This window comes from Myxine glutinosa, chromosome 1 (assembly GCF_964187855.1).
Source record: "Myxine glutinosa chromosome 1, kmMyxGlut1.1, whole genome shotgun sequence".
NCBI lineage: Eukaryota > Metazoa > Chordata > Myxini > Myxiniformes > Myxinidae > Myxine > Myxine glutinosa.
Window position 1 is genome coordinate 444851069 of NC_136261.1, and position 144179 is coordinate 444995247.

The following is a 144179-nucleotide window of genomic DNA, read 5'->3' on the forward strand; positions in this document are numbered from 1 at the left end:
TAAGTTCATCATAGACTCCTGATGTTTTAAAATCTTGATATGAAGATATAAAGTGTGGCTCAGTTCTCATGTATGGTGCATCTATAACTCCTTCATCCTTTGTCATTTCTAATTTTACTCCCATATAAAATTTAAGTGGTTTCATTTCCTTTAGTGTTTTTTCAATCAACGTTTGAACAGCAGGTTTAACTATTTCTACAGCATCAACTATAGACTCTGGTTCAGGAGGTTTGAAGTTAAAGACTCTTATTTTAATATGTCCTTTGAATGCTCCATCAGAGTTTTTAGTTGTGATAAAATTTGATAAATGTAGATTTGTTTTAAGATGTATTTTGAAGCCTTTCTTGAGGATATTTTTATTACATGTAGAACAGTGTTTTGTTTCAGGTGGAAGAGGGGAAAGTTTGTTTAAAATGTTGTATGTATGTTTTGCGGTGAGAATATGTTGTTTATAATATTTTACTTCCTTCTCGCAAGTATCACAATAAACCATATTTATAGCGTGAGAAAACGTGGTGTTTTATATATATCACTGTGCTTAAAATAAAACACTTTTGAGCTTTACAGCTCCGCTTTATATATATCGCTGTGCTTAAACTAAAACACTTTTTCACTCAGAATCATCTAAGTCATAACTATCACATGAATACTCAGAATCATACTCAGAGTCATCAATAAAGCTACTCTCATAACTATCATTTGAGCACAAACTATTAGTATCATAACTATCATCTGTGTTCAATGAAATACTATCATCACCATCGTCCAAGTTCAATGAAATACTATCATCACTATCGTCTGAGTTCAATGAAATAGTAAAATCTTCACTGCTGTATTGACTCATATTTAATTAGCAAGAAAAATATTCCCATCAATATCTATATACTTTCTTTCATTAACAGATTCAATCTCTACAATTTTTATATCAAAAGTTATCTTTAAATAATCTCTAACTATCATAGAACGAAATGACATTTCACCAGAAATATTAACATCATTCATTTTACTTAGATCTACACCCTTTGGATTATTAAAGAAAATACAAATGTCTCCTCTAGAATTATTAATGGTCTTATCATTCTTTTTCAAAGTATCGTGGTCAATCACTTTTTCAAGCTTTGAATAAATTGCCAGGAGTAGAGGAGAAACTTTTGTTAGATTTACTTTAATGGATGTCTTTCCAGGTATAGTTAGAGCTCTTCCTTTAAATGAAATAGAGGGGCTCATGTTATTTTCCATAACTGGTTTTACCCAAAAATTTCCATATTTATCTTTGTTCAATTTAACATCTTTGACATATTTTTCTATATCTTCCACCGAAGTAGAGATTGATTGAAATTTGTCTTTTGTGCTTTGAAACATTGTATTTATTAATGAATAAACTTGCGTTTAGTTTAAGTAAAAATTTACCACATAAATATGATAAGTTCTGAAGGATATTTAGAATTTCCAGACTCTCCATATGATAAATTAGAGAATTGTCCGGCTTGTGATAGAGTGGGGCTTAATGATGAGGATTCATATAAACAATGTATTTTCTGTGATTTAATTTTAATTAATGATAATAAGAAATATAAAAAAATATATAACTCTTTTAAATTAGAACCAAAAATGAATTACTTTACAAGATTAATAAGAGAGATGAATGTTAAGTATTGTGATGATAATACACCATTTCTTTCAAGGGAAGAGACTAATTGTATTGAGGAAATGTATAAGGGTTTAATGATATTTATTATTCAAAATAATTTTAATGGAAATGTTAATACAAGATACTATATAAATAAAATAATGGATTATTTTGAAATTAAACCCGAACTCAGGATAAAATATAGAGTTTCTCAAATAGCTCAAAAAAAGTTGGATAACTTGTTTTCCAAATATATAAATGAATGATTTTTTACCCGTTTGGGAAAATAAGATAAAATTTAATAACCATAAAAACATTCCAAATTCATTGAGATGTCTAATAGTTGGTTCAAGCGGATGTGGAAAAACCTGTTTACTTTTAAAGATGCTCCTTGGTTCTAATTTTTTAGATTATGATAATTTAATAATTTTTACAAAGTCAAGTTTTCAACCCGAGTATCAACTACTCTCACAGGGTTTTAATGCGGGTCTTAAAAAGGAAGACATTATCGGTTTATTTAAACTTCAAAACAAACTAAATGATTATAATATTGATGATATAATACAATTATTTTGTGATACACAGAAATCAAAATCGAAACCCATAACTTGTATTCTCAGTGATAATACGGATGATATACCTTCACCTCAAGATTTAGATAAATCAAAAAAGAACCTTGTCATCTTTGATGATTGTGTTAATGAGAGAAACCAAACAGTAATGGATAGCTACTATACAAGAGGGAGACATTCTTCTTGTAATTGTATATATCTTAGTCAATCATATTTTCAACTCCCTCGACGCTCAATAAGAAACAATGCCAATACTTTTATTTTATTTCAGTTAAATTCAATAGATGTAAATAATTTTTGGAGAGATAATTGCTCTACGTTATGTAGTAAAAAAGAATTTGAAAATTATATGAAACACACGATTGGAAAATATAAATATATTGTTGTGAAACAAGATGAGATACTAAATGATATTTTTCAATAAATAAATACAGAAAATGAATACTGAAGAAAGAGAAAGAAAGTTTAAGGAACATCAACAATTAGTTTCAAAAGTTGTTAAACAACAGGAAGAGATAAAGAAGAAACGGAGACAGAAACTAACTGGTGAAGAAGCCTTTGAAAGAAAACAAGAGAAATTCTTTAAACCACTTTTGAAAACTCAACACCCTACAGTTCCCACGGTAGAATTTACTCCGAAAAAACTTCAAATGCTCAAAGATTTTAGTCAGATAACAAAACAAGAACTTGGTGAATTAGAATATGATGACGAGGGATTATTTCGGAAACTTGAGGAGGTAAATCAACCCCCTAATTATGTTGTGGAAGCTCTTCAAAACAATGAATATTCGGCGGGTTCAAAAACCAGAGCAGGTCTCATTCCAACAGAAGAACCAGCAGTGTTTCATCTTGTGGAAGAAAAGGTATTGATATTTAATGATGAATTGATGTTCTTGAGTTCTACTCAACCAAATGTTAAATTAACTCCAAGATTAATGTTTCTTCTAACAAACCCCGGATTCAGCGGTTCAAAATATTTTGAGGAACCACTTGATATGGAAAGAGAGGAAGATAGGGTATATATTGAGTTGCTAAATGCACTTGATTATGGAGTTTCTGTTGCTGGTAAAAGTAAGAAGAATGAGAAGGAGAAACATATTATTGATGCTTTAAGTAAGCTTGGTTCGGGTGTTAGTTTTCTTCCAAATGACCCATCACAATTAGTTAATAGGCTATTATTGTTGTTAGGTAGTAAGAAGGCTGGAAACAACAATTGTTTTAATGAATCCTCAGCCATTTTAGATCAGTTGATGAACATGAAAATAATTAATAAATGTCAATACAAAGATATTTTATTAGATATTAAATAAGATGAGAAGCACAATTCTGAGTTTTAATTTCACAACGAGCGATTACACAGCTTCATTCCCTTACCCACTACAACTTGACCCCCTTACCTCATATGAGGCATCTTTGTTGTCAATGGAAACTTACAATACTCTTTTTAATATCACAGAGAAAAACAACAAGTTTAGTTATAATCCAGGAAGTGGATATAAAACTATAACCGTTTCACCTGGAGCTTACGAGATTTCTCAAATATCTTCAGAAGTCTCTCGCCTTATGAAAGAAAAAGGTGATGAACCAAAAAATATTGTAATAGATATTCAAAAACACACTTCAAAATCAACTATTAAACTTAAAAATAATTATAAAGTTGATTTCACGATTGAAAATTCGTTTAGAGAGCTATTGGGTTTCTCTTCAAAAAAGATTGAAAATAACGGGACGTTTTACAGTGATAATGTTATCCAAATATCCTCCGGTATAAATTCAGTATTAATTCATTGTGATTTGATTGATGGTGCTTATAACGATGGAATAAGAACAAATACAATATTTTCATTCAGTGCATACTCAACCCCGATTGGTTATAAATTTAATATGGAACCAAAAAATCTTGTCTATTTACCTGTGTCAGGAAAAACCATATACAGAGTAAATTTTAGGATAACCGACCAAGATAATCGTATGATATCCTTTAATGATGAAATTATATCCATCAGAATTCACCTACGTGAAGTTTTTCAATAAATAAATAATGGTTATTGTGAGAAAACACGAGTTGGGAAAATATAAAATAATTACAGGGGAGGGCATGTTCCTTTCACCAGACTATACAAGGTATGTGGGTAGAGGATACTATAAACCTAAGAGACAACGAGGTGTAGGTCATCAATTTCGAAATAAAGGAGATGGGATAATTGATACTCTAATGGGTATTGGTTCAACCATCCTTAAACATAAAGACCTAATTGGTTCAACTGCTTCTGCCGTGGGCTCCGTTGCGGGTGCTATAAAGAGTATAAAAGATGCTCAAAAGGAGTCTCATAAATTACAAGCAATCAAAGAAATAAAAAAAGGTAAAACTCAACTATCTTCACAAGAACGACAAAAAATCATTAAAATACTTGGGTCAGGGTTTCAACAATTTTAATGCTATATAAATACAAGTATGGAAGCGATTGATAGTATCTATGATTTGGATGATACGATTATCATTTCAAACTCCACTAAAAAGGAAGACTATTTTAAGGTAAATGCTATAACAGGAACAGACTGGAATTCAAACGGAACAAAAAGTTTTGAAATAAATAATCAACAAACTTACTTGAATATAGCTGATAGTTTCTTGCTGTGTAAATTTAAATTCACTAAGGCTGCGAATAATACTAATGCTACACTCGTAAATGATTTCTTCTGGAAAATGTTTGACAGTGTCCGCCTGTATATTGGAACACAAGAGGTTGAAGCGGTTGATTATGTCTCTGCTACATCTGAAATGATGAAATTTACACTATATTCGTTTAGTGATAGAATGGGTAAGGGAGCTGTTGAGGGTTTTATTCCTGATATGTCAACGGGTACAAACGCAGACCCTGGTTATAGTCAAAGGAAGTCAATGTATAATGATGACGCAAAAGCTGAGAATAGTTTTACCGTAGCAGTACCTCTGAAAGGTATATTTGGATTTTGTGATTATGATAAAGTTTTGTATGGGCTTAAAATTAGATTTCAACTACAAAGGAATGATAATGTAAATAGATTGCTTTTTGGGGATGAAAATGCTTTTGGAGAAAATAATAAATTTGTTATTAATGATTTGTGTTGGTATATCAGTGAATATACTCCTAATCTTAAAACGGAAGAGATGTTAAATAGAAGACTTAACTCAAAGAAACCGCTAAATGTATCATACCTTAAAAGAAGATGTCAACACGTTAAACTGGAACACACTACCTACACTTGGAATTTAGGTGTTCTTCAAGGAAAGCCACGATACCTCTGGCTCATTTTTAAAAAACCAGATGGAGAGGACGGTACTAATAAGAATAATGCCCTGAGTGATAATGCAAAGGTGAAACAACTTCGGGTTTCTCTTGATGGCACATTTTATCCGCGAGATAGATTGGAAATTGATTGGGAAAAAAATGATTATGCGGAAGCCTACAAGTCCTACCAAAAGGTGTGTGAAAGTAATGGTAATAATGATCCTATTTTGGATATGGTTGCGTTTCAAAAACTTTATACAATCTACGCAATTGACCTGAGTTCTCAAAAGGAAACTATAAAGTCTAATCGAGTGGATACTTCTCTATACATTGAAAGAGGGGAGAGTGAAGAGGTTAATGCATATTGTTTGCTTTTGGAGGAAACAGAATTACAGATTAATACAGATAATGGTGTTATGATTAATATCACATAGGTTTTTTCTCATAAATAAATGGTTGGGGTATATGTTAATCAAATCAATCTTAATAAATTAACATCTTGTATTCAAAATCAAAAGCCTTGTATTATTAATGTTAATACAATTCAAAGAAAAGGAGCTGTACGAATTGATGTTTTACTCACACACACACAAGTAAAAACACTAAATGATGTTGGATCACTTAAAATTAAAATGACGAAACCTATGTTAAAGAAATATTCAATAGACGAGTCAAGAGGAGGATTTCTCCCGTTTCTAATTCCTTTATTTGCTGGTTTAAGTGCGGCGGGAGCATTGACTGGTGGTATTTCAGCAGCGGTAAAAACTGCTAACGAAAGGAAGGCACAACTAAAAGCTCAAAAAGAATTGGAAAGACATAACAAGGAGTTGGAGAAACAAATTAGTGGAAGTGGTGTAATTGTAGATTTTGCTCAAAAACTTGAAAGTCTACCTGATAAAGCTAGATTGTTGGTTGGAGATATGCTTTCCTCTATCGCTCAAGCGGGTGTTAAACTAACTAAACGGGGTAATGGATTGTATCTTTCTCATAAATAAATGGATAAATGGTTTAAACAATTTGGAAAGAATACAACGTCAAATATAGAACTAGCTAAGTATTGTAAAACACTAAAAATTGATAATGTGGTTATTTGTATGAGAGATGAATTAACACATATAAATAAGAATACAAATAATATTATTATGAATTTAGACACACAGAATGGTTCTCATTGGGTTTGTATTCATAATAGTCAGGATAAATATTATTTTGATAGTTATGGTATGCCACCACCTGTTGAAGTAATACAATTCTTACAGAATGGTGTTTATCAAACATTCCAAGTTCAAGAAATTAATTCTAAATGTTGTGGCCAATTATGTTTATATGTATTATTTCAACTCAACAATAATGAAAATTTTTATGATATCATTTTTTATCTAATATAAATGACCTATGTTGGAAAAGATGGTTCTATCTTTGGAAAATCCTCTCAGGATATTGATTTATCAAATTATTATACAAAGGCACAGGCTGAACGACAAAAATATAGTGTAAGTAAAAATATTAATATGAAGAATACTTATAAATTAATCAATTATCCAAACCCTACAGATGCGAATGACTTGATTAGATTCAGTGATTTATCACAATATATATCTTTAAAGAAAACAGCACGTTTTGTGAAACAAGTAAAATTTACAACCACAACACCTGGTTATACTGACCATACACCTTTCCTCATTGAATTTAACTACCTGCTTACAATTAAATTTTATAAAGAAGGACATTTAGTTAATATGCGAATTAATAAATGGGGGTATGATATGCCTGATTTAGGGTATAATTGGTCTTTTTCAATAAACATAGAAGACCTACATGATTTAAATCAGTCTCGTAAAGAAGAATATTATCCACTTGGTGAAGATAAGGATTTATGTGGAAGTACAATTAGTAAACAACAAATACGTGATTTTAAGAAAATAAAAATATATGATAGTATAGCGATGGTTCGCATGACAAAGAAGGAAGGTAATGAGATAAGGATAGAAAGCCGAGGAATACAAACCGATTTGGTAGTGGGAAGATGGGGTGGTATTACCTGTCATAATATTAATCTCACATATATTTCTGATACATAAATGGCAGGAAGAAGACTACAAGAGAATTATAATTTTTGTATTCAAGGATACCTACAAGAAAAGGGTGCTCGGTATTACATACCTTATGATTTGGAGCATATACATGGGAATTTTGTCATAAAAAACTGGCCTTATACTGATATTGTTAAACCCACAAATAGAGACTTGTTTAAAATATTAAATAAAAATGAACTTCTCAAAGTTATGAAATATAAAACTCTTTTAGAAATCGTCAACAAATCTTATTGGTATCCTATTATGAGAAAAATAATTATAGATACAAGAATATCTCAAAATCCAGATGAGTATATGTATAATATTCTTTGGGGTTCAAACTCAAGGGTAGCAAGGGATGAGGAAGGAGTTGAAGAAGAGAAGGAGGAAAGAGAGAAAAAGGAGAAGGAGGAAAGGGAGAGGGAGGAGAAGGAGGAGAGGGAGAAAAAGGAGGAGAAGGAGGAGAGGGAGAAAAAGGAGAAGGAGGAAAGGGAGAAAAGGGAGAAAAAGGAGAAGGAGGAGAGGGAGAAAAGGGAGAAAAAGGAGAAGGAGGAGAGGGAGAAAATGGAGGAGGAGGAGAGGGAGCAAAGAGAGAGGGAGGAAAAATATAAAAAGATGGAAATCACTGAGATTCATAAAAGATTGAGTGTATTAAAGCAAATAAATCAATCTCAACGCACCGAAGAGGAAATTAAAGAATTAACAACTCTTATGAAGATAATGGTTTCAAAAATAAGAACGTCAATGTCTTCAATTTCAGGGAGGAGATTTAAACGAGAAAGTGGTGAAGAAGAAGAAGAAGAAGAAGGAAAAGATTATGTGATTGATGATGTTGGTGTCATTGACTTTAGTTAGTTTTTATTTGTAAATAAATGGAGGAGAGAGTGAAGGCATTCCTTAGGATTCTTTATGTTTTAAAAATAAAGATTGAAATGTATATGTTGAAAACCAAAAAGGTTTTGATACTCTGTCGGAATTTTTCTGATAAATAAATATGAGTTATTGTCTCAAATGTAAAAAGAAAACTAAATCTAAAAATATCTCTTATGTTAAAGCTAAAAATAATAGAGTTTATCAAAAAGGAATATGTCAAGTATGTGGCTCTAAAAAGTGCCAATTCATCTCTCCTAAAAGAGGAGGAGACATACAAAAGTTTCTGTCAGGAAGTAAATTTACAACAACTGGAATTCCAGGGGAATTACACCTTCCAGGGTATTCTTTCTGTGGTCCAGGAACAAACTTGGATAAAAGATTAGATGAGGCTGACAATCCTAAACCTTGGTCTAAACCTACAAATAGGGTTGACGAAGTGTGTATGAAGCATGATATTGCTTATGGGAAAACCACTACGTTGACTGAAAAACATAAAGCCGACAGCGAAATGTTGTATAATTTGTCTTTGATACAAAATCCAACGTTGAGAGAGAAAGTTGATAGGTTTATTGTGAGAAATTTGATAAATGCTAAATTGAAACTTGGTCTTGGTTATTCCTCAAAAAACTATTAGGCTCTAATGATGCCATCAAGACTGAGGAGCTTTTGGCTGAAGAATTACACAAACCTATAATCACAAAGTTTAAAAGAAGGAAGGTTTATTCTAAATACACTGACCACATATGGTCCGCTGATTTAATTGAATTGAATAATGACAGGGGATACAGGTATGCTTTAACCGTTATTGATTTGAGGAGTAGATTTGCCTGGGTTGTCCCTTTAAAAAATAAAAGGGGTGATACTTTAATGTTAGCCTTTAAGCTAATATTTGATCGGGATAAAAGGAAACCAAAGAAGTTATGGACTGATGAGGGAACAGAGTTCTATAACAAAATATTCATGAAATTTCTTAAGGGGAAGGGTATTAAATTATACAGCACCTTTAATGAAGGAAAGGCAGTTGTTATTGAGCGTTTTAATCGTACTTTAAAAGAGAAATTATATAAAAAATTCACACAACTCGGTTCTCAAAAATGGGTGTATTTAATTCAGGATATTGTAGATAATTACAATAATACAGTTCATTCATCAACACAATCAAAACCATCAGAAACATTTACAAAATTAGAATATGAAAAGGAGATTAATTTGAGAAAGCCCAAGTTTAAAGTTGGTGATATTGTAAGAATATACAAATGGAAAAGTCATTTTGAGAAAGGTTATACACAAAAATGGACTCGTGAATTATTTAAAATCATTGATGTAATGGATACAGTCCCTTGGACCTACAAATTATATGATTTAAATGGAGAAGAAATCTTGGGTTCATTTTACTCACAAGAATTACAAAAAACACAAGTAAGCAGTTAATACCCTTGAAAATAATAAATAAATAAATAAAATGTAATGGGGATACGTTTTTAAATCTGTGAACCCCAAACACAGAATCCCACAACTTTTTAGTTGGGGCTTAACTTTTGTGTGTGTATAATGGGGATACGTTTTTAAATCTGTGAACCCCAAACACAGAATCCCACAACTTTTTAGTTGGGGCTTAACTTTTGTGTGTGTATAATGGGGATACGTTTTTAAATCTGTGAACCCCAAACACAGAATCCCACAACTTTTTAGTTGGGGCTTAACTTTTGTGTGTGTATAATGGGGATACGTTTTTAAATCTGTGAACCCCAAACACAGAATCCCACAACTTTTTAGTTGGGGCTTAACTTTTGTGTGTGTATAATGGGGATACGTTTTTAAATCTGTGAACCCCAAACACAGAATCCCACAACTTTTTAGTTGGGGCTTAACTTTTGTGTGTGTATAATGGGGATACGTTTTTAAATCTGTGAACCCCAAACACAGAATCCCACAACTTTTTAGTTGGGGCTTAACTTTTGTGTGTGTGTGTATGTGTGAGTGAGTCATAATAATATACAAACCCTAACCCAACCCAAGCCCTAACCCAACCCAAACCCATCCCTAACCCAACCCATCCCTAACCCAACCCCATCCCTAACCCAACCCCATCCCTAACCCAACCCCATCCCTAACCCAACCCCATCCCTAACCCAACCCCATCCCTAACCCAACCCCAACCCTAACCCAACCCCATCCCTAACCCAACCCCATCCCTAACCCAACCCATCCCTAACCCTCACATTCAAAATCCCAACCCTAACCCAATCCCATCCCTAACCCAACCCCAACCCTAACCCTCACATTCAAAATCCCAACCCTAACCCAACCCATCCCTAACCCAACCCCATCCCTAACCCAACCCCATCCCTAACCCAACCCCAACCCTAACCCTCACATTCAAAATCCCAACCCTAACCCAACCCCATCCCTAACCCTCACATTCAAAATCCCACCCAAACCCTAACATAATCTTTCTTTTCTTCTTTTTTAAATACGTATTTCTTTTTTTTTTTTTCCTCTTCCTCCAATTCTGTCTTTCAAGGCTTTTAAGTTTGAAGAAGTAGAAATGGGAAGAAAGAATTTTCCAGCATTTTCTTCCTCGAACTTTCTTGATATTGCTTAAATCAAGCGTCATTAAATAAAGAACATTGTTCATTGCTTTAGAATCCAAAGAGTCTCCAAGAGGAACCCCACAGGTAGAGTCTCCAAAATAAAACCAACTTTCCAAGTTCCCAAGGTATAACCACATTCCTGTTGAGCCTCCAAGATAGGTATCACATTCCGAGTCATCAAAACAAAACCCCCATTCCGAGTCTCCAAAAATATAACCATCTTTCCAAGTCCCCAAGGTAAAACCACAATTTTCAGAAATATTGGGGGTTTCCGTGATAAGTCTCACATAGTATAACTGCGGACCATCAGGGAAAACTTCCCTTTCCCAATTTTTTAGGGTTTCTATGATGTGTCTCACATAGTATAACTGCGGACCATCAGGGAGAATTCCCATTTCACAATTTTTTAGGGTTTCTATGATGTGTCTCACATAGTATAACTGCGGACCATCAGGGAGAATTCCCATTTCACAATTTTTTAGGGTTTCTATGATGTGTCTCACATAGTATAACTGCGGACCATCAGGGAGAACTCTCCTTGCCCAATTTTTTAGGGTTTCTATGATGTGTCTCACATAGTATAACTGCGGACCATCAGGGAGAACTCTCCTTGCCCAATTTTTTAGGGTTTCTATGATGTGTCTCACATAGTATAACTGCGGACCATCAGGGAGAACTCTCCTTGCCCAATTTTTTAGGGTTTCTATGATGTGTCTCACATAGTATAACTGCGGACCATCAGGGAGAACTCTCCTTGCCCAATTTTTTAGGGTTTCTATGATGTGTCTCACATAGTATAACTGCGGACCATCAGGGAGAACTCTCCTTGCCCAATTTTTTAGGGTTTCTATGATGTGTCTCACATAGTATAACTGCGGACCATCAGGGAGAACTCTCCTTTCCCAATTTTCAGAAATTTGTGGGTCTCCAATGTATGACTTGTATTCTGGCTCATCAAGGTAGAACTTGTTCAGTGGGTTTTGTTTTGATAACTCACAACAAGTATCATCATGGTAAAACTCTTTTTCAGGATTTTGTGGATCTCCAAGGTATAACTCTTTGGCTGGGTCATCAAGGTAGAACTCGTTCTGGGGGTCTTGGTTGTTCAAAATGTCTTCAAACAAAAAAATAACTTCATCCCAAGTTGTGTTAAAAGCAGAATTTTCATTTCGTATCTCAGATACAATTTCCTGTGAAAGAAAATAACAATGTATTAATTTAATACAATATTTTTTATTTGTATAAATCAAGCTCTATGAATATTAAAATAAACTTTGTTAACTCTTACACGAGTCTCATCTTAAAAAAAAAAAAAAAAAAAAAAAAAAAAAAATTAAATAAATAAATAAATAAATAAACAAACTTACCTCCATTGATAAGAGGTTCGAGTCCAGTTCATCAATCTGAAGGTTGAGTTCTACACAGGTAGTAGGACTCCATGGAATAGCAAAGTTATCCCATTCCATTTCGGCATAGTAGTCCATTCTCAAGTGAAGCAGAAAGCGTGTTTGAAAAAGCCTGTGTGGTCGGTGCCTTTTATAAGGACTGGGTGTGTCTTCCTGTGGAAATTCCCTGGGCGTGTCTTAACTGGAAATGATGTGATGGAAATTCCCTGAAAATGATGTAATGTATTACCTGGAAATGCTACAATGCTGAAGAGTTTATAAAGTGGGTGGGACTTAGCAAAAGTGGGAGGAGCTTAGCAAAAGTGGGCGGGGTTTAGTAAAAAGTGGGCGTGGCTTAACAAAAAGTGGGCGGGGCTTAGTAAAAAATGGGCGTGGTTTACCAAAAAGTGGGCGGAGCTTACCAAAAAAATGGTATGTGGCACTGGAGGCGCTCAAACAAGAACATTGAGGGAGGTTTACCATTTTATCTTAGCTCAGTTAAAATATCTTAATAAAGAACCAAACTCAAACATATTTTTTGTTAATATATTAGATGGTGAAGAGAGTTGTAGGAGAATTAAATTATTTCCCACGCATAAACAAATATTTGTAGGGTCGTTGTTTGAGTGGGTTATATTCACCAGATGATATTAAGAGTAAAAGGTTAAAAGGTCCATGAGGTCAGAAGGATCACAGGTGTTTAAGTGGTCTAATGAATAAGGATAACATGTCAAAAGGTTAGAAGGTTCGTAAAGAACAGGGTGAGAGAAATATAGGTGTTTAGGGGCAATGAGGGAGGGAAAGAATTAATATGGAAGTGAATGGGTCAATGTTTGAGTGGGTCAAATATTAATCTGCCAGATGATATGTAGAAGAAGGATGATAGGTCTATAAGAGAAAACAAATATTTGTAGTGTTTGAGTGGTCTAATGAACAACATTAAGGATAGGTACTACAGACAAAAGGTTCATAAAGATGAGGGTGGGAGAAATAGAGGTGTTTATGATTTTTGAAAAAGACAAGGGGGTAAATGACATTAGATAGGGATTTCCCATGTTAAACGGAGGTGTCCCAGAAGCAACATTATTACACTACTTATATATATACATACATATACACATCTATATATATACATACATATACACATCTATATATATACATACATTATATATATATATATATATATGTATATATATATATATGACGAGAATAGAACCATGTTCCACACCTTGAGTTCAAGAGACTAGGGCATGCCCGTACGTGGGTGCCCGTTCCTTGCCAAAAAAAAAAAAAAACGCTACCCGTACGCTCTACCCCGCACGCCCGTAAACAAAAAAAACAACGCTCTTCGCTTCCGCCCTTCGCTCTGACTGAATTGGGAGAAATAATGCGCATAAGAAATCGAGAAATTATTATTTTCTCCGGAAGAAATCGAATTACGAACCGTAATGGCGCACGCGCTCGGCTCGCTCTCACATCGGCCACGCCTACGCAACAACGCGTTCTGTGATTGGCTGCCGGAAGTGAAGTCTTCACTGTCCGGAAGGTCACAAATCGCAGTTACGATGAATCGCAAATTAGTTTTAATTAGTTTTAAAACATAGTTTAACGCCAACATAGTTTGCCAACGTGAAATAAATGAATACGCTCTCAAATGTGCCGTCCGAGGCAGAGTCTGTTCGGCACGTTCGGCACACGTGATAGCTCGCTGCTCTCTGATTGGTTGAATCGTTTTTTGGACATAGCTCGGTAACTACTTGTCCGATTAATATGAAACCTTGAAAAGGCACATCCTCGGGTCCCCAGCAATATACCTGGCAAGTTTAAAGTATATCGGACCCGTGGTTGTCGAGAAACAGCAGTCACAGACATACAGACATACATACATACATACATACATACATACATACATACACACAGAGATTACTGGAATTATAGATAGATAACAAGATTTAATGATGAACCAATATCACAGCGCTGTGGAGGGTGTAAGAGTCATACCATTCACAATTGAACAGCATGGCCACATACACTCCTAGAAAATTGGCAACCAAGAGTTTCTTTATATACACAAAATTATACAAAAAATCTCCGCTGAAAAATGAGCACGGACAAAGGAAAAACTGGCTCGACCTCGACATCTCCCACCGAAACCCTATCTTCTTTGGCATGGGGAGAAAGAGCACAAGAGCACCGTGACATTCTCAAAACTTATCTTCCATGTTGGCTTTTGGTCAAGGACAGACAGACGCGTTTTCACGAGGGGGTCTAACGGAGCAAGCGGTTTCACTATCTTTCGACATTTTTTGGCACAGTTGGAAAATATAGCATAGTTAAAAAGCAAGAGGGAACATAGTAAGCTTAATCCTTTTCACAAAGCAACCATTATTAAATGCAAACCACAATTACATAAGGCACAATAAAAGGCATGATCTCGACATTCCCCCATTTGGTCTCTACGAGACTACGTATCACAGAGACCAGGCCACATCGGCTTTATTTGCAAAGCAAAAGAGAATAGTGTTATATGTGGCCACATCGGGCTTTATTGAGTGTTGTATGTGTGTCCTCCAAGGGCATGCCACGCACACAATGTACCTCGCATGCACGCTTGAAAGGTGTGTCATGTTGTGCATGTTTGGAACATGAAGATCTATTAACTTTTCAGATCCGCAACGAAGGCGCCTGGTCCGGCCAAGGATATTGCCTGGGGGGGGGGGGGGGGGGGTCTGACAGCCCACCCTTGGAGCAGCGTAGATGCGGCTGAAATCCCCCCCAATCGAAGGGCTCCCCGTCCTCGCACAGACCCGGTCCTTGCCGATCTTCGAAGTTAATCGACGTCCATGCTGTTGTTCTGAGGAATACATAATGTAATTAATATCTTGTGTCACGTGTTCCTGGTCAGAGTACAGAGCATTACAATTCAAAGTAAAGAGAGAGATTTCCTTTTGTGTCAAAGACGTTCATGGACGCATAATCAGCTTGTGGAACCAGAGTATCAGTGTCAGGTCCTTTGGCAGCCAGACCCAGCGTTGCAGTCAGATCCATAGTCGGATCAAGTGGAGATGTGCAGCTGTGTGCTCTTATAATACATAAGAAGCATTAGCCAATTCCCGCAGGGGATTTACAACAAAATCATCACAATAAATCAAATAAATCAACAGTCTTCTGATGCGCCGGTCACATCGGCATCGCCCAGGGGCTCGTTCAGGTCGACGGCCTCGGCGGTCAAGATCATGGTCTTCCGACGGCGGTTTCTTCATCGTCCATCCTGAAAAATACTTTCTTACACACACCATGATCAAATTCCTAGCCCCCCCGTCTCACCAATTGGCATTTAGTTACCTCATCTCTCAGATGGTTGGCTTATTCATAGCCGCATTTCCTGTGTCGTGTCTGGAAATTCAAATGCCATATTTACTTTCACCAATTTCCGAAAATACCTTCCTTTTAATCATCTTCCCTACATCTAATAATACATGATTTACCAACCATTTCCCCCCCAACCATAATCGGTCAATGGAAATAATCGGTATTCTCCCCTTCAAAATTTCACTGTTATCCTATCAATACCTGGACATTTTTTCCCCTCCTTCCTAGATACGCGAATTTCACACCAGTATAAACCCACTGGAAAAATTATCTGAAAAATAACGAAATCGTCTCCAAGTTCTCTAGCTAATCTCCATCCGCAATCACCAACTTTACCCTCCTATGCATTTTGCCTTAGGTTTTAGAACCTAGAGTCTACCAAAACAACAACAACTAGCCTCCCAAAGCCATTTCCCTGCAAGAGCGGGGGTTAGCCTTGCGGTCCCCATGACAATCTTCTTCATTTTGCTCTATCACCTCCCTTTGAGCAATAATTCAATTGATGTGATTCCCACATACCTGGTGGAGTTCTGTTCACCTGGTCTGCAGAGCCGTGATCAAATCTTCACCAGCCCCCAATCACCTCCTCGATTGGGGTCATTCTGCATGTAGCAATCTAACACAAGTTTTTCGAAGTTAAGTCTGTTCACAATTGTATTTTGTCGAAACTGTATTTATCTTTCGGTGTGTGAAGTTATTGTGTGCAACTTTGGTTGTTTCTCGGTGTTTATCTTTCATAAATTGATCGTCTGTTTGCCGTGTCGCGAGCAAGGCCTTTGCCGCGTCGCGAACGATTTGAAATCGAAGTTAAGTGATTGTTCCCATTTGTATTTTCGTTAAAACTGTATTTATTTATGGTGTTGTACGTATATTGTGTCCCGACGAAGATTTTTCGGTGCAAATCTTTCATACCTGTATTGAAAATCGTGTTAATTCGTGTCGTGTCTTGAGGCCTTGTACAGTGTGCACTGTACAACCTTGAGGCTTTGTTTTTCTCAGCGGTCCGTCGTTTGTGATCCAATAACTTTCGTTCTCTGTATTCCCAGGCTTTTCACCCATAGCCTACTTCCTTGTGTAAATCTCAACTCAAAAAAAAAAAAAAAAAAAAAAAAAAAAAAAATTCCGTTCGCTGTTCTCATTCGTTTATTCATTCTTATTCGTTCATTCGTTCTTCGACCACGTGTTTCTCCCCCATTTCCCCAGATAGTTTTCACTCATTAACCTTCAATGTTTACACTTTCCCCTCAAGTTATGTATTCCGTCATATTTTATAACACCTTTTTCTTCTTCTTCTTCTTTAAAAGGCTGCTTTCGACTTACTCACCAAATCAATTCATCCCAAAAAAAATATCCATCTCCTATAGTGCCTTTTTTCTACATTCCCTAAACTCTCCTGCACTCCATCCTCCATCCAGCGTCCTTAAACATATTTTTAACTCGAAGGTCACAAGAAACTCATTTTGCAATAAATGTTCGTTTCCCATAAATCGTACACTTTCAAAAATCCAATCTCACCCCTCCCCTCCAAATCTTCCCCATAACCCCTCCCCTCCAAATCTTCCCCATCACCCCTCCCCTCCAAATCTTCCCCATCACCCCTCCCCTCCAAATCTTCCCCATCACCCATCCCTTTCAAATCTCCCCCCTTGCCCCCTCCCTCCTAAACTACCCCCTCACCCCTCCCCGCCAGGACGCCCCCTCGCCCCTCCCCTCCTAGACTCCTGCCTCACCCCTCCCCTCCAAATCTCCCCCATATCCCATCCCTTTCAAATCCCTCCCCTTGTCCCTTCCCTCCCAAACTCCCCCCTCACCCCTCCCCTTCAAATCTCCCCACCCTCATTGCTTCTCAATTTCCCCCCTCTCACTCCCCCTCCTCAAAGCGTCCTCCCCGCTTCTTCCCCCTTCAAACTCACCTCCATCTCCCCCAACCTTCTGCCTCGCTCTTCCCCCTCCTCAAATAACACCTCATTGTGGCTCACCCAATCACCATCAAACCTTTTGTCCGCCCCATCCTTCCCTTTCTCCGAGCTATTCTGAAATCTCTGACACACCTTCAACAGCTCTCCCTACCTCTTCCACCTCTTCCACATCTTACCCTACCCCTCCTCCCCCCTGTTCTGTATCTGATGCTCCCCCTTCCTCTTCATTAACGGTATGGACCTCAAACATCCGGGGCCTTCGTTCAAACTTAACTGATCTCTCCATACAGGTTGCTTCTGTCAAACCAGACGTGATCTGCTTAACAGAAACTTTCCTCCTTTATGATGTCTCTGATTCCATAGTATCTCTCCCGGGCTACTCCCTCCTCCGGTATGATAGACCTGAGCCTCGTCCTGGAGGCGGGGTTGCTATCTTTATCAAAAACTCTCTTCCTCACTCGCCCTGCACTGCACTCTCTCCACCTCACCCCCAGGAATACCTCTGGCTACGGCTTCCCCTTCGCTCCCACCTCTTGTTCATATGTGTGTTGTACCGTCCACCAAACAGTGATGACTCCATCTACATCTCGCTGTCTGATGATATGGACCAACTTCTATCTACTCATCCCAACTCTCTCTTCCTCATATGTGGTGATTTCAACTGTCATCATGCCAGTTGGCTGGGTGTGGGTACCTCTCTCACCAGCCATGGCTCCTCAGCAAAGGACTTCTGCGACTCACTGGGACTGACACAATCTGTCAATTTCCCGACCCGGATCTCAGTCAACGGAACATCTTCTCTTCTGGACTTGGTTATGACTAACTTCCCTGAAAATGTCTGCTGCTCTTCTTCTGCTCCGATCGGATCATCTGATCATGTCCTTGTTAAAGTGGACATCTCTCTGACCATCCTCAGGGAGCCTGCTCAGCGTCGACGAGTCTGGCATTTCACTCAGGCCAACTGGCACGGTCTTCAAGCAGCCATCAATCATCTGGACTGGTCTCCCATCTCTACCACCTCTGACATCAACTCATCCTGGGAATTCTTCCAAAGTAAATTGCTCTCTCTCATGCACAGATTTATCCCATCTCGTCTTCAGTTGTCATACCCTTCCTCCCGTCCATGGTACACGGAATCTTGTGGTGAGGCTGTTGCCCAGAAACAACTTGCCTTCGTCTCCTGGAAAGCAAATCCAACGGAAGGAAATCTCATTTCCTTTCACAAAGCCCGAAACAAGTGTGTGTCCACCCTCAGGAGAGCCAGGAAACAATATCTCTCCGTTCTCAAGACCGAACTCTCTTATCTGTCTCCCTCTTCCAAATCCTGGTGGTGTCTGGTCAAATCCGTTTCTGGTGTTTGTTCCCCCTCCATCCCCTCCCTTACCTCAAACGGCTACACAGCTGACTCCGCACATGAAAAAGCTGAATGCCTCAACTCTGTGTTTGCCTCTAAATCTTGTGTCCCAAACCCATCCCTCTCTGTACCCACCATACCCAGTCATACCCTGCTGCTCCTGGACTCCGTGTCCTTTCCTCCTGACAAGGTGGAAAAGTTTCTGTCAACCCTCGACTCTGATTCTGCAACTGGACCCGACGGCATCAGCCCACGGGTCCTAAAATCCTGCTCTGCTGCTCTATCTCACCCTCTCTCTGTTCTCTTCGCCCTCTCTTTTGCTCAAGGTCGACTGCCATCTGCTTGGAAATCAGCCAACATCACCGCTTTGCACAAAAAAGGTGCAAAAACAGATCCTAGCAACTACAGACCAATCAGCCTTCTCCCAATTATCAGCAAAGTCATGGAATCCATCATTGCTTCGGATATGAAATCTTTCCTCTTCTCCAATGGCTTGATCTCTGATCATCAATTTGGTTTCAGACCAGGTCACTCTACTCTGGACATGCTGCTTCTGCTGTCTCAACAATGGATGGAGGTCCTCAATGCCAAACAGGAAATTAGAGCTGTCTCCCTCGACATATCATGTGCCTTCGACACGGTCTGGCACCCCGCTCTGCTCACCAAACTCTCCTCCTTTGGTATCCATGGAAATCTCCACGCATGGCTGGCGGACTTCCTCTCTAGTCGTCGTCAACGTGTGGCCCTGAATGGGTTTCTCTCATCTCCTCTTCCTGTTCAGGCTGGAGTTCCCCAAGGCAGTGTTCTGGGCCCCGTGCTTTTTCTGGTCTTCATCAATGATCTCTCTGACTCTCTCGAAAATCCTCTCTATCTCTTTGCTGATGACTCCACTCTCTGCTGCTCCATTCCTCTTCCCTCAGATCGGCAGTCTGCTGCCTCCTCACTCTCTGAAGACCTGGACAAAATCACAGACTGGTCAAACAAGTGGAACATGTCTTTCAATCCTGACAAATCTCACACTCTTACTATGTCTCTCCGAAAAGATCGACTGGACAACCCTCCCATCTACTTTCTCAACAATCCTCTCCAAGAAGTTCTGTCACTCAAGATTTTGGGTCTCACTATCTGCCATGATCTTTCTTGGGAAAACCACATTTCCAAGCTGGCCTCCAAAGCCAGTCGCCGACTGGGCATCCTCCGTCGTGCGAAGTCCTTCCTCGGCACACCTGAGCTCCTCACCACATACAAGGCTTTCATCCGCAGCTCAATGGAATACTGTTCTCCCCTATGGGCCGGTGCTCCTGCCTCACACATAGCTCGGCTTCACGCTGTTGAAACCAAAGCTTTCAGAATTATTGGAATCTCCCGCGATGAAGCTATCTCTGAGGGCCTTTCACTCACTCACCGCAGGCAGGTAGGTGGTCTTTCTGTCTTCTACCGACTCCTCTCCGGCCTTGCACCCCCAGCTCTCTCTGTGCTCTGTCCCCCAAATATTCCTACAGGTCGCACAAGATCTGCCAGCAACCCTCTGATGGTTAAACTGCCGAAATCTCGGCTCTCTGCTCACCTTCACTCTTTCATTCCTCTTTTCTCCCGCCTCTGGAACAAACTCCCTCACTCCCTTCAATCCCACTCCTCCCTCCAAGTCTTTAAAACAGCTGTTCACCACCATCTCTTATCTTCCCCCATCCAAAACCTTGATCTTTTCTACCCCCGCTAATTCACCCCAGATCCACCTTGTTTGAAATTCCAACTTCTTTCCTGGAAGTCCTGGCAGTGTCCATATGTTTTATACCTTTCCCACCGCCCCCTTCCCACGCCCCCCCCCCCCCCCCCAAAGCCCTCGCCCTCTCTCAGATCTCTCGATGTCCCCATGTCTCTCGGTCCCTGCTCTCAAATGTTGTGTTTGTGTCCTTCCCCCTCGCTCCCCATCTTGTCTACCGCTCCCTATGTTATATGTTTTATGTGTCGGTTTGTCTTTCTGTGTGATTAATGTTCGCTCTTTCACGAGCCTCGATCTTGTATACAAAAAAAAAAAAAAAAAAAAAAAAAAAAAACGTTTTTAAACGAAATTCACAACTTTACATTCATTGGTCCCCCCAGTGCAAGCCAACCCCTTGTATCACCTTCTTATCACAAAAACAACAGTCCATAACTAACCACTTTCCTTTATTTCCTGCCTTTTCCATTAACTTTTTACAACCTTTTCCTCTACTTCCTCAACAATTCCTGCAGTCACCTGTCATTGACAAATAATCCATCTGAGTCGACTTTCCAATCCAATCATCTTTGCACTTTCCACGACCTTCTTCACACTTCCTCCCAAACCTTTCCTTCAGACACAACCCACATGAGTTATGAATACAATTTCCCCTTTCAGGCACGTGTCTAGCCACCCACAAAGTGTCCACAAGACAACGTCACCATATTTCACACCTCAGACCAGCCAGGGGTCTATCGAGAGATGCATCCTAATGTTAATCAGCTCTCGAGAGCTCAATTTTGAACAGGGGTAAAACCAGCAATACTCAATTCTGCCAAGCAAGAGGCCAGAGCAGTATCACTCCCTCTTCCCTCTGCCCACCATAACTGGCAGACAGACAATGGCGAGCCACAAGCCCCAACCCTACAAGGCTCCAGCTCCCATCCAAAGGACACAAACTCCCTCAGACTGGCATAATCTCTTTGCCAGCTTATGTACGAACCAAGATTGCAAACAAATAGTTTTCCAAACAAAACTCAGTTGTCACCCTATTGCACCATATTGGCAGAATTCACTTCAGCTCTCTACCACTCTTGTGTCGAGTGGTGCCCCAAAATGACATTGCACGAACCCTTTCAATACCTGTCTAAACCTACTGCCATTTAACGACGCTTCCCAGATGACGGTTTCCCATACACTATTCTGGCACAAAATTGTTGCATCCCACAGATGCCACGATTATTTGAACAAACTCATTTTCCTAATCCACCTTTTCAATTTTCATTTCAATTTAAAGTTAATCCAATGTCCTCTAATACCTCTCTTAGCATCCCATGCACCTGTTGCAGACACCTGTTTTAGCCTCTGGCCCAATAGCTGCCCAATAAACAAATAATAAAAATAAAATAACCTGATCTATTTATTGAAATAGACCGAATTCTCATGTTGGTCAATTTTTTCACCAACTGTGACTCTCGCGTCAATCCTGCCATTCCCAACCACATTTCCAGCGAGGATGACGTCACTATTTCACACCTTTCCTTCCTTGAACAGCGGGAGTCCTCCAAGAGATGCATTCCGATGTAAATCACTTCAAAGTGCCTAATTGGCCCTCCCTGGAATCGCACCTTTAACATTACCGGCACCGCCCTTTCTTGGTTCAAATCCTACCTCTGACAGACACAAATCCACTGCTCAACTCTATCCTGACGGACTGCATCACTGAAATAAAATCCTGGCTTCAAATCAACTTTCTCAAACTTAACTATGATAAATCTGAAATAATCGCATCATCTTCCTTCAAACTCAGAGCACACCGACCAGTATACATCAAACATTGGATTCATATTTCCACAGAACTCCACCACTCTGTTAAATTCTAAACATGCCCAATGGGCAATCCACGAAAAAATCAAAGCATTTTCAGTCCCCCTTTCCCCATACACTAGCCAGTGTAAGTCAGCCAAACATAAACAAAGAGGTTCCAGCGAGCTGTGACCTCCATAACTCTAAACAACTCCACTGGCACTTTTTAAAACAAACTTTCCCAGTCACTTACTAAAATAAAGTGCAGCTCTTGTCCGTAGATATACGTTAACCAAGGTTACATGAGACTTGACAACAATAGTACTGCCCCGTGGAGCAAGGCATCAGAGACAACTCCCCTCTCCACCTGGACTTACCCCAGGTAGAATTTGGCTACCTACAGAGAAAGTACCTGCACAACACATTTACAAACCAATTCGTCCCCTCGTATTAGGGGACATCACAAATGTTCCACCACAATTCACAGCAGGTGACCACCCACCTGCCTTCTGTCGAAGTCCAGTTCAATTTTCTGAGTTTCCATTCACAGACAGACAGACAGACGAACCCCCAACGTACTAACAGGATGGTCTCACAGAGGCCATTCCATTCAAATCTGTAGGCTGCCACGATTCTTCCCGCCAGGACACACCATCATAGTGTGGAAGTGTAACTCAGTGTAACATATTGATTGGCCCTGGTAACTTATTAATTAACCTGGTAACAAAGCAGATACATTTTATGTGTATGAACAATGTAATCTCTTGAAACACCTGGTCAAGGCCCCAGGCTAGAGCACCCCCCCCTGCTGTGATTTCCATTTACACAGCAGGAGGGGAGCGAGCTGATGCCAGGACTCGGTGCGATGCATGACCACGGGACATTAGCGGAGAGGAGATTAAGTCCAGTTTGGCGATATAACGAGAGCAAACGTTGAGTAAAGTACACTTGTCCTCAGAAGCCCTGCCCGACGGAACGATGGAATGAACGAGTACTTGCTACGTGAAGCGCTGACCGAACGGGAGTGTCGGATGAACGAGAAGGACCAGCGAAAAGAGTTAACCTGATCCATTATATTATGCGGTATCATTTTGGTAATTGGATGAAGTGAATACAGTTTAATAAACTAGACCTTTGTAACCTGTGTCCGGTCGTTGGAGTCCTGTGAGTCCCCCAGTACAAATTCCCTGACAATCTTGGAGGCACCGCTGCGATCAATTGTACAAGCAAGTCTTCTTTAAAAGGTGAGTGTGTCTTGTCTTGCCCAATATGATTTACGAACTTGGAAGTTATGGGTACATACATGGGGGAGCAGGTGATCTGGGGCTTCTTTGTGCACCGATGCCGCGATATAGGTGGCGTGAGCCATCACGAATGGGATTTCGATAAACGACTGTAGCAATTTATTCGTTTTTTTCTAAATGATTTCTGTAAATACGTATTTTTGCGCTGGTTAATTAAAGGGCCTTACTGTGACCTGGAAGCGGGCGGAGCAAGTGTGCACCTTGCGACCGCTTGTTTCAAGGACGTGTAAGGCCGGTACACTCGTTTACACACCCGCACACGGATAAAGTACTACTTTTTTTTGCACTTGTTCGAAGCACTTGACTTGATCGGCGCTTGGCGAGCGACAGGGAACCGGGAAACGGAATTATATTTATATATATATATATTTCCAATATGGTACACCGGCCACAACGATTTTAGCGATTATCCGAGTTTTTTAACGATTTCTGTAAATACGTATTTTTCCTGCGCTGTGTAATTCTTCTGACACGCGCCACGAAGAAACGCACCACTGATGTGCATGAAGCGACTTGTTTGCCGGTTCGGTAAGGTCCGTCCGTACACGTGTACAATCGTGTACACCCGTTTTAAATAAATAATTTTTTTTCAGTTTTCCCGCCATGCCTATAAATTCATGACAGACAACCCCCCTCATGCCGGTCCAGAATTATGATGAAAGATGGCGATGGGAAAAAAAAATTGCATAAAATTTTGTCCAGGTCCATCACTACACGACGAAATGATTGGATTTTGGTTCAGGTCCGAATCCAGATCCGGCCTATCAGTGGGATACAAAACATAAACTGGTCACCAAGGCGGAGATATAATAATAATAATAATTCTGTATTATTTAGTTAACCAGTTTGTGTGAAACCTCAACCTAAATATAAAAATTGATCTGCTTGATGTTAGTTTAAGGGCTGTTCCAAATTTATCCTGATTATGAGACAAAAACAGCAGAGTGGGAATCGGCAGACAATGGAACAGCTAGCGACGAGTGTTTTGTGAGTAGCAACCACTCTCTGGTCGAGGCTCAAAAAAAAAAAAAAAAAAATTGATACTTATTAATTTGGCACGCTTACAATAGATATTAATGGCGAGGGTTCTGTGGTCGTAACTGCCACGTGGTTTCAAAGTTTTGTTGCTTGCACGCATGTGTCTTTTTTTTTTTTTTGCAAGCACGTACGGGCAAGCACGTACGTGCGGGCACGCCCTAGTATATATAAATAGAGGTAATTATGAGAGATAATTACAGGAAATGTGTACTGTTCTTGTTTGGTGAGTATGAGAGATAATTACAGGAAATGTGTACTGTTCTTGTTGTGATTATGAGAGATAATTACAGGAAATGTGTACTGTTCTTGTTGTGAGTATGAGAGATAATTACAGGAAATGTGTACTGTTCTTGTTTGGTGAGTATGAGAGATAATTACAGGAAATGTGTACTGTTCTTGTTGTGAGTATGAGAGATAATTACAGGAAATGTGTACTGTTCTTGTTGTAATTATGAGAGATAATTACAGGAAATGTGTACTGTTCTTGTTTGGTGAGTATGAGAGATAATTACAGGAAATGTGTACTGTTCTTGTTGTGATTATGAGAGATAATTACAGGAAATGTGTACTGTTCTTGTTGTGATTATGAGAGATAATTACAGGAAATGTGTACTGTTCTTGTTGTGAGTATGAGAGATAATTACAGAAAATGTGTACTGTTCTTGTTGTGAGTATGAGAGATAATTACAGGAAATGTGTACTGTTCTTGTTGTGGTTATGAGAGATAATTACAGGAAATGTGTACTGTTCTTGTTTGGTGAGTATGAGAGATAATTACAGGAAATGTGTACTGTTCTTGTTGTGATTATGAGAGATAATTACAGGAAATGTGTACTGTTCTTGTTGTGAGTATGAGAGATAATTACAGGAAATGTGTACTGTTCTTGTTTGGTGAGTATGAGAGATAATTACAGGAAATGTGTACTGTTCTTGTTGTGATTATGGGAGATAATTACAGGAAATGTGTACTGTTCTTGTTTGTTGGGTTTTGCTGACGTTTCCACAACGTCGCTACAACGTTTCACTTTCGTTGTTGCAACGTTTTGCTCCAACGTTTTGGGGACACTCAAAATGTTAAGTGAATCGGATAAGAATTCAGGAATTATTTCATTATTAGCGATTAATGAAGTACTTATTTAATTAATTACATTGCTTATTAAATTACAGTAATTACATTACAGTAATTACCTGAGGTAATTACAGTAATTACAGTTCCGGTAATTACAGTAATTACAGTAATCATTACAGTAATTGCAGTAATCTTATTACAGTAATTACATTACATTAACTCAGGCACCTTTTGAGTAAGGAAGCTGATATTTGGACATGACACTGACCGAGTGATATGGCTGTCAAGGAAAATTTTGATTTATTGATTAATCATTTAATAAATTAACTCGTTGATTTATAAATGACTTATTTAATTAAAAGTCCTCAGAGACACATCTTCGGATGAAATACTTGCAGATTGGTTATGCTATGAGCCAATTGATTAAGGAAAATATTTTGTGATGGCCATATTGGCAATTTCATGGCCATATTCGTGGCAACTCAGTTAGTGCCACTGCACCTTTAAAATGCATCCCTGCGTTCATTTTTCGATCGATTGAGTTGAAATTTTGAACAATCGGATCTGGACTGTCGTTGTTAACGACTCTAGCACGCACTCGTCCAATCAGGATGGAGCGGTATGGTCCCCGGATCATCACTGCCCGCAGTTTTAATTAATTTTACTTTTTCTCTTGGGCATATAATTTTGAAGACATGCATGTCATGATAGAGGAAATGTTTGTTCTGTTAAACGGAATAAATGTTGTTTATTTGTGTGGGTGTGTATTTTTGTGTATTTGGATATATTTTCACGACTAATTCCAGTTATCGTCCTGCAAAAGGTCTGCTCGTTCTTTTCCTTTGAGTCGTAAATTCCTGTTGAACTCTCATTAAAAAGCGGAATTAAGTACGCTGTGTGATGATGGAGATCCTTGATGACGAATCAGGAATAGTGAATGAGCAGACAAATATCACGGATGGTACACCAGATAGGGAAAATGTAGATGAAACCCCTTTTGCTCAGGTGCTGTGTAGCGCTGCACAAAGATCCATATGAGCGGGGCCTGGGTGCTGTGTAATTAGTACACAAAGAACCAATTACTAGGGTGCTGAATAAACACAAAGATCCATTTTTGGAGCTGGTTCTCCCGGTGCTGTGATTTATTCAAAGAACCAAAATCTTGTAAGAATTAAGATATGATTTGTCGACATCATAAATACTTTAATATATGTAACGATTTTTGTAACGATCATCCTGCAAAAGGTCTGCTCGTTCTTTTCCTTTGAGTCGTAAAATCCTGTTGAATTCTCATTAGAATGCGGAATTAAGTACGCTGTGTGATGATGGAGATCCTTGATGACGAATCAGGAATAGTGAATGAGCAAACAAATATCACGGATGCTGCGGCTGGAGCAGGGGAAGCGATTTTTGAATTGTTCAATGATTATTCGATATTGTTATGACTTATTGTCAATAGGTATACTAAGTGGCCATGAGGTAGCCTGTTGCTATGTACAGTTTTATTCTATTGTTGATTATACCACATAGCTGTGGTGATAAAGGAAATGTTCGTTTTAAATAGATGATTATGATAGGACCATGACTATAAAATCATGATGATTATTATGAATGATATCATAGGGTTCAAATGCAGAATGCTGCATGAACTTGGGAAAGAACTTTCAAGCCCTATGGGATAAATTGGGTATTACAAGCGATGGAGTTTCAAAATTTAGCATGATTGAAGAAATTTTACAGTCTTATTTCAGGAGTTTTACGAAATTTATATTGCCAAGAGATTTTGGATACTATTAAAAGAAAAATGATGAGATATTTTTCCCAATGAACTTTAATATCTGCCATCCATTTTGGCTGTCTCACGAATGAAGGATGAGTTGCCTTTAGTGGTTGCAAAGAAAATTTGTGGAGACCAGGCAAAATGGGGAAATATGTCAGATATGACCCTAGGACAGGACGGTGATTCATCAATTGACATGAGGTACGAACCAGAGGTGACGACCGATGAGTCGATCTCAGTCAATGGATGGACCTGTCCTGACATCATTGGGGAAAGGGCTTATGCAAGGAGTCATTCAAAATGATTAATTTGATTTATTGATGAATATTGATGAATTAATTGAAATTGAATAATTGATTGAATTGTTAATTGATTGAATCTAATTGATTGAATTTAATTGCATAAATTGAACTGAATAAATTGAATTGAATATATTGATTGTTTGATTGATGAAAATGCGGTCTCAAGAAAGAAGCTTTGATATCTTTGCGAGATATTATCAATGTGGAGACAACCTGGGAAAATTGAGCAAGGTGGTGAGTTTATATACAGATATATATGTGCGGTTACCATTGTGTGATTTCCCCGTCAAACAGAGCGGACACCTGAGGATTCACCCACTTCATACTGACCCTCCGGCTCATCTGCAAATACTGATCTGTGAGATTGGATTGTGCAAAAGCCACAGCTGAGGGAGATTCTCTGGAAATCACCGTGCGAACAGGTGGAGAGATCCTTCCTGGAGGTACGAGTGAAGCTTTAGAGGAACCTGGAACAAGCTACAACACATCCAACGCTACTTTGATAAAAGGCAGAATGGGAAATGGAGCCTGCAAGAACACACAAGGACAACCAGAGATTCCACAAAAAGGTACTTGTACACATCATATGTACGACCGTTATGGTGCCGAAGCTATAAGGCAGGTCGAGAATTGGTATTTGTGGACAAAGGGACATGATGAGGAGCTTCCAAGAGATGGTACATTTGAGCGAAGTCGATTGGAAAGATTGGAACAAAGATTGAAAGCCAGGAAGAAACAGAATCTAACGGTAGACTGGCTTGCATTCCATCTTTGGGATGGTGAATCCAGACAACGGGAACAGCAAGAACGGATAACGGAACTAGAACTTAAAATAAAAAGGATACAGGATACAGTGGAGGAGACAAATGCACAACTGCCCTCGAAATTAGGAATGAAAGTCACAGTTGTCCCATCTGATTTCCAGTTGTCTCCCCAAAAAGGACGGTACAGAGAATTTTTTCATGTTTCAGGAGATAACGAGAGATTGCAGTGGCAACTCAGGGATGTAGAGATGCAGCCCAGCAATACAAGTGCACAGGCGCACAGATCAGACAACGACAGAAACCGGTGTTTCGAGTGTGGAAAGATGGGACATTGGAGAAGAAGATGTCCGTATGTCAACAGGAAGACAAGGTCATGGGGCAAACCAAGATCAAGCGTACCAGTGCTTACCGGTACCTCAGACAATGATTAGGCCTTCATTGCTGCAAATCCCAAATGATGATTGGCCTCAACAGATTCGATTACTGGACAAACATGAACAACTGTCAATGATTCTTGTGTCTGAAAAGTTTTCAGAGCAAGAATGATTCATTTTTCTTTTTGCTTGTTAACAAATTAATAATTAATTGATCAAATGCCAAAATTGGATCTTCTATTTTGGGCACAGCAATTTTAAATTTACAAAGTTTGGAACAATTGCGTTGCAATTGTTGGCAAACCAAGTAACAAGAGTCACATGATGATCAGGTGGGAATTTCTGACTATTGTTCCGCACGATTGATAGGTCAATGGTCGACTGACATGCAAATGGGTGTGTAGTCAAAATTTGGATAGATTATTGTGAAGGCAGAAAGGGTAATTTCAATTTGACATCATAAGGGTTTTCTAAGAATGGACTTTTGGTTTATTTGTCTATAAGCATTTTGAATTTGATTGACAAATTTTATGAAATTGAAATAAAATTGACACCCATCTGATCTGTAAATAATGGTTCCAACGCAAACAAATATGCATAATGCATGTGTGTGTGTGTTTTTGTGTATCAATCTTACAAGATTGTTGACACCGACAGTGTGCCTGTCTGGAAATGGATAGTTATATGTGGATGGGATTGGGATATGTGGATGGGATTGAATATCCAGAGAATCCGTAAAATAAAATAGAAATATAATTTGATTATGAACATTATCTCTTTTGTCAAGGGAAATGGAATATAAAAAAATTTGATGTGCTGGGTTATGAGCAGCCATTAATTAATAGTAAAATTGTGAGTAATTTTGGGATTCCATTTTTGATAGAATGTATATGAGAATAACATCTATTTATGGATATGAGCTTCATAAAAGGAAATGAGGAAGTACAAAATCATCCAAATTTGGGAGAGGTCTTACACTGACTTCCCAGAATACTCTGCTCATGGATTTTATATATATAAACTTGAATTTTATCAGCATATAAATTGTGCTGTATGTATGGATGTGTTTTAGGCATAGATGATATGGGAAAAGAGGAAAGAAAATTTTGCTGGTTTGAACTATTGTGGGTTTTTCAGTTCTGGAGTTTAAACAAAGTCACTGGTTAACAGATGAGAAAGGATAGTAAATAAATTATTCTCTGCTGGGCAAATTAAGTACGATATTACTAAGACTTATGAGAGCTATTGTTCCGCCTTACAGCAGTGGAAAATTATTGGAAAAAATTAGATCCAACATAATGAATCTAAAAAAGAATGTGATAGGGATAATATCCTCAATTTGTACTAATTATTTGATTGTGGGTAAAGGAATTAAGTCATCGTAGTGGATTGTTAACAGCAGCCTGAAAATGTCCTGAGAGTGTGCATCCATGTAATCAGAAATCCCAGATTTGTTTTTACAAACAACATTTTGGTAGAGGTCTTGTGTGGAACACTTCCTTGGTAGATAAAAACGGTACTGCATGCTGGCAGCCACTTTTGCGGCCAGTTAGGCCAAACAAATTGAGAGGAAATTGTAGTTAAATACGTAAGTTACACATGGCTATTTGTAAAAAAGGAAATTTGTTGAGATGGGAAACATTTTTTCGAAGGTTTATTAAGGTGTTATAATATGACATGTGGCAAGGCAAACTATTGGATGGGAAAATTAGATCTGGCTATAGAATAAATTTATTGACCCCTTGAAGTTAATCCTTCGAATCATTGTTTCACTGGCATTTTTGTTCAAATTGAAAATAGTTTGGTAGAGCTTTGGTTAAAACCTTTGGTTGCGGTATCTTGGAACGAATTGATAAACCATAGGAGATTGATAAGAATAGAAACAAATATGGACCCAAAATAGAAAGTCGGATTCATGCCTCTCATTGCAAGCAAGCACATGGGGCTAAGGTGGACGATCCCACAGAAAATGAGGCTGCACCTAGCAGCCCAGCAGAACATTCAGTGGTAGAAAAATGATAGTCATGATTTACAGTCATTTGAATTACATTTTAACACCCCTTGCATTGATAAACATTACATTTTCAACATGTGATATTCCTACTTGGAATAGTGACATTTATTTGCCTACATGACATACAATTACCTGCTGATATTAATACAGCATGAGTGAAAAAATGTACCACAACTACACTCATGACCAGGGGATTGAGTTCAACCCCGGGAGATAGGGGGATCAGGGTAAGACAAATAATCTGATTATGTTACATATTAAGGGATTTTCTTTATTTACCTTTTAGGAAGCTTGTTAGTTTGGTATATAATGTTAAATGTCATCGACATATAACTATGTCATAGATATGAATATATACAAGGAGTAGCAGACTTGTTTGTTGGTTTAGTAGTTATATTGGCAATTGTTTTAGTGGTGGCTTGCTTGAAAGCCTTAGTGACGGTGTGTTTGAATAAGGTAACCAACAACACGATGATAACACATGAAGTGACAAATGAGGAAAGAAATGTGGAACCAGAAAAGGAAGACTTTTATGGCGACATAAACAGTAGAATTAAGATAATGGCATAACGACAATGTTATGAGTTGTGTCAATTACAATATCAATGAACTCATATCACCACGAGTGACACACTGTTAGGAAAAAGAGGGAAAAGAAAAAGTGGAGAGGAATTATGGTAATAATACATTATGCTTAATTTGTTGGTTTGGGAAAATTGTTGTTGGGAATTAGGTATTCCCGTTTGTGATTGTAATCATATACAATGCTATTCTTAGTTTAGTAATAAAATACATACCTGATTGAATATTATTTGTGTGACGCATATAAATGAATATAACTTTTTGAGTTAAGGAAAAACAACAAATTGTTGAATGTGAAACTGTCGGAAGATATACATGATTATGCTGATTTCATGGTAAGATGTACCCTATCTGATTCAGTGTGTGCGGAAAGCAGATTCAGATATGACTGAGCATAAAGATAAGACGAGATCACATTTTGGAGGGATTGCTAACGGAATTGGGAAGAAGTTCGAGAAAGAAAATTTGTGGCTAAAAAAATGAAGTTAATCGTGGCATACACCCTCTTTCTCAAAGAATGATGAAGACATTCTCCCGTGTAACTTGGAGATGAATGCTTACCTTCACCAAGGAAATTTATGTGACCATTTGCCTGGATCACACTGCAACATATGAAAGAAAGGCGATCACTTACTCTTGTTCGAAGACTTCGAACATTCACCACATCAGAAGTTGCAGGACAACGACATTTTACCTGCAACCTCTGTGAAATGCGGGGACATATGTTATTACTTCACCAACGTCCGGGGAACCAGCATGGAGCTGCAAAAACGGCTGTGCCCTTGTCACAACAGCTGTGCACGATTCTGCTGGTTGCTGCTGGTAAGGACCATGAATGACCTGAACACCATGGTCCCAACATCAGTGTGGATGCATCCGGCATCCCTGTTCCACATCTTGCTGGCCAATCATGGTTCACAGCAAAAAGTGGCAAGAATGCTACATGGAGAGAAGGGTCAGTCTATGACTCCGCAGTGTTACCACAACAGCGAAATCCTACACGAAGTAGTGCAGGAGCTATGAAGAGAAAATGCTTCATACCTGGATTCAAACACAAGTGATCAGCCCTTCCTTTCAAACAAAGTCAACATTTGTGTGGAGGCAAACGTTTTTTGCCAGATGGTGCAGATGCTGTACAAAACTTGAAAATGAAGTGAAATTGTTGTATCTTGGTGATGGTGAAGTGTTGTTTTGAAAATATATTTGTGATGCAAATGCAATAGATTGAACGATATGGAAGAAGTCAATGACCAACGAAATGTTTTGTGATTCTTGCAGGATGACGGTGTATGCCTAAGGGAATTTGATTACCAAAGAGATTGATTGTTTACTTATATTGATGTTTAGATTAATGGTTAATATAAACAAAAACAAAAAGATGAGGGAATTGTGGAAGTGTAACTCAGTGTAACATATTGATTGGCCCTGGTAACTTATTAATTAACCTGGTAACAAAGCAGATACATTTTATGTGTATGAACAATGTAATCTCTTGAAACACCTGGTCAAGGCCCCAGGCTAGAGCACCCCCCCCTGCTGTGATTTCCATTTACACAGCAGGAGGGGAGCGAGCTGATGCCAGGACTCGGTGCGATGCATGACCTCGGGACATTAGCGGAGAGGAGATTAAGTCCAGTTTGGCGATATAACGAGAGCAAACGTTGAGTAAAGTACACTTGTCCTCAGAAGCCCTGCCCGACGGAACGATGGAATGAACGAGTACTTGCTACGTGAAGCGCTGACCGAACGGGAGTGTCGGATGAACGAGAAGGACCAGCGAAAAGAGTTAACCTGATCCATTATATTATGCGGTATCATTTTGGTAATTGGATGAAGTGAATACAGTTTAATAAACTAGACCTTTGTAACCTGTGTCCGGTCGTTGGAGTCCTGTGAGTCCCCCAGTACAAATTCCCTGACAATAGTCACCATAGTCACACGACATGTCAGCAGACACAGTGAATGACATTCGACACCATAACAGACACCGCAGACACTGCTCCTCCTTGATCCATATCTGCAGACGCAGTCAGACACACCCAGTCGGACAGACAGACTGGCTCCACATTCCAACTGCAAACATCCGAAATGACAACAGCTAACACCAAATATTTATTGTCCCCCTTTCAGGGAAGTCAAATCAACCACCATTAAAGCACAAAACAGAAAACGACCATATACTCAGAGTATATACCATATACTCAGAGTGAGACCCGAAAATCAAGCAGACAGACCGACAATCGAACCTGTCTTTCGACACTGCCGAACGACAAGTCTGCAGACACTGAGGGAGTGACATTCGACCCCCAGTAGACACCGCGGACACCGCTTTGGTCCGCACCTGCAACTCCATCACGCGCCTCCAACTTCTTTTTCGGCGCATCGATCAACACAAATGTACCGACGCATCTTATATTCTACACATTGCTATCCAACCTTTCGCCACAGTCCCATCACAAACAACGTATCTCTCGCGGCATGCATGGCGGGAATCACACTCGTATTGCACCAACATGGAATTTGAGCACATTCCATAGCTGCGAAAATATTGTGCTGGACAAGACATTATTATCATCGACTTGCGCTTTCACACGCATGGCAAAGTCCACGGATGTACAAAGTCGAAGTGCCCTCTCCCTTAATTGATCCACACTGCACCTCAGCACACATCCTCAGATAATTAAATACATGTTTTAATCCAAGCGTGCATCCTCGCACCCGCTCCACCACCATCTTCCAACCACCGCAGGTGCACCTGAACTCCATGGCACACCCGCAACTCCCTCAAAATCAGTGTTCAAAGACATGACTCCATGGACAGCCAGAAAGCCAGACAAATACGGACACACACACACAGAGATAGACACAGGTGGGTTATCGCCTGCATTCTGTACAAATTCCATGTTCCTGTCCACAAGTTGGCCCATCAAGTGTAACCCCTTTCACGAAACCTTTTCTGAGGGTCAAATGTAACAGACAGCCAAGACGGACCGGCAAATAGGCAGGGGCAAACCCCGAGGCCCCAGACACCATCACCACACACATACCCCGCATCACATAGGAGTATCAATGAGCCGGACAGCAAATGCCATATGTCTTCGTCCCAAATCGAGGGCAAATTTTCACAATGGCAAACAATTAATATATTGTCCACATTCATCTTGGTCACCCCAACCCATCCTGGCTCTCCCCAAGAGCTCCGTGTCCGGACAGCCAGACAGATAAACAGACCGGGTGAAACCATAACCATCCATCCTTCCGATTGGACTCAGCACACATGCCGCCCGCTCACCAGTCATGTACACTCAGCACCCATAAATGGCACACGCCAGCATCACATGTCATTCTTGCCTTCATTCAACGCATTCTGCCATCCCAAGTCGGCCAAATACAAGCCCCGGCCATGCCGTTGAATAAACACCCAGTCGGTTGACAGCCTATCATTTTTGACTTTTACTCCCATTCTCCCTTGCTACATCTGGAGAGCCGTTAATGTGGGGATGTAATTGAACACTTGTTTTAAAGCCCTGTCTACACATGCTCTCCATAACATACTCATTATTCCCTGCCAATTTTCCCCAGCAGACTGAGTCCCACATGGCATCTCAAAATCTAAACTGATACCTTTTATTTCTTCCCCAAATTTACTCAATCAATTTTCACCTTCACAACATATAAATAATATCATTCCAAAGTACTCATCCGGATTGCCCAACGCCTGCAGGCAATTTGGGGAACCCCTTGTCAATCAATGACACACATCAATGACACACACACAATAAACACAAATTCACGCTGCTATGACAGATCATTCATTCCCTTATACACACATACCATGTGACTGACCGTTCATTCTCCATACAATACAGTATAAATTCATGCACACTCATGCACACTCCAATCCTACCTACCTGTGAACTTACCTGGCCCCTTGCTGTGAGCCTATCCATCCCTTGGTTTCTACCTGGATTTCTTTCTTCCTGTGCTTTATCTGCTTCTTCCTCTGCTCTTGAAGTCTCAGCACTTCTCCTGCCTTTCTCCTATCTGGTACCTGCGCTTTTCTGATTCCAGTTTAATTTATCCTTCTCCAAAAATCACATAAACATTTCCTATTTCCACATATAAGAAATAACCAATATCTCCCTTGAGATACAAAACAAAAACGCTTCCAACTCTAGCATCCCAAAGTCTTCCTTGGAAGCATGCTCGACAATGCAGCACCGCTTCCACTCAGCACACAACATACATGTGCTCACTCCAACACATCACTTCAAGCCACCTCATCACTCGCATTGTTCACACACACGAATGCGTCCCCTGCTTGTGCACAGCATGGTCCGCATTCCTGTCTCGATTCCGTCCCACCTCGCTGTTCCCCGCGAGGCAGCTACTCCGTTGCCTCGGTAACCTGCCTGCATGTCTCGGCTCGCGTGTTCACAGCTGGATTCCACACACCTCGTACATTATAATCCTCTCTGTTTTATTTCTCCAGATCTAACCTCATCTCTTGTCCAGAAAGAGCTAATACTTGACCTACCTATAGCATATTGTCAGAACTCCTTCCTTTGGGTAAAAACTGCACTGGATGTGCATGCCTTAAATCCTGAGACAGGACAAAGAAGGCCTTGAGGGGGGGGGGGGGGGTTATCAGATACACACATCCAGTGCGTAGCTTAACTTAAAATACTCATCGTCCTACCTTCCTTGGGCTAGTCCCTCCAGCGGGTCGAAGATCGGGCCGCCCCCCGATCTCTAATACCCTTCTCTTAACACAGTACTCACGCCGGAGTATTCTTAACACCAATATCTATTACCCATTCTTATCCTTATTCTTCCATATCCTTATAAAGGTGCAACCACCCGATGCGGCTGGTTGCATCATTTTCTTACCTGGCTCATTTTAATCCTTTATTCGCCTGACTCGGCCACCCGAATGCGTCGAACACACGCACTCTGTCTCCAGAACTCAAATCATTCTAGTTTACTTCAGATTGAGTATTACTCCGACATACCTTAATCTCCCTTAAGATATTTAATTAACGTGCACGGAACATTTTCCCGTCCATGCGCCCAGGCGGTCGCTCCCAGCGCACGGCAGCACGACCCCCATTTGCAAGAAGCAGCTCGTGATGCGTACAAGGCGCAAGGAAGCGCCCCGAGGCCATCCACCGAAAAATCCTGCCTTTTAGTTTACCGCGCCGATATTTCCCTAATCCGGTCCTCCCGCGGCGCTAACTCGCGGTCAATGCTTGTATAGCGCTTCTAACTTGTCTAACTTATCACCCATGCCAGGGCTTTTCTAAAGGGGTTCTCCCTTCTTAACTTAGCTTAACACTTATCCTGGCCATCCTCCTTGGGTCTTCGTTAGCCCGCAGCCAATACTTTCTCTGGTTACTATCAACCCCATCAACTCCATCTCGTCTCTAGACTGCCCTACCTGGGAAGTTATTGGCTTTACCAAGAAGTCCCCCCTTTTTGCTAACTGACCCCCATTTCTTGGTTCATCAATAGACAACTTGTTACCCGAGCCAAATAGGCCTGTACTTACACACCAGATTCCAATTTGTTCGTGATCCAAGCACGGAACGACGAAATGGAAGACAGACAGCCTGGATGAGTAAACGGAGCTCAATTTGGAAAGACCCCTCAGTATGAAAGCTCACATTAATCGAATCAGTGCTGGCCAGCCTCTCCGCTGTCTCCACAGGGTCTGCCTCCCAAATATCGCTCAGAGTCGGATCCCACTTCTGACACCAAAACTGACGAGAATAGAACCATGTTCCACACCTTGAGTTCAAGAGATAACAAGATTTAATGATGAACCAATATCACAGCGCTGTGGAGGGTGTAAGAGTCATACCATTCACAATTGAACAGCATGGCCACATACACTCCTAGAAAATTGGCAACCAAGAGTTTCTTTATATACACAAAATTATACAAAAAATCTCCGCTGAAAAATGAGCACGGACAAAGGAAAAACTGGCTCGACCTCGACATCTCCCACCGAAACCCTATCTTCTTTGGCATGGGGAGAAAGAGCACAAGAGCACCGTGACATTCTCAAAACTTATCTTCCATGTTGGCTTTTGGTCAAGGACAGACAGACGCGTTTTCACGAGGGGGTCTAACGGAGCAAGCGGTTTCACTATCTTTCTACATTTTTTGGCACAGTTGGAAAATATAGCATAGTTAAAAAGCAAGAGGGAACATAGTAAGCTTAATCCTTTTCACAAAGCAACCATTATTAAATGCAAACCACAATTACATAAGGCACAATAAAAGGCATGATCGACATATATATATATATATATATATATATATATATATATATATATATATATATATATATATATATATATATATATATCTATATATATATATCTATATCTATATATAAATATATATCTATATCTATATATATATCTATATATATCTATATTTATATATATATCTATATCTATATATATATCTATATATATCTATATTTATATATATATATATATATATATATATATATATATATATATATATATATATATATATATATATATATATATCTATCTATATATATATATATATATATATATATATATATCTATATATCTATATATATATTGTTACAGACACGACTTTGATGTTAAGGTGGGCCGAGCGGAATGGCCGTCGTGTCCGCACAAATTACCCGATTGTACTCGAACGTTGACGGAGCCGCGCTACGCTGGATCAATAAGGAAAAAGAAGACACACGGCTGGATTATAATGACAGACACCAATGTTTCGATTCTCAATTGTATTCGTACGGAAAGGTTAGATTACAGGGGCTAGAGGTAAAGCACAGAAAAGATGGGCACTTAGACGCAGGCTTATCTTATCCCCGGACAGACGACAGGTAAACGGGACAAGGCTGACTCACACGGGGGTTGATGGCTGGGAAAGGCAGATAGCGATGGCTCAAGGTGCACTCTTGGCTCAAAGCAGGGTACAGTCCGGTCCAAAGATGCGGGGAGGTCACAGCGCTCGGATGGGACGTTCTTTCTCAGGCGGGTTCTCTTCCTCTCAGCGATCGCAGGCAACGTTCTTTCTCCAGCTGGAGGCGCATCTGACGTCACATCCGGCGCGGGGCCACGTATATCCGGCGGGGAGTGACACGCCCTCGGCTCGTTAGCGCCGCCCCAGATGGAATCGGTCCGCCCTTCTGATTGGGTGCGGGGGGTTACCAGGCTCCGCCCTTGAGGAGGAGCTGACAGCCAGCCCCTCCGTGGTAACCCCGTGGAGCGCGTGGTCAATGGCGCTAATCGAGCCGGTGTGAGGACGCATCCTCCCCCGCGCCGCCGCCATCTCCTCTGTTGTTGTTGTAATTGTTGGGGAAGAAGATGGAAGGAGGTATGGGAAAGGTCCTAAACTCACTACTGGTGCCATATAATCACATTCTGGTGCAACGAAGAGTCATAATTAATGGAAACGAGGCCTTAACTGACATAGATTAAGAATAACTAGCAAGATGTCCGAAAGTTGTCTACGTGTGGTGCGGTGGACCTGGGCACGACATTTAATGGGGGAATAAGGGGAAGGTCGGCTCTACTGATTGTTGTTTACAGACAATGGGACTAGGGAATGGGGGATTGGGGAAAGTTGGGGAGTATTGGAGAAAATAGGGGAATATTTACAAGCGGATATGGAGGCCAAATTCCATATTCGCAACATTGCACCCTTCTCTACCCTCGGGGCGTCCCGACCCGATAAATTTTTACCTAGTTTAGTGTGGCACTCAGATGTAGTCCCTCTACTATTAACTCTACCCTGAGTGCGACAGTTTTACAGATGTTCACAAATGAGTAAATATGTCCCCCTGCGACGTTGCACCCTTCTCCTCACAGAAACACACCCACAGGATAACCGAATCCGGAAAGAATTCTCAAACTACACATACAGCCGGTAGGGAGCATTATTTACAAGACTACGCTGCTATTTACACTACGATCCAGGACCTGTTTTTGGAGGAACACATGCAGATGTTATGCATAGAGAGAGCGCGCTTGCCAACATCGATACACCAACCCACGAGTGCTCTGTGGCCGACGGCCTTTAATAACGTGCAGAGCACCCTTCCCGAGCATCAAAAGCACCACCCCACCACCAATCGGTGCAGTCACCATTGTTCATTGGAATAAAAATAAATTCGACAACCCCTAACCCTGCAGGTGTCTCTTGCTCTTCTTGTGGTGCACTTGGTGTTAACTAAAAGTGGTTCACCTGTATGGCATAGGTGCCACGTTGACCCATAGGTCCATCCCCGGGTGGTGCTTGGCCGCAAACGAACTGCGGTCCATTGTGGGTGGCCACAAACATTGCGGTCCATATGGTGTATCGATCCCGGCAGCAAACAGCGAAAGTGCAGGCCCACAACTGCGCAGCCAGCACCTCTCTCTCCTCTCTCTCTACCCCAAAGCCAGATCCTCGGAGGTGGGAGACAAAAGAAGCAGACAAGTGAGTAAGGTGGTAAGGGCGCAAAAGTGCACGCAATGTAAGGTGATGCACACTGGGGGCACATGGGAACCAGGTGAGACAGGTACGTTCCTATCGTACGCCCCCCCCCCCACCAGGTAACCTACATGGCCCCTCCCTTACCCCTTACTGTATCCACACAACACAACACTACCCATAAACATCTACTTTACAAATCAACAAACATCCCTACTGTCTTCCCCGTTCCTCCCATAAACCAAATTCGTCTTCTCTCCCTCCTAACCAATCAAATTTGCCATTTTCAACTTTCATCAAAATTTGCCATCTCCAACTCAACATCATAATTTGCCATCACCAATTCAACATCATAATTTGCCATTACCAATTCATCATCAGTCCCTCCTAGGGAGGGAGAGATGGAATCACCCCAATGTCTCATCCACGTCGTGATGCGTCTCACAAATCCACACAGCAATTCATCTCCTGCAACAAAACAAAGAAAACACCGGTGTGGAGTCATCATCATCACCACAGGTAAGTGGCTGCGTATGGTGCGACAGGTTCATCAATCCTAACTATTTCCTAAATGACTTTAACAACTTTACACTACCCGGGGTCTTTCTCCGGCCAAACCATTGGCCCTCTTACACTATGGGTTCTAAAAACCAATTCCCATTGGCCAAACTGTGGTGCTCTTCAATTTGGGGTCTCACTCCCCCGATTCATCTCCCGGTGCCCTCGCACAATTTCTGGGCTGTGGCGTGTACCTCTCCCAGCGGGTCTACCCACCTGCACACCTCCACCACTGCAGTTGCCTCCGAGCTTACCTGCTCCTTACCCTAACCTAACTACCTGGGGAAGGCCCTCTGGCACTCTCCCCACTCGGTGCCCTCTCTGGCACGGGGCTGCCCGATCCACACCCGGGATCCTCAGGCACCCACTCACAACTACCGGCTCCCAGAGCCCACCTGCGGCCTCACCTGGCCGACATCCTCACAGTGGTGGAGTGTCCAACCAACTACACACACTAACAGGCTACACGCCCAGCCATTTCCACAACACTAATGCACCCATCCACAACACCATTCTGCAACCGCACCACAGATGCCAATATCCAACCACAATTTACCTATGCCCTCTACCTAACACTTACACTACCCACCCCGGGTATCCGTGATGGGGGTCCACTCTTCCCCCATTCACACCTTCACACCATGCACACCACTCCGTACCACTTACTCCAACTCTCTCCACACACCTGTATTTGCACACCTGTGCTCTCACACCTGGTGCCACCTGCACCCTTCTCTCCCCAAGCGCATTCGCGCTGATCCACACACTCACTACTCATACACTGCTCCACACACCTGTCCAGTTGCACACCTGTGCAATCACACCTGTTCAATTCTCACACACACGGCATCATCTCAGCTAACTACTCCCTTCTGAAACTTGCGCTTCCCAGTCGTCCCTTTAAACTATTGCGCTCCCTCGTCATTATCATCCACACTAATCTACCTGCGTCCCCACTACAGGTATCAGTCACTACCTAACCTTATCGTCACCTAATGTCATCTTCGCTAGATCCCTATCAATATAACCTAACCCACCCGGGCTAGTTTTCACTGCCATACACCCCATAAGCTATTGCTCCTTTGCCCCCTTCTGTGAGGGATGGTGGATTTGCCATCCCACCACATCGGGGGTCTCTCACTATCAATTTTGCACATCAAATTGCAACAAATTAAAAATTTGCCAATCACTACCCATCATCTGCCAATCACTACTGCCAATCCCTTGCCAATCATCAAATTTTGTTTTTCTCTAATTTTGGGTCCAAAACACTAACCTCATCACCCAGTCTACTCACTAATACCTCTCGGTGCGCCAATTCCTGTCCAAAGCCCGGCTTCGTAAAGCCAAGCAATGGATACTGGTTGTTTTGTGCCGGCGGCTGGATGCGTCCGGCATTCGGGGCAGGGACGGGGGCTTACCCGTGCCGAGATCCCACGCACCATCTCGGCACGGAGCCATCCAATGTCCCGCTCTCGGCCTGCCGGCACGTCTCACCAAAAAGTGGTCGCCATGACGACCCTTTCTATCGGGCTGCCCGCTCCGCCTAGTGGAGCACGGACGCGGCCGTTCAAAGCGAGGCCCGGCACGCACCGAGGGCCCGATTCGGCTATAAGTCGTTCTAAACTCTACCCCGTCTAACGTCGATGCTTCACCTGGACGCTTACACCCCGCAGCCCGTTCCTTGCTCACACATCCAGCTGTTTCCATGCCCCTCGTACCTTTCCTTACACACCTCGGTACACCCATTCCACTCACAGCCTTGGTCACACACCTGACCACCGAACACTTTGGCACACATTCGTTGCTCGCACACCTCACCAATACACCGCTTTGCGCCCCCTCCTCTGTCACCTCCTCTGTGACAATCACAGGTGTGCTCTCATTCGCACACCCAACCACGTGCCTCACTACCAACTCCAGCGTGCATTCCCACTCACGCTCTACCATTCCAGGTGTGCATCCTTCCATCCCAGGTGTACATCCTCGCTCACCTGTCACAACCAACTCACTCTCCTTGTCACTCTCACTACTCTCACCTCCATTCTTGACAACGCACTCACCCTTACTCTTGACAGCACACTCTTTCCCCATGCACCTGTCTGTCACACACCTTTCTCGCGCACACTCTCCCGTTACACCCTCAGTAACACTCACCACAGGTGTGCATTCTTCCTTACTTCTGACAGCGCACTCTTTCCTCATGCACCTGTCCGTCACACACCTTTCTCGCGCACACTCCTGCGCACACTCTCCCGTCACACCCTCTGTAACACTTACCACACCGCGCTTCCATGTGCTCCCTCGCACACACGCTACGACCGACTCACTCTCGCCAGCACACTCACTCCTTGGCACGCACTTTTTCCTCACACACCCCAGAGTCGGACTTTCTTGCACACCTCCTTTTTCGCACACCAGACCTGTCGCACACTTCACCAACGGCCTCTCACGAACACCCGGGTCTATCTCGACCCCCAAGCTTATTAAATCACCTGGCGCATCATACGCACGACCATATTGGTCACCACTTACACCGGGTCCTCTTCCTCTTCGCTTCTCCTCCATCACCTGCGAATCCCTCATCCGGTTAATGAGCACATCACGATCCAAACACAGACTTTGGACCAATTCTTTTATCTCCTCTTTTATCTCTTTGTTATCCCCTCTCCATCGCTTCTTAATTTCGCTCATCCCTTCTTCCACTTCTTCTAATTTCTGCTTCACCTCTTTTATTCCCCGGTACGTCTCCTCAAGCTCATCCTCTAAGGCTACCTTGACCGTTTCCATGTGCGTCCTCACCTGCCGGTCCTTCGTCTCCATTACCTCTATCACCTCGTCCAACCTCGTTGTCAGTCCCTCACGTACCATCTGACATTCCCTCTTCGTCGCTACCAAGTCATTTTTTAGGTCATTTTGTGTCGCTTTTAAACCTCCTAATACCACAGTGTTCCTTTGAACCTGCTCCGTTAGTCCTTTTTGTCCCTCCGTCAGCTGTTCCACCTCCTGCGTCAGGACCTCTATGCCCCCCTGTAACTTTACAGTCCCCTTTCTCACCTCCTTCTCCATGTGCTCCTTACAGTGCCTCACCTCCTCGCGCACTCCTCCGACCTCCTCACTCACTCCTCTTCTGATCTCCTCTCCCATCACTTGCATCTCCTGCCCAGATGCCACCCTCATCTGCTCCATTTCCTCCCTGTGAGCATCCAATTTCGTTTCTACCCCCATTCTGACCCCCTCTATCTGCTGCCCCATTTGGTTAACTTCCCTTTCCGCTTGGTCCCTCATGTCCCTCAATTTGCCTTCCATGGTGTTTTCTAACCCCTCTAACCCATTTTTCACTCCCTCTATCTGATTCTCCTGAGCGGCCATTCTGTTTTCTACCCCCATTAACCCATTTCTCACCTCTTTTATCCCGTTGTCTAACCCCTCACCGGTACCCCTCGCTTCGTCCCTCATTACCCCCATTTCGTTTCCCATTACCCCCAATTGCTCATTCTGAGCCTCCATCCGGTTCCCCATTACCCCCAATTGCTCATTCTGAGCCTCCATCCGGTTCCCCATTACCCCCAATTGCTCATTCTGAGCCTCCATCCGGTTCCCCATTACCCCCATTTGGTTTCCCAACCGCTCACTATCAGCCCTCATTCCCACCATTTGTTCCATAAGGGCCCTCATTTGCAGGAGGAAAAGGTTCGAATCCACCAGGGGCGCTGCCGCGGGCGTGGACGCCGTGGCCACCTCGTGCGTGACAACGCTATTTTGCGACCCTGCCGCCCTCACTGCTTCGCTCTCCTCCTGTCCCTCATGTCCCTCAATTTGGTCCTGGACCGACCCTGCTTCACTCTCCCCTACCGGACCCCAGCCGTCTTGATCCGCCATAGCGCGACTTTCAAAATTCGAGTTTCGTAACACAAATCCAAATTTTGCTGTTATAATTTCGTCGAGCGCAGTAACCGCGGGACCGCGCTCCGAATCGATTTTCCCTCCCAAAATTTGGGCCTAACTAATTTAGTCCCGGGTCCGAATCTCACTCCTCGACACCAATTGTTACTCTAATAGTACAATTGGTGTTCCAAAATTTGGGCTAAATAAATTTAGTCCCAGGTTCGAATCCAACTCCTGACAACCAATTGTTACAGACACGACTTTGATGTTAAGGTGGGCCGAGCGGAATGGCCGTCGTGTCCGCACAAATTACCCGATTGTACTCGAACGTTGACGGAGCCGCGCTACGCTGGATCAATAAGGAAAAAGAAGAAACACGGCTGGATTATAATGACAGACACCAATGTTTCGATTCTCAATTGTATTCGTACGGAAAGGTTAGATTACAGGGGCTAGAGGTAAAGCACAGAAAAGATGGGCACTTAGACGCAGGCTTATCTAATCCCCGGACAGACGACAGGTAAACGGGACAAGGCTGACTCACACGGGGGTTGATGGCTGGGAAAGGCAGATAGCGATGGCTCAAGGTGCACTCTTGGCTCAAAGCAGGGTACAGTCCGGTCCAAAGATGCGGGGAGGTCACAGCGCTCGGATGGGACGTTCTTTCTCAGGCGGGTTCTCTTCCTCTCAGCGATCGCAGGCAACGTTCTTTCTCCAGCTGGGGGCGCATCTGACGTCACATCCGGCGCGGGGCCGCGTATATCCGGCGGGGAGTGACACGCCCTCGGCTCGTTAGCGCCGCCCCAGATGGAATCGGTCCGCCCTTCTGATTGGGTGCGGGGGGTTACCAGGCTCCGCCCTTGAGGAGGAGCTGACAGCCAGCCCCTCCGTGGTAACCCCGTGGAGCGCGTGGTCAATGGCGCTAATCGAGCCGGTGTGAGGACGCATCCTCCCCCGCGCCGCCGCCATCTCCTCTGTTGTTGTTGTAATTGTTGGGGAAGAAGATGGAAGGAGGTATGGGAAAGGTCCTAAACTCACTACTGGTGCCATATAATCACATTCTGGTGCAACGAAGAGTCATAATTAATGGAAACGAGGCCTTAACTGACATAGATTAAGAATAACTAGCAAGATGTCCGAAAGTTGTCTACGTGTGGTGCGGTGGACCTGGGCACGACATTTAATGGGGGAATAAGGGGAAGGTCGGCTCTACTGATTGTTGTTTACAGACAATGGGACTAGGGAATGGGGGATTGGGGAAAGTTGGGGAGTATTGGAGAAAATAGGGGAATATTTACAAGCGGATATGGAGGCCAAATTCCATATTCGCAACAATATATCTATATATATATATCTATATATCTATCTATATATCTATCTATATATCTATCTATATATCTATCTATATTATATATATATATATATATATATATATATATATATATATATATATATATATATATATATATATATATATATATATATATATAATTATATAATTTTACATTATATGTCAATCTATTGCTAACACGAGTTAAAATTACATTTCAATGTGAATCTTGTAGAAGGATTCTCAAAGCATGCAAGGAAATGTGCAGGTAACCTGGAGCAAGCAGCCGACCATCTGTAAAATGACCCAGTGACCTCTAAGGATGTGAATGGAGGGAAGAATGCCGATTTGGCTCAGAGTTGGAATGTACCACTTCATTAGTGGGGCTTCGGGGATTGACTTCATCAGCTTTTGTGTGGTCCGTAATGATAAACCTATGGAATTGGTGCCAGAAAGGCTGGCTCTAAGTGACCCCAGAATTCCGACCATTGTAGATCAGAGGAAATGAGTTTTGTATTTAAACGGAACACTCCGAGGCTTCGAGAGAGAATTCTTTTCCACGGAACGATGCGTCGTATTCTGTCTGTATTTTGTATAAAGTATAACTGTGGAACCTCTCCGTGATGATTGAATAAAAGGATTGGAACTCGGTTGAAGCCTCTTTAATTGTTATATTGAGAGGTCTCGCTGTGAAGTAGTGTGTAATAGTCAACTACAGCCAGCTACAACAACCAGTCACAACAGTTGGTGGCTCGTACGGCTTGCAGGCTGAACGAGATCGACAGACGGACAGCCCAAACTCGAGGTGCTCAAGGTAAGATCATGAATGCTCTTCAATCTCTTGTCAATCTTTACAGCACGATGCAAAAAGAACCTGCCGATTTATTCTCTCATCGTGTCTGTGTCTAAATGTCATGATGCATCAAGAGAATGGTATATGCCATACGGAGACCCGCTGGTTTTCGTTTGCACCCCAGGTTCGGTGACGTTTAATCTGTTGACCCCCGGCTAGGTGATGTTTAGTCTGTTGAAAACAGAGCGGAGATCTGCTGGGGATTTATTCATAAATGTACAATTTGTATAAAATGGTCGACCTGAAGTTGTATGTTTGTATATTTTAGAGGTAACGTTCTGATATCTGTTGAGACTCTCTTGCTTTTGCCATTCATTATAGGGTTGAGTTCCCATAATATGTTCCTACTCATACATAAATTATGGTCGAGATCCCTTATTCCGACCTGGTAATAGCGAAGGGGTGCGCAGAACAAGAATGATTCATCAATTAGCGATTATTTCCGATAATATGCGAGTTTTGCGAGATGCACCGTTAAATCAATTGCACACGATCGATTGCACATTGCGCTGCAACTCATTAGTGGAGCCGTGAGCCCTGCGGGTTGTCTGACGCACGCATTTGCATTGAGCGAGTGAGTGAGCGAACGCGACTGATTACATACATGCTGTGACAGACAGCGAATGAATACCTTGGCTCAGGATGGATTAATTCGTGCAGTTTGTAAAATATCTGTTTATTTTGTGCTTTCTGCTATGTAATATCTTGCGTTTTGAGATTATCACAGACACGTACAAATTCCAGACAAATGAGATATAATGATCCAGGCCTAAGTAACGAGACCACTCGCAGCTCTCTAGACCTTGTGGTTGTTTCAGACACGACAAAGGACGTGTTCGCTAAAATAATCATTTCACGAAGGATTACGTGCTGACACGTTCATCTTGATGCGAAGCACGTTTGCACGTAAATAAAACTACTGATATCTCTGGAACGGCGGGTTGGACTTTTACAAAATAAACTTCCTCTTATAGAGCAGAACCATGCGCAAACAACGAGACCAATCGCGACCCTGTTTACACATAACCACCTTGTTGCAGTCAATCACGGTTGGCAATTTTTGTATGGCCTCTATTAATTTGTTTATCTGTGCCTTTTTATCTTCTTTGCCCAAGACAGATAGAGCTGTTCTGCACTGGAAAATGCAACTTCCACACCGTGATCTCAAGCGGACTGATTCGTGAGCAATCGGCATGCATTAACCGCCAGGTAACCACCAGGTACGTGCCAGGTAACCACCAGGTATGCCGACACCAAGAAAGACTTTACTTTTACTTTTTCCAGCTTTATTGTGGCCAAATGCTCAAATGAGTGTTCTTTTTGGGAATTCCAGGGCGAACATATTTGAGGTCTGTTTTACGTGTGAGACGATGGATTATTGAAATAATTTACATGGAAGCATATTTGAAAAGATTCAGTGTGTAGTGTCCATGACGGCATACTGGGCCGTCTACATTTTTTTTTAGCAAAAATACTGTTACGGATCCGGGGGACGGCACTCCCGTTAGCAAGGGGGGTTAATCCCCTTGTCTTGTTAAGCTGGCCGTCCGACCGGTCCTGGGGGTATCTCGCCACTCCCGGTCAGCGATGAACAGGGTAGTAGGCCAATTATTCCTATGACCTAAGTACCAGCGCCTTCCGGTAAGCAAGGAAATACTCCCGCCCGGGCCGCAGCGTAATGGATGGATTGCGCCGAGCGAAGCGAGCTGCGACTCAGGCCGTTAACAGAAGACTAAACCCGATTAAAAGTGGTTCGGCCAAATCGTGCCACAGGTACTCAATTGGGAAAAGACAAAGACAATCGGACGAGAATGAAACCAAAGAATAAGGAGGAACAGATATTTATTAATTATTTACAACAAACCAAAGGAACCGAAGAAGAAACAAAAGCAGGGCATTTATAAAAGAAATGGAAGGAGCAGGACACAGAGCAAGCTTATCTACAAAGGGTTAACTTATCCCCAGGACAATGCAGACAGCACAAACTCACGTACACAAATGGGAATTGCAGGCAGGAATGGCTGGAAGGATGAGAGGGGCAGACGGTCCACAGAGCTGGCGGGCAGGGAGGTCCGGGGATCGTGGCACGCCCTCGCTCAGGTTCAGCGGCGAAAACTCGGTCGTCAGCGCTGGGTCTTCCTCCTCGGTCATCAGCCTCCTTACGCGTCTCTCCTCACTCATCTCTCCCATCTCTTTGGTAGATGCCACCCTCATCTGATCCAAATCCCCCTTGTGGGTGTACAATTTGGTTTCTAACCCGATTTTTACCTCCTCTATCTGATTCCCCATCTGTTTAATTTCCCGGGCGGATTGCTCCCCAATTTCCCTCAATTTGCCTTCCATATTGTTTTCTAGCCCCGTTAACCCATTCTTCACCCCTTCCATCTGGTTCTCTTGGGCGGCCATTCTATTTTCCAACCCCATTAACCCATCCTTCATTTCCCCGATTTGGTTACCCACGTCCTCCAGTTGGCCCCCCAATTTACCTTCTAGCCCTTCCAACCTGTTGTCTAACCCCTCAAATGTATTGTCTAACCCCTCAAATGTATTGTCTAACCCCTCAAATTTATTGTCTAACCCCTCAAATTTATTGTCTAACCCCTCAAATTTGCTTCCTAGGTCATTTCTCAATTCCCCAATTTGATTGCCCAATTGTTCACCCTGATCCCTCGTCTCTTCCTTTTGGGTGTCTAATTTACTTTCTAATTGCTCACCCATATTGACCATAAGGGCCTCCATTTGCACCATGAAGAGGTTCAAATCCACCGGTGCTGCGGGCGCGGCTGCAGCTGCCATGTGCGCGGCGCCATCTTTTGCGCCCCCAACCTCGTGTGAGGCGCCGCCCTCTTGTGCACCTGCACACCCCTCTACCACATCCACATCATCGCTCTCCTCCTCCCCTCCCCTAAATTCCTCCCTGGGGTCCTGGGTTGCCTCTAACCCCTCTTCTACCTCCCCTACCGGCATCCGATCGCCTTGACCATCCATGGCACGACTCAATTTGGATGTTAAACAAAATTTCAGCCGCTCGTAATTTTTATCAAATTTTTCGACGTTTTAAAAATTTGGTTCGGGCCTCAAATCCCACTCCTGACACCAATTGTTACAGATCCTGGGGACGGCACTCCCGTTAGCAAGGGGGGGGTTAACCCCCTTGTCCTGTTAAGCTGGCCGTCCGACAGGTCCTGGGGGTATCTCGCCACTCCCGGTCAGCGCTGAATAGAGTAGTAGGCCAATTCTTCCTATGACCTAAGTACCAGCGCCTTCCGGCAAGCGAGGAAATACTCATGCCCGGGCCGCAGCGTAATGGATGGATTGCGCCGAGCGAAGTGAGCTGCGACGCGGGCCGTTAACAAAAGACTAAACTCGATTAAAAGCTGTTCGGCCAAAATCGCGCCACAGGTACTCGATTGGGAAAATACAAAGACGATCGGACGAGAATGAAACCAAAAGAATAAGGAGGAACAGGTATTTATTAATTATTTACGCAAAACCAAAGAAAGAGAAGGAACGAAAGTAATATACAGGACGAAGAAGAAGAAGAAGAAAATACACAGGGCAGCCTTAAACAGTCTTACTTATCCCCAGGACAATACAGACAGAACAAGCTCACATACACAAATGGGTATTGCAGGCAGGAATGGCTGGAAGGATGAGAGGGGCAGACGGTCCACAGAGCTGGCGGGCAGGCAGGTCCGGGATCGCGGCACGACGTCGAGGTCCCGCTTGAACGTCCACGCTCCAGTTCAGTGGCGAAAAACCCGGCAGGCAGCGCGGTTGGTATCGCCCACGAGCATGCCGACTCATTACTGAGAAACGGGCTTATTTTAGGTGAGGATAATGACTGTACCTGAGTTGCTGTGTTGTCATGATTTACACCAATCATAATACAAACAATTATTTTGCACAAATGTATTTGTTGTGTTTGTGATATTACATTTGTATAGGCAATTTAGGTTGAAGATTGAGGTTGAATGTTTTTTTTTCCAGAAAGAACCCCTCAGCACAAACATAGGGGAGTAGATGCAGACTGGAAGTTTGCGACGATTACACCTCACCACCACCTAATTCAAAACACCTCACCACCACGAAATTAAAAACACCTCACAGCCATAAAACACGTAATAAAAACATCTCACCACCACGAAATTAAAAACACCTCACAGCCACAAAATTAAAAACATCTCAGCCACAAAATAAAAAACACCTCACAGCCATAAAACACGTAATAAAAACACCCCACCACCACAAAATTAAAAACACCTCACCACCATGTCATTTAAAAACACCTCACCACTACATAATTCAAAATACCTCACCACCACGTGATTCAAAACCACCACAACGTTATTAAAAACACTTCACAACCATGGAAACAAAAGTTTGAAGGAGTCGTTAAGTGACAACACAGACACTGCCCAGTTGTGTAGCTATATAGATAAATGACTGTACCCAAGTTGCCGTTTTGTCATGGTTTAAACCAATCATAATTCAAACAATTATTTTGCACAAATGTATTTGTAATATACGTGATATTAGCTTTTATAAACAATTGAAGTTGAAAAAAAAAAATTCCTGAAAAAATTCCAAAAAATAAAATTGGAATATTTTTCAAAAATAAATACCCTGAAGACATACCGATGGGAGAGATATGTGCATACCAGAAGTTTGGTACGATTTCACAAAAGTTTGAGAAAGTAGTTCAGTGACAAGACACAACACAGATATATATATATATATATATATATATATATATATATATATATATATATATATATATATATATATATATATATATATATATATATATATATATATATATATATATATAGTTGCGGTTTTCAGAACCCTTCACTTGTAAACAATAATTATTGTAAATAATTCTCTTCATCTAAAAAGGTTGCACCCATAGTTAGTCCACAAGCAACACGTAGGACACCATAGGAACCTTTCAGTTATTTCCTTAGTCTGTATTTAGTTAAGGCTGTGTTCCCAATAGTTGAATCTGCGTTGCATTAATTAAATAAGATAGGTCCTTTTGAGTTCCGTTCATTTTGCGGCTTGCCTCTCTCCAAATTGGTACGTTCCTCTGCCAGTCGCAGCCGCCTTCGCGCTCGTCCCGGCCGCCATTACGCACGTGGTCAAGCTGGAGAAGAAGGGGGCAGAGCGCTAAGAACGAGGCGTAGCCCTGTCAACGAACCAACCAGGGCTGAGGTGAGCTCACTGGTGGGCGTAGCGCGGCTTGATATCGAAGCGCACTATATAAGCGCAGGCGCCAAGCCCTTTCACGGACTGCTCAGGGAGAGCTCGATTGATTGCGACATTATTGAACGGACTGCGCAGGGGACCGTCGATTGAATCATTGATTATGGACTGTGCGGAGGTTGGGCGAGCGAGCAGATTGCATCATAACGGACTGCGCGCGGCGAGCTCGAGTGATTGTCACGTTACTGGGAAGACGGCACAAGGGGCGATTGACTGTATTGAACTGCGCATACAGCCTTGTGAAGGACTACCCCCCCCCCCCCCCCGCCATATATAAGGTCCTATCACGTGCCAACGGTACGCGCTCGCTGCTGCCCGGGTTCTCGCCATGGTACGAGTTAACACCTGGAGCTGGACCTCAACGCCTGAACCATCTGCCTGCACCTTCCTCCCCTGCCATCTGTCTGGGCCTTCTCCTCCTACCACTACCCTCCCGTGGAAGTCTGTCTGTTTGTCCTGGGGTTAAGTAAGACTGTATAGTTGAGGTTGCCCTGTGTCTGCTTCTTCTTCTTCTTGTATATTCTTTCCCTTTCGTTTCCTCTTTGGGTTTTCCTCTTTGGGTTTCTTGTACATAATTAATAAGTCATATTTGTTCTTTCTTTACTTTGGTTTCCTCTTATTCGATCGTCTTCATCCTTCCTTTCCATTGAGTACCTGTGGCACGATTTTGGAACCGCTTTAAAGCAGGTTTAGTCTTATTGTTAATGGCTCGGGCTTCGGGTTGTTAAACCACTCGGCATTTACCATCATATCCATGGATCGAGCGGGAATTATCTCCCTGCTTTGCGGTCGGATTGGCACTCTGGTATTTGGGACTCCATTGACCAATCACCATGGCCAATCTCGACCGGAAAGGGGCGTTATAATTTCCAGGATCGGGGGACGGCCAGCTTAAAAGACAAGGGGATTAATCCCCCCTTGGTAAGGGGAGCGGCGACCCCGAATCCGCAACAATTGGTGTCTGGGAGTGGGATTGGACCTGGACCAAATTTGAATACATCGGAAAAAAAAAATTGGGTCAAAAATTACGAGCAGGAATGGAGGTGTTAAGGGGAGATGAGGGAAAGTGAGGGTGATGGGAAAATTGACATGGAAGTGAATGGGGAAATGAGGGTGGTCCAGGAACAACATTTCTCCTCTACTGTCAACCGAACGGGATTCTGGTCTCGATAAGACATCGTTCTGACGATCACTGGAGTGTGGATCGACTTTGGCTTTATGCTGGGATAGAGGCATTGGGAATGTTATTTTCGCTCACTTGGAGCACAGTCAGTTATATTGTACGAAACTGATGGTACCAGCATAGGAATTATATATTGGTTGCACAATTGATTATTATTGTTTTTGTGCTGTTATTCTTGTGTGACCTTAATACAATACTTGTTTGTTGGTAACAATTGGTGTGGTTTCACCATTGATCTTTGACACACAGAATAACACATCTTTCTGCCGTGACTCCTCTTGGGGTTCGGAGGTACACCGTGACCGGGGTTTGGGAAGGAGCACGTAACAAAAGGGAAGGATGGGGCGGACAAAAGGTTTGATGGTGATTGGGTGAGGCACAGTGAAGTATTATTTGAGGGGGGTGGGGCAGAGCGAGGCAGAAGGTTGGGGAAGATGGAGGTGAGGGTTGGAAGGGGTAAGAAGCAGGGAGGAACGCTTTGAGGAGGAGGGGTGAGAGGGGGGAAATGGAGAAGAAATGAGGGTGGGGAGATTTAAAGGGGAGGGGTGAGGGGGGAGCCAATGGGGGAGGGGTGAAGGGGGAGTTTGGGAGGGGAGGGGCAAGGGGGAGTTTGGGAGGGGAGGGGCAAGGGGGAGTCTAGGAGGGGAGGGGTGCAGGGGGAGTTGAGGAGGTAAAGGGCAAGCAGGACATTTGAAAGGGATGGGTGATGGGGAAGATATGGAGGGGAGGGGTGCGTTTGGATTCTCGAAAGTGTTGTTCGATTAATGGGAAACGAACATTTATTGCAAAATGTGTTTCTTATGACCTTCGAGTCAAAGATACGTAGATTCGGTGAGCAAGTCAAAAGCACCCTTTCAAAGAAGAAAAAGAAAAAGGTGTTATAATATGACAGAATATATCACTTCAGGGGAAAGTTTAAGCATTTTATAATTGAACAGTGAAAACTATCTGTGGAAATGGGGATGAAACATGTGGTCGAAAGAACGAACGAACGAATAAGAACAACAAATAAACAAAGAAGAACAATGAATAAGAACAAAGAAGGAAATGTTTTTTGTTGTTTTTTTTTTAGTTGAGATTTTAACCAAGGAAGTATGGGGTGAAAAGACTGGGAAAAACTGAGAGAACGAAAGTAATTGGACCACAATCGACCGCTGAGAGAAAACGAAGCCTCAAGGTAATAGGCTGAAAAAAACGCGGCACGAAATAACCGACGATTTTTTATACAGGTATGAAAGATTAACACCGATAAATCTTCCTTGGGACACACGATATGTACACACACCGAAAGATAAATATAGTTTCGACAAAAATCCAATTGTGAACAATTACTTAACTTCGAAAGTGTGGAGAGCGTGTACAGCTTCGAAAAACCGTGCCCTCGCCGACAAGATCTCGCGTGATTAAATGCTATTGCCACGTCATTAGTGTATTATTTGCTGTTGCTGTTTTGGCCGCCGCCAAAGTGAAACTGATGCATGTTCCTCTCAGAGACCAAGTTTGACCGGATAAAAAGAATCTTCCTACGTTTTTCTTCAGGCTTTGATCGACTATTATTATTTATTAAACTACCCTGTCAAATATTTTGTAAAAATGAGTTTTTTTAAAACATGACTTAAATGTCACACTGTATTATAAACTATACATATTTATCTTTTCTCTTTCAGATGCCCAACAAAAAATGCAAAGTTGTCAATTCAGAGGCCCAGCCTGGCTTAGCTAGAAGATATTTAGATGAGAATTTTTCCAGCATTCCTGACTCCTCAAAAGATCTGAAAAAAATGGACATGTGTGAGACATTTTTATTGGTTCCAACAGTAGGTCATGTACAGAGAATGAAAAAAAAAATCGCTCACATTTTGCCTCAGAACCATCATGTTATTCTTCAGTGAATTCCAATGTGAAGTCTCTTGTCACCCGAACCTTATTAAAGTTCAAAAAAACTGAGCAATCCCTATGGAAATGGAAATATTTATTGGAATTTGTAATGAAACGTTTTGTTTTCCAACAGCCACATCCAGTCATACCCCGCAAAAAGAATCGGTATCTTATGAAGTTCTACCTGAGGAAGATATAAGAAAAGACATCCCAACTTCAACAAGAAGTAGAAGGCAAATGTCTAACATGCCACAGAGAAAACAGAAGATGAAGAAAAGGCTCAAGTTCCTATCGGCTTCAAAGCTGATATGGCAAAGAAATTGAATTCAAAGATAGGGGAACTAAGAACCCAGATGAAGACCCCGAAACGTGTCACTAATCAGGCCGTAAAAAGAAAGATCCATCAAATAGCTGTAAGGGATAAAAAGATAGTGGAACTAGAAGAAAAATTACATGGGAATGCCTTGGCAAAGGAGCTTGCGGAGACGTAGGCTCAGCTTGGACAACTCAAGAATACCCAGAAGAAATTGGTGTATTTCCGTAAAAAGAACCAGAAGAGGCCACACTTTAGTTTACCAATACAAAAAAAAATCAAGAAAAACTAAAAGACCCAGATGCGCTGGTGAGACACCTCAAATTTAATAACGTTGTTCTAGAAGTATCTATTGACGCTATGAAACAAGATGCCAACAGCATGGTCAAGTCAAAGGTGGACAATAAGACACACAGCTCCAGTACAAGACTGTTTGTGTTTGACTGCATAGTTAAAGTTCCAACAGGAAATATTCCTGCCCTGATTAGCCAATTCCACAAGAGATGCAGGACTGAACTAGATAGAATTCTGCAACACAGCAGTGTCGAATTGATGGCCAGAGAATTGGGCGTGGTTGCAGAACTACAGACAGCCGAGATCCTCCTTAATACTAAGGATGTGACTTTAGGTTTTGATGCTACCATTCAAAAGAAAACCCACATCAATAGTATTCATTTTACTACCATGAAGGAGTGTGTTGCAGCAGCTGTGGATGAGTTACCTGGTGAAACAGCTGCGGATTATGCACAACATATATGTGAAACTATTGACAATTTGAGTGAGACTTACGATTATTTTAACAAGGATGCTAATTTTCAAGAGATCCGTCAAAAAATGATCGACAATATAATATAATGAATATAACGAATAACAATATAACGACAATATAACGAATACAATAAGTGATAGGTGTGCTGCTAATCATGCTTGTATTAGGATTGTGAACAGTGAGTGGGGTAAATCTTTGAATGAGCTTTATTGTCATTTACATTCTCTTGATACAATTGCATCATCTGTTTGATCAGCCCTTAAGTAACTTGAGGAAACAAAAGGTAAAGTTTATGGAAAGGAATGTGTGGCGGCAAATTTGATACTTCAAATAAACAAACTTCGTTATAAAAATGGAAAAGGTGATCCTCGAGGATTTGTTGCTTTCCTTGATGAGAAGAATATTCCACGTGCTGTGCTCCCACGGTACCGTGGAAATCGGTTGCACATTCTATTTCATATTGCTGGAAAACTTATTGAACATTATCAATTGTTTCTGTTATTGAAAAAAAAGGAACATCCTGTGGGGGTTTAAGAAGTGCCATTCTCTATGACTTTACCAATGATATTGCAAAGGTCGAACTTCAGGTTCTTGGGTTATGGGCAAGCATTTAACAGGGCCTTGGATGACACATTTCAACACCTCCAGCACAAATGAAGTTAACCATGTTGATGGTATTGAGGTTGTAAAGAATGTTCTGCATGAATTAAAGAAAGCCGAAGAGAATCAAGAGAGCCTGATATAATGAGAAACAAAGACTTATTTGATGATGAGATCGTTGTCGACAATACACTGAGTAAACTGCGAGAGATACCAGTGGATTCGCACTTCAGTCAGATGATGAAGAATTGTCTCGAGGCAATCATTGATGTGGCTGTATCGTAATAACTTTGAGATGGATGTAACTGATAAACTGAAGGAGGAGACTGAATCAGCACGGTCACATAATATAGACGCTGAAGAGATTATGGGGATGTTCAGCTCTTCAAAACAGAAGTCTCCGCATGCTACAATGTGTTACCTATCCTGTAGAATGCGTGCCTGTAAGAATAGGACAGTGAACTACCTTGATGACGTTGAAGAAAATCAGAGGGATGAAATACTCCGGAAGGCTGTCAAATGGGGAAGAGTACAGAGGAACAGAAGGAAGAAAAAACAAAAAGAAATTAGAACAGAGATCATCAAGTGAGAGAAGTCAAAGGAGCAGATACGGGACACCAAAGAAAGGAAGAAAATAGAGAAAAAAAACAAAGAATGTGACTGACTAGACTGGTCGGATTTTTGGGAAAACACACTTCTAGAGGCATTTTTGGGGAAAAGCTGACATACCACTTTTTTATCATGATTAGGGTGTGCTGAGTTCATTTTTGCTGTCTGTCACCCTCTCCTGTGAAGCTAAATTCCTCAAAATGGCCAAAAACAAAATGGCCGCCAAAATGTTATTTTACCTATTACATCCGGTCTTCCTGAGGTCAAATGCACAGTTTAGAAGTGTGAATCCTCACGTGAATGACGTGAATCCTCATGTGTGAATCCTCACGATCTGAGGTAAGTCCATAGATGTGACGTATCACCATATATAAATTTGTTGTCCTATCAAATTATAATGTTGTCTTCATTTTAATTAGTGGCAATATGACGTATCGTCATAGATATGACGTATCACCATATATAAATTTGTTGTCCTATCAAATTATAATGTTATCTTCATTTTAATTAGTGGCAATGGCGGCCATTTTGTATTTCAAGATGGCTGCCATGGCCAGCAACTATTTCTCTTATATCGACTTCTAAGGTACATCCTAGTCGGAGTTTAATTGTTCAAAGTTGTGAGGAATAAAGTATTTAATTTGGCCCAAATATTTCCAATCGTAGTTGTAATCAAGAAACATATTTGCTCCATATATGTGTAACCAAAAATGCTGCAAACACTACGCTCATATCATCATCACCAGAAAGTGCTTATATGGTTGATTGATAAAATGCACTAACTCATTTTTCTTTTGTTTCAGATGAAGGATTGTCGAATGTGATTTTCATATGATGAATGTGCCGATACAAAAATGAGAATATGGAGCCAATACTGAATCTTAAAAGACACAGATCCACTGATGTCAGACAATGCATCATCTGTCAGGAGAAGAAAAGTGACAAGCTGTTAGGTGCTACAGAACAAGGACTAACCAAACTGAAAGAGTCTGTGCAAATACGTCAGAAACATAGAGACAGTAAAAACAGAATAGCAATCGATAGACTTGTTATGATACTAACTACCAACCCTGATTCCTTGGTATGGAATAAATCTTGCTATGCTAGTTTTACTAGCAAAACAAACATATCCAGATTACAAAAACGAAACTACTCTGAATCGTGTGAAGCTGGCACAAGCACTTCAGCTGGTGATCTGCCCTCTAGACCACCCTCTTGACTTCGAAGTTCCATACAGCCTGTTGATTGGGCAGCCTGTATGTTCTGTCAGGATGACAGCACTAAGACCAAATTGTCATCTGTGACCATGCTGAAGATGAGCCAGCAGATCCTTGAAGCTTCTCCCTATGATCAACTTACCAGTATACGTTTATCTGGGGTGAATGATCTTATAGCTTCTGAGGGCAAATACCATGCTAACTACTACAAACAATTCCTCCGCAATACATCCAGAAGAAAGGATAACGCAAAAAAACAGATCTTGCTATGCAATGGCTTATTGAAGAACTAGAGGGTGCAGCAAAACTAGCTCATGTTCTCGAATTATCTGATGTGTGGAAAAGATATTGTCAATTGGCTGAAACAGCTGATATTGACATTCCCCCATGTTTCACTAGTAGGAAGGCATCTTTCAAGGAAAAGCTTAAACTGTATATAAGCCACTTCTTTGAATCCGTAGTTATGCACAACCAAGCCATTGAAGACAGACAAACATTGCTGGCGCCAACAAAATACGGACATGTCCCAATTTCAAAGTTGGTAGCTGAAGATGAGGATGCCCATACCATGCCTGATTATCAGCCAGTGGATGACTCGTTCCTGGAAATGGTACATGTTGCATTGAAGCTGCGATCTGAAATAATGTCCCAATCTTCCTATGAAGGCTTCAACATTAGTTAGGATGAAGCAATATCCTGTGTTCCTGATAATCTGTTTATGTTTCTTCATTTGCTCTTTGGTGGACAGGGTCTTCTCGAGGGCGAATTTGGTGAAACCGAGGATGAAGTTGAAGATATCGAAGATAAAACTGAAGAAATCAAAGAAGAGGAAATATCCCAGGGTGAATTAAAACTTCAAGGTATAATTCTGAGCATAGGACAAGACTTGGTTTACAATGTCAGTGGTGGAAAACGCTGGACGCCCAAGCATGTAGGCTTAGCATGTACATTACACCAAGCCACTAGATCAAAGGAGCTGGTGCAGCTCTTTCACAATGCTGGTCACATCATTGGCTATGACAATGTTCTACAGGTTGACACAGCTCTGGCAGAACATACCGTGAAATCCATGAACATTATAACAGGAGCAGTGACACCTCCAAATTTTGTACCAAATTTTGTACGGTTTGTGCATTTCACATGTGACAACATAGATATCAATGACAGCAGTCTTGATGGGTAAGATAGCTTCCATGCCACCCAAATTGCAGCGTGACAACGGGGTCCAGAATCGGATATGGGCTTCAAGAATTTAGGGCCATCGAAAAACACTACTCTAGAAGTGCCTGCAGTGATGGAAGAACTATTGCCTGCTGAAGTTATAGAAGGTGTCATGGAACCAAAATCAACCAGAGACACAAAGAAGGAATGGTACAATGAATCATCAACAAATAAAGCAGCAGTACGTCGGTCAGAAGCAACTGATGTGGCATTTTTTATTACCTGTCAAGAAGAGGACAATAAAATAAGCTGGACACATTTCAATCAGAAAATCAGTACGGTAGATCCAACCTTGACAACAGTTGGATACATGCCTATTGTCCAAGCACCAGCCCATGAATTGGACACATTGAATACTGTGGTCGAATGGTGCAGACATGTGGCTCGTTGTCTTGGTCAAGAATATGGAGTGTTAACAGTGGACGAAGCTCTCTACTGTAAGCTGATGGAACTGAAATGGGCAAAGGATGAATACCAGACATTCTTGTTCGTGCGGCTTGGAGGACTTCATACAGCAATGAATTTCCTCAAGGTTATAGGTAAGCACGTTCAGTCACCTGGACTGTTGGATTCATGGGTGGAAAGCAAACTCATTGGTCCTAGGGCTGCAGAACAAGTGATGGCAGGCAAGGCATATGCCAGGGGCATGACAGTTCACAAAATCACCCTTCAGGTTCTCTGGAGGATCATCATGCCCAAGTTGCTGGATCAAATTGGCCATACCAACCCACAACTCAGGCAAGACATAACAGACAAAACTAGTGATGGAGACTTGGATTCTTTGATCTTGCTTCTCGAAACAGATGAGTTCGGGGATGCAATGACAGTGCACATAAACTCCATTGACAATGTAAACTGCCAGTTCTGGTGGAGTTACATGCAGATGGTACATACACTTCTCTTGTTCACCCTTGCCCAACGTGATGGAAATTGGGAAGTTCATTTGTATGCTTTCCAGTCTATGCTCCCACTGTTCATGCATTATGATCACACAAACTACGCACGATGAGGAACAATATATGTGAATGAAATGCACCAACTTCTACCAGAAGTGCGACATGAATTTCAAAATGGAAATTTTGTAGTGAAAAGATCAAAGCGTAGGTTTAACCAGGTTTATCCAGACCAAAGCCAAGAATGGCTAAATGGGACGGGGGAAAAAAGGAGATGGCATCATTGGTATCACCAAGACCACGACAGCCTTAAGCAGGTGGGCCCTCTCTTACAACCTTAGATCCCACATGTCATGTGAAACCAGAAAAAAGTACCACCTGAACATGGACGAAGAGCCAATGCACAATGAATCCACAAAAGGAAGACAAAAACAGGACAGCCAAGATGAAGACAACCTGATGGCAGTATTGCTGTCATTCAACATATTTGTGAATGAAGAGTCTCCAGTCTTGCAAAACATCGCAACAAAAGACCTGGCCACCCAAAAGATTGGAGATGATCTCCTGAATGCCAAAGAGAAAGGACAAACGCAACTCAACACATTTGTCAAGATAGGCTTCTGCCATGTGAGAAACGGAAGGTCAAATTTCGTGACCCTTTGCACAAGAACAAGCCATTGACATTTTCATCCCTCTGATGCAGAAAGGCAATGCTCAAAATCAAGCAAAGACAAAGTATTAAAGGCAGACCGATCAATCCTGCAGCGGCAGATCATTGCCTATGAATCAGGAAGGAAGGTCAATGTAGATGAAATTTTTTCCCATGAGCTCTTGCCAGTGCCGATTGCACTGGCAGAAATGAATGGTGACATTCGTACAGGATCCAAAGCCATTCTGTCTCAAGTTCTGACAGCAGAAACACCATGCCCACCAATGCTGGCACCAGATGAGCTCGGTGGCAATGCAACCATTATTTTTGATGGACAAGCCTTGGTGATTGCCATTGGGAAGCCACACGGACTTTCTACATTTGGAGATCTGGCTGATGTCTTCAAAAACACTGTCCTTCAGATAGGATATTTGTTTGACCGCATTGATGTTGCATTCGACAGATATTACAAGGTGTCCATTAAATCCGGGACGAGGAAGAGGCATGCCAAGGGCATCAGACCCATTTGAAGAGTCATTGACAGCCATGAGGTGCCCTTGCCAGCGGACTGGAGTAATTTCCTGGCCTTAGGGGAAAACAAGGCAGACCTGGCACGATTTCTTTCTGAACATATGGTAAGGCATGATCAGCATGACAAAACCATCATTGTGGCTGGTGGATTCACTGATGGAGAGGGTTGAATCAAACAACCCGGATGTGGACACATCCCTGCTTGAAGCTCGGCATGAAGAGGCTGATACCCGTATTATTTTACATTGTGTTAAAAACCAAGCTGACAGAATAGTGGTTCAAGCCAGGGATACTGACATTCTGGGTCTTCTTCTGGCTCACTTCCCTCGAATGTCTTACACAAAACTCTGGCTCAAAGTGGGCACAGCTAAGAAAAGAAAACATATACCTATTCACACAATAGCAGAACAGATGTCGTTTGGTCCGACTGTGCTGGAAACTATTCCAGCCTTCCATGCTTTGACTGGAAGTGATGTGACATCCTTCTTCTCAGGCCACAGCAAATCCACTGCATGGAAAGTCTTTACAGAGCATCACGGACTACTGCAAAATGTTGGAAATGGAGATCTTACAGAAGGAACTGCTAAAGATGCGGAGCTGTTTGTCTGCAAAATGTACAAGATGCAACACGTTGACAAGGCTCGACCAGTACTCTTCATTAAGTCCCGCGCTCCAGTCACTTCCCCCAACAAGTGATGCACTATTCTTCCATGTGAAACGTTCACATTATCAGGCATTAGTGTGGAGACAAGCACATCTGAACTACCCAGATCTGCCTCCACCCGAGTCCATGGGTTGGAAACAGAGCGAGGACAAACTGGTGCCCATTTTGATATCATTTCCACCTGAACCCCAGTCGTGTCTGGAACTGATTTCCTGTAGCTGCAACACTGGCTGTATGAATTTACGGTGCAAGTGCAGAAAGTCTCCTCTGTTGTGTACATCACAATGCAAATGCAAGGATAATGACAACTGTCACAATGAGTAGAACTGTATATGAATGACTGTGACACAATTGCAGAAAATTCGATCATTTTCATATGCGACATTGGAGGGAGATGCACATTCTATCAGATAACATCACATGTACATTGTACTAGTACTGACTGCAAAGCCGCAATGAGCCGGCGAAGCCAAAGCCTCTTGCCACTATTTTACCCATCACTATGGTATCAGTAGGTTAGGTAGTTGGTAGTAGGTAGGTGTAGTAGGTACTGTACCTGGTAAGACTTGGTAAAAGAGAAGAGCAGACAGTCGTCCCCAATACCTGCATACCTCTTGCCACTATTTTACCCATCACCATGGCATCAGTAGGTTAGGTAGTTGGTAGTAGGTAGGTAGTTGGTAGTAGGTAGGTAGGTAGTTGGTAGTAGGTAGGTGTAGTAGGTACCGTACCTGGTAAGACTTGGTAAAAGAGAAGAGCAGACAGTCCTCCCCAATGGCAATACCTGCATACAATAAATGTCACAAGAAGCTTAAGGAAGTAACTATACGATGTGCTAGCTTAAGGCCTATTTTTAACTGGGCTTAACATACGTTTTCACAGTAAGTGTGTAGTCTTCTAACTTCAGTCGCTGTCAGGCGCCAGGGCTGGTTCTCTGACTCTCCGGGCACGGCGGCTTCGTCCACCAGAAGAAGTTAGCTTGCAGTGATTAATTCGGTGACTTCCGTCTCAACTTCGGATATTTCCGGCCGTGAAAAACTATCTGTATTTCTAAACTAAATATGTAAACCGCTTATACCGTATTTCTGGCCGTGAAAAACTATCCCATTCGGCCGCGAGATTTCTAAAAAATAATTCTTCGTCAATGTTAGAATATTTGATGCCGTTTTCACCGTCCGAAACGCGTAATAATATTTTTTCAAATGCTCGAATCTCATTGGTTCTGGTGTTTGATGACGATTTTCGTTGAAGATAACGAGGTTGGTCTTAACGTCTTTAAATTACTAATTAGAGGTTTCATGAGATTGTGAATCAAAGAACGACGGGTGAAACAAACTCCTATTGAACTTTTTCGCAATTGTTTTATGCAAACTTCCGCATCCGGTCGATGGCTGTCTCCAGCACTCCATCCAGCAAGTGATTTTATTTTAGAAATATTTTTTCAAATGCTTGAATCTCATACCGTATTTCTGGCTGTGAAACACTATCCCATACGGCCGCGAGATTTCTAAAAAATAATTCTTCGTCAATGTTAGAATATTTGACGCTGTTTTCACCGTCCGAAATGCGTAATAATATTTTTTCAAATGCTCGAATCTCATTGGTTCTGGTGTTTGATGACGATTTTCGTTGAAGATAACGAGGTTGGTCTTAACGTATTTTAATTACTAATTAGAGGTTTCATGAGATTGTGAATCAAAGAACGACGGGTGAAACAAACTCCTCTTGAACTTTTTCGCAATTGTTTTATGCAAACTTCCGCATCTGGTCGATGGCTGTCTCCAGCACTCCATCCAGTGAGCGCTTTCATTTTAGCAATATTTTTGCAAATGCTCGACTCATTGGGTCCGGTGTTTGGTGACGCATTTTGTTGAAGATGACCAGGCCCATGCGGGCCGATGTTGGTCTTAAATTATTTTATTAATACATCGGAGGTGCATAAGATTGTGAATCAAACGACGACGGGTGAAAGAAACTCCTAATGAAGGTTTTAAATTTGTTATGCATACTTCCGCCTCTGCAAGATGGCTGCGCCCACTGCGCTTCGGATTCTTGAGCCAAGGCATAATCAGGTTTTCAACATAATACGTACTCGTTTATTGACAACACCGGCTTCGCCGGCTATTATATAAGGCTAAATTTATTTGAATACATATAAAGTAGCATTATGTACTGCTTAAATGCTTGTACCTTATCTAATTCACTGTTTGTCATCATATGAATGTGCCTACAAATAGCCTCTCGTGTCGCCTTCATATTTCCTATATTGGCAACATACCGATTAACAATGACAGCCATCTTGAAATTCAATATGGACACCATCAACCTATGTTAAGAAACTAATAACAGTATTTTGCATATTTGAGAATAATTTTGTACATAATGATGCTTTTGAAATGAGGAGAGTACTCAACTTTGTATTTAATTTAGAGAGGTATTAAAAAAACAGTAAAATTGAATCTTTCGCAGCCATTTTGCTTTCGGCCATTTTTGAAGCTTTTGCCTTCATTTGAGAGGGTGACAGACAGCAAAAATGGACTCATCACACCCAAATTATGATAAAAAAGTGGTCTGTCAACTTTTCCCCAAAAATGCTTATAGGATTTTATAGAAGCACATTTATCAGATTTCTGACCAGTCTAACACTATAAGTAATGAGTACCCAAATTTGGATTATTCCAACAGAGATGTCCTTGAGGACATTTTTAAAGGGAACATTCTTGGAAGGAAGGCGTGTTATGCGTGGTTTGAAGATGGTGGTCTGGTTGTCCACAACGCCAAAATAGAGAAGCTCAGGAAAACAAAGATGTATAAGGTCGCGTACTGGTCACAATCCGAGGAGTATGATAATGCCACCGAGTATGACGTATCCATGTATTCATTAGCAGCAGATCCTCCTCACAAAGACATCGTGTTTTGCTAAGAATACAACAACAACAACAACATGCATTTTAAGGCCATTTTCCCTGCTAGAGCGGGGGTTAGCCTTGCGGTCCCCATGACAATCTTCTCCATCTTGCCCTATTTTCTGCATCTCTCCTTGTTAACCCCCTTGCCCGCATTTCTTCTTCCACCATCTTTAGCCAAGTCTTTCTCGGTCTTCCCCGTCCTCTACTTCCTTCCACATTCATTTCCATCACTCTCCCCAACCAGTCACTTTCATCCTTCCTCAACACATGACCAAACCATCACAACCTGTTCCTCTTCACAACATCAATCACAGGCTCTATTCCCATCATTTTTCGCAATTCATCATTTGTCTTCCCCTCTCTCTCAACGATACTCCGCACATCCACCGAACCATTCGCATTTCCACCCTTTCCAGCCTTCGTTGCTGCTCTATGTTCATTACCCATGTCTCGCTCCCATAAATCATAACACTTCTCACACATGCAGCATACACCTTTCCCTTCAGCTTCAACGACACTCCCCTCCTCATCAGCACACCATTCCCCTCCTCATCAGCACACCACTCCCCTCCTCATCAGCACACCACTCAGTTCCCAAAACTTCTTCCATGCACATCTCACTCTGTGTTCTGACAAATATATATTTGTGTATATATTTGAAACGAGTAAAGTCAAGTGTGAGCCATAAATTGTACATTTTGTTACAATTTCAATTTTGGCAGTTTTTACTTTCACAGTAGCCGATATTCTGTCAAGAAATGTTACAAAGGCAAGTTTCATCAAAATCGAAAACAAAAATGTTGCTTTTGTTCTTTATCGCACCCACAATCCACTGAAGTTTGGTTAAAAGTCAAGGGCAATAACTCTTGTTGTTTTTATGGCAAAATATTTATTATAATCATGCCAAGTTTCATCAAAATGCGATCAAAATTGTTGCTTTCATAGCGTTAAAAAGGTATGAATTGGATGCATTTTTTTTTTCAAATCAAGGGCAATAACTCCAGAACCATATGTCAAGGATTACTAAAATTTAAACTCCACAAAGATCTTATCATCATATCTAATCACACCAAGTTTCATCAAAATCCGAAAAAAAACTGTTGATTATAGTGTTTAAAGGCTATATTTGATGCATTTCTGTTAAATCAAGGGCAATAACTCGAATGGTACAGCAAGAATTGTCAAAATTTAAAACTCACCAAGATCTTAGCATCACAACTAATCATGCCAAGTTTCATGAAGATCTCATCAAAACTGTGGCCTCCATGGTATTTAGAAGGTATTTTCAACATATTCTCGTTGATTCAATGGCAATAACTCTGGATCGATGAAATGCAAATTTTTGGTCGGACCGAATTTTTTTGTTTTCTCACCCTCTTCGCTGAACCTCAGTTCACATTTTCTGAAAAATTCATCTGATTACCTTCATTTTTAAAGAAACCATGATTACCTAGTCATAAAATTTGCAATCATTGATCACAGCAGTTTTGTTTCGCTCTTTCACGAGCCTCGACCTTGTATACAAAAAAAAAAAAAAAAAAAAAAAAAAAAAATAGCTAATCAATACAGGTGGAGTGTCAAATTTCCGAATATGAAAGTGATCATAGTTTCCTTAATTTTTAGCCGCGTCGCAGACACTGGTCATAGAGTGCCCTCTGCTGTTGTTGTTCTTCTTGTTCTTGCAGAGAAGACAAAACCTCAAAGCTCCACCCATTCTGGGAACCATAGCTCCACCCATTCTGGAAGAGGCTTCATATAAACAAATATCCACCATTTTATTAACTCGCATAGCTTTGAGGCCTGTTTTGTAGGCCCGTGGTGTCTTCCTCTCACACAGTTTTATTTCAAATCAAATTCGATATATCATTTCATTTTTCACAGTCGCTAACATAGTTTTAGACTCGGTTGAAAAAAAACGGGAAGAAAATCCGATGAAAGTTGCCCTTTATAGAACGAAATGATTTCTCAAAGGCCTGTAACTTCAAGTCCATTGAGATATATTTTTTTTAAATTGCGGCATGGTCAGTCATACACCGCCCGAAATAACAGATGGGAAAATGCCGAGATATATATATATTTTGTTTAAATCGCGGCATGGTCAGTCATACACCGCCCAAAATAACAGATGGGAAAATGCCGAGATATATTAAAAATTCGTCCATTTGATGACAATCGTCACGATGAAATATTTAATTTATACGTCACAATAATGTGGAGAGAGGAGCACAGCTTCGTTCACGTGTCACCACATACGAGAAATTGCCGAGATATATATTTTTTTAAATCGCGGCATGGTCAGTCATACACCGCCTGAAATAACAGACGGGAAAATGCCGAGATATATTAAAAATTCGTCGCCACACATGGGAAATTGCCGAGATATATTTTCACTTTGCACAAAAATAACATCAAGTAATCGAATCAATAGGAATGTCCTGTGCCTATAACATCGACGTTATAGGCACAGCTGCATCTAGGCATTGTGTAACATCGATGCGGCTTTTGTTTTAATTAAAACTTTTTGTACTTGTTTTCCCTTAAACAGAAGTAAAGACCTGTTTTATGTGCACGTGGTACTACTTTGGGGTTAAATTGTGCTTCCTGTCACTGCTTGTTGTACACCGCACCTTTCCTATGCCATCTCCAGGCATTGTAAATCGTCATTGCTGGGCACCAAACGGGGCTCGTCAATGACGCACGCTGAAAGGGAGTACTCAGTTTTCACTCTGCTTGTTAAGATATGGATGTGGTTTTGGTACTGAAGAGCAGGGGCTCTTGCTTGATACGGACGAAGTGACGGGAAAGACACAAACTCGTCCGAGAAGATGTTTATTGTAAAAACCAACTCGGGAACTCTGAAAAGCCCGTTTATCGGGCTGCATATATATCCAAAACCAGAAAGCATAACCGAAACCAAAAGCCACGCCTCTCAGGCGAGGCGTGTTTCGGTGGTCACATGACCGACAGGTGCAAAGGATTATAACCGCACGCGCGGCACGCTTTGGTGGTCACGTGACCAGCCACCCCAGCGCCGAGGTTGTCCGCCGGTGACGTCACTGGCTGGAGCAAGGAGATTCTGCTGCTGGTCTCGCTTGGGGGACCCATGGGTCGCTACACACGCCCCCCCAGAATGGACTTGATCCAGGAAGGTCAACCTGAGGGGGGTCCGGATGACCCGACCAAAACGACCCCTGGCCAGTCGCGGGGGGGGGGGCGGGGGGGTCCGGTGTGGTGGCGGGTGGTCGGACGGGGGGGTGCAGTGGACAGGGGGCGGCCGCGCCGCGGTGGGAGAGCCAGCCGTGGTGGCTGGCCGACGTCCATGTGGGCCGGTTTGAGGCGGTCCAGCGAAATCCGGTCCGCCCAGCCGCCGAAACTGACGATGAAGGACTTGTTGTCCCGTCGTAGGACCCGGAAGGGTCCGTCATATGGTGGTCGGAGCGGCCCCCGGTGCGCGTCGTGGTGCACGAAGACGTACTCCGCCGAGCGGAGCGCTGGGGGGACGTAGGATTGGGGGTCGCCATGGCAGGACATGGGCACCGGGGCGAAACGTCGGGCGGCCTCCTGGAAGTCCGTGCGCTGGCGCGCGGCAGACCAGGGGCTGGTGGCGTCGGGCATGAACTCGCCCGGTATGCGGAGGGCCTGGCCATACACCAGCTCGGCGGTGGATGCCTGGAGGTCCTCTTTGGGGGCCGTGCGTAGGCCCAAAAGGACCCACGGGAGCCGGTCGGCCCAGCCGTCGTCCTGGAGGCTGGCCATGAGTGCGGCCTTCATGGAGCGGTGGAACCGCTCGCACAACCCGTTGGCCTGGGGGTGGTAAGCCGTGGTGCGGTGTAGGGTAACGCCCAACGTGCGGGCGATCACGCCCCATAGTTCGGACGTGAACTGTGGGCCGCGGTCCAACGAGATGTCCGCCGGTGCGCCGAAACGCGTGACCCAGGTGGCGATGAACGCCTGGGCCATGTCAGCGGTGGTGGTGGAGGTGAGGGGCATGGCCTCCGGCCACCTGGTGGTCCTGTCCACCATGGTAAGCAGGTGGGTGAACCCCTGCGATGGGGGAAGGGGACCCACTAGGTCCACGTGGACGTGGTAGAACCGTCACTCGGGCACGGTGAAGGGAGCCAGCGGAGCCTGGGTATGCCGGTGGACCTTGGCCCGCTGGCAGGGTGTGCAGGCGTTGGCCCAGTCGCGGACATCCCGTCGCAGCCCATGCCAGACGAACCGCGCTGCCACCAGCCGCTGGGATGCCTTCCAGCCCGGGTGAGAGAGGCCATGGAGCGAAGCAAAAATGCGACACCTCCAGTTGACTGGCACAACGGGGCGAGGTCGGCCTTGGGAGATGTCGCACAGCAGGACTGTGTCCGCGAAGGGGACGTCAGCCAAGCGGAGGCCCATGTCCGCCACCCGGAGCGCCTGCACCGTGCCGTCGGTGGACTGGTCCGCTGCCATGAGTGTGAAGTCGACGCCGAGGTGGACGGCGTTGGCGCCGGCTCGAGAAAGGCAGTCGGCCATGACGTTGTCCTTCCTGGCGACGTGCCGGATGTCCGTGGTGTACTCCGACACAGCGGAGAGGTGGCGCTGCTGGCGGGCCGACCACGGCTCCGTGACCTTGGCCATGGCGAAAACCAACGGCTTGTGGTCGACAAAAGCCGTGAATGGGCGGCCCTCCAGGAAGTGGCGAAAATGGCGAACGGCCAGGTACAGCCCGAGGAGCTCGCGGTCGAAGGTGCTGTACTTTAACTCGTTGGGCAGGAGTTGCCGGCTGAAGAATGCGAGTGGCTGCCAGGCCCCGTTTACCCATTGTTCATGGACCGCGCCCACGGCGTAGTCGGAGGCGTCCGTGGTGAGGGCGATGGGAGCCTGGGGTACCGGGTGTGCCAACAGCGTGGCATTGGCGAGGGCCCGTTTCGCGCCGGTGAAAGCAGCGTCCATGTCCGTGGACCAGACGACATCGCGCTTCGCCGGCTGGCCGCAGAGGGCGGCGTACAAGGGCCGCATGAGTTGCGCAGCTCTGGGCACGAAGCGGTGATAAAGGTTCACCATCCCGAGGAACTCCTGCAGCGCCTTGACGGAGCGGGGGCGCGGGAAAGCGGCGATGGCTTCGACTTTGGCCGGCAGCGGCACGGCGCCGGTCCGGGTGATGCAGTGGCCCAAAAATTTGATCGTCGCCGCACCGAAGTGACATTTGGCCGGGTTGACGATCAATCCGTGCTCGCTGAGGCGGCCGAACAGCGTCCGGAGGTGGAGGAGGTGCTCGGCTCTGGACGTGCTGGTGACGAGAATGTCGTCCAGGTAGGTATAGAGGAACGGCAAGTCACGCAGCACGCCGTCCATCAGGCGCTGGAACGCCTGCGCCGAGTTTTTGAGGCCAAAGGGCATCCGGAGGAATTCAAAGAGGCCGAAAGGTGTAATCACGGCCATCTTCGGGATGTCGGCCGGGCGGACGGGCACCTGGTGGTACCCCCGAATCAGGTCCACTTTTGAAAAAATGGTCCGCCCCGCCAACCGGGCGGAAAAATCCTGGATGTGCGGGACGGGGTACCTGCCGGGGGTAGTGGCGTCGTTGAGGCAGCGGTAGTCGCCGCATGGCCGCCATCCGCCCCCCCGGCTTCGGGACGATGTGCAGCGGCGAGGCCCAGGCGCTGTCGGAGCGCCACACCATGCCGAGGCGCTCCAGCGCCGCGAACTCGGCCTTGGCGACGGCGAGTTTGGCGGGGTCGAGACGGCGAGCCCGGGCGTACACCGGTGGGCCCGTAGTGGGGATGTAATGCTCGATGCCGTGGCGCACCACGATGGCCGAAAATGTCGGTCGTGTGAGGGCCGGGAACTCCGCAAGGAGGCGTGCGAAGTCGTCCGCCAATTGGAGGGCGCAGGAAAACTCGGTGGGCGCGGCACGGCTCAAGGCGCATGCCAGGGAGCTGAAAGTTTCGGCGTTGACGAGACGCCGGCATTTCACGTCGACGAGCAGCCCATGGGCGCACAGGAAATCGGCCCTGAGCAAAGCCATGGGGACGTCCGCCGTCACAAACTCCCAGTGAAAGAGCTGGCTGCCGAAGCGGAGAGCGACGGTGCGTGGGCCGAAGGTGTGGATGGCGGAGCCGTTGGCCGCGACCAAGGGGGGGGGGGCGCAAACGGCGGCCCACCTGTGCTCCACCGAAGCAGGAATGACGCTCAGCTGAGCGCCGGTGTCGCAGAGGAAGCGCCGTCCCGACGCTCGGTCCGCGATGAACAGCAGGTTTCCGGAACGGCCGGCGTTCATTGCTGGTAGGGAACGCCGGCTCGCCCGTTTCCCGACTTTGCCGAACGTGCACGGGGGTCGACATGATCGGGCCTGCCGTCCGAACCTGGCGTGGAAATAACACCAGGCGGGTCTGGCGGGGGCTCCGGTCGACGTGTTGGGTCCGGGCGAGGCGGCGTCGCCGCTACCAGTCGCGCCGGCCCGGCGGCCTCCGGGAAGGAAACTGCGTCGCGGGTGTCGGGCGGGTGGGCGGGAAGGCTCCCGGCCGCCACCCCGACGAGCTGGCTTGCCGAAGCGATCTTGTCGGCCTCCTTGGCGAGGTCGCGGGGGTTCACGATGGTCGTACCTGCCAGGGCAACCCGTACCTGGGCCGGGAGCTGGCGAAGAAAGAGCTCCTGAAACATGAAATCCGAGGGGTGCTCGCCGAGCAACGCGAGCATGTAATCCATGCATTCGGACGGGCGCGTATCGCCGAGCTCAGGAAGGTCGAGCAGGCGTCGTGCGCGCGCAGCCAGGGAGAGGGCGAAAGCGCCCAGCAGAAGTGCCTTGATGGCGTCGTACTTGCCGTCAGCAGGCGGGTTCTGGAGGAAGCTCAGGCAGCGGGCGGCGGTCGCCGAGCCAAGAGCAGCGACCACGTAATGGTATCGAGTGGCATCCTCCGTTATGCCACACAGGGCGAACTGGGAGTCCGCCTGCACGAACCAGACGGCGGCATGTGCTTCCCAGAAGGTGGGCAGTTTGAGGGACACTGCGGTGTCCATCGCGCGTCGTAAATTCGGGGTCACCAGTGAAGAGCAGGGGCTCTTGCTTGATACGGACGAAGTGACGGCTAGACACAAACTCGTCCGAGAAGATGTTTATTGTAAAAACCAACTCGGGAACTCTGAAAAGCCCGTTTATCGGGCTGCATATATATCCAAAACCAGAAAGCATAACCGAAACCGAAAGCCACGCCTCTCAGGCGAGGCGTGTTTCGGTGGTCACGTGACCGACAGGTGCAAAGGATTATAACCGCACGCACGGCACGCTTTGGTGGTCACGTGACCAGCCACCCCGGCGCCGAGGTTGTCCACCGGTGACGTCACCGGCTGGAGCAAGGAGATTCTGCTGCTGGTCTCGCTTGGGGGACCCATCGGTCGCTACAGTACCGTATTAAAGGTATTTTCATACTTTATCTGGATTTAACATTTCCAAGTTTGTTTTTTTAATAACAAAATTTTTTGTAACATCCCAAAACAATAGGCTTCCAGTGGGAACCTCACAGGAAGCCTGGTTATCCCGATACCGTAACTGGTAACTTGGTGCAGCCAACAAAAAGCACCAATTACACCGTACAACTACGAAAAGTTATGTTATTGTGCAATCAAAATTCAGACAACTTATCATGAAATACAGTTTCTGAAATATGGAGCATGACGCTGCAGTGTCCAGTTCCATAACAATGTCTGTGTGACCTACCGACCGACACAGAGTGCAACCGCTGGGGTTCAGCTTATGAAGAAGAGGAGCCGCGATCGCTCGAAATTGTGAAGAAGAGGAACACCGTGCAAATAGGCTTACAGGAAACCTTGGGTCTCGTGCAGAAGGCGTTTTATTCGTTGGCTTCGTGAAACTACAACATGAGAAACAAACAGCAAATAACTAACTAATCTCAACAATTGCAGTTCACACATTCGGCTTCAATACAAACAATCATGCAGCAGTTTGTCGTTCTGCACGATAAATCAGCAATGGCGAAATACAAACCGTTTGCAAAGCATTTACCTCACAAAGCGGCAAATGCACATCAAATCAATTTCTTACAGTTTAAGCAGCGAATGTATTATGTATCAAAGAAACAATTTAAATAACATACCAACTTTGGATCCTCAGTTAATCTTTTTCAGAGTTCAATGTTTAACCTCTTCACACCGTTTCATGTGCTCGACCATTGCGCACGCTCCAGCTCGACTCGACACAACACAACATAAAATGTCCTAAAGACTTCGCTAGTTAAAGGATAAAAGATATAACTAACTATTAAGCCTAATGGTGGTGGTGGACGTTACAAAACCGAGATACAAATTGCTGTTATGAAAAGCACGATGTGAACCACCGATAACAAAACTACACACAGCCGCTACACCGCCACAAACACCAATACGGCAAAACCCCCCAAAAATTAGACTGCCACGGACGAATGTGGTCGGCAGCCGTTACACTCAGTATTAATAATAAAATGATAATCTTCGAACAAACCTTTTCAGATGAGATCCGATCACGTGAACCTTCATCACAGTTACATTCAAAGGCTTACTAGATCACCCAGAGGTTCTTCATCGTTATTGAATACCTCCGCTTTACGCACATCGTCTTCTTCCTCTTTGTAAGAAGATTGTTTGTGACGTCAGAAATTTGTATGCGCCGCCATATTAAAGTGCGAAAATAAAATGTAAAGATAAAGAAGAACCAGGGACGGCTTCCGTGTTAGGAATGAACCACGTGCGAATGAGCACTGCTCGGTCCGCGATGGCGGATTAACGCACGTGCATAATGGTCACGTGCCCAAGGTGACCCAAATTCAATGACGTCATGCAATCAATGCAACCCGAGATCACGAGAGATGAGAGATATCGCGAGACCGATCGTGGTCAACAATGTTTTGAGATGAGACCGAGGGTGGGTCTCACTTTACCCACAAAACAAATCACCTTGTGAGTGGTGATAAACACAGCGGAAAGGGAATGCTCAATCTCGAGGAAATAAAGCATTGTCACGTGATTAATCGATTTGAAAAAACGTTTTTCCCTAATGTTTAACTGGACGAGACGATTATAAAATGAAGGGGGTGATGTTGGTATTGGTAAGAAAGCAGGTTAAGTGGAATAATGAATAACTCATTGAATGTATACAAATGCAACAATAATCACATTAAAATTCAAAATTGCTATTGTTAATACATATTGATATTGTTTATCAAATGCACATAATAATATATTGTACAATGACAAAAGAAGGTTCATTAGGAAATGGAATAACCGGTGATTTCGGCGGAACGTTGTGTTTAAAAAAAAAATCAGAACCAACTACCCGAGGATGATGATGCACCCAAACTACCCGAGGATGATGATGCACCCAAACTACCCGAGGAAAATGATGCACCCAAACTACCCGAGGATGATGATGCACCCAAACTACCCGAGGATGATGATGCACCCAAACTACCTGAGGATGATGATGCACCGAAACTACTCGAGGATGATGATGCACCCAAACTACCCGAGCATGATGATGCACCCAAACTACCAGAGGATGATGATGCACCCAAACTACCAGAGGATGATGATGCACGCAAACTACCCGAGGATGATGATGCACCCAAACTACCCGAGGATGATGATGTAACAAAACTACCCGAGCGGTGATGAAACGCGAAACATAGCTCAACTAGAACAGCACTCGGTAGAGAGCACACCTGCACCAGGTGAACAGTTTCTGTTTTGTTAGATCGGACACGAATAGCTCCGATCTGGATCCCACTTGAACCAAACCCGAATCGCTTGTTCTTGTCTCTTCTCCAACTCATGAACCAAGTTTTGTTATAATCCGTCCACAAGTTTCTCACATCTCGTGCTACATATCGGTTTTTGTCCGATCTCTCAATGGTAAAGAATCTCTGGAAAATGCTCAGATCCAGATCCAGATCCGGATCCAGATCTTCACCAAAATCAAACCATTTCTTATTCTCAAGTTGGCAGAACTTATCAAAAAATAATTCGGCGACGCTTCGAGCACGAAAAAGTTGAGATCTGGCGATCTATGAAATTAATGCAAATCGGCGCTCAGCGACACAAGGTGTTTAGAGGGTCGGGGCGAGATGTTGAGAGGGTCGGAACGAGGTGGTGAGAGGATCGGGAAGAGGTGTTTAGAGGGTCGGGACGAGATGTTGAGAGGGTGAGTACGATGTGCTGAGAGGGTCGGGACGGGGTGTTGAGAGGGTGGGTACGAGGTGTTGAGAGGGTCGGGACGGGGAGTTGAGAGGGTCAGGACGGGGAGTTGAGAGGGTGGGTACGAGGTGTTGAGAGTGTCGGGACGGGGTGTTGAGAGGGTCGGGATGGGGGTGTTGAGAGGGTCGGGACGGGGTGGTGAGAGGGTCGGGACGGGGTGGTGAGAGGGTCTGGACGAGGTGTTGAGAGGGTCAGGACGGGGAGTTGAGAGGGTCGGGATGGGGGTGTTGAGAGGGTCGGGACGGGGTGGTGAGAGGGTCGGGATAGGGTGTTGAGAGGGTCGGGATGGGGTGGTGAGAGGGTCTGGACGAGATGTTGAGAGGGTCGTGACGAGGTGTTGAGAGGGTCGGGGCGGGGTGTTGAGAGGGTCGGGACGGTGGTGTTGAGAGGTTCGGGATGAGGTGTTGAGAGGTTCGGGACGGGGTGTTGAGAGGGTCGGGACGAGGTGTTGAGAGGGTCGGGACGAGGTGTTGAGAGGGTCGGGACGGGGTGGTGAGAGGGTCTGGACGAGATGTTGAGAGGGTCGTGACGCGGTGTTGAGAGGGTCGGGGCGGGGTGTTGAGAGGGTCAGGACGGTGGTGTTGAGAGGTTCGGGATGAGGTGTTGAGAGGTTCGGGACGGGGTGTTGAGAGGGTCGGGACGAGGTGTTGAGAGGGTCGGGACGAGGTGTTGAGAGGGTCGGGACGGGGTGTTGAGAGGGTCGGGACGGGGTGTTGATAGGGTCAGGATGAGGTGTTGAGAAGGTCGGGACGAGGTGTTGAGAGGGTCGCACTTTGGGGAGGCTCGGCTTTTGTGTCAAATTCCTAGGTAGATGAGGGTGAGCCTGGGAGTAATCCATGACGTGGATCCGTCCATGGGAATTGATGAAATTAAGAGCTACTTAGCGGACAGTTTCACTGTCTTTCCCTTGCGGTCCCCCTGTATTGTCTTTCCCTCACGGTACCCCTGTGCTGTATTTCCCTCGCAGTCCCCCTGTGCTGTCTTTCCCTCGCGGTCCCCCTGTGCTGTCTTTCCCTCACGGTCCCCCTGTGCTGTCTTTCCCTCGTGGTCCCCCTGTACTGTCTTTCCCTCGCGGTCCCCCTGTGCTGTCTTTCCCTCGCGATCCCCCTGTGCTGTCTTTCCCTCTCGGTCCCCCTGTGCTGTCTTTCCAACCCGGTCCCCCTGTGCTGTCTTTCCCTCACGGTCCCCCTGTGCTGTCTTTCCCTCGCGGTCCCCCTGTGCTGTCTTTCCCTCGTGGTCCCCCTGTGCTGTCTTTCCCTCGCGGTCCCCCTGTGCTGTCTTTCCCTCATGGTCCCTGTTACGTGGTCCCCTCGGTGACTACCTGGTCTCGGTGACCCCCGGACCGTGAGAGGAACTTCGCCAGAAAGTTGTATCACATATGCGCTTTCGCCACGCAATCCATATGAATTCCACCCAAGAGAAAACTGAGTTTCAATGATATATTTCAAGGGTAATGATACCATACAATTTCAATGCTACAATCAAGGATATTTTCCCCGAGCAATCCACCATCAACAATTCACAATCCACAATCAATCCCCTAGATGATTAAGATGGCCATCTTATATATGTGTGTCCCCTTTTGTACTCACGACCCCCTTTTGGTCTCTGTCCCTCACAATGTCTCTGGGCCCCTCCTGACCAAGATGATGGTCGGCGTCGCCGTACTCGGGCGGGTGAACGAACCCCGGGTGGACGTGTTTCCACCGGGCATGTATCGCACCGGGAACCACGACTGCAGCCCCCTTGTGGCCACGCGAAGCGGATACGATAAAGCAAGCAAAAGCCCCACGCCGCTTGCAACGCGTGTTAGGCCCCAACATGCGACCCGTACGCGTCTTTGCAGACGGTGCCGCGAACGGTGCCAGACGCTGGGTCGGTGCACGGCCCCACGGCCTCTTGACGTCTCCACCGGGTAGGTACACGTCCCGGAAACTCCTCTCGCCAGACGGGCTTGGGAACGCCGCTTTTCCACGTGGCGCAAGATCGATCCCACCTTTCGTCGGAGCGGGGCGAGGAAGAAGAATCCCCGTCGCTTTTCTTCCTCGTGTCTTTTCCTCCTCTGTTTCCGGTCTCTTTTTCAGAAGGGCTCCTGACCCTCCAACCACAACAACCCTTAATCTACTACACCTTGATAAGCAAAGACCTGAATGGTAATTCACATACATTCACATAAATATGTAACACTCCCCCCCTTCAAGAAAGAAAGTTTGAACCCAGCGAAAACTTTCTTTGCCGGCCAACTTGGATAAACAAACCAGGTAACTCAACCCCCAAATCATCAGTTCCCCTGGGCAACAATTATCACAACTCAAAAATAAAGCAACAAAATTTCACAAAACCCCCAGAGATTTTCAAAGGTAATTCACTCTGGACAAAGCACCAGCAACGACATTGTCCCTGCCCTTTACATGTTCAATTTCCCGTTGGACTCCTACCAAGCCAAACCCCATCTCATGACCCTCTGACTTTGACTGTCAGTTTCTTGTGAATGAAGGTTAAGGGGTTGATCAAAGATCCAAAGTTAAGCAACTCGATAGCACTTTTTCCGGGAGGCCAAGCCGAGTATTCACTACATGGATGCCTTTAGGAACGTGGAGTTCACGGTTAGTCCGTGCAGGAAAGTTCTCTACAGGGACGCCTTGAGGAACGTGGAGTTCACGGTTAGTCCGTGCATGAAAGTTCACTACATGGACGCCTTTAGGAACGGGGAGTTCACGGTTAATCCATGTAGGAATCTTGGCTCGGCGGCTCCGCCGCCTTCAGTGCTTCAGCTTTTCAGAACTTCCCTAATAATTATTGGGGGACCGCTTGTCCCTGTAGTCCCAAATATAGCGGTCTCCTTCTCAGCCACTACTTTGACCATCCTTCCTTCGGGAGCTGCCGTAACTCAAGGAGCCTCCATAATAATATTGATTGCGGCCACCACCAAAACTACCGCCCAGTTGTACTCTCCTGTAGACCTCTCGACGCCTACGAAATGCCTTCCCTACTGTTATGGTCCGACCCTCCAAATCCTTGCCATTCCAATTCTTCTCTGCCTCTCTGGCGTCTTTTGGGCTTGCAAACGTGACAAAGCCGAACCCTCTTGACTGTTGCGTTTCCCTGTCTCTTACCAACCGCATTTCCACCAGCGGCCCATATCTGTTGAAGACAGAGGTCAGAACTTCTTCCTCTGTTTTGAAGTTCAGTCCCCCTACAAATAACTTGGTACTTTTGTCGCCATCCCGAGCTGGTGTGGTGTTATTTTCCCTGCTGGGCTCTTTACCAACCCTCAGGTTACCATAAACTTGACCCCCGGCCAAATCATTCCCGATAACCACAGATACACCCTCTACAGGAAGTGTGGCTTGTAAACCGACGGTGACCGGTCCTGACACCAAATCGGACTCCAAATGGATGACATGAAGTGGAGCACTAACACCGCCCCCGATCCCCTGTAAACGAACACTATGCCCCGTTGCCGTCTCCTCGGACCATGGCAAAATGCCTTCAAGCATTAAAGATTGATGTGCTCCTGTGTCCCTCAATATCCTAACCGGTCTCCGGTTAGTCGAGGCTCCATCCAGTGACACAAACCCCTCTGAAATAAATGGTTGGTAACCCTTTTGATGGCGATTTCTCACAATGGCCATTGCATTTGGAGTCGTAATAGTCGGACTCCGCTCTGGGTCTTCCCTTTTCATGCGGTAACAACTGGACATCAAGTGTCCAGGTTTCTTGCAAAAAGCGCAAGTAGGCCCGGAGGAAAAACTCGTGGTCTGCCTCGGGCCCCCCGAAATATAAGTTTGTCTTGGGCCCGCATCCCTCTGATTTCGAACAGGTGGGGTATCCGCGTTGTCCCCATAATCCTCTCGAGGCCGCCGCCATGTATTGTCGTTCTCCGCACCTGCTGTTCCCCACCTCCCCTGCAGAGATCTAGGCGAGGAGTTAGGTTCGTGGACCCCTATTCGGTGGGTTAAGGCATACTCATCTGCCATGGTGGCTGCGTCCCACAACTTTGGTACTTTCTTTTCCTGCAGGTACACTTTGATGTCCTCATGGACACACTGCTGAAATTCCTCCACCAGGATCAAGTCACGCAATGTTTCGAAGTCTTTCCCGACTCCTTTTGACTCACACCACCGATCAAACATGTTTTCTTTCACTCTGGCAAACTCCACATGGGTCTCACTCTCCCTCTTCCTGGCATTCCTGAATTTTTGCCTGTAAGCTTCCGGAACCAACTCATAGGCTTTGAGGATGTGCTTCTTCAGTACCTCATAATCTGCACATTGGTCCATTGGTAGCGCCGAATAAATCTCTTGAGCTTTTCCCACCAGCACACTTTGCACGAGTATGGTCCAGGCCTCCTCCGGCCAGTTTAATTGTCGAGCCACTTTCTCAAAGTGTGAAAAAAATTTCGCGACTTCCTTTTCACTGAACGGTGGAACAAGCCTCACATGTCTGCCCACATCCCAGGTTTTCTGGTTAGGTGTCGACCCCGTCAGCAAGGGTGGTGCCTCTCCCCGTTCTCTCATTAACTCCAGCTCCTTGAATTTAATTTCTTGCTGAAGCGCCATGTCACGTTCCTTCAATTCCCTTTCCGCTTTTCTCTCCTCTGCTTCGAGTTCCCTTGCAGCTCTCCTCTCCTCTGCTTCTGCTTTCCTTTCCTCTGTTTTCATCCTTTCTAACCTTTCCTGGAGTTCTCGTTCCACTCTCCTTTCTTCTTCTGCTCTTTCCTTTTCTGCTTTCCTTTCTTCTTCTGCTAACCTTTCCTGGAGTTCTCGTTCCACTCTCCTTTCCTCTGCTTGTTTCTCTTCTCTCCTCTCTTCTGCTTTCCTTTCTTCTTCTTTTAACCTTTCCTGGAGTTCTCGTTCCACTCTCCTTTCCTCTGCTTGTTTCTCTTCTCTCCTCTCTTCTGCTTTCCTTTCTTCTTCTGCTCTTTCCTTTTCTGCTTTCCTTTCTTCTTCTTTTAACCTTTCCTGGAGTTCTCGTTCCACTCTCCTTTCCTCTGCTTGTTTCTCTTCTCTCCTCACTTCTGCTTTCCTTTCTTCTTCTTTGATCCGTTCCTGGCTCCGTAATTGCAACTCCAGTTTCCGGAGCTCAACATCTTCTGGTTCTTCGGGTAGCCACTCCCAAGCTAACTCGTCCCATGTTCCTAATCCCATCATAGATTGTATCACCGTGGCCTGCAACTCTGCCTTCCTCAAATTAGTTCGGACCTCCAAGTTAAAATGTTTGGCCAATTTCAAGAGGTCCGACTTTAGTAACGCTCGGAACTGTGCCTCACTCGGTGTTACCGCAAAGTTCTGTGCCACAAATGCCATGGTGCCTATCGTTAACACCTGTTAACCTTCACCCAATACTTTACCCCAAAACTTTACCAATTAATACTTAATTAATAAATTTTAATTAATAAAAATATTATTTTTTTATTTTATACAATTTTAGATCCCGGACGAGCCCCCAATTCTGTTACGTGGTCCCCTCGGTGACTACCTGGTCTCGGTGACCCCCGGACCGTGAGAGGAACTTCGCCAGAAAGTTGTATCACATATGCGCTTTCGCCACGCAATCCATATGAATTCCACCCAAGATAAAACTGAGTTTCAATGATATATTTCAAGGGTAATGATACCATACAATTTCAATGCTACAATCAAGGATATTTTCCCCGAGCAATCCACCATCAACAATTCACAATCCACAATCAATCCCCTAGATGATTAAGATGGCCATCTTATATATGTGTGTCCCCTTTTGTACTCACGACCCCCTTTTGGTCTCTGTCCCTCACAATGTCTCTGGGCCCCTCCTGACCAAGATGATGGTTGGCGTCGCCGCACTCGGGCGGGTGAACGAACCCCGGGTGGACGTGTTTCCACCGGGCATGTATCGCACCGGGAACCACGACTGCAGCCCCCTCGTGGCCACGCGAAGCGGATACGATAAAGCAAGCAAAAGCCCCACGCCGCTTGCAACGCGTGTTAGGCCCCAACGTGCGACCCGTATGCATCTTTGCAGACGGTGCTGCGAACGGTGCCAGACGCTGGGTCGGTGCACGGCCCCACGGCCACTTGACGTCTCCACCAGGTAGGTACACGTCCCGGTAACTCCTCTCGCCAGACGGGCTTGGGAACGCCGCTTTTCCACGCGGCGCAAGATCGATCCCACCTTTCGTCGGAGCGGGGCGAGGAAGAAGAATCCCCGTCGCTTTTCTTCCTCGTGTCTTTTCCTCTTCCGTTTCCGGTCTCTTTTTCAGAAGGGCTCCTGACCCTCCAACCACAACAACCCTTAATCTACTACACCTTGATAAGCAAAGACCTGAATGGTAATTCACATACATTCACATAAATATGTAACAGTCCCCCTGTGCTGTCTTTCCCTCATGGTCCTCCTGTGCTGTCTTTCCCTCGCGGCCCCCCTGTGCTGTCTTTCCCTCGCGGTCCCCCTGTGCTGTCTTTCCCTCGCGGTCCCCCTGTGCTGTCTTTCCCTCGCGGTCCCCCTGTGCTGTCTTTCCCTCATGTTCCCCCTGTGCTGTCTTTCCCTCGTGGTCCCCTGTGCTGTCTTTCCCTCGTGGTCCCCTGTGCTGTCTTTCCCCCGCGGTCCCCCTGTGCTGTCTTTCCCTCATGGTCCCCTGTGCTGTCTTTCCCTCGTGGTCCCCCTGTGCTGTCTTTCCCTCGTGGTCCCCTGTGCTGTCTTTCCCTCATGGTCCCCCTGTGCTGTCTTTCCCTCGTGGTCCCCTGTGCTGTCTTTCCCTCGCGGTCCCCCTGTGCTGTCTTTCCCTCGTGGTCCCCTGTGCTGTCTTTCCCTCGTGGTCCCCCTGTGCTGTCTTTCCCTCGTGGTCCCCTGTGCTGTCTTTGCCTCGTGGTCCCCTGTGCTGTCTTTCCCTCATGGTCCCCCTGTGCTGTCTTTCCCTCGCGGTTCCCCTGTGCTGTCTTTCCCTCGCGGTCCCCCTGTGCTGTCTTTCCCTCGTGGTCCCCCTGTGCTGTCTTTCCCTCGCGGTCCCCCTGTGCTGTCTTTCCCTCATGGTCCCCTGTGCTGTCTTTCCCTCGTGGTCCGCTGTGCTGTCTTTCCCTCGCGGTCCCCCTGTGCTGTCTTTCCCTCGTGGTCCCCTGTGCTTTCTTTCCCTCGTGGTCCCCCTGTGCTGTCTTTCCCTCGCAGTCCCCCTGTGCTGTCTTTCCCTCGTGGTCCCCTGTGCTGTCTTTCCCTCGCGGTCCCCATGTGCTGTCTTTCCCTCGTGGTCCCCTGTGCTGTCTTTCCCTCGCGGTCCCCCTGTGCTGTCTTTCCCTCGCGGTCCCCCTGTGCTGTCTTTCCCTCGTGGTCCCCCTGTGCTGTCTTTCCCTCGCGGTCCCCCTGTGCTGTCTTTCACTCGTGGTCCCCTGTGCTGTCTTTCCCTCGCGGTTGTCAGCTCTTTCACGAGCCTCGATTTAGTATACAAAAAAAAAGGAAAAAAAAGTGGAGTTGTCGACCCTTAGGGTCTTACCACGGTCAGGGATGGGGTTAAGGTTGTCCCTCCTCGGTGGTTCTGTCCATCAGCTGTCCTTCCATCCTGTCGAACATTTATTTGGGAATATTTGTCTTCCCAGTTTGTGTTTACATTCTGGCTCCCTTAAGATTCTGCAAGTGCCAGACATCTGGTCATACTGCCCCTGCTTGTCGGGGAAAACTACTCAGTAGTACAAGTGATGGTCATCACGAAGGTAGCCTTTTAGTCAGGTTCACTATGTCAATAAATTATATTTCGTTCAAAATCATGGTAGATTTTTTTTTTTTTTTTAAATACTGAATCGAGGCTCGTGAAAGAGCTGACAACCGCGAGGGAAAGACAGTACAGGGGGACCACGAGGGAAAGACAGCACAGGGGGACCACGAGGGAAAGACAGCACAGAGGGACCACGAGGGAAAGACAGCACAGGGGGACCACGAGGGAAAAGACAGCACAGGGGGACCACGAGGGAAAAGACAGCACAGGGGGACCACGAGGGAAAGACAGCACAGAGGGACCACGAGGGAAAGACAGCACAGGGGGACCATGAGGGAAAAGACAGCACAAGGGGACCACGAGGGAAAGACAGCACAGAGGGACCACAAGGGAAAGACAGCACAGGGGGACCATGAGAGAAAAGACAGTACAGGGGGACCAGGAGGGAAAGACAGCACAGGGGGACCGCGAGGGAAAGACAGCACAGAGGGACCACGAGGGAAAGGCAGCACAGAGGGACCGCGAGGGAAAGACAGTACAGGGGGACCGCGAGGGAAAGACAGCACAGAGGGACCACGAGGGAAAGACAGTACAGGGGGACCGCAAGGGAAAGACAGCACAGGGGGACCATGAGGGAAAGACAGCACAGAGGGACCACGAAGGAAAGACAGCAACAGAGGGACCGCGAGGGAAAGACAGCACAGGGGGACCACGAGGAAAAGACAGCACAGGGGGACCGCGAGGGAAAGACAGCACAGTGGGACCACGAGGGAAAGACAGCACAGAGGGACCACGAGGGAAAGACAGCACAGAGGGACCGCTAAGGGAAAGACAGCACAGAGGGACCGCGAGGGAAAAACAGCACAGACGGACCGCGAGGGAAAGACAGTACAGTTGGGACCACGAGGAAAAGACAGCACAGGGGGACCACGAGGGAAAGACAGCACAGTGGGACCACGAGGGAAAGACAGCACAGAGGGACCACGAGTGAAAGACAGTGCAGAGGGACCGTGAGGGAAAGACAGCACAAAGGGACCGCGAGGGAAAGACAGTACAGTTGGGACCGCGAGGGAAAGACAGCACAGAGGGACCGCGAGCGAAAAACAGTACAAAGGGACCACGAGGGAAAGACAGCACAGTGGGACCGCGAGGAAAAGACAGCACAGTGGGACCGCGAGGGAAAGACAGCACAGTGGGACTGCGAGGGAAAGACAGCACAGAGGGACCGTGAGGGAAAGACAATACAGTGGGACCACTAGGGAAAGACAGCACAGTGGGACCACGAGGGAAAGACAGCACAGGGGGACCACGAGGGAAAGACAGCACAGAGGGACCACGAGGGAAAGACAGCACAGAGGGACCACGAGGGAAAGACAGCACAGGGGGACCACGAGGGAAAGACAGCACAGAGGGACCATGAGGGAAAGACAGCACAGAGGGGCCACGAGGGAAAGACAGCACAGAGGGACCATGAGGGAAAGCCAGCACAGAGGGACTGCGAGGGAAAGACAGTACAGTTGGGACTGCGAGGGAAAGACAGTACAGTTGGGACCGTGAGGGAAAGACAGTACAGTTGGGACCATGAGGGAAAGACAGTACAGAGGGACCGCGAGGGAAAGACAGTACAGAGGGACCGTGAGGGAAAGACAGTACAGAGGGACTGCGAGGGAAAGACAGCACAAAGGGACCGCGAGGGAAAGACAGAACAGTTGGGACCGCGAGGGAAAGACAGCACAGAGGGACCGCGAGGGAAAGACAATACAGTGGGACTGCGAAGGAAAGACAGCACAGTGGGACCGCAAGGGAAAGACCGCACAAAGGGACCACGAGGGAAAGACAGTCCAGAGGGACCGCGAGGGAAAGACTGCACAGGGGGGCCACGAGGGAAAGACAGCACAGAGGGACCATGAGGGAAAGACAGCACAGAGGGACCGTGAGGGAAAGACAGCACAAAGGGACCGCGAGGGAAAGACAGTACAGTTGGGACCGCGAGGGAAAGACAGTACAGAGGGACCACGAGGGAAAGACAGCACAGAGGGTCCATGAGGGAAAGACAGCACAAAGGGACCGCGAGGGAAAGACAGTACAGTTGGGACCACGAGGGAAAGACAGTACAGAAGGACCGCGAGGAAAAGACAGCACAGAGGGACCGTGAGGGAAAGACAGCACAGGGGTCCACGAGGGAAAGACAGCACAGAGGGACCGCGAGGGAAAGACAGCACAGAGGGACCGCGAGGGAAAGACAGTACAGTTGGGACCATGAGGGAAAGACAGTACAGAGGGACCCAAGGGAAAGACAGCACAGAGGGACAGCGAGGCAAAGACAGCACAGAGGGACCGTGAGGGAAAGACAGTACAGAGGGACTGCAAGGGAAAGACAGTACAGTTGGGACCATGAGGGAAACACAGTACAGAGGGACCGCGAGGGAAAGACAGCACAGAGGGACCGTGAGGGAAAGACAGTACAGAGGGACCGCGAGGGAAAGACAGTACAGAGGGACAGCGACGGAAAGACAGTACAGTTGGGACCATGAGAGAAAGACAGTACAGAGGGACCACGAGGGAAAGACAGTACAGTTGGGACCGCGAGGGAAAGACAGTACAGTTGGGACCGCGAGGGAAAGACAGTACAGTTTGGACAACGAGGAAAAGACAGTACAGAGGGACCGTGAGGGAAAGACAGTACAGAGGGACCGTGAGGGAAAGACAGTACAGAGGGACTGCGAGGGAAAGACAGTACAGTTGGGACCGCGAGGGAAAGACAGTACAGAGGGACCGCGAGGGAAAGACAGCACAGGGGGACCGCGAGGGAAAGACAGCACAGGGGGACCGCGAGGGAAAGACAGTACAGTTGGGACCGCGAGTGAAAGACAGCACAGAGGGACCGCGAGGGAAAGACAGTACAGAGGGACCACGAGGGAAAGAGAGTACAGAGGGACCGTGAGGGAAAGACAGTACAGAGGGACCGTGAGGGAAAGACAGTACAGAGGGACCGCGAGGGAAAGACAGTACAGTTGGGACCACGAGGGAAAGACAGTACAGAGGGACCGCGAGGGAAAGACAGCACAGAGGGTCCGCGAGGGAAAGACAGCACAAAGGGACTGCGAGGGAAAGACAGTACAGAGGACCGTGAGGGAAAGACAGCACAGGGGGACCCCGAGGGAAAGACAGTACAGAGGGACCGCGAGGGAAAGACAGTACAGAGGGACCGTGAGGGAAAGACAGTACAGAGGGACCGCGAGGGAAAGACAGTACAGAGGGACTGCAAGGGAAAGACAGTACAGAGGGACCGCGAGGGAAAGACAGTACAGAGGGACCGTGAGGGAAAGACAGTACAGTGGGACCGTGAGGGAAAGACAGTACAGTTGGGACCGCGAGGGAAAGACAGTACAGAGGGACCGCGAGGGAAAGAAAGCACAGATGGACCGTGTGGGAAAGACAGCACAAAGGGACCGGGAGGGAAAGACAGTACAGAGGGACCGCGAGGGAAAGACAGCACAGAGGGACCATGAGGGAAAGACAGCACAGAGGGACCGCGAGGGAAAGACAGTACAGAGGGACCGTGAGGGAAAGACAGCACAGAGGGACAGCGAGGGAAAGACAGCACAGGGGAACCACGAGGGAAAATACAGTACAGAGGGACCGCGAGGGAAAGACAGCACAGAGGGACCGCGAGGGAAAGACAGCACAAAGGGACCACGAGGAAAAGACAGTACAGAGGGACCGCGAGGGAAAGACAGCACAGAGGGACCGCAAGGGAAAGACAGCACAGAGGGACCGTGAGGGAAAGACAGTACAGAGGGACCACGAGGGAAAGACAGCACAGAGGGGCCGCGAGGGAAAGACAGCACAAAGGGACCGCGAGGGAAAGACAGTACAGTTGGGACCGCGAGGGAAAGACAGCACAGAGGGACCGTGAGGGAAAGACAGTACAAAGGGACCATGATGGAAAGACAGTACAGTTGGGACCGCGAGGGAAAGACAGCACAAAGGGACCGCGAGGGAAAGACAGCACAAAGGGACCGTGAGGGAAAGACAGTACAGTTGGGACCACGAGGGAAAGACAGCACAGAGGGACCGCGAGGGAAAGACAGCACAAAGGGACCGCGAGGGAAAGACAGTACAGTTGGGACCGCGAGGGAAAGACAGCACAGAGGGACCGCGAGGGAAAGACAGCACAGAGGGACCGCGAGGGAAAGACAGTACAGAGGGACCGCGAGGGAAAGACAGCACAGAGGGACTGCGAGGGAAAGACAGCACAAAGGGACCGCGAGGGAAAAACAGTACAGTTGGGACCGCGAGGGAAAGACAGCACAGAGGGACCGCGAGGGAAAGACAGTACAAAGGGACCGCGAGGGAAAAACAGTACAGTTGGGACCGCGAGGGAAAGACAGTACAGTTGGGACCATGGGGGAAAGACAGTACAAAGGGACCGCGATGGAAAGACAGTACAGTTTGGACCACGAGGAAAAGACAGTACAGAGGGACCGTGAGGGAAAGACAATACAGTGGGACTGCGAAGGAAAGACAGCACAGTGGGACCGCAAGGGAAAGACCGCACAAAGGGACCACGAGGGAAAGACAGTCCAGAGGGACCGCGAGGGAAAGACTGCACAGGGGGGCCACGAGGGAAAGACAGCACAGAGGGACCATGAGGGAAAGACAGAGGGACAGAGGGACCGCGAGGGAAAGACAGCACAAAGGGACTGCGAGGGAAAGACAGTACAGAGGACCGTGAGGGAAAGACAGCACAGGGGGACCCCGAGGGAAAGACAGCACAAAGGGACCGCGAGGGAAAGACAGTACAGTTGGGACCGCGAGGGAAAGACAGTACAGAGGGACCACGAGGGAAAGACAGCACAGAGGGTCCATGAGGGAAAGACAGCACAAAGGGACCGCGAGGGAAAGACAGTACAGTTGGGACCACGAGGGAAAGACAGTACAGAAGGACCGCGAGGAAAAGACAGCACAGAGGGACCGTGAGGGAAAGACAGCACAGGGGTCCACGAGGGAAAGACAGCACAGAGGGACCGCGAGGGAAAGACAGCACAGAGGGACCGCGAGGGAAAGACAGTACAGTTGGGACCATGAGGGAAAGACAGTACAGAGGGACCCAAGGGAAAGACAGCACAGAGGGACAGCGAGGCAAAGACAGCACAGAGGGACCGTGAGGGAAAGACAGTACAGAGGGACTGCAAGGGAAAGACAGTACAGTTGGGACCATGAGGGAAACACAGTACAGAGGGACCGCGAGGGAAAGACAGCACAGAGGGACCGTGAGGGAAAGACAGTACAGAGGGACCGCGAGGGAAAGACAGTACAGAGGGACAGCGACGGAAAGACAGTACAGCTGGGACCATGAGAGAAAGACAGTACAGAGGGACCACGAGGGAAAGACAGTACAGTTGGGACCGCGAGGGAAAGACAGTACAGTTGGGACCGCGAGGGAAAGACAGTACAGTTTGGACCACGAGGAAAAGACAGTACAGAGGGACCGTGAGGGAAAGACAGTACAGAGGGACCGTGAGGGAAAGACAGTACAGAGGGACTGCGAGGGAAAGACAGTACAGTTGGGACCGCGAGGGAAAGACAGTACAGAGGGACCGCGAGGGAAAGACAGCACAGGGGGACCGCGAGGGAAAGACAGCACAGGGGGACCGCGAGGGAAAGACAGTACAGTTGGGACCGCGAGTGAAAGACAGCACAGAGGGACCGCGAGGGAAAGACAGTACAGAGGGACCACGAGGGAAAGAGAGTACAGAGGGACCGTGAGGGAAAGACAGTACAGAGGGACCGTGAGGGAAAGACAGTACAGAGGGACCGCGAGGGAAAGACAGTACAGTTGGGACCACGAGGGAAAGACAGTACAGAGGGACCGCGAGGGAAAGACAGCACAGAGGGACCGCGAGGGAAAGACAGCACAAAGGGACTGCGAGGGAAAGACAGTACAGAGGACCGTGAGGGAAAGACAGCACAGGGGGACCCCGAGGGAAAGACAGTACAGAGGGACCGCGAGGGAAAGACAGTACAGAGGGACCGTGAGGGAAAGACAGTACAGAGGGACCGCGAGGGAAAGACAGTACAGAGGGACTGCAAGGGAAAGACAGTACAGAGGGACCGCGAGGGAAAGACAGTACAGAGGGACCGTGAGGGAAAGACAGTACAGTGGGACCGTGAGGGAAAGACAGTACAGTTGGGACCGCGAGGGAAAGACAGTACAGAGGGACCGCGAGGGAAAGAAAGCACAGATGGACCGTGTGGGAAAGACAGCACAAAGGGACCGGGAGGGAAAGACAGTACAGAGGGACCGCGAGGGAAAGACAGCACAGAGGGACCATGAGGGAAAGACAGCACAGAGGGACCGCGAGGGAAAGACAGTACAGAGGGACCGTGAGGGAAAGACAGCACAGAGGGACAGCGAGGGAAAGACAGCACAGGGGAACCACGAGGGAAAATACAGTACAGAGGGACCGCGAGGGAAAGACAGCACAGAGGGACCGCGAGGGAAAGACAGCACAAAGGGACCACGAGGAAAAGACAGTACAGAGGGACCGCGAGGGAAAGACAGCACAGAGGGACCGCAAGGGAAAGACAGCACAGAGGGACCATGAGGGAAAGACAGTACAGAGGGACCACGAGGGAAAGACAGCACAGAGGGGCCGCGAGGGAAAGACAGCACAAAGGGACCGCGAGGGAAAGACAGTACAGTTGGGACCGCGAGGGAAAGACAGCACAGAGGGACCGCGAGGGAAAGACAGTACAAAGGGACCATGATGGAAAGACAGTACAGTTGGGACCGCGAGGGAAAGACAGCACAAAGGGACCGCGAGGGAAAGACAGCACAAAGGGACCGTGAGGGAAAGACAGTACAGTTGGGACCACGAGGGAAAGACAGCACAGAGGGACCGCGAGGGAAAGACAGCACAAAGGGACCGCGAGGGAAAGACAGTACAGTTGGGACCGCGAGGGAAAGACAGCACAGAGGGACCGCGAGGGAAAGACAGCACAGAGGGACCGCGAGGGAAAGACAGTACAGAGGGACCGCGAGGGAAAGACAGCACAGAGGGACTGCGAGGGAAAGACAGCACAAAGGGACCGCGAGGGAAAAACAGTACAGTTGGGACCGCGAGGGAAAGACAGCACAGAGGGACCGCGAGGGAAAGACAGTACAAAGGGACCGCGAGGGAAAAACAGTACAGTTGGGACCGCGAGGGAAAGACAGTACAGTTGGGACCATGGGGGAAAGACAGTACAAAGGGACCGCGATGGAAAGACAGTACCAAACCTATACATTTTTGGAAAGGTTATGGCATAAGGAAACTAAAATTCAAGTTTTACCTTTGGAGAGATACCTGTATGGCGGCCATTTTGGATTTTCAAAATGGCCACTGTAAAATACATATTTTGTTCTATTTCTGCCTATAATTACCCTAAAAACTTTATAAAATATACTAAACCTATATTTTCAGGGACAAGGAATCCAATGAAAGTATCAAATTAGTGCTATGGGGAATGGTAAGACACGAATCAAAGGTTTTAAATTGCAAAATACTGTCATTATATTCGCGATAAGTTGCATAATCAAATACATGTTATCATTTTGTACAGGCAGTTAATAACATTAAAATGTGTCACAAGAATTCATATCACCAAACATACACAGGCAGTCAGCAAAATCATATATACACATGCAGTCAGTATAACTTCACATCTACACAGGCAGTCAATGACAAAATATACACAGGCAGTCAATGGCATCAAACATACACGATTACAGAATATGCCATTTAGAGTTCGTCATCACTGTCCTGTGTGTCGTATCCGACAATATAGTCCGCATCGTTTTCACAGTCCGTTCGACACAAGCAAAGGTCGGTCAAATTGATTGGCAAATCGAATTGGTCGAATGGTCGATCGAATCGAATTCGATGAATCGAATCGAATCGAATCGATCGAATTGGTCGAATGGTCGAATGGTCGATCGAAGCGATTGGTCGAATGGTCGAATTGGTCGAATGGAATTGGTCGATTGGTCGAATTGGTCGAATTGGTCGAATCGAATTGGTCGGAATTGGCAAATGTAAACATTGATTTTCAGATTTTCTATGTAATAACGTTTCCAAAAATGTATAGGTTTGCTAATCTACCATGATTTTGAACGAAAAAACATAGTGAACCTGACTATTTGCTCCAGCGAACGGTTGTTGTGTGGCAACCATAGGCATCATTTGACCTCTCCATTTGGGGGTGGCGGGGGGAGGGGGTTTGGGGGCTTAATATCAATAATGGTTAGCTAGGTTCGACATTCAAAATTACCGTTTGTTTGTGTAGTTACTTGTGTGTGTGTGGTGTGTGTGTGTTCGTCTGTACGGGCCATAACCTTTTTTACCATTTGAGTTCTGTCATCAAATTTTCACCAAACCTTTATTATGATAACTAGCGTGACTCCGCATGCTCCAACTGCCTCACCACACGTCGTTTCAGAGGGATAGGCATCTTTGACCATTCCGGTGTCTTTGGGGCCTTCAGGGTATTTTGGGTCTTCGGTGTCTTCAGGGGCTTTTGGGTCTTAAGGGTCATTTGGTTCCTGTGGGTCTTTAAGGGTCTTCAGGGTATTTTGGGTCTTTTGGGTCTTTCATGTTTTTGGGGTCTTTTGGATCCTCTGGGCCTTTAAGGGTATTTTGGGTCTTTGGAGTATTTAGGGTCTTCGGTGACTTTTGGGTCTTCGGTGTATTTTGCTTCCTCTGGGTCTTTATGAGTCTTCGGGGTATTTTGGGTCTACAGGGTCTTTTGGTCTTCAGCACCATTTGGGTCTTCAGGGTCTTTAAGAGTATTTGGGTATTTAAGGGTCTTTGTGGTCTTCAGGGTGTTTTGGATATTCAATGTGTTTTGGGTCTTCTGGGTCTTTAAGGGTATTTTTGGTCTTCAGGGGTCTTGGTGGTCTTAAGGGTCTTGGGGGACTTTAAGGATCGTCAAGGGTCTGAGGGGTCTTAGCAGTCTAAACGTAATTAAGAGTTTGTTGATTTTATTTGAAGAAGAAGAAGACGTTTTGGTCGCACATAAACATACATACAAACAAACAAACATAACCATATACATTTGCTCTATTATAATAAGATAAGGAGAAGGCAAATTCATAATTTTGTCAAACGGTCAAAGGTCAGTGTCACAAAAAATTGTCAATTTTCATCTGATTGACCTGAAATTTTAAGAATTTGCATATTGGGTCAATGAGTTGGATCAATCAAAAGCTAGAAGCAGATTGTTTTTTTAAAGTCAAATGGTCAAAGGTCAATCTACGAAATAAGAGAGCTGTTGATCTGTCTGTGTGTTCCCATTTTTCTCAGACATGGCTGAACGAATCTTTGCAAGCTTTCAGATGTTCATCAGTGAGTGCCTGGGAGTGTTTTGTGCCAAAAAAAGTTTCAAAAGAAAGTTCGTTTTTTGAAAAAATTAAAAAAAATCACTCGATAGTGCCCAAGCCTTTTAAAATTTATGACAGTTATATACAAGTACACATGCACAAAATAAATACAAAACAATCACCAGACATTTGAACACAAATAATTCAAGCAATTCCGGAAGTGTACGAAGTTCCTAGTCAGGCTTCTTCTTCTTCCTGATCGCCATCACACTTAACTCATAAACGTCATGAACGGCACAAATCACCAGCATATAATCAATGAAAAGATGATGAACCCCCTTCCACTCCCTTCCTCACCCTTCCCTCTCCTGCGTCCTCCCTTTCCCCTCCACCCGGAACTCCTGCTAGTGTTGTATAAAATGGCCAATTTTCACCAGATTGACCTAAAAATTGAAGAATTTGCATATGGGTCACTGAATTGGTTCACTAATCAAAAGACAGGAGTCAGTTTTTTTTTTAGAGCAAAAGGTCAAAGGTTGAGGTTGCATAAAATCAATAATTTTCATCCAATTCACCTGAAATTTTAATAATTTGCATATTGGGTCAAAGAATTGGTTCACCAATAAGAGCTAGAAGCTGATTATTAGCTCACCTGGAACGAAGTTCAGGGGAGCTTTTGCGATGGCGTGTCGTCCGTCCGTCAGTCAGTCCATCCGTAAACACTTGCAACTTCTTCTCCAAAACCGCTGATGGCATTGTGACCAAATTTGACACAAATGATATTTGTTATGTTGCGACTAAAGTTTATTCACGGCATTAAAATAAAATAAAATCGGAGTCCAATGGGGTCCACCGGGGTTCAAAGTGGATCCAGGTTTGCCCCAACAAAATAGGAATTTGCTTTTTCCTCTGAAACTACACACACAATTTCGATGAAACTTGACCACAACCTTCATCACCCATGATGTACAAAGTTTGTTCACGGCATTAAAAAAAAATCGGGGTCTGAGGTGGTCTGGGGTGCGATTGGTGTGCGAAGGTGTTCATGTGCTCATCATCACAGCCAGTGGTGTCGGGGCAGGCTCGCTCAGTTATGGGTGAAAAGCGAAAAATAGTAGTCTACCGGTGAACCACAGAGCACCAAAGTCAATCTCATCTCCATCACCAGTCAACCTCACCTTCCCCCCGGAAACAACAAGGCTCTCGCCAAGGGAAGGAAAACCCCAAAAATAAACCTACTGCAGAGTGCTAACAACCCGCTCAGTTCAAAACTATTGTTATGGAAACTGCAAGCAAAACTCAAATACCAGCTGATGCTGGTCATGGTTATGATGAAGCGACGACCCAAATCTTGGAGGATGATGACATCAGATTTCTGAACAGTATGACGCTTCTGGACCAAAGCCAACAGGACGTTCAGTGGCCGACAACATCGATAACCAGGCCAAAGTAAATAATTAATGTCGAATGCTGGAATGTAAGAACACTATACACTATTGGTAAATCCACTCAACTTGCTAAGAAGATTGCTATGTACGATATTGATATATTGGGGATTAGGGAATGTAGATGGACAGGGTATGGAAAAGTCAAGTTGAATTCTGGAGAGAATGTTATATTTTCAGGGATAGAAGATAATTTGCACTACCATGGAGTTGCAATTATGATGTCCAATAAAGCTGAGGAAACACTACTTGAATGGAAACCAATCAATGAAAGGATAATATACACGAGATTTGTCTCCAAATATGTGAAGATTTCTGTGATTCAAGCTTATGAACGTACCAATGATGCAAGTGAGGAAGACAAAGAAAGATTTTATGAGAAATAAGTCAGTGGCCAATGAGGTCCACAAACATGACTTATTGATAAATAAATGAGTGATCTTAACGCCAAAGTGGGAGACAACAACGTAAGATATGAGAGTGTCATTGGAAATCATGGATTAGGTGATAGAAATGAAAATGAAAAAAGATTATTGAATTTTGAGGACTCCATAATCTTGTGATAACTGGCACCATTTTCCCACATAAGGTAATACATAAGCAAACATGGACCTCCCCAGGAGGAAAGGCAAAGAACCAGATCGACCACGTGATGGTAAGCAAACAACATGGGACACCAATAATGGACACCCGAGTCATGAGGGGTGCAGATATTGCAGGTGACCACCAACTAGTGCAAACAAAAATCAAACTGAAATTAAGGAGAAAACAAAATACCAAGGAGAATAGAAAGAAATTTTATGTAATCAAACTGCAACAACCAGCTATCAAAACACAGTTCTCATTAAAGATAAGAAACAACTATGATGTGCTGCAAGATTATGATGAATCGAAAGACATATTGGACAGAAAGTGGTGGCATTTTAAGAAATCTTACAATGAAACAGCAAAAGAAGTGCTGGGTTACAAAAAGAGGGGACAAAAACCAAACCATGGATCAGGAAGGAGTGTTGGGAACTGGTTGAGGAGAGAATGAGGTTGAAAAGCAATGTGGAACAGGCAAAGTCAGACAGAAGCAAACAGAACCTGAAAATAGAATACAGGAATAAGGATGGAGAGTTAAGAAAAGCATGAGCAGAGACAGGAGAAAATGGGCAGGTGACCTTGCTATGACAGCTGAAAAAGCAGCAGGTAATGGGAGGATGAAAGGGCTGTATGAGATCACTAAGACCCTCAGTAATGAAAAAAGCAAAACTACGAATGCAGTTAAAGACAGGATCGGAAAAGACAGGACTGGAAATGACAGGACCGGAAATCTACTCATAGAAAAAATAGCAAGGTAGGAAAGGTGGGGAGAACATTTTGAAGAAATCTTAAATAGACAATTACCTGATGAGATCCTACAACAGAAGAGGAGTGTGATCCTGTTATCGAATTAATCAGCATAAATCATGTCAAACACAGAAATTCGAACAGCAAAGATGAAAAACGGAAAATCTGAAGGCAAGGACAGAATTACTGCTGAATGATTGAAAGCAGACATACACACAACAGAGGAGTGGCTTGACAACTTGTGTGTTTTTGTTTTTGTTTTTTTTGTATACAATATCGAGGCTCGTGAAAGAGCTAACATTAATCACACAAAAAGTCAAACCGACACAAACCAACACATGAAACACAAAATAATGGGAGTGGTAGACAAAATGGGGAGACGGGGACAGACACAAACACAACATTTGAGAGCAGGGACATCGAGAGAACTGTGGGAGGGAGAGGGCTTGGGGGGAGGTGGGAGAGGTATAAAACATATTGTCGTGCGAATCCCTCCGGTTAATACCAGGGACTGCGGAAGCCAAGAACGGCTTTAACGGAGGCGACGATCAATACGGATTGTGCTATCAAACGTGGGAAGAGAAGAAGGGAAGAGGAAGAAGTGGGAGTGCGTAACTGTGGAAGGCGAACGAACGCAAACGGCACAAGATTTGCAGGGAGTGAGAAATAATAAAAGGGTTTATTGTAATAAGAATCGGGACAGGGAAACGCGGTGATAAATCTAATTCCTAAATTGGGACGTCCCTACCCCAGACTCAACAACAGGACACAGGAATGAATTACCAAAAGAAAAACGTCCGTTATGTAATTGTGAATGTGGTGCGTCCTTTTCTGTCCTGTCGTCTGGCGTCTCCACTTGTCTCCAAGCTCCAAAGCACACCACGAGGTCCCACGCTCCAAACTCCAAAGCACCACAAAGGCTCCTCGTCGACCGCCCACGAGGTCCGTGCACCACTCCAAGCTCCAGAAGCACCAATCGCACACGAGGTCCCAAAGCACCAAAACGACCGCTCCAAGCACCACGCAGATGGCGAACCAAGACCACCAGGATCTCCCAAGACCAAGAGGAAAAACGCAGAGAGCACAAGACAGCGAGGGAGGGACGTGCTGGAAGAGGGTTCGAGCTGCAAGAGCAAGAGGGCCAGAGGGACGTGCTGCGCAAGAGAGACTCGATGTGCCAGAGTGCAAGAGGGACTAGAACGCCACTCAGTAGAGCGCATACTCCCGCCGTGGGTCAAGTTGGAATAGTACGATTTCACAACAGTTTGAGGGAGTAGTTCAGTGACAATACAAGACAAGACAACACAAGACAGACACTGCACAGATATATATATTGTAACGGATTTGAGAAGTGTAACGAATTTGAGAAGTGTAACAATTTTGAGAAAGTGTAACGAATGTGAAAAGTATGGTTTTGTTGTGTGTAACTGACCCTCGTAATGTAAAGAATGGTCGCAGCTCGTCCTCTTAGTTAATTCCATAAACCTACACATAGGACACGATATATCCTTTTAAATAGTTAGTCCCTTATTCTCTGTAGGCTAAGGATGTGTTTCCCACTAGTTTGACACTTCATTGCACCAAATTAAATAAGAGTAGGCCCTCCGACGCCCCATGGCAGCTTCCAAGTGCCAGGTTTGCCACTTTGCTGCAATTGGCTCTTTAGGCACTTTGCTGCATTTTCATCTGCCGTCCACTTTGCTGCATTTGACTCCATTACGCACGAGGTAACGACGAAGAAGAAAGGCGGGTCTCCACCTCGTCATAGAGGGGAGGAGTAAGTCGGCCCCGCTCATCCAACCCAGAACGAGGGGTTTGGCTTGAGAGGGCGGAGAGAGAACGCTTGGGGGAGGTTCGAAAAGGGTGAAGGGCGGGGCCTATATAACCCGCCGCGGGACGCTCCCCGAGCAGATGAGCTTTTACAGAGATGAGCTTTTACGAGATGAGCTTTTACAGAGATGAGCTTTTACAGAGATGAGCTTTTACGAGATGAGCTTTTACGAGATGAGCTTTTACGGAGATGGGTCCAGGAGATGCGCTGGAGACGAGCAGGTGTGACCGAGCCGCCGTGAGACGTGCTGCGCTGCAGGAAAAGCGGTCCGGGGCAACGCAAGGAGCACACGAGGCAGCAGTACGGAGAAAGGAACTTCGCCCGCGCAGTTTGGGACCAAAGCTCGGTTTCTTGACGGCGGTGCCTTCTGGCCAGACCGTGCCCAGTTCCCGCTGAACCTTCCTTGCCTCTAAAAGCCACCCATCTCCAAGCCATTCCTTCTGGCCTGCATTTCCCCGTGTAAGTGTGATCGTCCGTCTGTCTTTCACGTTGTCCTGGGGTTTATTAATTAAGCTTGTATAGGTAAGCTAATGATTTTACTGTGTGTCTGCTTCTTCCATTTTCTGTATATAACCGACTGCTCTCTTTGCCTTGGCTTTTTTTTTTTTTTTTTTTTTTTTTTTTTTTTTTTTTTTGTATACAAGATCGAGGCTCGTGAAAGAGCGAACATTAATCACACAGAAAGACAAACAGACACATAAAACAAATAACATCGGGAGCGGTAGACAAGATGGGGAGAGAGGGGGAAGGACACAAACACAACATTTGAGAGCAGGGACCGAGAGACATGGAGACATCGAGAGATCTGTGGGAGGGAGAGGGCTTTGGGGGGGAGGCATGTGAAGGGGGGGAGGCATGTGAAGGGGGGGGGGGTGGGAGAGGTATAAACATATGGACACTGCCAGGATTTCCAGGAAATAAGTTGGAATTTCAAACAAGGTGGATCTGGGGTGAATTAGTGGGGGTAGAAAAGATCAAGGTTATGGATGGGGGAAGATAAGAGATGGTGGTGAACAGCTGTTTTAAAGACCTGGAGGGAGGAGAGGGATTGAAGGGAGTGTGGGAGTTTGTTCCACAGGCGGGAGAAAAGAGGAATGAAAGAGTGAAGGTGAGCAGAGAGCCGAGATTTCGGCAGTTTAACCATCAGAGGGTTGCTGGCAGATCTTGTGCGACCTGTAGGAATATTTGGGGGACAGAGCACAGAGAGAGCTGGGGGAGCAAGGCCGGAGAGGAGTCGGTAGAAGACAGAAAGACCACCTACCTGCCTGCGGTGAGTGAGTGAAAGGCCCTCAGAGATAGCTTCATCACGGGAGATTCCAATGATTTTGAAAGCTTTGGATTCAACAGCGTGAAGCCGAGCCAGGTGTGAGGCAGGAGCACCAGCCCATAGGGGAGAACAGTATTCCATTGAGCTGCGGATGAAAGCCTTGTATGTGGTGAGGAGCTCAGGTGTGCCGAGGAAGGGCTTGTGAAAATAATTAATAAAACCTGTTATTCCTCCGTACTTCTTCTTCTTCCTCTTTACATTCATTCGCTTTAGAGGTTTCCAAATTGAATATCTGTGGCGCGATTTCGGCCAACGTCCGGGAATCGGGTTTAGTCGGGGAAAACTGTTCGGCCGCGGTGCCTCCACTCGGCAAACAACATCCTTATCCATGGACCGTAACAATTGGTGTCAGGAATGTCGGATTCGGACCTGGGACTAAATTTATTTAGCCCAAATTTTGGAACACCAATTGTACTATTACCGTAACAATTGGTGTCAGAAGTGTCGGATTCAGACCTGGGACTAAATTTATTTAGCCCAAATTTTGGAACACCAATTGTACAATTGGCAGTAACAATTGGTGTCTGGGAGTGAGATTCGAGGCCCGAACCAAATTTTTAAAACGTCTAAAAGAAAAAAATTTGGTCTAAATTTGGAGCGGCCGAAATTTGTTTTTTAAAATCCCAAATTGAGTCGTGCCATGGACAATCAAGGCGATCGGATGCCGGTGGGAGTGATAGACGGGGTAGAATCGACCCAGGACCTCGGGGAAATGTATGTGGAGGAAAGGGCGGAGGAGAACAATGGCAATGTAGTTGAGGGAGTATCAGGCGCACAAAATGGCGCTGTCATGCACGTGGTTGAAGGGACACAAAATGGCGGCTCGCACGTGGTTGAGGGGGCCACGGCCGCGGAACCAATGGGCGTGGTCCAAATGCAAGCCTTCATGGCCCAATTCATGGTGGAAATGCAGAAAAAAACGACAGTATGGAACAAATAAAGGCCTTTATGGTTAAGTCGGGTGAAGAAATGGAAGACAGAAGGAGGGCTGATAGTGAGAAAATGGAAAGCAGAATGATGGGAGCAATGAGGGACGAAGCGAGGGGAACGGTTAGACAATAAATTTGAGGGGTTGGACAAGAAATTTGAGGGGTTAGACAATGGGATAGAAGGGGTGAAACATGGGTTAACGGGGTGGAAAATAGAATGGCTGCCCAGGAGAATCAGATAGAGGGGGTGAAACATGGGTTAACGGGGGTGGAAAATAGAATGGCTGCCCAGGAGAATCAGATAGAGGGGGTGAAAAATGGGTTAAGGGGGTTAGAAAACACAATGGACGACAAATTGCGGGAAGTAGGGGAGCAATCCACCTGGGAAATCAAACGGATGGGGAACCAGATAGAGGAGGTGAAAATCGGGTTAGAAAGTAAATTGGATGCTCAGAGAGATGAATTGGGACAGATGAGGGTGGCATCTACAAAAGAGATGGAGGAGATGAAAGAGGAGATACAACGAGGTGTAAGTGAGGAGGTCTCAGGGGTACGCGAGGAGGTAAAGCGAGGTGAAAAGCATATAGAGAAAGAGGTGAGGAATAATACGGCTAGGTTACAAGGGGGCATAGAGGACCTGACGGAGGAGGTGGAACAGCTGACGGTGGGACAGACGGAGTTAGTGGAGCAGGTTCAAAGGAACACTGTGGTACTAGGAGGGTTAAAAGCGACACAAAACGACATTAAAAATGTCTTGATAGTGACACAGAGGCAATGTCAGATGGTACGTGAGGGACTGACAATGAGGTTGGACGAGGTGACAGAAGTAATGGAGGCGAAGGACCGGGAGTTGAGGACGCACATAGAAACGGTCAAGGTAGCCTTAGAGAACGAGATAGAGGAGACACACCGGGAAATAAAAGAGGTGAAGCAAAAATTAGAAGAGGTGGAAGAGGGGGTGAGTGAAATTAAGAAGAGACGGACGGAAACTAAGAGAGAAATAAAGGAGGAGGTAATGGAATATGTACAAGGTTCACGACCAACTCTAGCGTGCATTCCCATACGCGTTCTACCATTCCAGGTGTGCATCCCTCCATTCCAGGTGTACATCCTCTCTCACCTGCCACAACCAACTCACGCTCCGTGTCACTCTTACTACTCTCACCTCCACACTCGGTCGCTCAAATCGTGATGATGTGCTCGCTAACCAAATAAAGAGTTTGCAGGTGGCGAAGGAGGTGCGGAGACGAGGTGCCAAGGTGAGTGGCGATATATTCGGAAATGTATATGATGTGAGGGGAGCTTCAGTCGGCTTGGGGGTTGATTTGGATCCGTGTGTTCGTGAGAGGCCATTGGTGAAGTGTGCGACAGGTACGGTGTGCAAAGGAGGAGGTGTGCGAGAATGTCCGACTCTGGGGTGTGTGAGGAAAAAGTGCACACCGAGGAGTGAGAGTGCCGTCGAGAGTGAGTCGGTCGTAACGTGGGTGCGAGGGGCACATGGAAGCGCGGTGTGGTGAGTGTTACAGAGGATGTAACGAAAGAGTGTACACCTGTGGGAGTGTTACAGAGGGAGTAACGGGAGAGTGTGCGAAAGAGTGTGCACGAGAAAGGTGTGTAACGGACGGGTGCATGAGGAAAGAGTGCGCTGTCAAAAGTAAGGGAGAATGCACACCTGTGGTGAGTGTTACGGAGGAAGTAACGAAAGAGTGTGCGCAAGAGGATGCGCGAGAAAGGTGTGTAACGGACGAGTGCATGAGGAAAGAGTGCGCTGTCGAGAATAAGGGTGAGTGCACGACCGAGTGTGGAGGTGAGAGTAGTAAGAGTGACACGGAGCGTGAGTTGGTTGTGGCAGGTGAGAGAGGATGTACACCTGGAATGGAGGGATGCACACCTGGAATGGTAGAACGTGTATGGGAATGCACGCTAGAGTTGGTCGTGAAGCACGTGGTTGGGTGTGCGAGTGAGAGCACACCTGTGGTGGTCACAGAGGAGGTGACCGAGGAGGGGGCGCGAAGAGGTGTGTTGGTGAGGTGTGCGAACGACGAGTGTGTGCAAAGGTGTGCGGTGGTCAGGTGTGTGACCAAGTCTGTGAGCAAAAGAACGAGTGCAATGACCAAGTATGCGGGGTGTACGGGCGGCGTTGGAGCATCGAGCTCGGTGAGGGTGAAAGGGGTAGGGTATGCGTGTGAGCATGCAGGTGAAGCATCGACGGTAACCGGGTTAGCGGTTAGAGCGACTTATAACCGAATCGGGCCCTCGGTGCGCGCCGGGCAGCTTCTCGTGCCGCGAGGACCAGCGGGGATCCGAACCACGGCGGGTTCGAAAGGACAGCCGTACGTGATCCACGCTGGGCCGCGCTTGGAACGGCCACGTCCGTGCTCCGCTAGGCGGAACGGGCAGCCCGATAGGAAGGGTCATCATGGCGACCCCTTTTTGTTGAGGCGTTCCGGCAGGTCGAGATCGGGCCATTGGATGGCTCCTTGCCGAGGTGGTGCGTGGGATCTCGGCCCGGGTAAGCGTCCTTCCCTGCACCGAGTGTCGGACGCATCCAGCCGCCGGCACCAAACAACCCGCATTCATTGCTCGGCTTTACGAAGCCGGGCTGTGGAAGTGAATTGGCGCACCGAGAGGCACTAGTGAGTGGACTGTGATGATGGTGATAGTGATAGTGATTTGATACGAAATTTAGAATAGTGAGTAGAATTGGCAGTAATTGGAAAATTTTTGATTTGTGGAAATTGGATGAGCAAAATTTATAGTAAGAGATGCCCCATGTGATGGGATGGCCAATCCACCATCCCTCACATCAGGGGCAAAGGAGCACTAGTTTTATGGGGTTTATCGCAGTGAAAACTAGCCCGGGAGGGTTTGGATAATGTGTAGGGACCTAGAAGATGACCGTAGGTAACGTTAAGGTTAGGTAGTGACAAGGATACCTGTAGTGGGGACGCAGGTAGCTTAGTGTGGATGATAATGACATGATATGTGCTTAGTTTAAAGGGAAGACGGGGAGCACTAAGTTAGCAGGGCAACATGTAGATTAGATGATGCCGTGTGTGAGGAACAGGTGTGATTGCACAGGTGTGCAACTGAACAGGTGGATGGAGCAGAGTATGAGTGAGTGATAGTGATGTGTATTGTGCTGACCAAATGGTCCAGGAAGGAAGGAGGGTGCAGGTGGCACCAGGTGATTGCACAGGTGTGCAACTGCAGGTGAATGGAGGATGGTTGTGTGAAATACATGGAATGTGAAATACATGGTAGTGTGGAATATATGGAGTATTGGAATGGATGGTCGTGGAGTGAGTATGGTGGAAACTATGGAGTGGAGTGGATGGTGCGAAGGTGTGAGTGGGGGAAGGATGGACCCCCATCACGAATACCCGGGGAGGGTAATGTAAGTGTTAGGTAGAGGGTATAGGTAAATTGTGGTTGGATATTGGCATCTGTGGTGTGGGTGAAAGAATGGTATTTGGATGGGTGCATTAGTGTTGTGGAAATGGCTGGGCATGTAGCCTGTTAGTGTGTGTAGTTGGTTTGAGCACTCCACCACTGTGAGGATGTCGGCCAGGTGAGGCCGCAGGTGGGCTCTGGGAGCCGGTAGTTGTGGATGGGGCCGGAGGATCTGGAGGACGGACCCGGGTAGCCCAGTGCCAGAGGGCACCGAGGGGTGACAGAGCCAGGAGGGGCCTTCCCCAATTAGATAGGTTAGGGTGAGGAGTTAGGTAAGCTCGGGTGGCAACTACAGTGGTGGAGGTGTGCAGGTGGGTAGACCTGCTGGGAGAGCTACACGCCCCAGCCCAGAAATTGTGCAAGGGCACCGAGAGATGAATCGGGGGAGTGAGACCCCAAATTGAGAAGCACCACAGTTTGGTCAATGGGAATTGGTTTTTAGAACCCATAGTGTAAGTTGGCCAATGGATTGGCAGGGAAAGACCCCAGGTAGTGTAAAGTGTGTTAAAGTCATTTAGAGGATAGTTAGGATTGAAGTCTCCTTGCACCATCTGCATCCACTCACCTGAGGTGACAGGTACTCCACACCATGCCAGGTTGTTTTTATTATTTTTATTGATGCAAATGTTTGGAATGTGAGACACATCATGACGTGGGTGTGACATTGTGCCTTGATGTTCCATCTCTTCCTCCTTATGAGGGTTGATGATGAATTGGGTGATGGCAAATTTTGGATAGAGGGATTGTGGAGACAAATTTGGTGTAGGGGAAATATGGGGAAGATGTGACGGTAGCGATGGATTTGTAAAGGTGTAGATTTTTGTACATATGGGGTAAGGGCAAGGGTAGTGTAGGTGACAGGGGGGGTGATGTACGGTAGGGACGAGCTTTCTCACTTCGCTCTCCGTATGCACTTCACCTTGCATTGCCTTGATTGATGTGTACCCTTGTGACCTTACCCCTCGCTCATCTGTCTTTCCCCCCTTTGTCTCCCACATGAGGGTCTGAGCGCCACTGGGCGCTGAGGGGAGAGTGCGGAGGTCGTCTTGTGTGCCAGGACCCTCTCAACCAGCATGCATTGCATTGATGTACCACTTGATGGACCGCTGTTCTGCGGCCAAGTACCACTTGATGGACCCCAGGTTCTGGGGCAGGGCACCTCTGTTGGAGACCAGCCATAGTGGCCAGGGAATCTTGCTTGCGGACCTCGGTAAGGTGGCACCTATGCCAAAAAGGTGGACCACCCTTAGTTGGCCCCTGTGGCCCTAACTAAAAATGGACACGGTTTGCGTTTTTAAAATATTTCCAAGTAGGGCGCGTGAAGCAAGAAGACATCGGGAAGAACATCGGCCCTGCAGAGAAGAAGAAGACCACCACCAGTTGTTTTTTTTGTGTGTTTATTACAAACAGTAATGACTGTGCCCTGGTTGGTGCGTTTGGGTGCTTTTGGGTGCTTTGTTGTTATTGGTACTGGTGCATCGATGCAATGCGTGCTGTCTCCTCCCTCCCAACAGGAATTTCATTCTCTTTGTTTCCCTAAAAAGAAAAAAAGAAAACACAGGTCCTGGGTTCCGTTGTAAATAAGAAATAACGTCACTGTAAATAATGCTCCCCACCGTAAATGTATAGCTTGAGAACAATTCCGTAATTCGGTTATCCTGTGGGCACAAATCTGTTAGGCAGGGTGCAATGCAGCAGGGAGACATATTTATTTGTGTTTTAAAAATTGTCACACTCAGGGTCAGGTTAATTGTAGAGGGAATTACACCTACGTGTCACACTAAGTTAAAGTTTTATAGGCCCGAGCCTGGGCCTGAAGGAAGGAGGGTGCAGTGTAACGGATTTGAGAAGTGTAACGAATTTGAGAAGTGTAACAATTTTGAGAAAGTGTAACGAATGTGAAAAGTATGGTTTTGTTGTGTGTAACTGACCCTCGTAATGTAAAGAATGGTCGCAGCTCGTCCTCTTAGTTAATTCCATAAACCTACACACAGGACACGATATATCCTTTTAAATAGTTAGTCCCTTATTCTCTGTAGGCTAAGGATGTGTTTCCCACTAGTTTGACACTTCATTGCACTGAATTAAATAAGAGTAGGCCCTCCGACGCCCCATGGCAGCTTCCAAGTGCCAGATTTTCCACTTTGCTGCAATTGGCTCTTTAGGCACTTTGCTGCATTTTCATCTGCCGTCCACTTTGCTGCATTTGACTCCATTACGCACGAGGTAACGACGAAGAAGAAAGGCGGGTCTCCACCTCGTCATAGAGGGGAGGGGTAAGTCGGCCCCGCTCATCCAACCCAGAACGAGGGGTTTGGCTTGAGAGGGCGGAGAGAGAACGCTTGGGGGAGGTCTGAAAATGGTGAGGGGCGGGGCCTATATAACCCGCCGTGGGACGCTCCCCGAGCAGCTGAGCTTTTACAGAGATGAGCTTTTACGAGATGAGCTTTTACAGAGATGAGCTTTTACAGAGATGAGCCTTTACGAGATGAGCTTTTACGAGATGAGCTTTTACGAGATGAGCTTTTACAGAGATGGGCCCAGGAGATGCCCTGGAGATGAGCAGGTGTGACCGAGCCGCCGTGAGATGTGCCGCGCTGCAGGAAAAGTGGACCGGGGCAACGCAAGCAGCGCACGAGGCAGCAGTATGGAGAAAGGAACTTCGCCCGCGCAGTTTGGGACCAAAGCTCGGCTTCTTGATGGCGGTGCCTTCTGGCCCGACCGTGCCCAGTACCCGCTGAACCTTCCTTGCCTCTAAAAGCCACCCATCTCCAAGCCATTCCTTCCTGCCTGCATTTCCCCGTGAAAGTGTGATCGTCCGTCTGTCTTTCACGTTGTCCTGGGGTTTGTTAATTAAGCTTGTATAGGTAAGCTAATGATTTCACTGTGTGTCTGCTCCTTCCATTTTCTGTATATAACCGACTGCTCTCTTTGCCTTGGCTTGTGAAAATAATTAATAAAACCTGTTATTCCTCCGTACTTCTTCTTCTTCCTCTTTACATTCGGTCGCTTTAGAGGTTTCCAAATTGAATATCTGTGGCGCGATTTCGGCCAACGTCCGGGAATCGGGTTTCGTCGGGGAAAACTGTTCGGCCGCGGTGCCTCCGCTCGGCAAACAACATCCTTATCCGTGGACCGTAACAATTTATTAAAATTAAATTTAAAACAAAATTTTACGAAATTAAAAACACCTCATAGCCACGAAATTAAAAACACCTTACAGCCACATCATTTTACACCTCACCACCACATAATTCAAAATACCTCAACACCACATGATTCAAAACCACCACCACATTATTAAAAACACTTCACAACCACGGAAACAAAAGTTTCAGGGAGTAGTTCAGTGACAACAGACACTGCCCAGATGTGTAGATATATAGATAAATAAACCTGAAAATCGCAGAGCCGGAATTATTTTTTGGTCTGGGAAGCCCATGCGAGGTTTCTTCTTCTTCAGCCTCACAACCCTGTGTGAATATACGATCTTTGAAAAAAAGTTTGAATTTTGCCAAATCTGTTTTATTCGTTTGTTAATATACCTCAGCCATTGACAAATCTGGAATTATAATTTTATTTGATGTTCAAATTAACCCGGGACATTGTGTCAAAAGATGCCTGCAAGTTTGTACATGTGATAAATAATTAATTGTCCACAGTCGAAGACTCTTCTTCTTCACGCAATAACAACTTCCAGCTTCCAGACCGTACATCCAATCATGTGGTACTCTTCATGACTTCTACGAGAGTATGAAGTTTCACGTCGATCGATGAAGTGGTTCAAGTGATATAAATGTTTTTATTATTTGCGTTTAATTAGCGATATCTGCCAAACCACGTGACCTATCGCAAATTCCAAAAAGGAGTTTTAGTAGACTGATATGCTGAACAGATTTTGAAGTTTCCCCTCGATTGGATCACAAATGAGGGAGGAGCTAGGTTTTAAATGTTTGTGCTTAAAAACGTCATAACTCTGAAACGATGTGATGCATGACGTCATGCTCGCTGACTTTTTTGTTCGTCACGGGTATGCGATTCTGCCTGCAAAGTTTGGCCTCGATCTGTTCAGGCGTTGTGGAGGAAATTGGATTTTAGTGTTTTTCACTCAAAACAATATGGTCTTCCGTTTCACCCCTTGGAGTAAAATAGGCTATATTGTTTTTCCAATTTTTTTCCCCAATTTTCCAGTTTTTCCAAACATGATGGAATAATATTTACTGATATGAACAGTGATGTGGCTTTTATTGAAATTCTACAAACTAGGGCATGCCCGTACTATATCTATATCTAAAATTATATCCCCCCCTCTATTTACATGAAATGGTTTGGTCCAAAGCGAACGGCTTGCGAGTACGGTGACAATCCCCCCCCTCTATTTACATGAAATGGTTTGGTCCAAAGCGAACGGCTTGCGAGTACGGTGACAACCCCCCCCCCCCTCTATTTACATGAAATGGTTTGGTCCAAAGCGAACGGCTTGCGGAGTTTGGTAAAGAAATCGCCATAGCGTGCACAAAAGCGCAGGAAAGCGAAAGAATCGCAAATTAGTTTTAATTAGTTTTAAAACATAGTTTAACGGCAACATAGTTTGCCAACGTGAAATAAATGAATACGCTCTCAAATGTGCCGTCCGAGGCAGAGTCTGTTCGCCACGTTCGGCACACGTGATAGCTCGCTGCTCTCTGATTGGTTGAATCGTTTTTTGGACATAGCTCGGTAACTACTTCTCCGATTAATATGAAACCTTGAAAAGGCACATCCTCGGGTCCCCAGCAATATACCTGGCAAGTTTCAAGTATATCGGACCCGTGGTTATCGAGAAACAGCGGTCACAGACAAACAAACATACAAACATACACACAGAGATTAGTGGAATTATAGATAGATAGTGTTTAGATTTTGATGAGAATTACGAACCTGCCGCAAATGCGGAAGTGGACAGATGACGGCAATGAGCGGGTTTGATAATATCCCAATACAACTGTCATGCAATCGTAATGTGAAATCATTAAACGTTAATCATGTTAATCGTTTTGTTAAAGTATCAATGAATTATTGGAATTGAGTTGTAGAAGAATAATTTCTACTGTATTCACTATTAAAACTTCAAGAAACTCGTTTTAGCAAAATCAATGTTTTATTCACTTTTAGAGAATTTGTTGTATACTAAGCCGAGATCTTTAATGAGTCTTTGTTCCAGTCTTTGTTGAAGCTTGTTCGGTAGGTCTTTGTTGAAGCTTGGTCTGTAGGTCTTCAGAACTTCACAGTCGGTCTCCCAGTCTCACTGCTCTCCAATCGCAACTTTCTCTTGGTTATAAAGCCCCGAACTCCTTTGATGTCGTGGAGCATGCAGGGTCAACCCAAAGGTTAATTCCCCTTGGGACATGAGAGCCTGCAAGCATCTCTGGTTCCCTTATCCAAAAACCTTATTTAGCCATAGTTTGGGATAGAAAGCTAAAAGTGCTTCATACCCCTTTGAGAGGTCACTTTGTATGACCTGTCTGAGGGGGAATTTTACCCATGCCTAAAACTGTCAGAGAGGTGACAGATGCATTTTCTAGCCTGTGTGCAGTGAACTGAACATAGGCTATTTTTGATAGACAGATGGCGGTCCAAGAGCGTTACACATTCAGTCTTAAATTAACTCTCTCTCGACCACCTGTTAGCTCTTTAGCAGAAGCTAAATAGTTCAAGAGGATTCACAGTTTTATCAAACTGCACCACAGAGCATTTTTACACCAGATCACATTCAGTAGTTATATTAACAATATGGTCAATTGTTAATACTAGGGCATGCCCGTACGTGGGTGCAATGCCCGTACGTGGGTACGTGGGTACGTGGGTGCGAGTACGGTGACAATCCCCCCCTATATTTACATGAAATGGTTTGGTCCATGAAATGTGTTGGTCCATTCGCAACGCCAAAGCGAACGGCGAACGCTTTACATGAAATGGTTTGGTCCATGAAATGTTTTGGTCCATTCGCAACGCCAAAGCGAACGGCGAACGGCTTGCGAGTACAGTGACAATCCCCCCCCCCCCCCTCTATTTACATGAAATGGTTTTAATTAGTTTTAAAACATAGTTTAACGCCAACATAGCGGCAACATAGTTTGCCAACGTGAAATAAATGAATACGCTCTCAAATGTGCCGTCCGAGGCAGAGTGTGTTCGCCACGTTCGGCACACGCGATAGCTCGCTGCTCTCTGATTGGTTGAATCGTTTTTTGGACATAGCTCGGTAAGTAATTGTCCGATTAATATGAAACCTTGAAAAGGCACATCCTCGGGTCCCCAGCAATATACCTGGCAAGTTTCAAGTATATCGGACCGGTAGTTGTCGAGAAACAGCGGTCGCATACACACACACAGACAGAGATTAGTGGAATTATAGATAGATATCTAAAATTATATCCCCCCCCTCTATTTACATGAAATGGTTTGGTCCATGAAATGTTTTGGTCCATTCGCAACGCCAAAGCGAACGGTGAACGCTTTACATGAAATGGTTTGGTCCATGAAATGTTTTGGTCCATTCGCAACGCCAAAGCGAACGGCGAACGGCTTGCGAGTACAGTGACAATCCCCCCCCCCCCCCTCTATTTACATGAAATGGTTTTAATTAGTTTTAAAACATAGTTTAACGCCAACATAGCGGCAACATAGTTTGCCAACGTGAAATAAATGAATACGCTCTCAAATGTGCCGTCCGAGGCAGAGTGTGTTCGCCACGTTCGGCACACGCGATAGCTCGCTGCTCTCTGATTGGTTGAATCGTTTTTTGGACGTAGCTCGGTAAGTAATTGTCCGATTAATATGAAACCTTGAAAAGGCACATCCTCGGGTCCCCAGCAATATACCTGGCAAGTTTCAAGTATATCGGACCGGTAGTTGTCGAGAAACAGCGGTCGCATACACACACACACACACACACAGACAGAGATTAGTGGAATTATAGATACTAGGGCATGCCCGTACTATATATATATCTAAAAGTATATCCCCCCCCTCTATTTACATGCAATGGTTTGGTCCAAAGCGAACGGCTTGCGAGTACGGTGACAATCCCCCCCCTCTATTTACATGAAATGGTTTGGTCCAAAGCGAACGGCTTGCGAGTACGGTGACAATCCCCCCCCCCTCTATTTACATGAAATGGTTTGGTCCAAAGTGAACGGCTTGCGAGTACGGTGACAACCCCCCCCCCCCCCTCTATTTACATGAAATGGTTTGGTCCAAAGCGAACGGCTTGCGAGTACGGTGACAATCCCCCCCCCCCCCTCTATTTACATGAAATGGTTTGGTCCAAAGCGAACGGCTTGCGAGTACGGTGACAATCCCCCCCCCCCCCCCTCTATTTACATGAAATGGTTTGGTCCAAAGCTAACGGCTTGCGGAGTTTGGTAAAGAAATCGCCATCGCGTGCACAAATGCGCAGGAAAGCGAATGAATCGCAAATTAGTTTAAAAACATAGTTTAACGCCCGAGCAAGTTTAACGCAATCGCAAATCGCATCGCAAAGCGAAAGAATCGCAAATTAGTTTTAATTAGTTTTAAAACATAGTTTAACGCCAACATAGCGCCAACATAGTTTGCCGACGGGAAATAAATGAATACGCTCTCAAATGTGCCATCCGAGGCAGAGTCTGTTCGCCACGTTCGGCACACGTGATAGCTCACTGCTCTCTGATTGGTTGAATCGTTTTTTGGACATAGCTCGGTAACTACTTCTGCGATTAATTTAAAACCTTGAAAAGGCACATCCTCGGGTCCCCAGCAATATACCTGGCAAGTTTCAAGTATATCGGACCGGTAGTTGTCGAGAAACAGCGGTCACAGACAAACATACATACAAACATACATACATACAAACATACAAACATACAAACATACACACAGAGATTAGTGGAATTATAGATAGATATGAATATTTTATTCCCTGACAGTCCCCGGTTTTTCTCTTTTATGTTTATATTAACCATTAATCTAAACATTACTACATTAAATATTCAAACCACTAATCTGGTAATTCAATTTCCTAAGGCATACACCGTCATTCTGGAAGAATTTTGATCACAATACATTTCCTTGTTCATTGACTCTTTCTATGTTGATAATTCAATTCAACTCATTTGCATAAAGATCACAAAACATTTCATCTTTACCAAAACGCAATAATTTCAGTTCATCATTAAAATAATAAAGCATCTGCAACATTTGGCAAAATGTTTGCCTTTAATCAAATATTGACTTTCTTTGTTTGAAAAAAAAGGGGCGGATCACTTGTGTTTGAAATTCCAGCATGAAACATTTTTCTTCAGATGTCTTCATAACACCTACACTATTTGCGTAGGATTTTCTGCTGTTGTGATAGCTGGGCAGAGTCATAGACTGACCCTGCTCCCCATGCAGCATCCTTGCCACTCTTGCTGTGAGCCATAGTAGATTTGAACAAGGCCTTCATCCCGTTGTAGTCGACTTGCCTCCTCACTCATCATGAGCGTGGAGCAAGTGTTGATGTGATGTTGATTTGTCAACAAGATGTGGAGCAGGGATGCCGGATGCATCCGCAATGATGATGTTGGGACCATGGTACTCAGTTGTCCATGGTCCATACCAGGAGCACACAGCAGAATCGTGCACAGCTGTTGTGAAGGAAAAGGTGCAGCCGTTCGCTTGCAGCTCCATGCTGGCTCCCTGGAAGTTGGTGAAGTAATGACACACGTTACCGTATCCCGTAGACGTTGCAGGTAAAATGTCGTCGTCCTGCAATTGCTGATGTGATGAATGTTCGAGGTATTCGAACAAAAGTAAGTGATCACCCTTTTTCATATGTTGCAGTGTGATCCAGACAAATGGTCACATAATTTTCCCGTGGTGAAGGTAAACATCCATCTTACAAAGGAGTATTTCTTCATCATTCTTTGAGAAAGAGGGTGTATGCCAGGATTAACTTCATTTTTCACAAATTGTCCTTTCTCAAACTTCTTCCCAGATGTCGTTAGCACTCCATTTGGGATGTGATCTGGTCTTCCCTTTACTCAGCCACATTTATATCTGCTCTCCACACAGATTGAATCAGATGGGGTACATTGTAACATGAAATCACTATATTTTATAACAACTTCACATGAATAATATTCAAATCAGATATGTGTTTTTATACTACTAAACTAAGAATAGCATCCACAATTGCTTTCAGGTCCATATAATTCAAAAATTAAACTCATGCAGGTATTGTAACACAACTTCAAAGAAAATAAATGCATTAATAATGAGTATATATGATTGAAATCACAAACTGGTATATCTAATTCCCAACAAATCTTGCAAACAAGCATACTATGCATAATGTATTATTAGCATAGTCCTCCCTGCTTTTTGTTTTTCTTTAACAGTGTAACTTGTGGTGATATGAGTTCATCGATCTTGTAAAACGGACATAGTTCACAACATTTTGTTATGCCCTTATTTTAACTCTACTGTATTCATTTGCAACATCACTTGATTCAATCGTTGAATCTCAGTATTCATGTCGCCATAGAAGTCTTCCTCTTGTGGTTCCACATTCATTTCCTCATTTGTTGCTTTGTTTATTTCCTCTTTTGTGGCTGCTTGCACTATCATAGTGTTGTTTGTTATCTTATTCAAACCCACCGTCACTAAGGTTTTCAAGCAAGCCACTACTAAAACTATTGCCAATATAACCACTAATCCAATAAACAAATATTGGAGTATCTCAGCTGCTACTCCTCCCAATGTGTTTTCCAGCCATGCAAAGGCACCCCCTTTCACATAATCGTGATATTTTGCTCCCTCTCGTCTGATTGTATTGGCTATGTTATATACGTCGCCCAAATTATCAGGTATGTATGTACAACAATCTGTACCAATCACTGCGCATGTACCTCCTTTTTCTGCTAACAGCATATCTAATGCCATACGATTTTGTAATGCCATGGTTCTTGTCGCTGCCAGCTCACTTGTAAGTTGTGTCAATCCACTAGCTGTTTTATTTGCCAATGATTCTATAGCCAATGCCATTTGCCGTAGTTCATTTCCTGCCTTCCAGGTTCCATAAAATGGAAATACTACCATTCCAACCCATTCTCCCATACTAACAGTTCTTTTCGGCATAGAATGCAGGATACGCATTGGTGACGTTGTTAACAAGCGCATGTGTGGAAGTACAAACCCAAGAAAACATGTTCCGAACCATCCCGACGGAAGATACGGATATGCCTTATGTCCACATATAAAATATGTATTATTATATGTCCATGTGTTGTCCTTTCCCCAATAGCCTTCCCAATACAAAGCTAAACCCCTTGTGCCATTTGGTCCTAGTGGGACAGGTGTTCTCATCCAGCCTTCATCGCGACCATAACCGTGGCATGTAGAGGTTCCCATAGACCTGTTATGCGTAGGCGTTCGGGGTCTGGTGATACACATTAATCCTATCATTTGTTGTTGAATGGTCATGTAAGAGGGCATTTCGTCCTTATCATATGCAGGTCTATAACTGTCTTTAAATTGGTCACAATTATATCCTCCTCTCTTCCATCCCATTTCCCCTGACAATTGGCTGTCAAACTCTGATGCTATCAGGGTGTGAGGGAAACGGCTACATAACTCTTCCCAACCAAAAGGAACTGCCTCCAATGGTACTCCGATCTCACTAGAATGCGGCATTTGTGTACATATCCAACAATTACTTTCATTTGCTCTTTCAGCCCTTGTGTGGGCTAAATGTAAAAAAGTATTAATCCCGTGTAATCCATCGGGTTGTAAAGGTGTGTTCCTATCTTCCATCAAACTTCTCTTTTGCTGATGTCGAACCACATAATCATATATCTGTGTGTTGGCCACCAATGATGCGTTGTTGGCTTTCATTACCCCGAAATAATGCATGCAACACAGAGTCCCAACCACTAGAGAACTCATTCCTAGGATTAATATCACCATTTTCAAGGAGTATCCAAAGTAGAAGTCCCTGGTTTTCCCTGATTGGTCGGCTTGTCTTGATAAGGTCTTTCCCTGTGTCCCACCTGTATCCATCTGTAAAACATGTGAGCTACCCCTTGTATATGTCCATACCTATAACATATTTACATGTCAATGAAATTCAGCATTATACCGAACTCATAACTAGCAAGCTTCTTCACAGGTTAATAAAAAGAAAAAATAATCCCTTAATATTTAACATAATCTGATTATGTGCCTGTTCCTGATCCCCCTATTTCCCGGGGTCCAACTAAGTCCCCTGATCATGAGTGTAGTTGTGATACATTATCACTCATGCTGCACTAATATCAGTAGATAATTGTATGTCATATAGGCAAATAAATGTCTCAAGTAGGAATACTACATGTTGAAAATGCAATGTGTATCAATGCAAGTGGTGTTTAAAATGTAATTTAAATGAATGGAAATCATGACTTTCATTTATCAGCCGCTGAATGTTCTGCTGGGCTGCCGGGTGCAGCCTCATTGTCTGCGGGACTGTCCTTCTCAGTCCCATGTGCTTGCTTGCAATGAGAGGCATGAATCCAACTTGGTCTACCTTGGCATTTCACTGCAGTATGTGTTGTCAGCAGGACCTGATGTGGTCCTGACCATCGCGGTGTCAATGCAGTTTTCCGTTTGAAAATTTTGATGTACACATAATCTCCAGGTTGAAAAGAATGACATTCATTCTCTGCAGGTTCTGGTAAAGCTTCCTTCACCTGGGAATGAAACATTTTCACAATTTTGGCCAATTCAATACAGAAGGAGTACATCAAATCATCCATCTGATGAATATCCATCTCCCTGATTGTCAAGGGAGGTGAATGAGGTACCCACATTGGTCTCCCCATCAAGATTTCATGTGGGGATAATCCCGTTCTCCTATTGGGAGTAGCCCTCATTGCGAGGAGTGCAAGTGGAATGGCATCCGGCCATCTCAAGTTGGTTTCCGCACAGATTTTGGCCAACTTGTTCTTTATTACTCCATTATGTCGTTCCACTGCTCCCGCTGATTGGAGGTGATAAGGACAGTGAAGATGAAGGTTTATCTGCATTGCCTTACCCAATTCCTTGACGACCCCTGCTGTGAAATGCTAACCTGATCAGAAGAAATCCTGCAAGGAACTCCAAAGCGACATATGAAGTCCTTCAACAGAATCTTCACAACTGTTTTGGCATCTGCATGTCGACAAGGGTAAGCCTCTACACACTTCGTGAACATATCTACAATCACTAAAACAAACTCAAATCCAGCGCACTTCTCCATTTGGATAAAATCCATCTGTAAATGTACGAATGGACCTGATGGTGCGGGATGAGCTCCTGGTGTAGTCTTTTCCCCTTTTCCTGGATTGTATGCCTGACACACCTGACATGTAGCACAACATTGCTCTGCCACAAGTGTAAATCCACGTGCATACCATTGTCTTGACACCGATGCACACATTCCTCCTTTGCCTGTATGACTCACTCCATGAGCCAGACGAGCAATCCATAGCAATAACTGGCGAGGAGCAACAACACGCCCATCGCGAGAAGTCCATAATTTAGATTCCTTGTCAAATGTGCATCCAGTCTGTACCCACAAATCTTTTCCCCGGTCCTCCACCATGTCCTGCATAGCACTGACGTCTTGCAGCATCGGGGTGTTGTCAGGAATCCTTACAGGTCCCTGTATAATCACTGAGTCTTGCTCCAAATGTGCCGCAAGCTTTGCTGCTTCATCCGCCCTTGCATTTCCCTGCGAGACGTCATCTCTTCCTCGTGTATGGGCCTCACATTTGACTACTGCAATTGCAGATGGTAGAAGGATTGCTTCCAAAAGGCTAGCAATCAACTTCCCGTTTTTAATTTGGCTTCCTGAACATGTCAAAAAGCCTCTCTGTTTCCAGAGAGCACCATAATCATGAACAATCCCATGTGCATACCTGGAGTCTGTATAAATGATGACTCTCTGGCTTTCCGCTAAACAACAGGCTCTAGTTAATGCATAAAGTTCTGCCTGTTGAGCCGAGTAGGTGTTTGGTAATTTTCCGCTCTCCCATGTCTCAACATCCATGCATACTGCATATCCCATCAATAGTGAACCATCCAACGCTCTTGATGATGATCCATCAACATACAGTACCAGATCTGCATCTGGGATGGGAATGTCCTTCAAGTCAATGCAAGGCACTAGTGCATGTGCCAATACCTCCGCACAATCATGGGGCTCACCATCATCCTCTGTTGGTAACATAGATGCTGGGTTCAGCGTTGGACAACGCTGAATGGTAAGGTTTGATGGCGTTAATAACCCTAGTTCATATGTTGTAGCCCTTGATGCTGAAAGGTGCTGTGTTCCTGCCTTCAGCAAAACCATCGCCACCGCATGCTCAACAAGAAGAATTAAGGGGCACCCCAGGACTATTGTAGCTGTGGCTTCTACTGCATATGACGCTGCTGCCACTGCTCGCAAGCACAGTGGAAACCCTCGTGCTACTGAATCCAATATAGTGCTGTGATATGCTACGGGGCGCAGTTTTCCCCCATGTTTTTGAGCCAACACTGATTGGGCAAATCCTCCTTTCTCATGTGAATAGAGAAAGAAATTTTTGTCATAATCTGGCAGTCCTAAAGCAGGAGCCGATGCTAAGGCATCTTTCAATGTCGTAAAAGCTTGTTCAGCTTCCGGGGTCCATTTCAAAGGATTTGGACTGTTTGGTAAGCTGATGTCCAACAGGGGGCGAGTCAGTAATGTGTAATCAGCAATCCACTGATGGCAAAACCCCGTTGTCCCCAGAAAAGATTTCATCTGCTTGACAGTTTTAGGTTTTGGAAGTGTCCTGATCACTTTTACACGTTCAGGGCACAGTCGTCTCGTGTCGCCTTTCAAAATATGTCCTAAATATTTCACCTCTTCCTTACAGAACTGCAACTTATCTCTCGAGGCCTTGTGGCCTTTGTCTGCCAACGCTGTCAGTAGCACAACAGTGTCCTGCTCACATGCTTCCTTTGAAGTCGAGCATATGAGAAGGTCATCAACATATTGTACCATCACTGAACCCCCAGGAAATTCAACATCGCTGAGGTCTTTATGCAGAGCACGTGAAAACAAAGTTGGGCTCTCTGTGTACACTTGTGGTAACACAGTCCAGGTAAACTGTAAATTTTCGTACGTGAACGCGAAAAGATAACGCGAATCCTCATGAATGGGTACACTAAAGAACGCTGAACATAAGTCCACCACAGAGTAAAACTTCGTGTTGCATGGAATACTTGACAGTACAGTGATCGGGTTAGGGACCACTGGATAGGCTGGGATGACACAATCATTAATTGCTCGAAGATCCTGAACAAATCTCCAAGTAGTCTTGCCTGGCTTCTTCACAGGTAAAACAGGAGTGTTGCACATGCTCACAGTGCGAACTATAACTCCCTGTTCCACCAATGATCGAATCACTGGTGCAATACCAGCTTTTGCCTCTGGTCTCAATGGATATTGGCACTTTCTAGGCAGTGGCTTAGAAACATCTACTGTGATCCTTACAGGTGCAATACTCTTGATTCGTCCCACATCATTTGGATGCGTTGTCCACAAGCATATTGGTATTTGATCGAGTGGGTCCTGGTCACCGTCAGCGTCGGAGCTGAGTAGGTATACCCCAATATCGTCAGTATCATCTGATTCAACAATCCTGTTGAAGGTTGCAGAAAGCACCTGCTTTCCGAGCTGCCAGCAAAATCCATCTCCATCTAAGTCATAGAGTGGGGCGCATTGAATTTCTCCCATGTATCCCCTGTTGCTACACTCTTTCAAAGTTGCAATCATTATTCCAACATCTTTTGCTTCGTACCGTTCTGCCACCGCTAAGGTGATGTGTGGGGTTGTTGTTTCGGGTTGATTCCACAGGAGTTGTTGGTCTGGCGTCAAAGACACTGACATCCCAACTCCCTGTTGTCCCACCCACAATGACGTCAGATGTACATCATACTTGGTGTGCAGGTATTTAGAAACCCACTCTGCATAGGACACCTCTTCTCCTGTAGCATCATAACATGTTGTACAGTGAAGATCAGTCTGCCATGTCAGAAAGTCCATCAAAAAATTATCTACACATTCCTGTACTGCGGGCATTTCATCCTTCAGTGTCATAAAACTAACACACAAAAGTTCCGCCATGGTTGTATCTTCGATGTCCCATCGATATGTTGTTGGTCTTGTCAGGCTGTCTAGTACCTTAGAAATAAAGTCGTGGGAGTGTTCTGGCATTTCTAGATACACTCCGTTTTCATTACAGATGACAGTACAATTCAATTTACACAATAAATCTCTTCCCATCAAATTTACTGGAACGCCAGATGCCACAAGAAAGGCATGTTGTGCAGTCAATGGACCAAGTTGGACACGCAATTCCTCCGTGACCGGCGTGTGTATGGGAACTCCTGATACTCCGACCACCTTCGTATAGTATTTTGACAATGGTATATCGGGAAAATCTGCTTGGCGTAACGTGGAACGTGTGGCTTCCGTATCGACCAAAAAGGGTGCCTTGCGTCCGCCTACTGTCAAATTAACACTTGGTTCCTGTGCAGCCGACCCTGAGATTAAAGGAAGCGCTGCCACTCGGTCATTTTGGTCTAGTCAAAAGGGTGTGGCAGACCATCTATTCTGCTGAGGTCCTCCCTTAATTGGGGCGTTCCTCAATGGAACCCTATTTGTTAATGGAGGTGGTGGTAACTGGTAGTATCCCTGTTCTTGGTTTCCCTTCCGAAACTGTCTTTGGTGAATATATGGGCATCGCCTTCTCCAATGTCCCATTTCTCCACAATTAAAACATCGATGTCTGTCATTGGCTGGTTTGTCCACCTGTTCACTTGTATTTCTAGGCTGCATCTCTTGGTTTCTGGGTTGCCACTCCACTCTCTGGTTATCTCCTACTGCATTGTTGTGTTGTTGCCCAGAAAAGCTATTGCATTGATTCGTAGTCATCAGGGCTTGAGTCTGTAGTTGCATCAATTTCTCGGCATTTACAGCACTATTCCTGGCTTGAATCCGCTGATGATGCAAGGCGTAATTCAATATTTCTTGCATTGGCTTGTGTTACGTGGTCCCCTCGGTGAATACCTGGTCTCGGTGACCCCCCGGACCGTGAGAGGAACTCCGCCAGCAAGCTGTATTATATATGCGCTTTCGCCACGCAATCCATATGAATTTCACCCAGGAGACAACTGATGTTCAAGGATATATTTCCACTGGTAATGATACCATACAATTTCAATGACACAACCACGGAGATTTTCCCCGAGCAATCAACAATACACAACCATCAACAATATTTCAATGACACAACCACGGAGATTTTCCCCGAGCAATCAACAATACACTACCATCAACAATTCCCCAGCCAAAATCAATTCCCTATGAGTAAGATGGCCATCTTATATACGTGTGTCCCGGTGAGTACTCACGACACCCTTTTGGTCTCGGTCCCGCACAATGTCTCTGGGCCCCTCCTGACCAAGATGATAGTCGGCGTCACCGCACTCGGGCGGTTGAACGAACCCCGGGTGGACGTGTTTCCACCGGGCAGGTATCGTACCCGGCACCCCGGCTACAGCCCCTCGCGGCCACGCGACGCGGGGACGGGAAAGCAAGCCAAAAGCCCCACGCCGCTTTCCAGGCGTGTTAGGCCCCAACGGGCGACCCGTACGCGTCTTTTTAGACGGTGTTGGGAACGGTGCCAGACGCGGGGTCGATGCACGGCCCCACGTCAACTTGACGTCTCCACCGGGCAGGTACACGTCCCGGGGATTCCTCTCGCCAGGCGGGCTTCGGAACGCCGCTTTTCCACACGGCTCAATCAATCCCACCTTTCGTCGGTGCGGGGCGAGGAAGAAGAATCCTCGTCCTTTTTTCCTCGTGTCTTTTCCTCTTCCGTTTCCAGTCACTTCCGTTTCCGGCCACTTGTTCAGAAGGGCTCCTGACCCTCCAATCACAACAACCCTTAATATACTACACACGGATAAGCAAAGACCTGAATGGTAATCCACATACATTCACATAAATATGTAACACTCCCCCCCTTCAAGAAAGAAAGTTTGAACCCAGCGAAAACTTTCTTTGCCGGCCAATTTGGAGAAACAAACCAGATAACTCAACCCCCCCACATTATCAGTTGCCCCCGGGCACAGTTATCACTTAAAAATAAAGCAACCAAAATTTCACCACAACCCCTCCAGATTACTCACTCTGGACTAAGCACCAGCAACGACATTGTCCCTGCCAAATCAAACTCCATCTCATGACCCTCTGACTTTGACCGCCAGTTTCTTGTGAATGAAGGTTAAGGGGTTGATCACAGATCCAAAGTTACGCCACTCGATAGCACTTTTTCTGGGAGGCCAAGCCGAGTATTCACTACATGGATGCCTTTAGGAACGTGGAGTTCACGGTTAGACCGTGCAGGAAAGTTCTCTACATGGGCGCCTTGAGGAACGTGGAGTTCACGGTTAGTCCGTGCATGAAAGTTCACTACATGGACGCCTTTAGGAACGGCGTTCACGGTTAATCCGTGTAGTAATCTTGGCTCGGCGGCTCCGCCGCATTCAGTGCTTCAACTTCTCAGAACTTCCCTAATAATTAGGGTGGGACCACTTGTCCCTGTAGTCCCATGAATAGCGGTCTCCTTCTCGGCCACTACTTTGCCAATCCTTCCTTCGGGAGCGGCCGTAACTCAGGGAGCCTCCATAATAATATTGATTGCGGCCACCACCAACACTACCGCCCAGTTGTCCTCTCCTGTAGACCTCTCGACGTCTACTAAATGCCTTCCCTACTGTTATGGTCCGACCCTCCAAATCCCTGCCATTCCAATTCATCTGCCTCTCTGGCGTCTTTTGTGCTGGCAAACGTGACAAAGCCGAACCCTCTTGACTGTTGCGTTTCCCAGTCTCTTACCAACCGCACTTCCACCAGCGGCCCATATCTGTTGAAGACAGAGGTCAGAACTTCTTCCTCTGTTTTGAAGTTCAGTCCCCCTACAAATAACTTGGCACTTTTGTCGCCATCCCGAGCTGGTGTGGCGTTATTTTCCCTGCTGGGCTCTTTACCAACCCTCAGGTTACCATAAACTTGACCCCCGGCCAAATCATTCCCGATAACCACAGATACACCCTCTACAGGAAGCGTGGCTTGTAAACCGACGGTGACCGGTCCTGACACCAAATCGGACTCCAAATGGATGACATGAAGGGGAGCACTAACACCGCCCCCGATCCCCTGTAAACGAACACTATCCCCCGTTGCCGTCTCCTCGGACCATGGCAAAATGCCTTCCAGCATTAAAGATTGATGTGCCCCTGTGTCCCTCAATATCCTAACCGGTTTCCGGTTAGTCGAGGCTCCATCCCGTGACACAACCCCCTCTGAAATAAATGGTTGGTAACCCTTTTGATGGCGATTTCTCACAAAGGCCATTGCGTTTGGAGTCGTAGTAGTCGGACTCCGCTCTGGGTCTTCGCTTTTCATGCGGTAACAACTGGACATCAAGTGTCCAGGTTTCTTGCAAAAAGCGCAAGTAGGCCCGGAGGAAAAACTCGTGGTCTGCCTCGGGCCCCCCGAACTATAAGTTTGTCTTGGGCCCGCATCCCTCTGATTTCGAACAGGTGGGGTATCATAGTTGTCCCCATAATCATCTCGAGGCCGCCGCCATGTATGGTCGTTCTCCGCACCTGCTGTTCCCCACCTCCCCTGCGGAGATCTAGGCGAGGAGTTAGGTTCGTGGACCCCTATTCGGTGGGTTAAGGCATAATCATCTGCCATGGTGGCTGCGTCCCACAAGTTTGGTACCTTCTTTTCCTGCAGGTACACTTTAATGTCCTCGTGGACACACTGCTGGAATTCCTCCACCAGGATCAAGTCCCGCAATGTCTCGAAGTCTTTCCCGACTCCTTTTGACTCACACCACCGATCAAACATATTTTCTTTCACTCTGGCAAACTCCACATGGGTCTCACTCTCCCTCTTCCTGGCATTCCTGAATTTTTGCCTGTAAGCTTCCGGAACCAACTCATACGCTTTGAGGATGTGCTTCTTCAGTACCTCATAATCTGCACATTGGTCCATTGGTAGCGCCGAATAAATTTCCTGAGCTTTCCCCACCAGCACACTTTGCACGAGTATGGTCCAGGCCTCCTCCGGCCAGTTTAATTGTCGAGCCACTTTCTCAAAGTGTGGAAAAAATTTCGCGACTTCTTTTTCACTGAACGGTGGAACCAGCCTCACATGTCTGCCCACATCCCAGGTTTTCTGGTTAGGTGTCGACCCCGTCAGCAAGGGTGGTGCCTCTCCCTGTTCTCTCATTAACTCCAGCTCCTTGAATTTGATTTCTTGCTGAAGCTCCATGTCACGTTCCTTTAATTCCCTTTCCGCTTTTCTCTCCTCTGCTTCGAGTTCCCTTGCAGCTCTCCTCTCCTCTGCTTCTGCTTTCCTTTCCTCTGTTTTCAGCCTTTCCTGGAGTTCTCGTTCCACTCTCCTTTCCTCTGCTTGTTTCTCTTCTCTCCTCTCTTCTGCTTTCCTTTCTTCTTCTGCTCTTTCCTTTTCTGCTTTCGTTTCTTCTTCTGCTCTTTCCTTTTCTGCTTTCCTTTCTTCTTCTGCTCTTTCTTTTTCTGCTTTCCTTTCTTCTTCTTTAATCCGTTCCTGGCTCCGTAATTGCAACTCCAGTTTCCGGAGCTCAACATCTTCTGGTTCTTCGGGTAGCCACTCCCAGGCTAACTCGTCCCATGTTCCTAATCCCACCATAGATTGTATCACCGTGGCCTGCAACTCTGCCTTCCTCAAATTAGTTCGGACCTCCAAGTTAAAATGTTTGGCCAATTTCAAGAGGTCCGACTTTAGCAACGCTCGGAACTGTGCCTCACTCGGGGTTACCCCAAAGTTCTGTGCCACAAACGCCATGGTGCCTATCGTTAACACCTGTTAACCTTCACCCAAGACTTTACCCCAATTTCTCAAAAAAATTACCAATTAATAATTAATTAATTAATTTTAATTAAAAAAAAATTATTATTTTATTATTTTATACAATTGTAGATCCCGGACGTAGACCCAATTGTGAAACCGCAAATCGTAATTTGGACGAGCCCCCAATTCTGTTACGTGGTCCCCTCGGTGAATACCTGGTCTCGGTGACCCCCCGGACCGTGAGAGGAACTCCGCCAGCAAGCTGTATTATATATGCGCTTTCGCCACGCAATCCATATGAATTTCACCCAGGAGACAACTGATGTTCACGGATATATTTCCACTGGTAATGATACCATACAATTTCAATGACACAACCACGGAGATTTTCCCCGAGCAATCAACAATACACAACCATCAACAATATTTCAATGACACAACCATGGAGATTTTCCCCGAGCAATCAACAATACACTACCATCAACAATTCCCCAGCCACAATCAATTCCCTATGAGTAAGATGGCCATCTTATATACGTGTGTCCCGGTGAGTACTCACGACACCCTTTTGGTCTCGGTCCCGCACAATGTCTCTGGGCCCCTCCTGACCAAGATGATAATAATAATAATAATAATTCATTTATTTTGTATAGCGCTTTTCCAGAAGCCCAAAGGCGCTTTGACAGAGTGGAAAACATAATGCATAACAATACATGAAAACAACAATTGCAAAAAGACAAGAATCAAGAAAACAAACAGCAGCGATATACGGCATATATATAAGACAAGAATCAAAAAGACAAGACAAGAATCAATAGGGAAATATTTAAAGCAAAAGGAGGGAGAAGGAGAAGAGATAGTCAGGGGTTAAATGCTGTGGGTTGAATGTTGAATGCAGCGTTGAACAGGTGGGTCTTTAGTGATGTTTTGAATGTGGTGAGTGAGGAGGAGTCTCTGATGGTGTGAGGTAGTGAGTTCCAGAGGGTGGGAGCAGCGATGGAGAAGGCCCTGTCCCCCCAGGATCTGAATTTGGTCCGGATGGAGGGGGTCAGGAGGTTGGTACCAGCAGAGCGGAGGTTGCGGGTGGGAGTGTGTCTGGAGAGGAGGTCAGCCAGGTAGGATGGGGCCAGGTTATGGAGGGCTTTGTATGTCAAGAGGAGGATTTTGTACTGGATTCTCTGGGGGATGGGGAGCCAGTGAAGCTTGTAAAGGACGGGGGTGATGTGGTCACGGGTCCGGGAATGAGTGAGTAGACGGGCAGCGGAGTTCTGAATGTATTGGAGTTTATTGGTGATTTTTGAGGGTGAACCATAGAGGAGGCTATTGCAGTAGTCCAGACGGGAGGTGATGAAGGCGTGGATGAGGGTTTCTGCAGCCGTGGAGGAGAGGGATGAGCGGAGACGGGCAATGTTTTTCAGGTGAAAGAAGGCTGACTTTGTGATCTGTTTAGTGTATTTGTCGAAGGAAAGGGTTTGGTCAAAGATGACGCCAAGATTCCGGATGTGAGGGGAGGTGGATACTGGGATACCGTCGATGTTGAGGGCAAAGTTATGGGTGGATTTTGTGAGCGTTTTTGGGCCAATGATGATTATTTCAGATTTATCACAGTTAAGCTTGAGGAAGTTGATTTGAAGCCAGGATTTTATTTCAGTGATGCAGTTTGTCAGGATAGAGTGGGTGTCGGTGGAGACGGACTTGGTGGAGATGAAAAGCTGGATGTCATCGGCGAAGCAGTGGAATTGGAGACCATGACGGCGGATTAAGTGACCGAGCGGGGACAGGTAAAGGATGAAGAGGAGGGGGCCAAGAACTGAACCTTGGGGGACACCTTGGGGGAGGGGAGCAGTGGGGGATTTGCAGTTATTGATGGAGATGAACTGGCATCTGTCAGAGAGGTATGATTTAATCCAAGAGAGGGCAGTGCCGGTGACGTTAAAGGTGGATTCAAGTCGGGTGAGGAGGATAGTGTGATCGATGGTGTCAAAGGCAGCGCTGAGGTCGAGGAGGACGAGAATGTTGAGGTTGCCAGCGTCAGAGGAGAGGAGAAGGTCGTTGGTGATTTTGAGGAGAGCAGTTTCAGTACTGTGGTTGGAGCGGAATCCGGATTGGAATGTTTCATACAAGTTATTGGCAGAGAGATGATGTTTGAGTTGAGTGGCTACAGCGCGTTCCAAAACTTTTGACAGAAAGGGTAGGTTGGAGATGGGTCTGAAGTTGTTTAGGGTGTCAGGGTTTAGACCAGGTTTTTTTAGAATGGGGGTAACAGCAGCAATTTTGAGGGAAGGTGGGACGATGCCTGTAGACAGGGAGGAGTTTATTGTTGCAATGATAAGTGGAGAGAGAGCAGGGAGGGAGGCTTTGACAAAGCTGGAGGGGATGGGGTCAAGAGTGCAGGTGGCAGTTTTCATTCCTATGAGGAGTTCAGAGAGGTCAGTAGGAGAGATTGGGGAGAACCGAGACAGGGGATGGCAGGACAAGGGGGGGCAGGTGGTTGGAGGGGGAGCGGGTGCGGCGGTGGTCAAGCTGTTGTAGATGTTGTCAATTTTGCGTTGGAAGAAAGAGAGGAAGGAGATGCAGTTGTCTACTGTGAATGACTGGGTGGTGGTGTTCAGGGGGCGGAGGAGTTTGTTTATTGTCGAGAAGAGTGCTTTTGGGTTTCCGGAGCCAGAGTGGATAATTTGAGAGTAGTAGGCAGAGCGGGCGCGGGAGAGGGCATCTTTGTAGTGTTGTATGTGGTCCTTGTAGGCTTGGGAGTGAACTGTGAGACCCGTTTTATTGCGGAGTCTTTCAAGTTGGCGAGCACGAGTTTTCATCAGGTGGAGTTCAGGGGTAAACCAGGGAGCAGAATGGGTGAAAGAAACTGTTTTGGTTTTTACAGGCGCAAGCTGGTCAAGGCAGGAGGAGAGAGTGTGGTTGTAGTAGTCAGTGAGGTCGGAAGGGGTGTGGAGGTCAATGAAGGGAGAAGTGGACATTTTTTCAGAGAGGGTGGATGAGAATGAGGTAGGTGAAAGAGCGTTTAGCTTACGGAAGTTGATTGTGCGATAATGCCTTGGTGTTGGGGCGGGGATGTTGATGGTCAGAGTGATGGCTAAGTGGTCAGAGAGGGTGAGGTCGGAGCCATAGAGATGGTGCAAATTTAATCCAGTGGAGCAGACAAGGTCCAAAATGTGACCACGGATATGGGTAGGAAAGTCGACATGTTGAGTGAGGTTAAAGCAGGTGAGTAAATCAGTGAAGTCAGTGGTTATTGTGGAGTCAGTGGAGTCCATGTGGATATTGAAATCACCAAGGAGGAGGATTGAGGGGGAGAGGGAACATAGCTGGGTCAGAAAGTAGGAGAAGTCAGACAGGAATGATGGGTGTGGTTTGGGAGGGCGGTAGACGACAGCCATGACTGACTGCGTGTGACCAGAGAGTTTTAAAGCCAGGTGTTCAAATGATGGAGCAGATGAGATGGAGATGAGGTTGGTCTTGATGTCATGACGGTGGATAACGGCAATTCCACCACCTCGGCCCTCCGAGCGTGGTTTATTGACGTAGGAATATCCATTGGGTGTGGTGAGGTTGAGTGTGTAGTAGTCCAGAGGTTGTTGCCAGGTTTCGGTGAGACAGAGAAAGTCCAGTTTGTTATCCAGGATGTATTCGTTCAGGATGAGGCATTTATTGTTGAGGGACCGGGTGTTGAACAGGGTGAGCTTGATGTTGTTTTGAACAGCAGGGATGAATTCAGGTGATTTAGCCAGGGTTCGTAGGCAAGAGGTGCGATCGTGTGGGTTGCTGTGACCAGGTGCGCTGGGACGAAGAGTGAGAGTGCGCTGAGCCGACCAGAGGACGGGGATGGAGTGACCTGATTGCAAATAAACAAACTTGCGACCGGAGCCACGGTGAATGTACCTGGGTCGTCGGAGGAGTCCATTTGATTTGATGGCAGAGATGCATGATGGGGTGGAGCGGGTATTGAGCAGAAGAAGCCTTGCGGCGGAGTACTTCAGAGCCATGCCAGGCAGGAGCGAAGGGACGAGTACGAGGCCAAGGTCGAGGAGGCAAAGCGGCAAACGCAGCGGCAAACGCAGCGGCAAATGCAGCGGCAAACGACTGCAGCCGCTAATCAAGACCACAGCGGCAAACAAGGCCACAAGGCCACCGGCAAACAAGGCCACGGCCATGATAGTCGGCGTCGCCGCACTCGGGCGGTTGAACGAACCCCGGGTGGACGTGTTTCCACCGGGCAGGTATCGTACCCGGCACCCCGGCTACAGCCCCTCGCGGCCACGCGACGCGGGGACGGGAAAGCAAGCCAAAAGCCCCACGCCGCTTGCCAGGCGTGTTAGGCCCCAACGGGCGACCCGTACGCGTCTTTTTAGATGGTGTTGGGAACGGTGCCAGACGCGGGGTCGATGCACGGCCCCATGTCAACTTGACGTCTCCACCGGGCAGGTACACGTCCTGGGGATTCCTCTCGCCAGGCGGGCTTCGGAACGCCGCTTTTCCACACGGCTCAATCAATCCCACCTTTCGTCGGTGCGGGGCGAGGAAGAAGAATCCTCGTCCTTTTTTCCTCGTGTCTTTTCCTCTTCCGTTTCCAGTCACTTCCGTTTCCGGCCACTTGTTCAGAAGGGCTCCTGACCCTCCAATCACAACAACCCTTAATATACTACACACGGATAAGCAAAGACCTGAATGGTAATCCACATACATTCACATAAATATGTAACACTCCCCCCCTTCAAGAAAGAAAGTTTGAACCCAGCGAAAACTTTCTTTGCCGGCCAATTTGGAGAAACAAACCAGATAACTCAACCCCCCCACATTATCAGTTGCCCCCGGGCACAGTTATCACTTAAAAATAAAGCAACCAAAATTTCACCACAACCCCTCCAGATTACTCACTCTGGACTAAGCACCAGCAACGACATTGTCCCTGCCAAATCAAACTCCATCTCATGACCCTCTGACTTTGACCGCCAGTTTCTTGTGAATGAAGGTTAAGGGGTTGATCACAGATCCAAAGTTACGCCACTCGATAGCACTTTTTCTGGGAGGCCAAGCCGAGTATTCACTACATGGATGCCTTTAGGAACGTGGAGTTCACGGTTAGTCCGTGCAGGAAAGTTCTCTACATGGGCACCTTGAGGAACGTGGAGTTCACGGTTAGTCCGTGCATGAAAGTTCACTACATGGACGCCTTTAGGAACGGCGTTCACGGTTAATCCGTGTAGTAATCTTGGCTCGGCGGCTCCGCCGCATTCAGTGCTTCAACTTCTCAGAACTTCCCTAATAATTAGGGTGGGACCACTTGTCCCTGTAGTCCCATGAATAGCGGTCTCCTTCTCGGCCACTACTTTGCCAATCCTTCCTTCGGGAGCGGCCGTAACTCAGGGAGCCTCCATAATAATATTGATTGCGGCCACCACCAACACTACCGCCCAGTTGTCCTCTCCTGTAGACCTCTCGACGTCTACGAAATGCCTTCCCTACTGTTATGGTCCGACCCTCCAAATCCCTGCCATTCCAATTCTTCTCTGCCTCTCTGGCGTCTTTTGTGCTGGCAAACGTGACAAAGCCGAACCCTCTTGACTGTTGCGTTTCCCAGTCTCTTACCAACCGCACTTCCACCAGCGGCCCATATCTGTTGAAGACAGAGGTCAGAACTTCTTCCTCTGTTTTGAAGTTCAGTCCCCCTACAAATAACTTGGCACTTTTGTCGCCATCCCGAGCTGGTGTGGCGTTATTTTCCCTGCTGGGCTCTTTACCAACCCTCAGGTTACCATAAACTTGACCCCCGGCCAAATCATTCCCGATAACCACAGATACACCCTCTACAGGAAGCGTGGCTTGTAAACCGACGGTGACCGGTCCTGACACCAAATCGGACTCCAAATGGATGACATGAAGGGGAGCACTAACACCGCCCCCGATCCCCTGTAAACGAACACTATCCCCCGTTGCCGTCTCCTCGGACCATGGCAAAATGCCTTCCAGCATTAAAGATTGATGTGCCCCTGTGTCCCTCAATATCCTAACCGGTTTCCGGTTAGTCGAGGCTCCATCCCGTGACACAACCCCCTCTGAAATAAATGGTTGGTAACCCTTTTGATGGCGATTTCTCACAATGGCCATTGCGTTTGGAGTCGTAGTAGTCGGACTCCGCTCTGGGTCTTCGCTTTTCATGCGGTAACAACTGGACATCAAGTGTCCAGGTTTCTTGCAAAAAGCGCAAGTAGGCCCGGAGGAAAAACTCGTGGTCTGCCTCGGGCCCCCCGAACTATAAGTTTGTCTTGGGCCCGCATCCCTCTGATTTCGAACAGGTGGGGTATCATAGTTGTCCCCATAATCATCTCGAGGCCGCCGCCATGTATGGTCGTTCTCCGCACCTGCTGTTCCCCACCTCCCCTGCGGAGATCTAGGCGAGGAGTTAGGTTCGTGGACCCCTATTCGGTGGGTTAAGGCATAATCATCTGCCATGGTGGCTGCGTCCCACAACTTTGGTACCTTCTTTTCCTGCAGGTACACTTTAATGTCCTCGTGGACACACTGCTGGAATTCCTCCACCAGGATCAAGTCCCGCAATGTCTCGAAGTCTTTCCCGACTCCTTTTGACTCACACCACCGATCAAACATATTTTCTTTCACTCTGGCAAACTCCACATGGGTCTCACTCTCCCTCTTCCTGGCATTCCTGAATTTTTGCCTGTAAGCTTCCGGAACCAACTCATACGCTTTGAGGATGTGCTTCTTCAGTACCTCATAATCTGCACATTGGTCCATTGGTAGCGCCGAATAAATTTCCTGAGCTTTCCCCACCAGCACACTTTGCACGAGTATGGTCCAGGCCTCCTCCGGCCAGTTTAATTGTCGAGCCACTTTCTCAAAGTGTGGAAAAAATTTCGCGACTTCTTTTTCACTGAACGGTGGAACCAGCCTCACATGTCTGCCCACATCCCAGGTTTTCTGGTTAGGTGTCGACCTCGTCAGCAAGGGTGGTGCCTCTCCCTGTTCTCTCATTAACTCCAGCTCCTTGAATTTGATTTCTTGCTGAAGCTCCATGTCACGTTCCTTTAATTCCCTTTCCGCTTTTCTCTCCTCTGCTTCGAGTTCCCTTGCAGCTCTCCTCTCCTCTGCTTCTGCTTTCCTTTCCTCTGTTTTCATCCTTTCCTGGAGTTCTCGTTCCACTCTCCTTTTAGTCTAGTAGGAAGACTAGGTCCCCCTGCACCCCCCGGAGATATACTTCTAATCAGTGTTTCTAGATTGGAAAAAATGTGTAGAAAATGACTAGCTATGGCCCCAAGCTGAAAAAATGTCCCACATACCATTTTTATGCAAATTACTGCTGCAAATTTTATGCAAAATTATGCAAATTTTATGCAAATTTTTGATGAGGAGTAGAGTTGAGGGGTCTTTGAGGGCTTCATCGAGGTGCTCTCGGTTGCAAGACTGGGTCATTCTGAGAAGCACAGCAGGGTCAGAGATCATGATGTTCTCCTCCTCAGTGAATCTCTCCATCAACAGCCTCTCCATTGCCTCACACACTGTTTTGAGGCAAAAGAGGGACTTTGCGTAGGCCTTTCCACTGAGAACACCTTTGAGAGATCCACTTGTTACTAGTTGTGCCTCAAAGAGAATCTCTGCATATCCAGAACCACGCATCTTGTGTCCAGTGAGCATCCCGATGTAGTTCATGGATGTGTGGAAGGGTCCAATCGTTACTACATGACTAGCAAATTCATTTGGCCAGCGCCAGATGATGGGAAGGGCTTTCATGCAGACACCCAGATCAAATGTATTCAGGACCCATCTCTGACCCACCTCAGCAGTTGCTGCCTCGGAACGCTTCAGTAGCTCACGAACAACTGCGTTGTCTGTGATCGGTCTGTGCCTGGTGCCTGCATGGCATGGCAATGGCCTGCAGCCTGTGCCTGGGCTAGGGGGTTTCACCTCTGCAACTGGTTCTCCCCCACCCAGCAAATCAACAGTCGACTACTGCACGCCTATCCACCAACCGATCACAGACAACGCAGTTGTTCGTGAGCTACTGAAGCGTTCCGAGGCAGCAACTGCTGAGGTGGGTCAGAGATGGGTCCTGAATACATTTGATCTGGGTGTCTGCATGAAAGCCCTTCCCATCATCTGGCGCTGGCCAAATGAATTTGCTAGTCATGTAGTAACGATTGGACCCTTCCACACATCCATGAACTACATCGGGATGCTCACTGGACACAAGATGCGTGGTTCTGGATATGCAGAGATTCTCTTTGAGGCACAACTAGTAACAAGTGGATCTCTCAAAGGTGTTCTCAGTGGAAAGGCCTAGCAAAGTCCCTCTTTTGCCTCAAAACAGTGTGTGAGGCAATGGAGAGGCTGTTGATGGAGAGATTCACTGAGGAGGAGAACATCATGATCTCTGACCCTGCTGTGCTTCTCAGAATGACCCAGTCTTGCAACCGAGAGCACCTCGATGAAGCCCTCAAAGACCCCTCAACTCTACTCCTCATCAAAAATTTGCATAAAATTTGCATAATTTTGCATAAAATTTGCAGCAGTAATTTGCATAAAAATGGTATGTGGGACATTTTTTCAGCTTGGGGCCATAGCTAGTCATTTTCTACACATTTTTTACAATCTAGAAACACTGATTAGAAGTATATCTCCGGGGGTGCAGGGGGACCTAGTCTTCCTACTAGACTATTTCCTCTGCTTGTTTCTCTTCTCTCCTCTCTTCTGCTTTCCTTTCTTCTTCTGCTCTTTCCTTTTCTGCTTTCCTTTCTTCTTCTGCTCTTTCCTTTTCTGCTTTCCTTTCTTCTTCTGCTCTTTCTTTTTCTGCTTTCCTTTCTTCTTCTTTAATCCGTTCCTGGCTCCGTAATTGCAACTCCAGTTTCCGGAGCTCAACATCTTCTGGTTCTTCGGGTAGCCACTCCCAGGCTAACTCGTCCCATGTTCCTAATCCCACCATAGATTGTATCACCGTGGCCTGCAACTCTGCCTTCCTCAAATTAGTTCGGACCTCCAAGTTAAAATGTTTGGCCAATTTCAAGAGGTCCGACTTTAGCAACGCTCGGAACTGTGCCTCACTCGGGGTTACCCCAAAGTTCTGTGCCACAAACGCCATGGTGCCTATCGTTAACACCTGTTAACCTTCACCCAAGACTTTACCCCAATTTCTCAAAAAATTTACCAATTAATAATTAATTAATAAATTTTAATTAAAAAAAAATTATTATTTTATTATTTTATACAATTTTAGATCCCGGACGTAGACCCAATTGCGAAACCGCAAATCGTAATTTGGACGAGCCCCCAATTCTGTTACGTGGTCCCCTCGGTGAATACCTGGTCTCGGTGACCCCCCGGACCGTGAGAGGAACTCCGCCAGCAAGCTGTATTATATATGCGCTTTCGCCACACAATCCATATGAATTTCACCCAGGAGACAACTGATGTTCACGGATATATTTCCACTGGTAATGATACCATACAATTTCAATGACACAACCACGGAGATTTTCCCCGAGCAATCAACAATACACAACCATCAACAATATTTCAATGACACAACCACGGAGATTTTCCCCGAGCAATCAACAATACACTACCATCAACAATTCCCCAGCCACAATCAATTCCCTATGAGTAAGATGGCCATCTTATATACGTGTGTCCCGGTGAGTACTCACGACACCCTTTTGGTCTCGGTCCCGCACAATGTCTCTGGGCCCCTCCTGACCAAGATGATAGTCGGCGTCGCCGCACTCGGGCGGTTGAACGAACCCCGGGTGGACGTGTTTCCACCGGGCAGGTATCGTACCCGGCACCCCGGCTACAGCCCCTCGCGGCCACGCGACGCGGGGACGGGAAAGCAAGCCAAAAGCCCCACGCCGCTTGCCAGGCGTGTTAGGCCCCAACGGGCGACCCGTACGCGTCTTTTTAGATGGTGTTGGGAACGGTGCCAGACGCGGGGTCGATGCACGGCCCCATGTCAACTTGACGTCTCCACCGGGCAGGTACACGTCCTGGGGATTCCTCTCGCCAGGCGGGCTTCGGAACGCCGCTTTTCCACACGGCTCAATCAATCCCACCTTTCGTCGGTGCGGGGCGAGGAAGAAGAATCCTCGTCCTTTTTTCCTCGTGTCTTTTCCTCTTCCGTTTCCGGTCACTTCCGTTTCCGGCCACTTGTTCAGAAGGGCTCCTGACCCTCCAATCACAACAACCCTTAATATACTACACACGGATAAGCAAAGACCTGAATGGTAATCCACATACATTCACATAAATATGTAACACTTGCCTTCCCAAGCAATACACTGTCGTTCCACTTCACTCTTCAATTTGGGCAACAGACCATTAATAAAAAGGGGTTTTAAGGCATTGTCAATTTGTGCCCGGTCTATTCCTGAATATAGTCGGAAAACATCTCGCAATCTGTCCAAATAATCGCTAGCATCTTCGCCTGTTTTCTGCTTGCATGTAACCACTTTGTTCCAATCCGTCACTGGTGGCAATTTTTGTATGGCCTCTATCAATTTATTGATCTGTGCCGTTCTAGCCTCCATGGGCATGTCTCCCTGTCCATCTTCCGTATTTACCCAGTTGGCCTCATGCATTAAGTTCCTCAAAGTGGTGGTATTAGGAATTAACCACTTCAAAAGTATTTCCATGTCTCTTGCAGTGGGCAACTGAGTTTCCACAATTAACCGCAGTTCCTCCACAAATTGAAGTGGATCTGTTTTGATTGATGGCATACTACTCTGCAATGCCTTCAATTGATGTACCTGACATGGTCTATACATCAGATCTGTCATTGTGTTGCTGATTTGGGTGTTGGGTGTTGCTGATTGTTGCCGATCTGGGTGTTGCTGATTTGCCCCTGGAAATTGCCGCTGAGGAAAATTCATAACACCACATTGCTCAAAACCTCCTTGTGAGAGAGTCAACTTTTGATCATTCATTAGCCAATCACATTGATCGTTAGATTGATTGGCCTTCAGCGCACGACTCTTACTCCTTGTATGGTGAAATGGAGACCAAGGTATGGCAGCTGATTGCATCGCTTGCCCACTTTGAGTCGGTTCCTGTGCCCGAATCTGTTGCTGTGCCACCATTTCACCCTCTTGGGTAGTTACCTCAAATGGGTCACTTCTTTCACCTGTCCTCTGTTGACTAGAACCAATCACTGCACTCTGTTCTGGTCTTTCGGCAGGTACAGGTACAGGTACTACCTGTGGCTGATATACAATATTTCTCTGATAAGGTGGAGGAGTTTCCTCTTCCAGTTCATTGATCTCGTATGATCTTGCTTCTGGATACAATTTGGGTTGGGATTGCTCTCCATTGCTGACTTGAAGAGGCATCTGATTGGATACCTTACCCAACCTATGCTGTATCTGTTTCACCTCTTTCTTCAAGCCCCCCATCTTTGCTTTTGTCTCCCTGTCCCTAGACTCAACGTCCCAGTAATAGAATGGTTGCCAATCCACTTTGAACTTCTGTCGCCCTCTTGCTTCCAATTCTTTTCTGAGTGTTCCCAATACGTTTCTGTCAAAAGTGCCCTCCTGTGGGAATCCACTTTTTCGTCCTTTCGTCCATTCATACCAGGATTCCACATCTTTAAGTAATTCTGCCCCATATTTCTGATACATGGAGCTGATACAAGCACCTCTTTGACTCAAGTCTAATTGACCTTGTTTAATCTTGCAGAATCCACTGCCCATTTTGCCTGTGTGTGAGTAACACTTTATACTCACTCAATATATCAAATAACTACTAGGACTACACATCAGACTACACCTGTACCCACTATCAACTGTGTGTACTGCAAAAATCTCAGAAGTTTGTTCCACCTTATACAAAGTAGCGTTGAATGCGTTGTTGTCTAGCTTATTCCTATAAGCTCCACTCTGTGGTCTTCCAGGAGGTATCTCTCCACCTTTTCAATCGATGACTTCAGGTGATTTCCAGAGAGTCTCCCTGTCCTGTGGCTTTTCCCACACCCTAATCTCACTGATCGGTATTGCAGATGAGTCTGGATCAGTAAGTCCTGTTGAGGGGGGGTCAAACAAAAATAACCACATATAATATAACAAATAACTACTAGACTCACCACCTTGCTCATCGTCCAAGGTTGTCTTCACATTGATGTTTCACAAATATCTCAAAGCTTCTTTCTTGAAACCGCACTTTTTATTCATCCATCAATTGACTTGATTAAATTAAATTTAAATTAAATCAGATCAGATTAAATCAATCAGATCAGAATCAATCAGATCAAAATCACTCAGATCAAAATCAGAATCAATTCAATTATGCAATTTCAATCAATTTATCAATATTAATCAATAAAATTCTAATAATAATACATAATAAAATATCATAAATGATAGTATCAAAAGTCACATTTATCAGTCTGATAACTCTATACCTAAGCCTTTTCCCAATGTTGCCAAAACAGTTCCGTCCACTGGCGGAGGTATTTGATCATGGACGTCACCTTTGAGCCATACCTTCCGTCAATTGACAAATAACCGTTCTGCCTCTGGATCATATCTGACATATCTTTCAATCTTGTCTGGTCACAAATTCAAGTTTAACAACCACTGAAGGCAATTCAACCCTGCATTTGTGAGATGATCAGGCAAAATTGATCGGACAGATATAAACCAGTTCATTGGGTACCCAAAGTGCTTGATAATTAAAATGTTGTAAGATTCCTGAAATGCCGTACCAATGAATGGCAATTAATTCATAATATTGACCAATGCAATCCAATCACACTGAAATTGCAACCCTCCAACAAACTTTGTGACTTGTAATACAGCATTTATCCTGCAGGGATGTAAAGCTATCCTTAAAGCCCATGCAATCGATTGACATCAAAATCCAATGATGACATGCCTGACAATCATAAAAATCGTCATGATTGTGTGGAAGTGTAACTCAGCGTAACTTATTAATTGGCACTGGTAACTTATTAATTAACCTGGTAACAAAGCAGATATATTTTACATGCAAACTCTGTGAAAGACGAGTTTGTAAATGAGTCAGGAATGCGCCCGAACATGATAATCTTTTGTCCACCTGGTCACAGCCCCTGGCTGAAGCACCCCCCTATCGTTTGGTAAACGGAACTCACAACAGGAGGGGAGCGAGCTGATACCAGGACTTGGTACATGCATGACCTCGGGGCATTAGCGGAAAGGGGATTAACCTTCAGCGGACAGGGGATTAACTCCAGTTTGTCCAATATAAACGAGAGCAAACGTGGAGTCAGGAGCACTCGCCACGATAACCCCTGCCCGACGGAACGAAAGAGCACTCGCCACGAAGCCCTGCACGACGGAATGAACGCGTACCACGAGTTCGGCGCTGCAGCCGAACAAGAAGGACCATGCGGATAGAGTTAACCTGGTTCATTGAGTTAAACGATACTATTAGTTTAGTAATAAAATACATACCAGTTAATAATAAAGTCATGACCTTTTGTAAACCTGTGTCCGGTCATTGGAGTCCTGTGAGTCTCTCAGCAACAAATTCCCCTACAATCTGGAGGCACCGCTGACATCAATTGTACAAACAAGTCTTCTTTAAAAGGTGAGTGTGTCTTGTTTTGTCCAATATGATTTACGAACTTGGAAGTTATGTGTACATACATGGGGGAGCAGGTGGTCTGGGGCTTCCTTGCGCACCGATGCTGCGATATAAGTGGCGTGACCCATCACGAATGGTACTTCGATAAACAACACGATGATAATTCGTTTTTTTTCTAAATGATTTCTGTAAATACGTATTTTTGCGCTAGTCATTAAGGGTCTTACTGTGACCTGGAAGCAAACGGAGCAAGCGTGCACCTTGCGACCATTTGCTTCCAGGACGTGTAAGGCCGGTACACTCGTTTACGCACCCGTACACGTATAAAGTACTTCTTTTTTTTTGCTCTTGTTCAAAGCACTCGACTTGCTCGGTGCTCGGCGAGCGACAGGGAACCGGGAAAGAGAATTATATTTATATATATATATATATTTCCAATATGGTATTGCGACAAAAAGGCTTATATCTTTGGAAACGACTGGTCGGATTTAGACAAATTAAAACTCGTTCGATCAACAAATAAATTCATGACAGACAATCCCACCTAATGCCGGTCCAGAATTACTATGAAAGATAGCGATTGGATCAAAATTGCATACCAACACTCCCTCACTGTCCCTCATTGTCCCTCATGTCCATTCCGGCACCCTGTCTCTTGCTCCCGTTTTTTCCCCTCCCTTTACTTCCCATTGGCAGACGTTTTGCGAGAAGCAAAGCGTTTTGCAGGACGCTTGGGTGAAACAAAACCGGTGCTGTTTTTTTTTTTTGACGAAATTTGCCAGATAAATAGCATGGGTGACACGACGAAATGATTGGATTTTGGTTCAGGTCCGAATCCAGATCCGGCCTATCAGTGGGATACAAAACATAAACTGTTCACCAAGGCGGAGATATAATAATAATAATAATTCTGTATTATTTAGTTAACCAGTTTGTGTGAAACCTTAACCTAAATATAAAAATTGATCTGCTTGGTGTTAGTTTAAGGGCTGTTCCAAATTTATCCTGATTATGAGAGATAATTACAGGAAATGTGTACTGTTCTTGTTTGGAGATTATGAGACAAAAACAGCAGAGTGGGAATCGGCAGACAATGGAACAGCTAGCGACGAGTGTTTTGTGAGTAATAACCACTCTCTGGTCGAGGCTCATAGAAAAAATTGATACTTATTGATTTGGCACGCTTACAATAGATATTAATGGCGAGGGTTCTGTGGTCGTTCGTTTTGGCTTTGCGAATGGACCAAACCATTGCATGTAAATAGGAGGGGGGTTCTGTGGTCGTTACTGCCACGTGGTTTCAAAGTTTTTGTTGTTGCTTGCACGCATGCTTTTTTGCAAGCACGTACGGGCAAGCACGTACGTGCGGGCACGCCCTAGTATATATAAATAGAGGTAATATTGAGTTACGGAATTAATTACTTTCAACAATGCAAAGGGTGACAAGATATGAGATTTAATGGGATTTTAATAAGATTTAATGGGATTTCAATAAGATTTTAATGGGATTTTAATGGGATAAATTAGGAATGAAAGTGACAGAGAGAGAGACAGACAGAGAGAGATAGACAGAGAGAGAAAGAGAGAGAGACATAGAGACAAACAGAGATAAAGATGATAGTCAGACACATAGAGAGAGACAGACAGAGAGAGATAGACAGAGTGAGACAAAGTGAGAAAGAGAGACAGACAGAGAGAGATAGACAGAGAGAGAAAGAGAGAGAGACATAGAGACAAACAGAGATAAAGATGATAGTCAGACACATAGAGAGAGACAGACAGAGAGAGATAGACAGAGTGAGACAAAGTGAGAGAGAGAGACAGACAGAGAGAGATAGACAGAGAGAGAAAGAGAGAGAGACATAGAGACAAACAGAGATAAAGATGATAGTCAGACACATAGAGAGAGACAGACAGAGAGAGATAGACAGAGTGAGACAAAGTGAGAAAGAGAGACAGACAGAGAGAGATAGACAGAGAGAGAGAGAGAGAGAGACATAGAGACAAACAGAGATAAAGATGATAGTCAGACACATAGAGAGAGACAGACAGAGACTTTGACTTTTGAAGCTCTTTTATTATAAAGGTAAGAAAACCATACAAGTCATGCAAATAATAAATTCACCACAATTCAAACCATGTGCAGCCAAACAACAACAATAAAAACACCAAGCACTAAAATAAAAAACTTAACAAACCATGATCAAGTTTACAAAACCCACCCTTTGCACACCATTTTTTCACAAAGGTTTGTAAATCATCTTTCATTTGGCAAAAAGAAAATTCCAAGCGTAACCTTGCCATGACTAGAGCCTTAAACACAATTACCACATCACATAAAATATCAGCATTTGCCAGGAGCTTTGCTTTTCTTGTTTTGTAGATTGCTAATTTTCCAATAGAAATTAAGAAATTAGCAAGAGCAGTCTCAGAGCGTTTTTTATAACTAAGTGGTGTTCCAAAGATAAAAACACGTGTAGAAAAAGAAAGGTTCATACGATTAAAAAAAGTTGATAAAAAACCAAAGAAGGGAAAGAGTCTTGCACAATCTACGTAAGCATGGAAAAGGTCTTCAGAAATCATACAAAAGGGGCATTCCACTGAATTATCCTCATTAAAACGATGTAATAAAACATTGGAGGGCAACACCATATGGGCGAGTCTCCAAGCAATATCACCAGTCCTTTTAACAGTCGGTGAAACATACATTGCAGACCATTGCGGATGGGAGGGAGACCCAGAAGGCAGTTTCTCTTTCCATCGAGCCCCAAAAGAAAGAGGCTGTAACGAGGGAAACCGAACTGAGATACACAAACGATACAGTCTCTTTTTATCCTTGCTGGAAAGTGGCGATGAGGATAGCAAGATAGATGTTGTGGTGCTATCAGCTGGCAGGCTAGAGCTAGCACAGATCTGTGGTGGTGTATGGTGGTCACCAATGTTGGCGGTTGAGCTCAGGCCCAGGTGCCTAAAAACACACAGGATTTCCTGTAGGACCTTGGCTACGCTCCTCAAAGATCTGATGCCAGTTCTTACTTGAAGATGTCCTGCGGAGAACCAACTGTTCCTGTTACAGTCACGAAGGTCCCGAGTCGTTTTCACGCCAGCACTCACAAAACGTTGCACAAAGGCACGTGAGCGAGGAGTAGCAGGAAAGAGGGCATTGTAGAAAAGGGGTTCCCGGAGGAACCTTTCACTGTTGTATGTCTCCATTTGGCGAGTTATTGAAATGGACCGCCAGACGTTCAAGACATCTTGGTAAAAGTCAGGGAGCAGCGAAGCATCGACATGTTGCAGCTCCATGAAGAAGAGTTCACAATTGTACCCAAGCATGCCGGCTTGTTTTAGTATACAGTTTGCAGTCGATTTCCAGGGCAAGGCCTCCAGAAATATAAAACGACGAGCTGTGGAGACTCGGAAGGCCATCACCCGACAAAGAATGTCCACAAGCCCATGACCTCCTTCTGCCAGTGGGAGGCAAATAGTCTCTGGCTTTAGCCAGTGTTTGCCATCCCAAAAGAAGTCAAGTAAACATTTTTGGATTGACGACACCAACGTTGCAGGTGGCTGCAAGGCAATCATTTTATGCCATAAGAGAGGGGCCACCAGGTTGTTAATGACCAGGGCACGACCTCGGAAAGACAAGGTCGACAAAATTCCTCTCCATCTGTTTAATTTGTTGCTGATATTGTGGAGCAAACCATCCCAATTCCTTTTGACAAAGCCTGGGGTTCCAAGGTAAACACCGAGGTATTTCACACCTTCTTTTTCCCATGTCAAATTCATAGGGAGAATTGGAAGGGCAGAAGGTGGCGTACCGCCGACCCAAACTGCTTTGCATTTCGACCAATTAATTTGTGTTGTACATGCTTGAGAGTAAACCCGTAGGCACTCAAATAGCAGAGCAATGTCATTACTGCTGCGAACAGCAACACATACATCATCAGCATAGGCCGAAATGATAACGGGATTTTCTGAGGGAGTCACTGAAAATCCCATAAGAGAAGATCGTAAACGAATCAAAAGGGGCTCAATGCAAAGAGAGTACAGTATTCCAGATAAGGGACAGCCTTGCCGAATTCCCCTCCCAATCCACAAAGGTGAACAGAGACCATCATTGATTTTGATCAAGCTAAAAATGTGATTATACAATAAGGATACATATGAAATAAAGGATGCCCCAAAACCAAATTGCTTTAAAATGTGAAACAAATACTCATGATTAACAGAGTCAAAAGCCTTTTCTTGGTCAATAAAAAAGAGACCGGTATGTTGTTGTTGAAATGCACACACATCCCACAGGTCTCGTACCAAAAAAATGTTATCGTGCATAGATCTGTGCATAACACAGTACGATTGATCCTGATGTATAACTGTGCTTAGAACAGTCTTTACACGGTTAGCTAGCGTTTTGGCAAAAATCTTGTAATCTGTGCAGAGAAGAGAGATTGGACGCCAGTTCTGTATCAATTGCAGGTCGTTTTTCTTAGGGATAAGGCAAACAACTGCACGCCGACAACTAAGGGGTAACAATCCCTCACGCAGACTGTATAAAAACACTGAGTGCAAAGCAGGACCAAGCATGTCCCAAAAGGTTTTATACAATTCAGCTGGTAGCCCATCAAAACCAGGAGCCTTATGATCAGCAAGGCCATCAAGCGCAGTTTTAAGTTCACCGAGAGTAATGTTCTCATCCAAGACATGCCGTTGATGCTCATCTATCTGCGGTAAATTGGTCGTAATATTCTGCATTGCAGGCACATCATTGGGCTTAAAGGAAAACACATTCTCAAAATAAGACCGAACAAAATGAACAATCTCCGTATTATCACTAAGAATATGCCCATCACTAGCCCGAAGACTAAGCATTTGCTGGCTCGCCTTCGTCGTCTTCTCAAACTTAAAGAAATCTTTACAACATGTGTCTGACGACAGTAAACCATTCACTCTCAGCCTGACTAAGGCACCAATACCATTTTCTTGAATTAATTCCTTAAGCAGAGTTTGTTTTTCAAAGAGGAGTTGACACCGTCTTTCATCACTGAGGACCTCAGTACCTTCCTGCAATCGTAGAATTTCTTGTTTCAAGGCATCAATACATAATTGTTTACTTTGAGAGCAATTGGTTTTGTATTGCTGACAGAAAACACGGATCTGCGCTTTAGCATAGTCCCACCACTGACAGAGATTTAGGAAACGATGTTGGAAATCCACAACCTTGTCCCAAAAAACCACAAAGGATGATTTAAAGAAAGGATCGCTCAAAAGTGAGGTGTTAAAGGACCAATACAGGGTGCGGCGTTTGAAACGAGGAAAAGAAAAGCACAGTTTTACCAAAGAATGATCAGAGAAGCCTGAAGGGACAATAGCCGTATATGTCACAAGGTTGACAGCAGAGTTAGGAATATAAAATTTATCAAGACGAGCAAGTGAAAGATGATTTAGTAAAACCCGACACCAGCTAAATTGCTGCAGGTTTGGGTGTTGTTGCCGCCATACATCGTTGAGGTCATGCCGCAAAATTATACTGGAAAGAGGCCTACTTGAAGCTGGATGTGGCTCTGCACTGTTCCTATCTAAAGTTGGGTTTAAAGTACAGTTAAAGTCACCCCCTAAGCACAACAACGTATCAGAAGAGAGGTGTCTCAGGAAATTAAAGGACTGATTAAAAAAAGTTCCTCTATCTGTGCTATCGCTTGGAGCATAGACGTTGACAAACATAAATCGTTGCTGATTGTATTCAAGCTCTACAGAGGCTAGATAGCCTGGTACGATTTCCTTAAAGATGGGGGGGGGAGACAGACAAACGTGAACTGACAAAAAAAGCAATACCCGCACTCACAGAATCTGTATTACTAAAAAACCAAGTGCCAATCAGCTGTTGCTGCCAATCAGCCATGCAGTCTGCAGTGGCACGAGTTTCTTGCAATAAAAGTACATCAATCTTTTCCCTCCTGGCTAATTGCACAGTTTGGGACCGACGCAGCTGACTGCGCCCACCATTAATGTTCAAGCTTGCTATGTTCATAGAAACATAGGCAGCAACACAGCCATTACAGGTTTAATTCTTTCCTTGCTGTGACAAGGTACCTCTTCAGTCTTTTCAGTGATTGCTCAGAAATATGAAGGGCCGCAGATTGTTGTACAACTTCCTGAGCCCCACTAATGAAGGCGTGAGTATCAACGAAGAAATCGCAGATTTTCATGCACTTTTTACGGTAAGTTTTTTGTAGGAAATCCACGATTTCAGCAGGAGGGACGGAGCCTCCAGAGACATGCTCCGATGAGAAGTCGGCCTCACCATCACTCAGTGAGGCAACGGAAGAACCCCCATCAGAGTCACAATCATTGCATTGAGAGTCCATTGCTGAGGCAACAGGCTCATCGATGTGAAAATCTGAGACTTCAGCACTATCGCCCTGCTGACCATGAGCTTGACAAGGCTCAGCTGCCTCAATGGAGGATTCCACAGACAGATCACTAGTTCCAACACACTCACCACTCCCCACAGAGGGAGGGGTGGCACAATCAACACAAACTTCATCAGGGGACACACATGGAGGCTCAACCTCACATGGAGGTTTACCCTCAGAACACTGGAGACTCAGGTGCTGTCTGGCCAACACATACATTTTCAGCATTTATCACATTACCCTCAGAGTATTCTGAAGGCGGGGGAGGTTGAGCAATTTCCTTAACTGGAGGAAACTGCTGAGGAGGAGGTCGCGCTCCACCATAACCTTCACTAACCACTTGAGCGAAGGTTGGAGGACAGGCCAATACCTTATTATCAGGCTCGTTGAGGTCGCTAGAAGGTGGGAGGGTTCTTTTCCTGGTTCTCTGTTTGTCTACAATGGGGTTTGCATCAGCACCACCCATACTGTTTACCTCATCGACAACGATCTCAGTAGAGCCCTGCTGTTCATCACCATTCAGGCTAGTGACCCTATCTGCGGACTTTTTCGGGCACGAGTCTTTTAAATGACCATATTGACCACACTCAAAACAAACTAGAGACTCTGTGGAGACAAAGACCCGATAAGTGTGACCTTCGACCTTGAAGGGCAATACCGCATTTAAAGAGGTTACACCACGCGGTAAGATCAGATAAACAAAACGACGAAAGGACATGACGTGTTTTAAACGGTTATTTTTCCCACGTACAGGAACCAAAGTAACTGAAGAGACGACAGAACCAAGTTTGTTTAGTTCAGTAACCAGGTCTTTGTTCTTAAGGAACGGAGGAGCGTTAGAGAGAGAAACCCGAACTGCCGGCGTGTCGAGTGGACATACCTGAACAAACACGTCGGGAGCAAAGAAGAGCCCGTGCTCGACTATTTGAGCAACCATGGGCACTGTGGAAACAAAGATTACCACGCGTTTATTCATGCGAGAAGCCGCTTTTACATTATCTAAACCGATTAACTCTCCGACTGCAAGGATAATGGCCTCGACGTCGATTC

At 45.4% G+C, this 144179-nt stretch overlaps 1 long non-coding RNA gene across 1 annotated transcript; it reads right to left on the reverse strand.

Annotated features, from left to right (window-relative positions):
• Window positions 1-16003: 16003 nt before the first annotated feature.
• On the reverse strand, window positions 16004-73760 carry LOC144889878 (uncharacterized). Its single transcript, XR_013622134.1, has 3 exons — window positions 73686-73760; window positions 73289-73432; window positions 16004-16389 (listed from the first exon to the last, which is right to left on the reverse strand). It is a non-coding gene; the product is annotated as an uncharacterized LOC144889878 (long non-coding RNA).
• Between the last annotated feature and the right edge of the window lie 70419 nt (window positions 73761-144179).